The 143558-nt window shown below is 44.4% G+C and overlaps 2 protein-coding genes, 1 long non-coding RNA gene and 1 other non-coding gene across 11 annotated transcripts; 1 reads left to right on the forward strand and 3 right to left on the reverse strand.

The window, feature by feature from the left end:
- Positions 1 to 3172: 3172 nt before the first annotated feature.
- Positions 3173 to 86538, forward strand: CLCN3 (chloride voltage-gated channel 3). 7 transcript variants are annotated; one of them, XM_004278668.4, is made up of 14 exons: positions 3173 to 3601; positions 15153 to 15328; positions 54563 to 54720; positions 60270 to 60369; positions 61667 to 61854; positions 62840 to 62962; positions 64127 to 64333; positions 66438 to 66518; positions 67449 to 67994; positions 70196 to 70382; positions 72873 to 73271; positions 77957 to 78173; positions 82205 to 82280; positions 83775 to 86538. In XM_004278668.4, the coding sequence occupies exons 2-14, from the start codon at positions 15169 to 15171 to the stop codon at positions 83931 to 83933; spliced, it is 2601 nt and encodes an 866-aa protein (XP_004278716.2). In that variant the 5' UTR covers positions 3173 to 3601; positions 15153 to 15168; the 3' UTR covers positions 83934 to 86538. The 7 variants fall into 7 exon arrangements, with proteins under 7 accessions (XP_004278716.2, XP_033259466.2, XP_004278717.1 ...); XM_033403575.2 differs by having other exon boundaries at positions 3173 to 3387; XM_004278669.4 differs by lacking the exon at positions 82205 to 82280 and having other exon boundaries at positions 3174 to 3601.
- Positions 86539 to 90674: 4136 nt separating this feature from the next.
- Positions 90675 to 113631, reverse strand: LOC101278429 (histone PARylation factor 1). Of its 2 annotated transcripts, none has more exons than XM_004278672.3 (8): positions 113492 to 113631; positions 110296 to 110455; positions 108417 to 108606; positions 107214 to 107312; positions 100083 to 100233; positions 95715 to 95802; positions 92563 to 92735; positions 90675 to 90918 (listed from the first exon to the last, which is right to left on the reverse strand). In XM_004278672.3, the coding sequence occupies exons 1-8, from the start codon at positions 113537 to 113539 to the stop codon at positions 90787 to 90789; spliced, it is 1041 nt and encodes a 346-aa protein (XP_004278720.1). In that variant the 5' UTR covers positions 113540 to 113631; the 3' UTR covers positions 90675 to 90786. The 2 variants fall into 2 exon arrangements, with proteins under 2 accessions (XP_004278720.1, XP_033259470.1); XM_033403579.2 differs by lacking the exon at positions 113492 to 113631 and adding an exon at positions 112701 to 112888.
- On the reverse strand, positions 95815 to 100076 carry LOC125964785 (uncharacterized). The gene is made up of 2 exons (XR_007478061.1): positions 97358 to 100076; positions 95815 to 96659 (listed from the first exon to the last, which is right to left on the reverse strand). It is a non-coding gene; the product is annotated as an uncharacterized LOC125964785 (long non-coding RNA).
- A 14310-nt stretch (positions 113632 to 127941) lies between the features above and the next one.
- LOC117196170 (U6 spliceosomal RNA) lies at positions 127942 to 128047 on the reverse strand. The gene has a single exon (XR_004476253.1). It is a non-coding gene; the product is annotated as a U6 spliceosomal RNA (small nuclear RNA).
- Positions 128048 to 143558: the final 15511 nt, after the last annotated feature.

Genomic DNA, 143558 nt, shown 5'->3' on the forward strand with positions numbered 1-143558 from the left:
TCATTACTCTCTTGTGTTTTCCTGGAGGGCCCCCAAAGTGTACATAATCAAAAGCATTAGTGTGTGATACAGAGTTTGATACAATTTGGTAGGGAGGCAAAGCAGCTTCTCTTGCACACCCTGCTGTGCAACACTCGACAGCAAACTCTCCTTCAGCACTTACCCCACCTTCTCCCGGTCGACAGGGCTCCTTTCCCCTCTCCAAAGGAAAACAGCCTCCTCTCCCTACACGTGCTTCCCTGGACTCTAGGAACCAGCTGAGACCTATCTAGGGTCTCCTACCCTAAACACTTACCAGAAGGTTTGGCTAAGCCAAGCCAGGCTCTTAACAGGGCTACTGGTGAATAAAGTTTCCTCCATCATTTTATGTACCTAATATGTTTGTACATGCCTAAAAAGTCCCTGGAAAGATATCCAAGACATACTTAGTATTTTTTTGTGGCGAGCGGCACTAAGGTTGGTCAAGTTGTACAGGACGACATCAACTTGCATTTCATATTTTCATACAAAGTACCCAAACTGGGGGTCTTAAAACAACAGAAATTTATTCTCACACAGTTCTGGAGGCCAGAAGTCTGAAATCAAGGTGTCAGCAGGGTTCTGCTCTCCTGAAGGGCTCTCGGGGAGAATCCTTCCTTACTTCTTCCAGCTTCTGGTGCCCCCGGCACTCCTTAGCTCTGAACAGCATCATTCCAGTCTCTGCCTCCATTTTCATATGCCATCTTCCTGTATGTCTGTCTTTGTGTCTCTTCTCTTCTGAGGACACCAGTCCTGTTGAATTAGGGCCCATTCTAATAACTTTCCTTGATCACATCTGTAAGACCCTACTTCCAAATAAAGCATGGGGTAGGGGAGGGAGGGGGTTCTTTGGGGACACAGTCAATCTACACAAGCCATGATTACTCTTACGATTAAAAGACAACGCTTCAACGTGCAACATTCTACAAGGCAACTTGTCTCTTTAAAACATCACTGCTATGAAAAATTGGTGGGGCTGTTGAAGAATAAAAGAGATGTAAGAAACATAACCAAAATGCAACGTTTAAAACTTGTCTGGGGCTTCCCTGGTGGCGCAGTGGTTGAGAGTCTGCCTGCCAATGCAGAGGACACGGGTTCGTGCCCTGGTCCGGGAAGATCCCACATGCCGCGGAGCGGCTGGGCCCATGAGCCATGGCCGCTGAGCCTGCGCGTCTGGAGCCTATGCTCCGCAATGGGAGAGGCCGCAACAGTGAAAGGCCCGCGTACCGCCAAAAAAAAAAAAAAAAAAAGACACTTGTCTGGATCCTGGTTTGAAAAAAAAGTCTGCAAAAGATGTTTCGTTGTTGTTGACAATTGGCAAAATTTAAATATAGCCTGGTTATCAGACAATATGAGGGATTTATTGTTAACTTCCTAGCTGTGATATTTGATCGTGTTGGAGAGGTGTTATTCTTGAGATGCATGTTGAAGTATCTTTGGGGAGAGTTTCATAATGTCTGCCTCCGACTGTCACAAGTTTCAGGGTAAAAAATTACACCCGAATACAGATGAAGCTAATACAGCAGGATTTTTGCATCTAGATGACTGATCCCATCATGCCCATGATTAAAACATTTCCATGTTACATGCAGCTACTGTAAGTTGATGTTAGACTTAAAAAGAAAGATCTTATTCATTTATTTATCTTTGGCTGCATTGGGTCTTCATCGCTGTGCGTGGGCTTTCTCTATTTGCGGTGAGCGGGGGTTACTCTTCGTTGTGGTGGCTTCTCTTGTTCCGGAGCACGGGCTCTAGGCACGCGGACTCAGTAGTTGTGGCACACGGGCTCAGTAGTTGTGGCACACGGGCTTAGTTGCTCCGCGGCATGTGGGATCTTCCCGGACCAGGGCTCGAACCCGTATCCCCTGCATTGGCAGGCGGGTTCTTAACCACTGTGCCACCAGGGAAGCCCGACTTTAGACTTTTAAGACCGAAAATTTTAGAGTGTTTATCATATACCTTAAAGAAATGAAAAACCATATTTGAGTATGAAATAAACTCATTTCATACTCTCAGGTATTTTGGGTTTGAAAATTTTCATAATAAAAATTGTGCAGGAAAAACTACTCAAACAACAACAACCACAACCGTTTCAACAACTCCCAGTTATCTGGGATAAAACACAAACTCTTCCATACAACTGCATCAACAACCCACCTCCTCATCCCCCCCCTTCCACCTACATTCCAGTAACAGCAGGGCACCATTCGCCTTTACACTTCTTCCTTTCCTTGCCACCAGGTGCTGTTGGACATCCCCCCCCGCCCCCCCCGCCCCCCCAGCTCCAGGTCAGAGGTCACCTGCGGAATTCAGGACGTCCCCACGCCGCAGAGCCCCGTCCTCTCATTCCACCAGGTGCTGTTGGACATCCCCTCCCCGCCCCCCCCAGCTCCAGGTCAGAGGTCACCTGTGGGATTCAGGAAGTCCCCACGCCGCAGAGCCGCGTCCTGGACTGTCCTTGTGCGGCCCTCCCTGCTCTGGGATTCCGCACTGGCGCGCCTGAGGAGTTCCACAGCTGTCTGCCAAAAGGAAATCAACTCAGCTCTGCCATTCGAGTCCTCAGGTTACATGTTTTCTCCAAAATAGTCAATTAACAAGCATTATTTTTGACAATTCATAAAGGCTAACCGGGTGCCGGCGCGGAGCCGGGTCCGCGCGTAAACTCAGACCGGCTGCCCACGGAATCAACGCTCCCGCCACGGTAGCCCAGTCTCCACGCTGCTGGACGCCGAGGTCCCGCCGGCGCCGAACGCGAACCTGAGATCCGCCGGACTGCGCGCAGTGCCCTTCGGGGACAGCGGCCCGGTGCCACCTCAGTCCTCTCGCGAGGTCACCAAGACGAGGACCCCCACACCGCGAGGGGCGTGACCCACCAGCTGGGAAAGGTCGCGCCCCTAGCCGGCCCCGCCCCAAGGCGCCACGGCCCCGCCCACTGCCTCGCACGGCCCTCCCACTATCCACAAACGGCCCGCCTACCGCTCCTACGCGGCCCGCCCCCTGGCGCCACAAGTCCCTCCCCATCCTCCACAAGCCCCGCCCCTGCTCCAAAAGGTCCCGCCTACTGCCTCCACGCGTCCCGCCCCCTGTTCCCACACGGCCCAATGGGCGTCTACGCGGCTCCGACCGGCCGTTCACGGCTACGCGGTGACGTCAGGCGCCGACGCACCTGTCGGCCCTGATAGCGCCGCTCCTGTCGGCTTCCTGGGGTCGGTGGGTCGGGCGGGACGGTCCCGAGCCGCAGTCCTTCCTGCGGTCCCGTCGCCCGCGGCCGGAGTCGGGCCGAGCGCCGAGAAGGGGTGCTGGTGGCCGGCCGCTCCAGTTCCTCCCCGAGTTGGAGCATGGCTGCAGCTGCGGTCCCTCCAGAGGGAGGTGAGCTCGGAGGCGGTCGTGTTTGATTCGGGGCAGCAGCGGGTCGAGTCCAGGGCCCCGGAGCCGGCGGCTGCAACTTGATGCGGCTCCCTCCCGGCTGAGCCCGTGGGTTGCGGTCGCGGTGGGGCTGGCCGCGCCGGCCGCCCTCAGATGCGGAGCCCGCCGGCGGCGCAGGACGCGGCCCCGGGGCTGCTGTCTGTCTCTGAGCGGCGAGGTGAGTGGCGGCGGCGGCAGGGGGTCCGGGGCCGTGGCTTCCGCGGGGCAGGGGCGGGCCGCTAGCCTCTCCGTCCTGGGACGCTGACCCTGCCCGCAGCAGGTGTGGCCCGCGGGCGTTCTCTGAGCTTTCACCTGCTTCCTTCGGGAACCGCCGAAAGACCTGTGAGCAGAATGGACGTAGGTGCCAGGAAGAGATTAATTGTGGGTTTTACTTTTGCGAAATTTGCCCAACTATAAAGTTCAGTGTCTCTTTCTTTAGATTTATGTGTATATCAAGACATAGTTTGTGTGTATATGTAACATTTGTGTTTTGTTCTTAGACTTGGACCGGAAACCACCTTAGACTCAGAAATCGATATTGTATATAATGTGCTTTATTTGTATAGCATTTCAAAACCGGAGCACCTAGAAGATAATTACACATACTTTATGCATATTAGAGACCGAGATTTGTGTTTCCTTTGGAAGAAAATTCTTTTTTTTTTAATAAGAAATGAATCAACAGTGACCGGTACCATTTTTTCTCTTTGGTAATTCAAAAGTTCAGTTCTGCAAACTATAAACTTTTTTGAGTTTACAGCATGCAGTTCAGTTACAGCAGCGTCACTGTGGTTTGTCTTTGATTGTTGAATCTTTCCAGAAATGCTTTACTTTTCATCTCTCAAGAGTTAATTTAGAAGAATCTTTTCTTGATGAGGTCGGCATGGAAATAATTTAACTGATGTCAGTCAATTTTACTTGCTTCTGTGAGTCACTGGAAAATACTGTCTGTGTAGCACGGGAGTACACAGAGAAGTTAAAATGCTCGTGTGTAGGTTGTTGATTTCATCCTAAAAGGTGCTGTTGCTGATTTTCTTGTTACAGACTGTGGCTTAAAAACCAGGTGTGTGCCCTGCAGTTATTTACTCAGGTTAAGCCAGTTTTATGACCTCTGGTTAATAGGAACAGCCACTGTTGGAAGAACCCAAGGCAGATTGCAGCTCTCCCACACCTAACTCCCCACACTCTTCAAAGACTGAATCTTTGTTTGAAAAACAGGTCACATTATTTTAAGAGATCAATATGAATGTATAGTACCTACAACTTTAGTTGGAACTTGTGTTTTAGCATGTGTTTTCAATCATACATAGCTCATTAGGAATGCCAATATTTAACCTGGTTTTGGATATATACAGTTTAGGGGAAGGATTTGCTGAGGTTAGGATTTTATGTCAGTGAATTGGCTGTTTTCCAGGTCATGTTGATGATAGGCTTTCCATTTACTGTTGTGACATGTTGGTAATAATTTTCAGATGGCTCAGGAAGCCAGATTTGATCTCTGTGGTGGGTCAGATATCAAAGCAGTATCCTGTGAGGTTTGGCCACTATCACTGCTTTGTAGAGCTTTCATCTTAGTTTCCAGTCAAACCTTTCAGCAGGGATCTAAAATATGATGTGTTAATATTTACTGAGTGAATTCTATGGTTCAGGATCTTTCCTAAGTGGTTTTGTGGATTATCTCAATTCTCACTCCAACCCCTTGAAGTAGGTACTTTGATTTTTCCCGTTATAGAGCTGTGGAAACTGAGGCATAGAGGATTTAATTAATTTGCCCAAGGTCTCAGTCAGTGTCAGAACTGAGACTGAAGCCTGGCAATGTGATTTCAGAGCTCTTGCTCTCACTGGCTGCACTTCATTGCGAGCGAGACTCAACAAAATGCTGGAAGAAAAGATGGGGTGAGAGAGATGGCAGCACAGGTCCATTTATTCTTCAGTTATAAAAATAATGTAAAATTACAGAAACTCTGGAAAATCTTTTTTTAATCCTCATGCCACTACTCTAATAAACTCTTCTTGTGTTTTTTAATTATGCACTTTCACATGTGTATATAAACATTGTAGCTATGATACATTTTGATTCTTAAAGATCAGTGTTCTTCGGTTAAGTATAAGGTTAAATATAAAATGAAAGATGAACCCACGTGGGGAAAATGCCCATTTGCATTGCTGAAATATAGAGAGATTTGATCTGCAACTTTGATTGGAACCATGTCAGGTAAATACATTTCTTGCCCTCATGGGGAGTAGTTGAACAGTTTCTGTCTTGTAAAGTCATGGAAATTCTTTAGTTTTCAAAGTCTAAGTCTTCCACAGCATCTTTTTGTTGGATTGTTTACCCTTTTACTTGTTATAGTCTGACTTTTATATTTGTGTGTGTGTTTTTCCTTTTAAAATCATCTAGCAGTTATCTTTTGACTGGATCTAAAAATATTTATGAATCTGGGAAATTTTCTTCAGCATAGAAAGCCACTTTCTTTAGCAGGTTATCCATTTAATACTTTTTTGAAGAGAAATATCTAAGGTGCAGCGATTTGGACATGCAGCTAACTTAATGGACAGTAGGATAAAATACCAGGAGATATTACTTTGGGGAGAAATGCGTTTCATTACTGTCATGTCTTGTAAGTACTGACAATTTGTATTAGGGTAAATTCTTTTTTAATATGGTGATGTTCTGATCTAAGTTTCATGATGTTATAATGGGTAGAGGGGTCATTCCCTGGTAAAATAAATTTGAGAAACTTTTAATAAATTTTGTTTATGAAGTTAATGTTTACTACAGGTTTTCTCAAGAACCTTTCTTATTCTGTTAACCATTACAGTTCTACACAGGGTATGTTTTATTACTCAGACTTATCTGACCACGAAACCTTGCATTGGACTTGTGTTCTCTGCACACACTCACTTATCGCCAAATGTCTTTGTCACCTTCTTGGCTCCATGGCTTGATTCACGCCAATGCTTCACTGTTGCTTCAATGAACTAACCTCTTCTCCCACCCCTGCCCCATAAAATCCCGCTTACCTTTTTTTTGGCCACACCACGTGCTTGCAGGATCTTAATTCTCCTCCCAGAGTTTGAGCCTGGACCCCTGGCAGTGAAAGCACGAGTCCTAACCACTGGACTGCTAGAGAATCCCTCCCACTTACCTTTTAAGGTCCAATTCAAGTGTGTCTCTTCCAAAGAAGTCTTCTCATCATCAATTACAAATGGATGCAATCTTTTCCCCGAGCTCTCGTAACAATTTCAGTGTCTTCTGTGACATCTGTCATGCGTTGCCTGTCATTATATGGATATATAGTAATTTATAGGAAAAAATTACTATATCCCTTTTGAGGACAGTATATTATGTAATTTATGCTGAAGTTTATTGAAAGCTGTAAGGCCTGTACAGATATGATGCCATTAATAAATAAAAATTTTATCTGTATTTTTTTTACAGTTTCTGGTACACGAGTCGCCATTTTACAAACTTTAGTAAATGTGTAAGTGATGGTGTTGAAATTCATTGTCACGTTTTAATCTTTGACAAGTCTTTCGCACACCTAGTTCTTGAAATATTTACGTGAGGAAGCTCCTTACTTCCAAGTGGCTACATCAGTCAGAGTTCCACCTCCCCGCGGTTATTGCTGTTGAGACTTTGTTTGTTTTTAAATTTTTGGCTGTGTTGGGTCTTCGTTGCAACGCACGGGCTTCTTATTGTGGTGGCTTCTCTTGTTGCGGAGCATGGGCTCTAGGCGCGCGGGCTTCAGTAGTTGTGGCACGTGGGCTCAGTAGTTGTGGCTCACGGATTCTAGAGCACAGGCTCAGTAGTTGTGGCCCATGGGCTTAGTTGCTCCGCGGCATGTGGGATCTTCCCGGACCAGGGCTCGAACCCGTGTCCCCTGCATTGGCAGGCAGATTCCTAACCACTGTGCCACCAGGGAAGCCCTGCTCTTGAGACTTTTGTTCATCTCTGGCTGCTGACATTTGGGATTTTCTTTTCTTCTTTCTCTGGGGTTGACTGTGCCTGCTGTTCTGTCAAGATAGCTGACTGACACGCCTTTGCAACTTAGCCATGGTCCTCAGGCCTACCCAGTCCCCTTGATGAGAGGGCAAAACCTTGTTGGAAGCTATGAAGAAGCAGCGTGCCTCTCTCAGGCTCTGAGTTCCAGGTCTCCCTCGTTCTGCTCCCCACCCCCCAGTTCTGGTGCTGAACCGCTCAGTGTCTGCAGTTCGGGGGCTAGACTGGTGCGCTCAGGGTCGCCATCCCCTCACTGCAGTCTGGCCTGGAATAGGACTAAAGCCTGGGTGTGTAATCCTGCTGTTGGAAAGAACGCTCTGGTTCTGAGTCCTACAAGCTGCTGGAGATTGCACTTTGTTTCTTCCAGCTGTTTTGAATCAATCAAGTAAGAAACCGAGCAGATACCTCAGATTTCTCCTTCATGTTCCTCGCGTTTTGTTAGCTACCGTGGCCTCTTAAATGTCCCTCGCAGCCGTTCCTACTTCTTCATGTGGCCATGACTCAGTTCGGTGGTGACCTCACTGTGCTGTGTCCAGGGCTCTTCAAGGTCTCCTGGAGTCCTCCCTGGGTCACTCTTGCCCTTCTCCTCTGCCTTCCACGCTGCTGCTGCTGTTGCCTTGTTAAAGTTTGTATCTGATCAGGTGATTTCTCTTTTAAACCTCTTAATGGTTTCTCACGTGTTGTCACGAGTAAGTTCCTCAGCAGGACCTAGGAGCGCCTGCCTTTCTCTGGCGTCCGTCCACCTCCTCGGCTACTCTCCAGCCCCAGCCTCTTCCATAAGCTACCCGAGCAGGTCTTATTATGCTGCTGTGTTTTTGCATGTACTTTTTTCTTTTCCTTTATTGACTTGGCACCTCATAGTTGGCCAAGTTGATGCGTCCTAATCCTTCAGTACTCATTTCCTCTTTCAGTGTTTGCAGACTTTCCCAGGCAGCAGCTTGTTCCTGCTCAGTGTCATCATGTACCTTGAGCATACTTCTCCTCTGGCGCTTCTCACACCATATGTCATTGTTTGTCTGTCTTTCACGTTCACTGCCTTGGGAATAGGGACCAAATGCTGGGCGCTCAGCAGATGGTTGTTAAATGCATTAATCAGTGACTCTCCAAACTGACTTTGGCTACTAGGTAGATGGTGATCCTGTAAACTGAGATAGGGAGAGGGGGAGGACGAGCAAGTTTGGGGCAAATAAGTATTTGGCTTAGGTCTTGTTGAATTCGAGTTCCCATGCAACGTCCAAGTACAGATGTATCCGTCATCCGTTAGGCATTTGCTATTCATTCATACTATAGACATTAATTGATCCAGCAAGGTTCTGTAGATATAGACCAGGCTATTCCAAAATTTATATGGAAAGGCAAAGGAACTAGAATAACCAAAACAATTTTGAAAAATAAGAACCAAGTGTGAGAAATCAATCTATCCAATTTCAAGAGCTCCAGTAGGCAATACTGTCCTTACTGCTCTAGGTATAGACACACAGATCAACGAAACAGAACAGAGAAGTCTGAAATAGACTCACACAAATATGCCCCACTAATTTTTGACAGAGACCCCCAAACAATTCAGTGGAAGGAAGATAACTTTTTTTTTTTTTTGGTGGTACACGGGACTCTCACTATTGTGGCCTCTCCTGCTGCGGAGCACAGGCTCCGGACGCGCAGGCTCAGCAGCCATGGCTCACGGGCCCAGCCGCTCTGTGGCATGTGGGATCTTCCCGGACCAGGGCACGAACCCGTGTCCCCTGCATTGGCAGGGGGACTCTCAACCACTGCGCTACCAGGGAAGCCCAGGAAGATAACTTTTTTGGCAAATGGCATTGGAGCAGTTGGATATCCATACGTCCAAAAACAAAAACAAACTTCAACCTGTGTCTTACAACTTATACAAAGATTCACTCAACATGGACCACAGACATAAATGTAACATGTAAGGCTATAAAAATTTTAGGAAAAAATTTAGGAGGAAATCTTTGGTAGGTAAATTTCCTAGAGTTGACGCCAAAAGCACGCTCCTTAAGGGAAATACTGACAAGTTGAACTTCATCAGAATTGCTTTTGCTCTGTGATAGACCCTATCAAAAGGAAGAAAACCAAGCTAAAGAGTGGGAGAAAATATTTGCAAGCAACATATCTGACAAAGGACTAGTATCTAGAATATATATTCTAAAATATGAAACTGGGCAGTAAAACAATCCAGTTAGAAGATCGGCAAAAGATATGAACACTCATTTCACTGAGGAGGACATGCAGGTAGCAAGTAAGCACATAAGAATATGTTCAACGTCATCAGCCATTAGGGAAATACAAATGAAAAGAACAGTGAGATACCACTACACACCTATCGGAATGGCTAAAAAAAAGAAAGAAAGAAAGAAACCGACACCACCAAGTGCTGGTAAGGATGTGGAGAAACAGGCTCACCCATACATTGTTGGTAGGGCTGTAAAGTTGGGATGTTAAACTGGCAGTTTCTTTAAAAGCCAGCCATGCAGTTACCATATGGCCCAGCTGTTGCACTCCTTAGCTTTTATCCCAGAGAAATGAAGCCTTAAGTTCACAAAAAATCTGTACGTGAATATTTATAGCAGCTTTGTTTATAATAGCCCAAACCTAGAAAAGAGGCAGATAATTCTTCCACGGGTGAATGGTTAAACAAACATGTGGTGTGTCCATATCGTGGAGCACTATTTAGCAACGAAGAGGGAAGAACTGTTGACACACAACCCCTGGATGGCTCTCCAGAGAGTCTCGCTGAGTGCAGAGAGCTAATCCCCGAAATGGTCGACTGCACGATTCCATTTATACAACGTTGTTGAGGTGGAAGAGTTTTAGAAATAGAAAGCAGATTATGGGTTGCCAGGGGTTAAGGAAGGGGTGGGGGACTGGAAGAGAGTGGGTGAGGCTGTAAGGGGCAGCACGAGGGGTCCTTGTGATGGAAAGTTCTGTGCCAGTCAGTGTCAATATCATGATTGTGCAAGAAGTTACATGGAAGAAACCGAGTCAAGGGTATAGGGGGCTCTCTGTTATTTACAGCCACATGTGAGACCACAGTATCTCGGAACAAAAAGTTTCATTTAAAAAAGTGAACCCCTCGTAGGTGTGTGGTACTGTGCTAAGCATTGCAGAGTTGAGTACAGATGGGCACAGCCAGGCCTCATGCCACCCTCCGGAGGGGAGGACTTATCACGTGAATCGGGGTGACGTTACACCTGGGCTAAGTGCTGTCAAGGAGAGGTGTGAGAACTCACAGTGAGAATTTGACCTGGTCAGGGAAGCCTGGCCCGGGTAGGAGGTAGGTTAGGAAGGCTTCCTTACAGCTGCGTGACTTTGGGCCAGTTACTGCAACTCTTTGTGCCTCAGTTTCCTCATCTGTTAAATAAGGATGATAACAGCACCTAAGATTTAGGGTTTTGGTTGTATTTAGTACCAATCTTAAATGAGTTAACTTGTAATGTGCCTAGGATGGTGCCTGACATATAGTAAACTCTGCTTGAGAGGGTTTCTTTAAATTGATTAATTAATTTTTATTTTTGGCTGCGTTGGGTCTTCGTTGCTGCACGCGGCCTTTCTCTAGTTGTGGCGAGCAGGGGCTACTCTTGGTTGTGGTGCACGGGCTTCTCATTGCGGTGGCTTCTCTTGTTGCGGAGCACAGGCTCTAGGTGCGCAGGCGTCAGTAGTTGTGGCATGTGGGCTCTAGAGCGCAGGCTCGGTAGCTGTGGCTCACAGGCTTAGTTGCTCCATGGCATGTGGGATCTTCCCGGACCAGGGCACGGACCCATGTCCCCTGCATTGGCAGGTGGATTCTTAACCACTGCACCACCAGGGAAGTCCTTGCTTGAGAGTTTGTTAACTGAATAAAGGGATGCTTGAGGTGAGAGCTGAAGAATGCCTCGGAGCATTACCTAGATGAGGAGGTGAGGGTCTGTTCCCGGCCCAGGGAGCAGCTAAGCCTAGGGAAGGGGCTGGGGCCGGCCTGGTGCGACTGAGAGGGAGATGTTCGCCCCGGGAGAGACAGCAGAGGCCAGGCTGCATGGGCTCTGTGCGCTGTGTGGAAGAGTTTGTCTGCTAAGCATGGTGAGAAGTGATTAAGACCTAAATCCATGGCATGTGCAGAGATGACCCATCAGACCTGCTTTTAGAAAAGACCATGCTGGCTGTGGTGTGATCAGATGACAGAGGTCAGGGTGACTGTACATAGATCATTTGGGTGCACTGCAGTGCACCAGGCCTTCTCCCTAGAGATTTTCACGGGTTAGCTCTACTCTTCCTAGCTCTGCAAGAATGTATTTGCAAGCCGCTGTGTCTATTATAATGTTTTGTAATGGTTTTAAGTATATTTTTGACAATTTAAAAGGAAAAAAATGACTTTGTAGTATTGTTTTCATTTTTTATATGCCAAATTTCAGCTGCTGTATTATGGTTTAAATAGCCTTTTGTAGTCAAGCCTGGGAATCGAGTTTGAAACCTAGAGTGATTTAACACTGGTGTCCAGATTCCTTCTGTGTATTTCTTTTATGCTACCATAGAATCTTGACTATTTTATAGCAGTGCTGTGCAATATAAACAGTTGTGCTGCAAATTCAAGAGACATGTGAAATTTTCAATTTCTTAGTATACACATTAAAAAGGTAAAAAGGAAATGGTGAGATTAATTTTAATAATATATTTTATTAAACCCAGTATATCTAAAGTGTTATTTCAGCATGGAATCAATATGAAATTTTTAATGAAATACTTGACATTCTTTTTTGTCATGAAGTCCTACAAGTGCAGTAGGTATTTCTCCTTAGAGCCGTGTTTCAGGACTAGTGGCTGCTGATCACACAGGTCAGCTCTACAGGTTTCTGGGTTAATAAGAATAGTTCTTTTTAAGTTATTGAATTTATAGAAATAGGAACCCATGCAGGCCTGAGTTCAATAAACCTTTGGAACAGAGTTGGTTGCTCTTGTTATAAGGAAAGGTATGGAGTCTAGATGTCTCAGAGGTGTTCGTGATATGAAGTTTTTAGACATTTTGAAAGGATTAAGTTAGCAGTCATCACTAGTGGTTTTTGAGGACTTTCAGGGATAAAATGTAGGAGCTATGTTGGAACTTGCTGATTGAGGGCCTAGGACACAGACAGTTTTATTTTAGAGCGATTTCTCAGTGTTCTATAGCCTCTAGCGAATTAACGCTCATTGACGTATGTTATCACATGTATTAAGCGCTTCTAGTGTGACCGTCGTGTAAAGAAGTGAAGAATAGAATGTCTGTGTCCTTTGCAAAATCTTAGCATATGTGCTTTGCTAATCAAAATTAAAATGACTCTTGAACTATTAATCCTTATTTTCTTTTAAAAGCCTTTTAGTTATTTAGTCAAGAGGCACAATATTGAATTTGATCACCTCTATGGATACTGCAGAGTTCTTAGCATAAATAGTTATTTTCATACTATTCTATTTTAACATTTACCTTAAAATAAAACTTTTTTTTTTTTTTTTTTTTTTTTTTTTTTTTGCGGTACGCGGGCCTCTCACTGTTGAGGGCTCTCCCGTTGCAGAACACAGGCTCCGGACGTGCAGGCCCAGTGGCCATGGCCCACGGGCCCAGCCGCTCTGCAGCATGTGGGATCCTCCCGGACCAGGGCACGAACCTGTGTCCCCTGCATTGGCAGGTGGACTCTCAACCACTGCGCCACCAGGGAAGCCCAAAACTCTTGTTTTAATTAGTATATTCTAACAAGTCTCAGTATAATAGGCTGTCTTTGGTGGAGGTAATCATAAAACATTAATAAAATTGCAAAGTGGTAAATACTTAATGTTTTCTTTGTAACTTAGGTGCTAGGTTTTGGTTATTCTCCCAAGACCAGATTAACACTGTTGTAGAGAGGATTTGTTTATTGAAGACTGAATTCATTTCTGTTTTTTCACCTGGTTGATTGAGAAAACAGTCTGGCATTTTGACCACTATTATCTGTATATTATGTTCCAGTCACTGTGCCAGATGCTGAGACTAGAGCTCTCAAGCTTCACCTTCTCTCAGGTGGTCTTTAAGTTAGGGAATTTATATAGTATACCTTTTAAAAGTAGTTATCAGTATTTTATTTTTCTAAAAAGTGTTAAAGCTTTACAAATAATTTTTTTTTCACTACAAATAATTTTTAATCGTTGCAGCTCTTTGAGGTGGTTTTTCCATGTGCCGAAGGAACATTTACTGAGAACAAGAGATTATCTTAAACCCCTTCAAATCTTCAGTGCTAGAATTCAGCACTCGAATTGGAGTGCGCGTCACTCCATTCATCCTTTACTTTCTATGTGTACTCATCATGACAAAGCTAAGAAGTCTTGCTTTACCAGGCTTACTGGGTGGACCGCTCCTACGGCTTCACCTTTCAAGTCCCACACACGAACCTCTCAAGCCTGTTGCTGGTGTCTAGCTCACTAATGTTGAACTGTCATTTGGGTGTTGAGCAAGTAGGTGGATGCATTTAAAACATCAAACTATTTAGGAGTTACATTGTTTTTAAAGTATGGAGTAAGAACAGTGAAACGTGTGCTTACTTGTTATCTGCTGGGAAAAAATAGAAATCGTGACCTATTATTCATACTTTTCATGGCTGATATTTGACCATGGGCTCTGAAGGTTTAAATTTTAAAATGGGGACTTCCCTGGTGGCGCAGTGGTAATGAATCTGCCTGCCAATGCAGGGAACACGGGTTCGAGCCCTGGTCTGGGAGGATCCCACATGCCACGGTGCAACTAAGCCCGTGCGCCACAACTACGGAGCCCATGCGCCACAACTACTGAAGCCTGCGCGCCTAGAGCCCGTGCTCCGCAACAAGAGAAGCCACGGCAATGAGAAGCCCGTGCACCGCAATGAAGAGTAGCCCCCGTTCACCGCAACTAGAGAAAGCCTGTGCGCAGCAACTAAGACCCAACGCAGCCAAAAATAAATAAATAAATTTTAAAATGATGAAAGGAGAATGAAATTTTAAAAATGTGTAAATGACAGTATTTTAAAATTAGTATTTGCATCTGGTAAGGTATTCAAAAGGGGCATACAGTTTCCCTCTCAGACCTGGTACTTCAGTCACTTTTCCTTTTCCCTGTGGGGAGCTTTCTTGGAACTCCCTCCGGAGATGGACTGTACATACACAACCAGTTGTGTACTGTATTTCATCCTCTACCACAGCCCCCCTTTTTCGGGGGACCCCCCACATATATTGTAGTGTACTATAAACCCTTCTCTGTACTTTGTCTTTTAACTTAACAATTGATCTTGGAGATTGTTTTATACCACTACCTGAAGAAATTCTTCATTCCTTTTTACAGCTTCTTGGTGACAATAGAATTATTAAATGATCCCCAAAGACTTAACACAATAGAGTTAGCTATTGTTACAGTGAATCAAGTTAGTATATATATATTTTTAATACAGAGATCAGAAGTTTCCGTCGACTTATTAAAGTAGACGATTTTTTTTTTTTCCGGTATGCGAACCTCTCGCTGTTGTGGCCGCTCCCGTTGCGGAGCACAGGCTCCGGATGCGCAGGCTTAGCGGCCATGGCTCACGGGCCCAGCCGCTCCGCAGCATGTGGGATCTTCCCGGACCCGGGCACAAACCCGTGTCCCCTGCATCGGCAGGTGGACTCTCAACCACTGCGCCACCAGGGGAGCCCTAAGTAGATGATTTTTATTATATGTTGGGAAAATGTTAAAGCCATTTTTCCCCCTTTGGTTTTTCAGATAAGCAGACAGCTAAATGGAGTCTGAGCAGCTGTTTCATAGAGCCTACTATAGAAACAGCTACAACAGTATAACAAGTGCGAGTAGTGACGAGGAGCTTTTAGACGGAGCAGGTGTGATTATGGACTTTCAGACTTCTGAAGATGACAACTTGTTAGATGGTGACACGGCAGTTGGTAAGTTTGGCATTACAACTCTTAGTATTTATAGTCATGAATGTCTGCTAATAAATATATACATTGTTTTATTGAGGTCAAGTTTTGGGGTTATTTTTCTTTTTCACTGTGGTATTTCATGTAACATAAACTTAACCATTTTAAGAGTGTACAGTTCAGTGGCATTTAGTACCTTTACAGTGTTATGCAACTACCATTTGTGTCTAGTTTTCATTACCCCAAAAGAAAGCCTTGTATATGGGTACACTTTAAAATTTTAGTATACATAGTACAGAGAGGTATACAGCTGTAATTGGAGCTGTCAGAAGAACAGAACTGATGGGATACACAGAGAGAGAGAGGCATGTAGAAAGAGATTTATTATGAAAGATTGGCTCATGTGATTGTGAAGGCTAAGTCCCACCGTCTGCCATCTGCAAACTGGGGACCCGGGAGAGCTGGTGGTGTAGTTCCAGTCCAGACCCAAAGGCCTGAGAACCAGGGCAGCCAGTGGCGTAATCCCAGTCTGAGTGCGAAGGCCCAGACACAGGAGTGCTGATGCCCCAGGGAAGAAGAAAGATATCCCAAATCAAGCAGAGAGCAAAGTTTTTAGTCTACCAATTCAAATGCTTATCTCTTCTGGAAAGACCCTCACGGACACACCCAGAAATGATGTTCTGCCAGCTATCTGGGCATCCTGAAGTCCAGTCAAGTTGACACATAAAATTAACCATCACAACAATCATCATATCACAAGCGTGGAAAGTAATGAATTTCTACAAAGTGAACACACTTATATACCTCAATCAAGAAATAAAACATGACTGGTTCCCCCAGAATCCTCCCTTGTTCCCCCTTCCAGTTTCAAAGGTAACTATTATTTTGATTTCTATCACCACAGACTACTTTTGCAGGTATTTAAACTTTATATAAATGGATTAATACTATATATATTCTTTTGAGTCTGGTGTCATTTACTTATGTCTTGATTCATCTGTTTTGTTTATATAGCAGTAGTTAAATTTATTTTCATTGCCGTGTAGTATGCCATTGTGTAAATATGCTGCAATTTATCTGTTCTACCCATCATATATTTTTAAAGGGTATTTAGGTTTTTTAATTAAAATTTTTTTTTTTAGATTTTGGCTATTAATAATAATGGTGCTGAGAATTTTCATATACATATATTTTAGTGCATATCATGTACACAATTCTGTAGGATTTATACCTCAGAATCGCATCTCAGGTTGTAACCTGTACATTCTGTCAGCTGTGTGTGAGTTTTGGTTGCTTCACACCTTCACCAATACTTGATGTTATCAGTTTTTAAAATTTTAGCTATTCTAATTGTGGGTGCAGTAATCTCATATTTTGGTTTTAATTTACGTTTGCCTAATGACCTGTGAGTTTAAATGCCTTTGGTATGTTGATTGGCTTTTTAGATAGCCTCTTTTGAAGTGCCTGTTCAATCTTTTTGCCTATTTTATAAGAGTTCTTTATGCATTCTGATTGAGTCCTTCGTTAGGTTTATGTATTGCAAATGTCTTCTCTTGCTCTGTGGTATGCCTTTTCACTCTTTTTTTAGCCGCTCGGCGGCATGTGGGATCTTCCCGGACCGGGGCACGAACCCGTGTCCCCTGCATCGGCAGGTGGACTCTCAACCACTGCGCCACCAGGGAAGCCCCTTTTTCACTCTTAATGGAATCTTTTGATGAAGGTGTCGTCAATTTTAATGAAAAGCAGTTAATCTTTTCCTTTATTTTTTATACTTTTCGTGTTCTGTTTAAGATAGTTTCCCATACCTCAAGGTCAAGAAGATATTCTCTCGTTTTCTCCTAGAAGTTTTATTTTTTGTGTCTTTCACATTTAGATTTATAATCTACCTGCAATTAATTTTTATATGTGATGTGAGTTAAGTGTTCAGGTTCATTTTTTTCCCATATGGATAACTAGTTGGCTCATATATTGAAAAAACCTTCCATTCTCCAGAGAGAATGCACTGACATCTTTGTCATCTGTCAAGTGGATGTATTTCTGTAGGTCTGTTTCTTGACTTTTTACTCGGTTACATTGAAATACTTGGCTATCTTTGTACCAAAACCCAGCATATATATGAGTTTTTGTTTTTCACATTGGTTTTATGTAAATGTAGTCCATTTACATTTAATGTAACCACTGATATATTTAAGTTCAAATCTACTATATTTATGTTCTATTTGTCACAGCTGTCTTTTTTTCCTTTCTTTCTTTCTCTTCCCCCCAGTACCTTGTTAGTAATGCATTCTCTTATATTCTGTTTGGTGGGTTACTCTAGAGATTATAACATGCACTCTTATTAGTTCTACTATAAATTACTACTTTTACCACTTTATGGGAAATGTAAGGGCCTTACGATACTTTACCTCTTTTTATCCCCCCTCCTGCTTTTTGTGCCATTGTTGTCCTCTCTGTTAATTCTTTATATATTTTAAACTGCATGAGACATTATTATTGTCATCTTGTATCAATGCCTATTTAGATTTTGTGGCTTTACTTTTTCCATTGCTCTTCATTCTATCCTGCATTTTCATGTTTCTGTCTGGGATAGTTATCTTTCCGCCTGAAGAACTCTCATTAGTATTTCTTTTAATTATAATCTACTAGCAATAAATTCACACAGTTACAAGCCTTTGTTTCACCTTTGTTTTTGAAGGGTATTTTTGCAGCTGTATTCCAGATCTACAGTTATCTTCTTTGAACACTTTAAAGATGTAATTTTGGTGTCATTTGCCTTCTGCTGAAAAGTCAGCTATCAGTTGTATTTTCCCCTACTCTGGCTTCTTTTAAGGCTTTTTTCTTTGTCTTTGGTTTTTCAGAAGCTTAACCATAGTGTGCCTAACTGGTTTTCTTTGTATTTATTCTGGCTGGGGTTACTAGAACTCCTGAATTGTGACTTGATTTATTTATTTATTTTTTATTTCATCTTTGGATAATTTTGACCAGTGTGTCCTCAAATACTGTTTCTGCCATCTCCCCTGCTCCCCACTTCTGCCCGACCCCTCTTTTAGGACTCCATTCACATGTGTTACATCTTTTCACTGAGATCCTTGTGTCTCTTATGCTCTTTTCTGTATTTTCCTTTTTTCATTTGGATATTCCAACTCATTAGGGTAAATACCAAGGAACATGATAGCTCGATCAAATACTATGTTTAGTTTTGTGAGAAACTGCCAAACTGTCTTCCAGAGTGGCCGTGCCATTTTGCATTCCCCCCGGCAACGAATGAGCGTTCCAATGCTCCACATCCTTGTCCGCATTTAGTGTTCTCAGTGCTCTGGATTTGTTGCAACAGGTGTGTAGTGCTATCTCATTGTTTTCTATCAAGTTTTGAATTTCAATTATTTATCAGTCATAAAATTTCCATTTGATTATTTTTTTTCTTTATTTTTTTGGCTGCATCGGGTCTTAGTTGTGGCACGCAGGGTCTTCGCTGAGGCACGCAGGATCTTTCGTTGTGGTGCGGGCTCTTCGTTGTGGTGCATGGGCTTCTCTCTAGCTGTGGTGCGCAGGCTTCTCTCTAGTTGTGGCGCGCAGGCTCCAGGGTGCGTGGGTTCTGTAGTTTGCGGCACACAGGCTCTCTTGTTGAGGCATGCAAGCTCAGTAGTTGTGGCACGTGGGCTTAGTTGCCCCATGGCATGTGGGATCTTAGCTCCCTGGCGAGGGATTGAACCCGTGTCCCCTGCATTGGAAGGCAGATTCTTTGACACTGGACCACCAAGGAAGTCCCTCCATTTGATTATTTTTAAGTAGACTTCTGTATTCTGGGGGAAATTCAGTGTTTGTGTGTGTGTGTGTTTTTCCCTATTAATCACTTGTTTAAAGTCTGTGTCTTCTAATGTATGGATCACCTGTGGGTCTGTATCTTTTGCCCCTTTTTCCTCTTGGCTTTCAGTCTTTTGGCCCTGACTGTGGATGGATGGGCTTTGTAATTTTTTTACAGACTGCTGGACATTGTATACAAATAATTATAGGTGCTCTGGATGATATCTTCACCGTAGTGTATTTAGTTTTTTTTTGGCAGGCAGGTAGTCTAGGATCCAATTACAATGATCCCATCAAAGATGGAGAGAATTTTCAGCCTGGTTTCAGACTTTCTGAGGGTTAGTCTATTTTGGGCTGACTTTATTTTTAGGGCACAGCCCCTTGAGGATTTTAGTAGAAAACCTACTAAAGTGTGTTTACGAAGACTTTCTCTTTTTTGGGCCCTTAAATTCAGTTTCTGTCTCTCTGGCATTTTGAAACTGATGACAGCTCTGCTTATCATTTTAGTCTCTTAACCACTGCCGTGTGCTTGGTTTCTCAGCCTCTTGCTCACGAAGTTTAGGAATTGTAGATATTTTTAGGGAAAAGCATCATGGCATGAACTGTTCTCTTTTCTCCAGGATATTGGCCCGTTCAAGTCCACTTGCCTTGGTGGTTTTGTCTCCGTGGCCCCGTGAGACTGGCGAAAGCTCCCAGCTGGGCCTCTCAGTCACGGTGCTGCTCTGAACCAGGAAGCGACTCAGGGCAAACAGTGACCAAAGCTGTTAGGTTTACCTGTTTCACTTCTTCTCTCAATGTTAGCACTTCAGGTTCTCACGCCTTGTATCTTCTCCGGCTATTTTGTTAAATGTTCTTTGATTTAAAAACAGCAGCAGCAGTATTTTGCTGTTATTAATCTTTGGCTCACCTTATCATTGATGGAGTTTTTCCTAATTTTAATTACAAGTTATAAACCAGCTAAACACATGTATTCATAATTTGAAAAATCAGGTGAAATTTAACAGCATACCCACTTTTCTGTGTTTAAGTAGCTCCTTGGCCCTTGTGTGAAACAGAGAAGTAATGCAGGGCAGTAGAAAGACACAGGAGGACCTCACTCTTTCTATCTTTCCACACTGCCGTCCAGTGTTGGTGATGTCTTCACTCATGGTTTTCCATAGGACACAGTGTCACGTAGGAAGGAAGGGGCAAGGGGGGAAGAAAGCGTCTTTTTTTGTTCTTTTTTTCTTTGTATTTTTTTGTATTTTCTTCGTATTTTTTCTTTTCTCTATCAGGGAGGACAATTTTCTAGAACACAGAACACACTCTTACGTCACTGGCCAGAAGTGGGTTACATGACCACACCTAGACTGATCACTGACTAGGAGGCTTTTTGACTGGTTAGAACAATCATGATTTGTTCCTTGCAGTTAGGCACATTACCAACCAAACAAAATTAAGGTTCTTTTAACAAGGGAGAAGTTGGAATGACCATAGGGTAAGCAACCATTAATGTTTCTCATACAGAGTCTGTCCTCTGAGTTAGCCTAGTTGAAGGTACAAGTTGTGGAACAGTGGTTGACGACAACTATCTAAGTGTCAAATTGGGTGGTACAGATTATAAATTTTACATCTCGAAAAGAGGATATTATTTCCATACCTGTTTAGTATTGTGGAGTGTTCTGGAAAGGGAGATAATGCATGAAGGCCCAGCGGTAGGAAAAAATATTAGGTTGTGAGACAGCGAATGTCCTGGGTAGGATGGTGATACCCTTTCTTTCAGCAGAGCCGAAGTGGTTCTGTTCACAGTAGCTGGGAGAGGACAGTCCTGCGGTAGAAGTGCGGGCCTCAGCGAGACCTCCCTGCCTGGGTCAAGGCAGGTGCCCAAGAAGAGAGCTCATCTCTGTGTCTGCTCTGTGTGTGGAGCATGGAAATAGACAATGGACAAGTCTTTGTGTGTGTGTGTGTGTGTGTGTGTGTGTGTGTGTGTATTATGCGGGCCTCTCACTGTTGTGGCCTCTCCCATTGCAGAGCACAGGCTCCGGATGCGCAGGCTCAGCGGCCATGGCTCACGGGCCCAGCTGCTCCGCGGCATGTGGGATCTTCCCGGACCGGGGCACGAACCCGTGTCGCCTGCATCGGCAGGCGGACTCTCAACCACTGTGCCACCAGGGAAGCCCAGTTGAGTCTTAAATATTCTTTTATGACTCAATATCTCTCTAGAATACCAAAGAATAATTAATCACTGGAAAGAACTGGTAGTGTTTGGCATATGTGTTGAGTAGAAATCTTATGTTCATTGGCTTTCAAGTTGTAGACCTGAACTTACATCTTGGCTCTGCCAGTTACTCGCTCTGTAACCCTTGCAAGTCACTTTGCCTCAGTTTTTTCCTCTGTAACTAGCAGTGGTACTCTTTTCTCCTGTGTTCCTTCCCCTTTAGGTGTATTAGACTTTATTCCCCCAACTTGAACAATTTTCTTTTAATTTAGCGTTCAAGTGAGATGTCAGGAACATTGCTGGTAGTATTAAAAAGAGATATAGTTCTAAAACTAAAATACGACTCTGGATTAGGATTTAGGTTGTAGAGATAAACCACTTTGGACTCCCCTGACTCCAGTGGATAATTGAGTTACTTATTTGTTACATAGCTAGCCCTTGTTTTGAAAGCAAAGAGATGGACCCAAATCTCAAAAATGAAATCAGCCTTGTCTGCTCAGAGTGAATCCTAAATAATCCAGAACACACTGTGACTAAAAAATAGAAGTTATCCTTAGTAATGATGACTAATTAGTAGTGTCGAAAATCTAAGCTAGTGAAAAGCTGAAAAATTACACTTGATAATGTATTTATATTAAGTATATTGAGTGAGTCACTTTAGTCTAAAATTCAGATTCTTTGGAAAATGCAAAATTTTGCATTACAAGTAGCAGGAAGAGTGTGCCAAGGTGTTGTTGTCAGAGTTGTTTTCATTAAAGAGAACCATAAGGTTCTTGCTTCACTGAAGATGAAACACACGCGCGTTCCTCTGTACAACTGAAGTGTTATTCTTAAATGTACAGCTCTCACTGGGAGTAAGAGAACTGGCTGACGGGGTAAAAACTAGAGTCGGCCACTGTTCAGCAAATGAACTCTCAACGGTTAATTCGTGTTAATGATGGTAATGAGTTTAACATTTAGATTCTTCTATCCCTCTTCGTCATGCGTGAATTGTGAATAGTATGGCTTACTTGCTGTATCAGGAGTCACTCCCAGCTCTCTAGATTGTGTGTGGATGGTAGTGTCACAAACCGAGAGAGGAAGTGGGCAAGGAACGGTAGCATCCAGAGGGCTTGCTCCTGATTGCTTCCGTTTCCTGTCTGTAGAGAACCTTAAACCAACTCGGAAATACTAAATTCAAATGTCAGGTGTTATTTTTTTTCCCAAGACCTTGGGACATATAATCACTGGGAATGGAATGGAGAGACATCACACAGATGGTTGTATTCTGTTTCACATATGTATCACATCCTGAGCCTCAGAACTCAGAAACCACGTAGAGCTGCATGGGCTGAGAGGTGGGTCGTTCTGTTCTAGGTCTTGTGACCCTTCCACCTCTGCTCAAACTTAACTTACCTAGGGGCTTCCCTGGTGGCGCAGTGGTTGAGAGTCCGCCTGCCGATGCAGGGGACACGGGTTCGTGCCCCGGTCCGGGAAGATCCCACGTGCCGCGGAGCGGCTGGGCCCGTGAGCCATGGCCGCTGAGCCTGCACATCCGGAGCCTGTGCTCCGCAACGGGAGACGCCACAATGGTGAGAGGCCCGCGTACTGCAAAAAACAAAACAAAACAAACAAAAAAAACACTTAACCTTCTGAGCTGTTACAAGAGACTCCAGCATTTTCATTTGCATATCTACTGTTAGATTTAGCTTTATTCAAAATGTTGTGATTTTATTTGTCACATACCCTCTGGGTGGTGTGTTTGTCAGAACTGTCTCTACTAGAAATTTCAGCAGGAAAGGCCTGGCGAAGTGGATGCAGAGGGACCATGCCAGAAGCTGGCTGACCATCTACAGGATACCTCTTAGGATTTGGCCAAACCTGCCAGTCCAGGGTCCAGTCCTTTGTCCTGCTAGACACAGAAGCATGGTGTCAGCCCCAGGAAACTGAGCTGTTTCTTAGAAGTGGATTCATATTAACCAGGATCTTACATCTTGTTAGGTAAAAGTGCGAATGTATTTACAGTGAGTAATATACTAATGCTTTACTTCATTTGAAAGAAAGGACGTAAAGCAGCGTATAAAGGTACACAAAATTCAGTAATTAACATAAGCATTTGAGAAGGCTGAAGCAAAAGGAAAACAGGTTGAAATGACATAAAATGTAGAGATGAATGAGGCCAATGAAAACATTAGCGATATACTACTTACTTTCTGAGGGGGGACTAGGAATTTGGCTCTAAGCTTTGTAGCAGCAAGTGAAATGAGGGAACCTGTTTAGTTAAGTGATTCACAGTGTTTATGAGAGGAAAAACCCAATCAGTTTCTCAGCAGAAGCCCTATTACTGATATTAAGATAATCCATTTTTGAGAAACATTATGAAGTGGTTCCTATCTATGTACTAGACTGATTTTTCAAGACTTTGCTTGGAGTAAACAGCAGTGATTTTCACAGGGCTTTTGTGATAACATCCATCAGTATTGCTGACTTGAATCACAAGACCTAATTCCACAAGGGTACTGTATTATATGGTACAGGCATTGATTATTTATGATGATCTGGCAGGATCCATAGGTGTATCTTAGAGTATCTTGGAATAGATGGACAGTATGAAGAGTTTCAGAAGTCATCAAGGTATATTATTATCGTGATTTTTTTTTTGCTGAAGGTTTGATATATATTAGATAGCAGTGATTTTAGAATTATATTTCGGAATTATAACGGAGCTATTTACTTACATTCAGCTCGTTTTCCTTAAGAAGTTGAAAAGCCTAACAAAACCTAAGACTGAATAGAAGCCGCTAGAAGGCCTCTTAATGAAAAGTGGGCAGGGTTGGGGGTCTTTGTTTTGAAAATAATTTTGTGCCTACTGGAAGTCATAGGTAAATGATTAACAGAAGGTCCAAAACTTATGTTCCATGTGACAAGATCATGATGATTGCAGCTATGATAGATTTTAAAGGGAGTAGCTACCACAGACATTAAAAAAAAAAAAAGTATTCACAAAATGCCTGGCTTTAACTAATATTTAAGTATACCTTTTAAGGCAATAGTTCTCAGACCTTTTTGTTCTCAAGATCCCTTTCTATTCTTAAAAGATTATTGAGGACCCTAACAAGCTTGTTTTTTTTTTTTAAATGTAGGTTATAGCTATCCATATTTACCGTATTAAAAATTAAATTTCAATCCTTTATTAATTCACTTAAAAATAACAACTAGTTATAACATTAATAACTCTTTTTATGAAAAAATAACTTTTCCAAAGTAAAAATAAATTGAGTGAGAAGAGCAACGTTTCATGTTTTTGTAACTATCTCTAATGTCTAGCTTAATAGGAAACATCTAGATTCTTAGATCTGCTTCCTCATTCAACTTTGTGTAATGTGTTGTTCAGTTGAAACCTATGAGAAATATGTAAGAAAATTTGGCCTTATACAAATATATAGTTAAAGAAGAAATAATTTCATAGCCTTTGCAGATCATTGTGGATATATCCTTCTTTGATACTACACCCAAACTCGGCAGAGGGTAATTTCTTAAAGGTTAATTGCAGTGTGGTAAGTGAACCCATACTAATGAACTTTCTGTGTTGCGTTACATTAAAATCCATTGGCCTATCTTGTGCTTTTGAATGGATCTATTACCCATGCATGCTTTTACAATATGCATTAGTCATTTGGAAATTGAGGCAGTGATTTATCAGTTTGCTAGGGTTGCGGTAGCAAAGTACCACAGACTGGGTGGCTTAAACGACCGAAATTAATTTCCTCACAGTTCTGGAGGCTGAAGGTCCAAGATGGAGATTTTGGTTGTTCGTTTCTTCTGAGGCCTCTCTCCTTCGCTTGTAAATGGCAGCCTTCTCCCTGCGTCCTCACATGGTCTGTGTATATCTGTGTCCTGATTGCTTCTTCCTTGAGGGTACTAGTCCTACTGGATTAGGCCTTGCCCCAGTGACCTTACTGAGCCTCAGTTACCTTTTTAAAGGCCTTACCTCCAAGTCTGGTCACATCCTGAGGTGCTGGCGGCGAGGGCTTTTATCATATGCGTTTGGCGGGACACGGTTCAGCCCATAATTCAGATTTATGCAGATCTTGCTAATGTTCACACATTTTATTAACAGAAAACCAACAAGTCACATTTTGTTGCCACCAATCCCACAATCCCATCAGAAGTCTTTAAGTGCTGGGCAGCTGTCAGGCTCACACTGGTGAATACAAGTTGTCCAAACTTTAATTTTTGCTTTTCCTCAAGAAGGAACCATTGTTCCACGGTATACACAAAAAAGGCTTTGTGTATTCTTCCCATTAAAAGGGTGTATACTCAAGAGTTGCTATTTCGTAAAGCGAATGACCTTTACTGTTTTATGAAGGACATTTGGAAGGGAAACAGGCCTTTGGTGGTGACGTGATGGCACAGAGTACAGTGCCTGCTCGTCCATCTGGGTGCCCCTGCTTGGCTTTGTGCTAGGTGCCAGCCGTGTACCTGCTATTACTCATGTACCATAAATACTGTAGAGTGAAAAAGACAGATGCTGTTGTGGAGGCTCAGTAACCCTCCCACCCCCACTCCGAGATCCCTGGGGCCTGTCATCAGGTTACTTTACATGGTAGAAGGACTTCGCAGTTTTGAGTAAGTGAGGAGTCTTGAGATGGAGCGATTTCTCTTGGATTATCTGGCTAGCTCCTTGCAAGGCGGAGGCAGGAGGCTGAGTCCGAGACCCGAGGCTGGGGTGCTAAGAGGAAGGGGCCGCGGCCCAACCGGAGAAGGAAGCTGAAAAGGGCAAGGGGAGAAGTCTCCCCCGGAGCCTCCAGAAGGAGCGCATCCCTGGAGACACCTTGATTGTACACGCCTGACCTCGGCAGCTGGAAGAGAACACGTTTGTATTGTTTCAGACCACTCAGTTTGTGGCAGTCTGTTACAGTAGCGATAGGAAACTGGTGCAAATGTATCATTTTAGTCATACACAAATGTGTTATTATGAAAATGTTTTAACCCCACAGACCCCCTGCAAAAGATCTTGGGCATCTCCAGGAGGGGTCTGTGGGGCACACGTGACCGTACTGTGAGAATTCTGACTTAAGATAAGCCCGCTGCAAAATGCACATTGGGTGACTGAATAAGGTGACTTGCTGTGTTGTATTATAAGCTATAAGAATGGAAGGGCTTATATAAAAAGGGTAAAATCTGTTTGTATAATGTGATCCCAGTTCTCTTAAAATACTATATACACACCCGTACCCCGCACAAATTTGGAGGGAGATACACCAAAATAATGATTTTTTCCCCTGGGTGGTGGATTTTTTTTTTTTTTAAATGCTTTGCAGTGTTTTCCAGATTGTCACCAATTTGTCTTCAGATTTATAAAACTGAGCCAGAACTTCCAACTCACTATAAGGTGTATTTGTCAATGTAGGAAGATAGAACATATTTCATGAATAGTTTAACTTGCTTTATAACTTAAAATTTAGCCATGTGGCAAATGGGCCTTCTTTGGTTCTCTTGTGCTGGGCGTTGTAAATGTCAGGTTGGGGCTTGTGCCTGGCCGGCATATCTCCAGGTCTTTGAACATGTTTCCTCTGCCTGTAGCACCAGTTGGTACTGTGCTTTGCTTCTCAGGTTACACCTCACGCCCCTAGAAGGCCTTCCCTGACTTCTCAGGTTTGGCTTAGGGGCCTCTCCTGTGTTGTGAACTGTGTTGCTTCTGTTGTATGTTTGCTTTCCTGACTTTTCTTATTTGTTTTGGTTGTAGCTTGCCCTCCTCCTAGACTAAGCCCACTATCTTTCTGTCTAATTATCCTACTAATTTGTGTTGGCCTGTAAGCCATTAATTTTTCTGTCTGCATTGTTCTGTTTAGAGCCGGTCCATTATGTACTGATGACATATCTGAACTCTTGATGAGCAATCTTATTTTCCTTATTTCTGAATTTTGTGGGGCTGGGATATTAGTGAACCGTGGACAGCCACGGATGTTGTTTATTTCATCCTCCCTTCTTACCATGTTTGATATATTGGCATACATCCAGTAGAAGCTTGTTAAAAGTTTGCTACTTTATAAAATATTCATCTGTTTAACATATTAGCTAGTCTTATTTTATAGTGTTTAGGAGTCTGTTTTCCTTTTTATTTATTGAACGAATATTGGTGTATTGAGAAAAGTTTTGGTTTAACTGGACATCTATGAAGCCAGTAGGATATTCAGTGGAGTGGTAGGAACTGTCATTCACCCATGTTGTTACAGCTGTATTGCACAGGGGCCGAAAGTGGCAGTGTCATCATCATCCAGGAGGGAAAAGGCACAGGATGGAATATACTGTCTGTGTTACATCCAGCTCCCTGACGGTCGTCACTGTCATCACTTCTGTTTCTCATTTTTCTTATATGAAAAATGAAGACAAAATATCAAATCTATTCTACCCACCCAACTCAGATTAGTTTTGAAAACAAAATAGAAGAATATAGTAAAAGAAATGGTGCAAATGTTGCTGTTATACCTGAGAGTCCTTTGTGGCAATTTTGGCTTGGGTGCTCAAAGGTTAAACTTACTTATACTTAGTGTAGCCATTAAACAGATTACATCATGACATTCACATAGATTATCCTGGGTTCACAATAATCTTATATGGTTAACTTCAGGGCTAAGTGATGACTTGGCTTGACTTGGAGAAATGCTAATTCTAGACCTGGGGCAGGGAAAATACAAGATGAGCCCAGGGTATGTGTAGTACCAGAGGAAGGAAGTGCTCAAAAACAGAAAGATGAAGGCGTGTCAAAGGAACACTGGAACCAACCTGAGAGAGTACCTAGTGACCAAACCTGGAACCATTTGAGCAAAAACCAGTAAGGTAGAATTGGATTATAACCAAAGTGTAAGATAAATACAAATGAATACATATACAAATAAATAAATGGGGGGAAAAAGACAAGTCTCCCATGTAGAATTACAAATAATTTATGTAGCTATTCTACCCTCATGGAGGAGGAGCTTAACTCCTACCTCCTCCTTTGAGGATGGGCTAGACTTAGTGACTTACTTCCAAAGAATGGAGGAGGGGAAAATGATAACCGAGTACTGGATGTTCCCACCAGCACTGAGGCCATATGGATGTCACATACCCCCAGTACGTGACGAGAAGGGCACTTGCCTTTGTGATATTCTTTCCAAAGACCCATAATCCCAGCCTAAGCACAAGAGAAACAATAGACAAAGCTAGACTGAGGGCATGTTTTGCAGGACAGGGTCATGAAAAACAAGGAAAGACTGAGAAACTGTCAAGACCAGAGGAGTGGAGGGAGATGCATTGACTAAATGCAATGTGGTGCCCTGGATGGGACCCTGGAATAGAGCCAGGACAGTAACAGAGAAGCTGGTGAGCCAGAGGATGTCTGGGCTTGACTTAGTGGTACTTAGATGTACCAATGTCAGTTGCTTAGCTGAGCAAAATGTGCCCTGGACACATAAGATGTTAACAGCCTGGGAAACTGAGCGAGAGGGATTCGGGACCTCTTTGTACAATCTTTGCAACTTTTTTTTATAAATCTAAAATTAGTCCAAAGTAACGTTTATTGTAAAATATGGGTAGGAAAGAATTAACTTGTAAATAATAAAAGCAAATGTGCTTATTGCAGAAGATGTGAATGAGAAAAGGTAGTAAATTGAGATCACTTGTAACCCTACTACCCATGGATAGCTGACTGTTTTCGTATCTTTTTTCTAGACTTAATTCTATGTATAATCCATTCAGCAAATAATTCTTAGCCTCCTTTATGGGCCAGGCACCATGCCAGGAGCTCGGGATAGAGCAGCAAACAAGAATGACGTCTCTCTCATGGAGTCTGTGCTCTACTGAGAGAGAGCGAGCACCGTTAAAATAAATGATAATCCCACAAGAACCAGTTACAGTGGTGTTGTGGGAAATGCTGTAAAGAAGCAGTACGGGCATGAGGACATGTGGTGGGGGGGAATCTAAGATGCACCATTGGAGTCGAGAACTGGAAAATGAGGGGTCGGGCAGGTGAGGGAGGGTGGAGTGGGGGCCCTGGGAGTTCAGGTACAGGTGCAGGTACAGGCGGGGGACCCTCAGGGAGGAAGGAGTTAGGAGCTAGAGGCGGGAGGGGCTGAGGCTGAAGAGGTAGTTAAGCGAGGTTGAAATCCTGCATTTTAAGGTTTGGGCACTTTTTCCTAAAGAGTGATGGGGGAGTAATATGTTAGTAATTTTAGAAGATTATTCGGCTGCCGTGTGAGCAGGTGGGTTGGAAGGTAGTGAGAGCAGGGAGGTAAGTGTGGTAGGTCAAAGGGAGGTGATGGTTCTCTGACGGGCAGAGTGACAGATGCAGAGCAGACGGATTCAGTATAGCTTCTGAGGTGAAATCAGGCAGACATGCTGATTGTTTGGATGTGGTTTTGGGGGTGAAAGGAGAGTTAAGTGTTCTGTATTCCTAGCGCATGAAGCTGGTAATGCCATGTATGAGGCGGGACCTTTTTCAGTTAATATTAAAAGCATTGCCTTATGTACAAAAGCTTACCTTAATAATTTTTAATGGTTGCATAATATTTGAATACATGAATGTATTCTAAATTCCTAGCAAAAATTACTGAGAGGAAGGCATTTATTAATATCTGTTTATGTGTAGTGAATACAGTGGTTTGCAAATGGATGGTAGGATTGTTGCTAAAGACTCTAAATGCTGCTAAGACAGTTGGAGCTGGTCGCTTCCAGTGAATAAGAATAATGAAGTTCTTTGATGTCAGCTGCAGGTAGAAAACATTAATAAAGTAAGCCAAGAGCAATCTTTTAGTGAACTCAGTTCCTTGCACGGAGATTTGTAAGCAAAAACAAATTATTGGTAGTGTAAAGTTGTGGTATAGCTCAGAAATCCAAGAAATGTATTCTGAGTTAGGATAATCTGACTTTGCTACAGGTCTTCAGAGGTTACGTTTGTTCATGATGTCATCAGTAGGTGACAAGTTGATTTTAGTTTCATCGGGCATCTACCTATGACATTGGTGGCATGGTTCTAATGAGTGAGGCATTTGGCCCTAAAGTTGAATTTGGCAACATAAATTCAACCCTTTAAAAAACATGAAATGGTTACATCGTGAATCCTCAGTAAAGGGTTTTTTAGAAATTCTTAAAATCAAATTAATAAAACACTGCCACTACCATTTAATGGTGATCTGTCAGCAGAAGGTCAAAACTCTTTCAAACAGTCTACTCAGAATTATTTTTAGAAATGAGCAAATAATTCTAGGGTTCATCTGATACTTATTCTGAGCAATGTTCTTAATACATATGACACCCTTCACATTCTGTTGACAACTACCTTGTAAACATTTTCTGCACCTGTATTTCTTACTTAATACGTGTGGAGTAGGGGACTTCGCAAATTTGTGTGCTTGGATAAGGGTTAGGTCACACATTTAGGGAGACCTAACCCATACTAAGTTTATGAAGTGCTGTAATTCAAGATGTTACTAATGAACTAGGAAAAAGAACTTGGTATTGTAAAGTGGTGTCTTGGTGAAATTAGCCTAAAATACCAATGTAAAGCCGATCAAATAGTGGTTGGATATCCTCAGGAAGGTCATTGGAAAGAAGTGAGCTTTGTTTTGATTTTCATATATAGAGCCTGAGGATTTGTACCTCAAATGTCACCTGTAATGGTTGTCTTGCTCCACAAAAAGAAGTCCATAGAAAGTTAACTAAAATTACTCGGTCAGTGAATAATTGTTTGGTACATGTACTCTACCCCTCTTACCCTAATGTCATGATGTAATGAATTGACTTTGTTCCTGTGCACGTAGAGCATTACTTATGAACTGTTCTTGGGAGAATTGAGAAAATAGTCGGTTAAATCCCGTTTTGTGTTGTGGTTCCAGTTAAAAATTTCAGTTGAAAAAGGCTTCAGGAGTTATGAACTAAGCCTATAAAATCATCAGCTGAAGTAAACACATAAAATCATAGGGAGTCTGTGGACCTGTTTAAACAGTTCTAAACCACTATCATTTAGAGGAAGTTCTTTGGAAGAATCTGTGCTTAGAACAAGTGAAAGTCAGTGTAGATACTTATGAACCTGTTATCTGTAACTGATTGACACTGTAAATAAGAGTTGACTAGAGGGGTTTAGGATAGGGAAGGAAAAAGAATAATAAATCCACACTAAATGTTAGTAGAATTAGAGATATTTAGGATAAACTTCTAACTTTCCAGACTTTTGAATTGTGAGGTATAACACACATCAGAAAAATGCGTAAAGCATACTTCTGCAGCTTAATGAATTATTACAAGGCAAGCACCTTTGCAACCCACTCAGGTTAAGAAAATAAAGGATTACTGTACTCCAGAAGCTTGCTGATGACAACCCCTTCCCTTTCCCTAGAGATAAATACTGTTTTCTCTTTGTCTAGTCACTTTTTTAACTTTACTCTATGGTTTGAGCATCTAAGTATGCATCAATGGGATTATAATTTAGCTTTGCCCTGTTGTTGAGGGTTAAATAAATGGAATCATACAGTAAATTTTTTTTTCCTTGCTTTTTTTAAAAAATTAATTTATTTATTTTTGGCTGTGTTGGGTCTTCGTTGCTGCGCTCGGGCTTTCTCTAGTTGCGGCGAGTGGGGACTACTCTTCGTTGCGGTGTGCGGGCTTCTCATTGCGGTGGCTTCTCTTGTTGCGGAGCACGGGCTCTAGGCGTGTGGACTTCAGTAGTTGCAGCACATGGGCTCAGTAGTCATGGCTCGTAGGCTCTAGAGCACAGGCTCAGTAGTTGTGGCGCACGGGCTTAGTTGCTCTGCGGCATGTGGGATCTTCCTGGACCAGGGCTCGAACCTGTGTCCCCTGCGTTGGCAGGCACATTCTTAACCACTGCACCACCAGGGAAGCCCTGTTTCTTGCTTTTATGCAGCATGATTTTGAAGAATCTTCTTTGCTGCACGTAGTAGCGTTTATGATGTTGCTCTAGACTATATCATTCTTTTTTATAAATACACCACCGTATACCTACTCATTTTACTACTGATGGATCTTTGAGTTCTTAACAGCTTTTGGTGGGTACAGACAGTGCTATTTTGAATACTATACATGTATCCTAGTGGGTATGTGCACAAATTTCATTGGTCTGGGTGTGAACTTGTTGGGTTGTAGGCTATGTTCTCCATGGTGGTGTTCTGCTTTACACTCAGGTAAGCATGTATGAGAGCTTCCCTGGCTCCACATTCACCGACCTCTTGATGATGTCCGACTTTTAAGTTTGTCCATCTGCTGGCTAGGTTATGGATTCTGATTGTGGTTTTAATTTGCATTTCCTTGGTAGCCAAAGAGATTCAGCATCTTGTCATGCTGATGAGCCATTTGAAAAAATTTTTGAAGTACCTATTCAAGTCATTTGTTGATTTTTCTATTGCCATATCTGTCTTAGAGGTATGTAAAAGTTATTTATTTCCTATAAACAAGCTTTTTGTTAAATGTGTTGTAAATACCTTTTATTCTGTGTGTGGTATTTCACTGTCTGTCTTGGTCTGTTTGGGCTGCTATAACAAAAATACCACAGACTGGGTAGCTTCAACAACAGACATTGATTTCTTACAGTTCTAGAGGCCGGGAGTCTAAGATTGAGGCACTGGCTGACTCCATGTCTGGTGAGAAGGAGCTGCTTCTGGTTCATAGTCTGCCATCTTTTTCTTTGTCCTCTAGGGAGCTCTTTGGGGTTTCTGTTATAAGGGCACTAACCCTATTCACGAGGGCTCCACCCTCATGATCCAGTCACCTCCAAATACCACTACATTGGGGATTCAATATATAAAATTTTTAGTTTTCAATATATAAATTTTGGTGGGGGCTTCCCTGGTGGCGCATTTGTTGAGAGTCCACCTGCCGATGCAGGGGACACGGGTTCGTGCCCCGGTCAGGGAAGATCCCACATGCCGTGGAGCAGCTGGGCCCGTGAGCCATGGCCGCTGAGCCCGCACGTCCGGAGCCTGTGCTCCGCGACAGGAGAGGCCACAGCAGTGAGAGGCCCGTGTACCGCAAAAAATAAATAAATTTTTGTGGGATACAAACATTCAGTCTATAACATTCTCCTAATGGACAGACATGAACAGATGTTCTTAATTGTAATGTGGTCCTGTATCATAATCTTTTGTGTTACGGCTAATGCTTTTTGTCATTAGAAAAATTTCCCCACCCTGAGGTCATGAAGATACTTTTCCCTATTATTTTGTAAGAGCTTTATTTGCCTCTCACATTCAAGTCTATAACCATCTGAGTGATTTTTGTGGGTGTGTATGGATAAGGGTGTATTTAATTTTTTTTTTTTCATGGAGGTAGCCTGTGGTACCAATGCTACTTACTAAAAAAACCATTTTCTTACCCACTCTTTTATAGAGCCACCTCTGATATATATCAAGGGTCATATGTAAAGGAGGGTCTATTTCTAGACTCCCTATTCTGTACTGTTGGTTATTTTTCTAGCTTTATGTCAAAAGCACTCTGTTTTAATCACTCTACCTTTATAAACAGTCTCAGTGTCTGGTAAAGCAAGTCCTCTCACCTTATCTTTAAGAGTGTCTTAATTATTCCTGGGCCTTTTCATTTCCATGTAAATTTTAGCTGAGTTTGTCACAGAAACTCCTGTTGGGGTTTTGTTTTGTTTTTAAATTGAAGTATAGTTGATTTACAGTATTGTGTTAGTTCCTGTTTTTTTTTTTTTTTTTTTTTTCCTGCGGTACGCGGGCCTCTCACTGTTGTGACGTCTCCCATTGCGGAGCGCAGGCTCAGTGGCCATGGCTCACGGGCCCAGCCGCTCCACAGCATGTGGGATCTTCCCAGACCCGGGCATGAACCTGTGTCCCCTGCATCGGCAGGCGGACTCTCAACCACTACGCCACCAGGGAAGCCCTGCAAGTCTTTTTTTTAAAGGAATTAAAAAAAAAAAAGAAAAAAAGCATGCAAATCCTAACCCAAAGAACATTGAGCCAAGTTCTGCATTGGGGTCTGTTTTAACTACTCTTCAGCTCTGGGTTGCTGTTTTTCTATATATATTGCATTATGTATGTCTAAAAGATAATAATTCTTTTAAAGGCTATTACATCTAAAAAATAAATAATTCCTTGTAATCAATGATCTTGTCTATTTCACATTTCCCCAATTGTTTCATAAAAAATTGTACATTGAAACTGGTTGATATATCTTTTAAATCCTTAAAAAAAATTCTATAGGGCTCCCCTTCCCTTTTTTTTTTTTTTTTCTTACTGTGTATTTGTTGAAGAAACGAACAAATCAGGTCATTTGTTTCCCATTTTGAGTTTTCCTGATTGTGTTCCTGAGCTGTCATATAACATGTTTCTCTGTTTCCTGTATTTCCTGTAAATTGGTAGTTAGATCTAAAGATAAAAAACATTTTTGTTTTTTATTTTTTAAGCACTTCTAATGTTGTAGATTTCTTGGATCATGTGGGTTCAGAGGGACTTGAAGGTTGAACATTACATATAGTTATGTATGTGTAGTTATAGTGCATGGTTGTAATCATATAATCATGCCCTGTGCCTCCCTGATTGTCACACCTCCAGAATCCCACATCAGTTTGAGGTTAGAATGGAGGGTGTATTTGGAAGTAGAAGTACCTCCCCCTTTTGAAATTCTAAGTCCTTTTTTATGCAGAGGTTCTGTCCCATGTGTGGACTAAAAAAAAAAAAACCGCAGTGTGAGAGTTGTGAGTTAAGTTTTATTTGGGGCAAAATGAGGACTATAGCCCGGGAGACAGCATTTCAGAGAGCTCTGAGAAAGTGCTCCGAAGAGGCTGGGGTTAAGGTCAGTATATATGTGATTGTGGCGAACGGGGAGTACATGCAGTCAAGCACGTATATTTTGCAGAAGGTTTCTGCTAGTCACGAGGAGCAGACGTCACCAAGAAAGATTTTAGTGCTTTTCTAGATACGAGGAGATGCAAGAATTGGGCTCATAAAATCTTTTCCTAAAAATATCTATCTGAAGACCTGTTCTGCCTGTTTTCCCCAGAGCCCAGAGTGCCTGCCTCCTTCGTGCTCTCCACCCTGAACTCCTCTCAGGGGGTGCGGAAGGTCAGCAGCCGCAGCGGCTCAGGATTTGATCCTTGTAGAGGTAGATGGCAAGTGCCAATTTGTAGGTGACATGAGCATTCCCCTGCCCTGCACCACAGCCGTGCCTAGGAGTTCTTGAATGTGTCTTCTGCTCTCTTTAACTGTAATTCAGCTTCTTAGTCTGATAATACCTAATCTGTGTCGAAGTCCTCTTCGGCCACACCTTTCAGTTTACCTCTTCCCTTTCTAAAGTGTAATTGGAAAGCACCTTAGCCTGAATAATAATTCTTTTACTTTAGGAGAAAGTGGCAGCCATGGACCCCATAAGCATGAGAAATGTGTTCATTTCTGCAATTTTTTTAATTTTCAGATTTATCATTACAAAAGTAATCATTTATTTCAAAATTAAGTAATTGTTTAAAATTTTTAAACAATGTAGAACTTTATATAAAGTGAAAACTGAATGTACCATCATCCTCCCCACTTCCACCTCATTCCTTCCTCAGTGATAATTGTTAAGTTTGGTATATCTCATTTGAAACTTAACTCTATACAGATACACGACATATTATATATACATGCATACATATACAAATGTTTTGTTCTTTAAAAATATTCAAAACTTTTTACTTATGCTACAAAACTTTTATCTATGCAACACTGTCAATGTATTTTATAGGGGAGGTATTCTTCCCCTTCTAGTTAGTGTTAGCTAGCTATCATTTTCATTTTTCCTGTATGACCAAGTTGTAAATCAGGAAAAACAGGTTAAGAGAGTGCCTACAAATTACCAAGAAAACTTGTAGATAGCTTTTCATTTTATAAAAAGGCACGGTAGAGGGCTTGCCTGGTGGCGCAGTGGTTGAGAGTCCGCCTGCCGATGCAGGGGACACGGGTTCGTGCCCCGGTCCGGGAAGTTTGCACATGCTGCGGATCGGCTGGGCCCGTGAGCCATGGCCACTGAGCCTGCGCGTCCGGAGCCTGTGCTCCGCAACGGGAGAGGCCACAACAGTGAGAGGCCCACGTACCGCAAAAAAAAAAAAAAAAAAAAAAAAGGCATGGTAGGATGTAAGTAGTATAAAAACTAAATTATTTATAAATGCCATAGAGCATATATTTTTTAAAAGTCTTATACTAGTAGAACTTAACACACCAAAGTACCAAAAAGGACCAAATTTATACTTAGTTAATTTAGCAAAGTTAGCTCTTTGTTTAAAAGTTCGCTTTCCTTGTTTAAAAAAATCATTTCGGGGTTTCCCTGGTGGCGCAGTGGTTGGGAGTCCGCCTGCCGATGCAGGGAACACGGGTTCGACCCCCGGTCCGGGAAGATCCCACATGCTGCGGAGCGGCTGGGCCCCGTGAGCCATGGCCGCTGAGCCTGCAAGTCCAGAGCCTGTGCTCCGCAGCGGGAGAGGCCTCAGCAGTGAGAGGCCCGCGTACCAACAACAACAACAACAACAAAAAATCATTTCGGGTGGTTGGGGGCTCGGATGGGACAGGGTCGTGCCAGGGCGGGGGGGATGGCGGGGAGGGTGGAGTTGCTGGGCTCTGACGCCTTTCTCCATGCAGAAAAAGGAAAAAAATCATTTCCAAGAAAATTGGAAAAATACAGAAAATAGAAGGGGAAAGCCACCCATGGTCATTTCATAAATGTTAATAGCCAGAATCAGAATTAGATGGAATTGTCCTATGGCAGTAACTAGTCTATATTCCTTTCCCAGAACCTTTTCTCCCAAATCCCAGGTGGGATTTTATAAGAAAGTATGTCTTTCTGAGGTTCAAACTTTTTGAAATATAAAAACTTTATTTAATCTAAGTTTTAAAAAGTTCCCAAATAACTAAGATGTACTACACGAATAGAATTTCTCTCTTTACTGCATCTGAGTCCTCTCTTCCTTCTCTCGCCCCCAATTCTCATATAAAATCATTGAATTGGAGTAGACCTTAGGGTTGGCTCATTCAGTACTTAGGAAAACAAATTTTACAAAGCCTCTGAGTCCTGTGGAACTGCTTCTAATGAATAGCATATTTTTGATTAGTGGCATCGTCCTGCCATAGCTATTTCAGAAGAAGACTCTCCTAGTGTAATCACCTGAGAGCCAGCTGTAAAAGTTTGAACTCAGCTTAAATGAGCATCAGCTTTTTTTTTTCTTTTGGTTGGAATGACAGTTTGAAACAAAGAGTTCCTTTATTTCTGAATTTCATAAAATGTCTAGCAAAGAGACAGAGTGCACTTTGAGACATATTTCACTAAAAGCCTTTTTATTTTATTTATTTTTTAGCACAACAAAAATCTTTGTGAGGTAGGAAAAGAAGTCAGGAGAGAGGAAATCTCCCACCCAGTACATACATCTCTTTTTGCAGTTTCACAACTAGCCAAGTTATTTACTTAGGATGTTACGTTTCTTTCTCCTCAAACCTGGAATGCCTTACTAGCCAGTTCCTTGAAGGAAGGAAATAAGAGGCTGCTGAAGGGGATTAGTACCGATCCAGTTACTGAAATTTTGAATCCACAGTAGCACATTTTAGATAATTAGGAATAGGCTTTTAAACCTAAGTTTCCTGAAGCCTTAGGTATGTTCTAGGTCTTTATGATTCACGTGACGTTACCACCTACAAATTAGTGTATTTTTACTGTAAAATCACACGGCCTTATTAGTGTCGCTCGCATGTATCTCCATTAGGAGTGAAAAGGTTCATGCGTTTTGGACACGCAGAATTTCCGTTTACAGCTCTGTGTTGGAAACCGAGAAGTACGGTTTCTGTCGCCGTCCTGTGGTTGCCCCCTTGCTGTGGAAGCTGTTTGGTCTGTCACCCCCGGGCTTAGTCACCGTCACACGTAGCGGGGCCTGCTTGATGGGGAGGCGAGCCCGTCGCTCTAGCAACCGTGGCACCTTGGTGACGTCAGCCCGCGGGGCTGCGCGCGCCGACCGGTCGGGCATGGCGGCTGCCCAGCCTGCTGCGGCGGGGCTGCGGGGCGCGCGCGGGCGGTGAGCTCGCGAGCTTTCCCTCCGCTGTTTCCTGCGGACCTCGGCCATGGACGCCGCCTCCGACCCCTACCTGCCCTACGACGGGGGAGGAGACTGCATCCCCCTGCGGGAGCTGCACAGGCGAGGTAATGCGGGCGGGCGGCGGGGCTGCTCCCGGGCCGAGGGTTCGAGGGCCTTGGAGGGTCCCGGTCCGGCTGTTCCCTGCGTGCGCATCGCGGCCGCCGTCACAGCGCGCCCCAGTCCTGCTGGGTGGCGCGGGCAGTGGCGCTTCTCCACCTTACTTCACACCGCGAAATCCGGCGCGTGTCCCCGTGCCATTGGATTTCAGCTGCTGCCGGTTACCGTGGAGCCCCTGCACCCTAACGTCAATTCCTAGGAGAAGCTCTTACCTGCCTTTTAGAACACTTTCAAATGGCAGTAGAGAGGAACACTGTTTTATATGAATATTTTTATTTAGCATGCATTCAGCTGATTAACTACATTGTCTTCCACAGGTATCTGGTAAAAATTTATATGATAAAAACATATGGGATCATTTTTACACATCAGAAAAAATAAGAGTCAGTAGTTTGTAAAAGCCAGAAAAGCGCCCAGCATTCATGTAAGTCTTTCGGCAGGCACTGCCAGAAATGGTTACATGTTAATTGAACTGCCCTTTTTTCATTTTTCTTAAACTGATTATTCTGAAAATAGACTGGCAGGTCTAGAAAAAAAAACTGAACCTCAAGAAAAATCTCTTAGCTAGATGACTTCATTTACGAGCCACATTAGTTTGAATTTCCTGCATGATATTATGAACTCCTTTTGTAAGCAGCGAAGTCATGATTTTCCTGAGCATATTTAGCCTCTTATTTAAAACATAGTTTGTATTCTGATAACACCTTTCTTTAGTATTAAGTTCCATTAGGATGAAAAATGGTAATATATTCAACAAATACTTATTGGTTGACTTGTGTCTTCTAGACAATATTTTAGGCTCTGAACAGTTGTAACATTATATATCCCATAGTATTCTGTTGTTGGCAAAAGCGTGCTTTTCAGATTTTGAGAAAAACTATATGAAGATCATGTTATATATTGTGCTTTCTCTTAATTACCTTTTTAGTAAAATATACATACATATGTATATATAAATTATTTTAGAACATTTGGGGAAATACCTAAAAGCATAAAGAAGAAAATTAAATTTTCTCATAATCTTAACACCTAGAATTGTTGGGTTTGTTTGTTTTTCCAGCTCTAATGTGTTCCTGTGCTTTCCTTTTTTTCTGTGTTCCCATCATGCCTTTTCTGGTAGAGATTTCGTTAAACAGGAAGCAACCTGAATGAATGGTGACTGTTCAGATGTCACAGTATTTGCTAATCAGTAATTAAACTGTGTTTTCTTTGAGCTGTTTCGACCTCCGTTTGTTGATTTATAACAAACCAGAAGACCTGGGGTTGGGAAATTGAAATTCCCAGGTTAGCCGTGGCAGTCTTTGACATGACTTGGCATATACCCCACCTCTGTATAAGGTGTGCAAATAATAAGAAGTAAGCCAAAGCTTATGTGCAAGTAGGCATGGTTCCTGGTATGATTATCACTAAACTAGAAGCTTTTGGCTTCTATTATATTTTCACAAATAGTCCTTTAGGAACCTTGCTTAAGGTCTAAGTCAGTCCCACTCTTGGCAGCTCAGACGGGTTCCTTATCCCTTGTCAAGCCCTTCCTCAGCCAACCTAAGCCGTTTTGTCTGAGAGTAACACTGTGTCTTTGTAGTACAGGTCAGTTGGTTATTAGGCTCACTTGACCGTTCTGTAGCATCCTAGCATCTGTGGGTAAGAGGTTATTTGTGTTCCATAATTTATGACCTTTTCTGGCCATGGGTCAAAACAAAGGAACTGGAGATGTGGAGACAAGCAGTTAACATGAATCAAGAAAAAGAATCAGCTTCCCTGTAAGGACACAATTGCAATGACTAGAAATATCTCTTGGGGCTGGAAAAGAGCGAAGAGGCAGATAACCCAAGTATAAAATTGTAAAGCATATCAGTGAAGGAAATAGACTGTTTACTGAATCCCTGAGTGCTAGGGTTAGGAATTACCTTTGTGGATAAATTAGATTTAATGCTCCTTGTCCAGGCAAGACGGTAAATATGACAGTTCCCACTTAAGTGAGTAACACAGAGACTAGAAATGGATGTAGATTAAAAAGAGAATTAAGGCTTCCCTGGTGGCACAATGGTTAAGAATCCACCTGCCAATGCAGGGGACACGGGTTCGAGCCCTGGTCCGGGAAGATCCCACATGCCATGGAGCAACTAAGCCCGTGTGCCACAATTACTGAGTCTGCGCTCTAGAGCCCGCAAGCCACAACTGCTGAAGCCCGCATGCCTAGAGTCCGTGCTGCACAACAAGAGAAGCCACCACAATGAGAAGCCCGTGCACCGCAACGAAGAGCAGCCTCTGCTCACCGCAACTAGAGAAAGCCTGCACGCAGCAATGGAGACCCAGTACAGCCAAAAATAAATAAATAAAATAAGTAAATTTATTAAAAAAAATAGAATTAGTTAATATATTGTTGATGGATTAGAAATTAATATGTCATTTTAGAATAGTTATCTTTGGGAGTAAATTTCCTGTCAGACACTATTAAGTTCTTTCATAAAATATCTCTTCCATTTCCATCGGGGGGTGGGGGGAAGAAAACCTTTGGTTTATTTGCATTATTAGTTTTATACTTTAACTTTTTTCCTTATTTGTTCATGAAGTTTAGGTAGTTTGGAGGTTGAATTCTTTTTTATCCTAACAGGCCCTTATAGTGCATTTGATCTTTGGGACTTTTAGCATTATTTGAATATTGTTTCCTTTGAAGTTTGTGTTGAGCTCTCTTGTGTGTGTAAGGCACTCTCAGGTGCTGTGGAGAACTGGTGGGAGTAGTAATGGTGATATTAATAAAAGCTAATACCTATACACTGTTCTAATAAGTGGTTTACGTGTGTCAGCTCATTGATGTGTAACAAATTATTTTAACCCCTGTCACAGACTGTGAAGTAGGAACGGTTATAATCCCCATTTTCCTGTTGACAAAACTGAGGTAAAGAAATGTTCAAGGGGCTTCCCTGGTGGCGCAGTGGTTGGGGGTCCGCCTGCCAATGCAGGGGATACGGGTTTGTGCCCCGGTCCGGGAGGATCCCACATGCCGCGGAGCGGCTGGGCCCGTGAGCCATGGCCGCTGAGCCTGCGCGTCCGGAGCCTGTGCTCCGCAACGGGAGAGGCCACAGCAGTGAGAGGCCCGCGTACCGCAAAAAAAAAAAAAAAAAAGAAATGTTCAAGAAAAGTCAGGATTCGGTGCAGATGATGAGACTCATAGTCTGATCGTGGAGCCACACTGCTTTGCACTGTGTATGTCCCTGTGATAACTTGGCATGTGCAGTCTGGTAGGAGCGTAAGAAGGCTTCCCAGGTTTACAGACAAACAAACAAAACCCCAAGGAAGCTAATTTCTCGTGAATGGTACAGACTGCATGTTCTGTGAGTCTGTTTTGGGGGGGTGGGGGGGTGGAGACCAGTCTTCTTTTGAGAAGTGTTATCACAGTCGGCCGAGTTTCCACGTCCACAGGGGATTTGATACGCGTTCCTGGTGGGGAGGATAGGCTAGTAAGTGCTCTGATGGGACCAAGTGCCTAGTATGTTGTTCCCTGATTAGTTTTGTTGTGTCACTGGGTCGGCTAAAGGGGTCCTTTAGGAAGGTAGAAGAGTGCCAGATCCCAGAGGAACTTGAATGCTAGACTAACACTGGTCTTAGACCACAAGAGGTGTGGCTTTCCTTCTGAAATAAAGTTTGAGGTGTTTTTTTTTTAAATTTATTTAAAAATTTTTTTTGCTGCGCCGAGCAGCTTGCGGGTTCTTAGTTCTCTGACCAGGGAATGAACCCGGGCCCAGAGCAGTGAAAGCGCTGAGTCCTAACCACTGGACCACCAGGGAATTCCCAAGGGTTTTTTTGTTTTGTTTTTTAAAGCTTCTACCTGAAATCATTTCTTGACATCCATTAGCTCAGACATATATTTAAGTAAAGCTTTTTTCTTCCTATTATAATAGATGAATTTGTTCATTTTTATTCCCTCCTGAAAGTATCAGTAGTTAGCATTTTTTGCACGTTATTTGAAAATCCAGGTGTTAGATTCTTATTGCCACAGGGGCATTCTGTAGATTCTTTGTAAAATTATTTTAGGATTCGAGTCCTTATTGTACTTCTCTTACCTTTAATCTTCTAGCCAACTAGAAAATTAAATCTCTTCTTATAAATTAATTCATCTGATGTCAAAAAGTCTTTGTATTCTAAAATAATAGTATAAAACAAAGCCTGTCTTTAGATTTATTTTGCCCACAGTATATGAATTTAAAATCTTCAGTTAAATGTGTTTCATATTACTACCTCTAGCTCTGTTTTCTAAAATTAGCTGACACTTTTAGTATGGTTAATTTTATACCATCTCATGGCTTGTTGTAAGTTAAAAATGCTTTGTGTTTCAAGATATCAAAACATGAGCAGGTCTCTTGCCACGTAGATTAGGTTTGTGATTTTGGCTGTTTTCCCAGCATTGAGGTCTCTGTTTCGTGCTGACACGAGGCCACAGGAGACTGGTGGCTTAAATTGTATTTTAAAGTTTTGTTTTTGTTTTTTAATAAACAGATGTTTAATTCATAGTTTTTTGGTAGTTCTTTACAACCTTAACTAGATCAAAGATGGATTTGCTTTGGTTTGTCAATTTATTCCCTCCACCATTTAAGAGAGCAAATTCCATGAATCTTTTTTTTCATGTAATCTACAGATCATCTTATGTGCAGAGATAATAAATGAACATGGAACTTGTTTCCAGTTATACAGATGTCTTAATACCCACTTTATCATCCCTACCTAAGAATGTGGCTTTTTATTTTGGGCTGTCAATAGAACAGAGAAGGAAACAGTGAATTGGGTAATTTAGCATTGCTACTTACTGGTCCTGTATCTTCTGTCAACTTCTTTGCCATTTGGTTTTAATTTCCAAGGCTTTGCCGTTTAAATAGGTGGCAGTTAAGTATGACTGTGAATGGCAGGACAAATTTAAAGAGTAAATACTTTATTTATCATATTAATTTATCCAGCAGATGTCCCATTGCCACCTCCTAAGTACCAGCACTGTGCTGTTACACTTTTAATCTTCCATTTGGAAATCTGCTGACATTCTGGGACTTCCACTATCAACTTACAACACTCACTTTCCCCTGCCTCACGAGGGTGACCATTTCTTATCAATAGGGTCACAGAGGGAGGAGAAAATCCACTGGGGACTAGACTTCCTGCTCTTAATACACAGCTGAAACTGGGCTGTCAGGGAATATGCAGAATTTTAGATTTCTGCCTGCCTTATTCCATAATTTAAAATAAAGGCATATAAGTTTTATGTGTGTGTGATAGCACAGTAATCTGCCTATGAGCTTAAATGGCAGGGATCACTGCTCTCAAATCTTTTGAGATTGACCCCAGCGGTAATAAGCAATAGTCTTAGTAAACAAATATATACCTACTTTTGCATGTAGAGCTATTATTTGGATATTCCCCTTTGAGAAAAGACTTAGACTGTGGAAGAAGAGTGATGGTGAAATTTACTAATAAATTAGTTCACTCTAAGGTGTAACAATTAAGTACTATTTTTTTGTAGCTCAGTTCAGCAAATACATATTGAGGACTAGTGGGTGGGAATATAAAGGTTTTTATTTGTGGGAAAGCAGACAATTTCATTAATGTCTGTATTTCTCTAGTTCATTGTTTGTCAAATTACAGGTTTCAGCATGTTGGGTTGTGACAAATATTTAAAAAAAGAAAAAAAAGAGGAAGGAAGGAAACAGAAAGTAAAAATACCAGAGTATATGCCAAATAGTAAATATGCTAAACTTTGGTTTTACTTAGGTGCATATCTGTATACTGTGTCAGTGAGAAATATTTCTTGCTGTGGGCCACCGTTAAAAAAGTTTGAAAACCAGTTTCTAAGTAAACCCCTGGAGGGGCAGTTGGCTCTGCTTCCTGTGCCTGAGATGAGTTTGGAACAACCTGAGGATGAGAATGGGATGTGTAATTGTCACTGACCTCTGCCGAAGCACAGGGATGTGAGTGCTGGTACCAAAGAAGTACCAGTGACAACTTGTGCAGCAGACTTGTGGTCTGGGGCCAAAGGCAGAAAGGGCTGGTGATGGTGAAGCGTCGAGTTGTGTTAATTGTATGAGCGCTCAGTGCATGTGTGTAGGTGTTTTGGGAGAAGGCAGCATCAAGAGTCTTAACCTACTCGCAGAGCAACAAGCAAACAAACCGTGAAGCTATTTTTAGGCAGTACTCAGAGTGGTAAGAAATGCCTTTGGAATCAAACTACTTGAGTTTGAATCCATGTTCCACTGCTTACTATGTGGCCCTGGGCATATCTCTTAACTCTCTGTGCCTGCCTTTTCTAATTTGTAAAATGGAGATCGTAATACCTATCTCCTGGGGTGGTTGTGAGGATTAAATGAGCTAATATATGTCAAGTGCTGAGAACAATGTCTAGCACACAGTAAGCACTCAATACATGTTAGTTCTTTTATTGTTAGTATTACACACAATGTCTGGCCTCTAGGTGGGAACGATTATCTTAATTCTGATGTAGTCTGGTTTATCTGTTTTTTCTTTTGCCACCTGTGCTTTGGTGTTTTATCTGCAAAACCATTGCCTCACCCAAGGTCAAAAGGATTTACTCCTGTGTTTCCTTTTAAGAGTTTAATAATTTTAGCCCTTACATTTGGGTCTGTGATCCATTTTGAGTTAATTTTCATGTATGGTGTGAGGTAGGTAGGGTCCAACTTCATTCTTTTACATATAGCTAGCCCATTGTCCCAGCATCCTTTGTTGAAGAGACTATTCTTTTCCCATTGATGAAAATATTTCTTTAAATAATAATATAACCAGAAAACTACTAGAGCTCATTAAAGAATTCGGTAAAGTTGCAGGATGTAAAATTAATACGCAGATATCTGTTGCATTTCTGTACACTAACAACAAAAGATCAGAAAGAGAAATTAAGGAAACAGTCCCATTTACCATCGCATCAAAAAGAATAAAATACCTCGGAGTAAACTTATCTAGGGAGGCAAAAGACCTGTGCTCTGAAAACTGTAAGAGGCTGGTGAAAGAAACTGAAGACAACATAAACAGATGGAAAAATACACCATGTTCTTGGACTGGATGAATCAGTATTGTCAAAATGACTATACCACCCAAGGTAATCTATAGATTCAGTGCAATCCCTATCAAATTACCAATGTTAAAATTTGTATGGAAGTACAGAAGACCCCCGAATAGCCAAAGCAATCTTTAGAAAGAAAGATGGAGCTGGAGGAATCAGGCTCCCTGAGTTCAAACCATACTACAAAGCTACAGTAATCAAAACAGTATGGTCCTGGTAGAAAAACAGACATATAGATCAGTGGAACAGGATGGAAAGCCCAGAAATAAACCCATGCACTTATGGTCAATTAATCAACAACAAAGGATGCAAGAATATACAGTGGAGAAAAGACAGTCTCTTCAGTAAGTTGTGCTGGGAAAACTGGACAGCTACATGTAAAAAAATGAAATTAGAACATTCTGTAACACCATACACAAAAGTAAACTCAAAATGGATTAAAGACCTAAATGTAAGACCAAATACTCTAAAACTTCTAGAGGAAAACTTAGGCAGAACACTCTGACATACATCATAACAGTATCTTTTTGGATCCGTCTCCTAGAGCAATGGAAATAAAAATAAACAAATGGGACCTAATTAAACTTAAAAGCTTTAGCACAGCCAAGGAAACCATAAACAAAATGAAAAGGAAACCTACAGAATGGGAGAAAATATTTGCAAACAATGTGACTGACAAGGGATTAATCTCCAAAATATACAAACAGCTAATACAGTTCAATATCAAAAAAACCCACAACCTATTCAGAAAATAGGCAGACATTTCTCCAAGGAAGACATACAGATAGACAAAAAGCACATGAAAAGATGCTCTGTATCGCTAATTATTAAAGAAATGCAAATCAAATCTACGGTGACGTATCACCTCACAATGCTCAGAATGGCCATCATTAAAACATCTACAAATAATAAATTCCGGAGAGGGTGTGGAGAAAAAGGAACCCTCCTACACTGTTGGTGGGAATGTAAATTGGTGCAGCCACTATGGAGAACAGTATGGAGGGTCCTTAAAAAACTAAAAATAGAGCTACCATATGATCCTGCAATCCCATTCCTGGACATATATTTGGAGAAAACCATAATTTGAAAAGATACATGCACCCCAGTGTTCATAGCAGCACTATTTACAATAGCCAAGACATGGAAGCAACCTAAATGTCCATTGACAGATGAATGGATAATGAAGATGTGGTATATATATACAATGGAATATTACTCAGCCATAAAAAATGAAATAATGCCATTTTCAGCAACATGGATGGACCTAGAGATTATCATATTAAGTGAAGCATACTGGACAAAGAAAGACAAATACATGATATTGCTTATATGTGGAATCTAAAAAAAAAATGTGATACAAATGAACTTATATACAAAATAGAAATATACCCACAGACACAGAAAACAAACTTATGGTTACCAAAGGGGGGAAAGCAGGGGGAATAAATGAGGAGTTTGGGATTAACATATACACACTACTATATATAAAATAGATAACCAACAAGGACCTACTGTATAGCACAGAGAAGTCTACTCAATATTTTGTAATAACCTATAAGGGAAAAGAATCTGAAAAAGAATAGATATATATGTATAACTGAATCACTTTGCTGTACACCTGAAACTAACGTAACATTGTAAATCAACTATACTTCAATACAAAACCCAAAACCAAAACAAAATAAATAACATAAATTAAAATTTTCCGACAGATAATTTAAAAACTCTTTGTTTAGATTATAGATGTTAATAAATAATAAAGTTGTGTTTACATAGGTATGCTTTTGTGTCTGGGGAAAAAATAAACAAGGCAAAAAGTCCTCTTATCAATAAAGTTATTTTTGCAAGAAAGCTGCAAACCAGTTACAGCTCATTGATTGGATAAATTTTCCTACTTGCTGAGGTATTGATATTTTAGTGTTAGTGATATTTGAACTATGAAATATTGTTGGTGATATTTAAATTATATGAAGTCCATTTTATGGAAAGGTTGGTCATTGGGCATACATTTTATTTTATTTTTTAATGGTATTTCCTTTTTTAATATATTTACTTATTTATTTATTTATTGGCTGCACTGGGTCTTCGTTGCTGTGTGTGGGCTCTCTCGAGTTGCAGCGAGCAGGGGCTGAGTTTCCAACTCAGGCTTTTGAAACCCACGTAAAAGGCAAAGTCTTAGAAGCCAATACCTTTGAGTTGTAAGCAGTGGGTTTCTGGGTTTCAAAATGTTTTAAGTAGAAAAGAGAGTTTCTGCAATAAGCCTTGGGTTGAAAAAAGAACAGATGAAGAAGCAATTCTACACAGTTACATAAGGTTTGTGGGAGAAGCAAGGAGAGGGAATTGAGTAAACAAGAGAGTTTAAAATAGTTAAACTGGCAACTGGTTTCAGCTTTTAACATTTTATACAAGAAAAAAAGATAAGATCTAGTTAGCCACATTTATTTATAAGCTTTTAGCATATTTTCATTACTCAACATACTTTCTAAAAACCATCTCATGTCATTAAACGCATATGCATATCATTTTCAAAGGACTTCAGACTACTATAACTGTTGTGATGTACTGTATCATTTAGGTTAGTTTGCATTAAAAACAGTATATACAATGAACATACGTGTACCTAGTCATCCTCTTTTCCAATTAATTTTTAAATTTTTAATCTTTTTCTTGTTCTTAACTTTTTTTCCCACAGTGAAAGAAGCCACAGTGCTGAATGTTGTTTTCTGTGTTCTGCTGTGTGTTTCTTTCCCTGTGGTGGTGGGTGTTTCCTGAATTGGTGGGGAACACGTGTGGAGAGGACGAGGAGATCGTGTCGGATAAGGAACCTGATGAGTAGTATTTCCAAAAGGTGTCCTGGTACGTCTCTGCTACTGTCTCCACAGATAGATCAGTGAGAGCTGCACATGCTTTGAGAAATGGGAGGTCCAAGTAAATCATGTCATTTTGTGTTCATGCACCTATAACAAGAGTTTTCACTGAGGCAAAGAGAGGCCTTGTCGGGGAAGTGCGGCCTCACCCCTTTATTTCATCCTGTCGACCTCTTTGTCTTCTGGACAGAGAACAGCTTTAGGAAAGTCATGTTATAATTTCCTAATTAGCCAACCCTTAAAATAATATTTTAGGAAAGAAAGAGAGATGCGCTTAACATATGAGAGAACTTTAAAATTTATTATTTATTTATTTATTGTGGCCGCACTGGATCTTCATTGCAGCACGTGGGCTCTTCGTTGCGGCGTGCAGGCTCAGTAGTTGTGGCATGTGGGATCTTAGTTCCCTGAGCAGGGATCGAACCCAGGCCCCCTGCATTGGGAGCGCAGAGTTTTTTAATTTTTTTTTAATAAATTATTTTATTTTATTTATTTTTGGCTGCATTGGGTTTTCGCTGCTGCGCATGAGCTTTCTCTAGTTGCGGCGAGTGGGGGCTACTCTTTGTTGTGGTGCACAGGCTTCTCATTGCAGTGGCTTCTCTTGTTGCGGAGCACGGGCTCTAGGCACCCGGGCTTCAGTACTTGTGGCACATGGGCTCAGTAGTTGTGGCTCGCGGGCTCTAGAGCACAGGCTCAGTAGTTGTGGAGCACGGGCTTAGCTGCTCTGCGGCATGTGGGATCCTCCAGGAGCAGGGCTCGAACCCGTGTCCCCTGCATTGGCAGGCGGATTCTCAACCACTGCACCACCAGGGAAGTCCGGGAGCACGGAGTCTTAACTGCTGGACCACCAGGGAAGTCCCACATATGAGAGAACTTTAATTTGTGCTTGTGGCATTACCTGCAAGGTATGTGCTACATTCATGCATAAGGTGAAGTGGAGAGGGGAAGCTGGATAACTTACACAGTTGCTTCTAAGAATTTTATTAACACACAAATATAATTTATTTGTGTTCATCTCATTTTATCATATGAAAGTTAAACTTTAAACGAATCTAGGTTGCAGTGAACTATACACAAAGAAATGATAATTAGGAACATTTAAAAACCATTGTTATTGTTAGGAAACATAATACCTTTAAAATTACTCGTACTGTGGGATATATAGGCATTTCTGTGATCCTGTTAGAAATGAATGTTCCCTACCCAGTTTAGAATAGGACAGAAAGTCTTTCCTTTTCTCCTTCTTTGTACTATTCAGATTTCCACGTTTGGCAGAACAAACTATAAAAGAAAATGCATGTAATGATGTCACACACATACTAACGTAAAAGTGTGAATCCTTTTTTTTAATAGTCAGCTGATTCTTGAATTTTATTTAGCAATAGTAAAGCAGACTTTTAAAAAAAATAAATTTATTTATGTATTTATTTTTGGCTGCGTTGGGTCTTCTTTGCTGCGCGCGGGCTTTCTCTAGTTGCGGCGAGCAGGGGCTACTCTTCGTTGTGATGCGTGGGCTTCTCATTGCAGTGGCTTCTCTTGTTGCGGAGCACGGGCTCTAGGCGTGCGGGCTGCAGTAGTTGTGGCATGTGGGCTCAGTAGTTGTGGCTCGTGGGTTCTAGAGCACAGGCTCTGTAGTTGTGGTGCACGGGCTTAGTTGCTCCGCGGCATGTGGGATCCTCCCGGACCAGGGCTCGAACCTGTGTCCCCTGCATTGGCAGGCGGATTCTTAACCCTGCGCCACCAGAGAAGTCCAAAGCAGACTTTAAACATAAAAAATATGTTAATTGATTTTGCATTCAATATGATATATCTTTCATTTGTTAATAATAACCCAGTAAGAAACAGGATGAAAGGAGAGAGGTTAAAGCCAGATTGAAATGTCTGCGTTTTGGGACTTCCCTGGTGGTCCAGTGTTTAAGATTCCGTGCTTCCACTGCAGGGGGCATGGGTTCTATCCCTGGTGGGGGAACTAAGAACCCGCATGCCACGTGGCACAGCCAAAAAAAGAAAAAAAAAGAAATGTCTGCCTTTTTCTTCTGGGAGATTCCTTTTAATTATATTTATCAGAGCCAGAGAAATATTGTAATCAACTAGCAAAAAGGTGTTATTTTACTTTCTTAGCAAAATCCATCTTGGTTACTTTCTAAGCCGATTTGATAGCAAGAGTCACAAGAAGGACTCAAACCTCTTTTCGGAATAATTTAGAGGCGAAACAGTGAATCTCTGTTTCTTTGGGCTCCCCCAAAACCAAGACCAATCAGCATTTCTCCCATACTCCGCTTTTTTCAAACAGCATTGCTGTGTCAGGTAGAAGCAAATAGGCATGAGAGGACAGACTGACTTCAAATAGTCTGCTGGGGACACAAACTGTTCTGGCTAATTCCTACCCTAAAATGTGCAGTGGCAGCCCCAGAAATTCCAAGGGACACACATAAAAGTCCCAAAACATAGATCATTGGTGCACAGGGTCCTCTGGTTTAAAAAGTTGAATGCTTTATATCTGACTTTCAGGACTTTTGAATTACTGTGTAGTTATGTAAGTTAGATGTCAGGGTAGTTCCTCCAGACTAATGATTTGAAAGTCACTGAGGCAAGACACAGGGCTTCTGTGGATGTGTGTGTGGTGCTGCCTCCGACATTAGGCATAGTGGTCTCTCCCTGCCCCTCCCTAGCTCAGAAGCCTGTTGGAGGGATACACTCTGTGTTTGCTTAGTACCCGCATGGTGCAGACGGTTGGGAATTCTCATCCTGGGGCTGGTGACATATTGTGTGCATGCTTGTTAGGTGCTATAGAAATTTTGCTTTTGCTTTTTCATAGAAGATAATAATAAAGATCAGTAGTTCATGTCTCTTCAACTCTACCCAGATAAGGGCAAATAGGGGAAAAGTTTCAAGTTTGCAAAATATATCACAGTAGACTTAAAAATTTTTTTTCTTTTAATTTCACACTTAGAGATGTTGAAAAATAGTGCGGAGAATCCCATATACCCTTCACCCAGGTTCCTGAAATGTTAACATTTTACCACATTTGTTCATCCTGTGTCTTGTTCTTTCTCTTGCTGTTATATCTACTGTTTTTTGTGTAATCCATAATCTATACGGCTATTTATATGTATGTGGTGCATATAATTACCACGTAATTTTTTCCTGAACTCTATAAGGGTAAGATGCAGACGTGATACGCTTTAACCTCTAAATACTTCAGTGTGTATTTCCTTATGGAAGGGTATATAGCTTATGTATAGCTAAGTACAGTTTTCAAACTCAGAAAATTGACATTGATACAGTACTGTTATTAGAGCTACAGGCTGTTTTCAGATATGCTGCTTGTTGCCCTGTGTCCTTTAATACAGAAGCGCAAACATGTCTGTCCCAAGACCTGCTGTGCTCGTCCAGCGCACAGGTCATGTTCTGTGGCTGTCTCTTTGGTCTCCTTTAATCTAGAGCCGCTCCTCAGTCATGCTTTGTCTTTCGTGACTTTGACATTGTTGAAGAATGCAAACCATTTATCTTGCAGAATTTCCCTCAGCTTGGATTTGTAGTGCTGATTATGCGTTTTGGGCAGAGCCCCCCAGAAGTCTTCCTAAATGGTGTAGAGGCTTTGGTGCTTCCCTCCAAAATCCATCCTCACAGTGACCAATTTTAGTATTATCGTACAGAAAGCGGAGTCAGATTTCTGAAATTCATCAAGATATTATACATGCTCTTATTATTTTTACTCTCCTGTCGCTTTTTCTTAAGAAAATTTGTGGCCTTTCAGTTAGCTTTCACAAAGTGGAAATTAGTAAATAAAGTCAGGATAGAGGGAGGAAGAAAGAGCTAGTGTGTATGTAAAGGCTGAAGAGGAAGGTTTAGAGCAGATGTTTTATGTAAGCAAGCATGGGCCATTGCAGGACTTGGGCCTTTAAACCCTCAGCCAAAACGGTGAATTATTTATTCCCGGAGGGCTTCTGCCAAAACACTGAAATCAGTACACTCCTCTCCTTTTAGAAGTTTTACACCTTTCCAAGGCAAGCACAAATGTATTAAATGGGGAGGTAAGAGAGAACTCTGTTCTATCTGGTAGAAGTAAAGAGACATTAAGTTTATTAGCACAATATTAAGTACTTATTACATTGTTTGAAATACTAACCCTTTTTGTCTTAATGCTTGTTCCTAATACTGCCTCTTTGAATGATCAAGAAACAGAGCTTGCAACCCACAGTGACGTCCGTTTGGTTTCTGTCTGAACAGTAACAAAATGAGTCCCTGTCTCAGCATGGTGGCTGTGTGTGTCTCTCCCTCCCACCGCCCCACTGCTTCAAGACCCCCTCGTGCTCTAAACTAGGCGTTGTTTATAGCGAGGGGGAAGTTCAGATTCTGGCTTTGCCACGTGATCCTTTGGTGAATAACTTAACATTTATGATAGTTTCTTTGTAAATGAAAGAGAACAAGTCGGTTTAAACCATCAGACTGCAAGAGTGGTCTGGAAATTTTGCTCCATTCCTTAAAAGCCACAGAATAAAATAAACTGCTTTCTTGGGTTTCTTTTTATAGTGTTTGTTTAAACATTAGTATAGTGCCACTCCTTATTCTATATCAGTTAGTACATTTTTATTAAAATGATACACTTTTAGATGATTATTTTTGGCATAAAATCTATATTACTGCTACATAATTTGAAGATGTAATCTGTAATCACTTATGCTAAGATCACCTGTTTGAAATTATGTACCAGCTTTTCTAAATTTTTAGGGCTTTAGAAAAATTCCAAATGCTTCTTTGCTTATACGTCTTTGTTATAAGGTATAACAAAATGATATATAACATATATCATTTAGATGCTTAATATTTGAAGATGAGTTGTCCAAAGTGACTTAGCTGTCTGAGGCTAGCATCTGGGCCTTTTGGTAGCAGTTTGTTGCTCTTTTCACTTACCTAATTGTTAGATCCATTAGGATTCCTTTATTCTCAGTCCCGTTCACATCCCTATTAATCGTGTGTGTGTTTATTTAGAAAAGTAATTTTCATTGCTATTGATAGGTATATTTATATACCTACAAGGGTTATGCAGACAAAGTTCATTCTCTGCTTTTTCTAACAAATCTACTTGTCAGAGGTAACCATTATTAACATGTTGTTTCATATCTTTTCATACTGTTTTCTCTGTATTTAAATATACATGTAAGCGTAACTTTTAAACCAAAATAAATTTTACTAAATGATTTTCAAATTAAACATGCTGATCTGCACTTGAAAATAGGGTCAGGGGTCAGATCTCGCTCTTCACCTGTAAATAAACTATTATTGAAACACAGCCATATTCATTCATTTATATATTGTCTATGCCTTCTTTTGTGCTACCGTGGCAAAGTTGAGTAGTTCTGACTATACGGCCTCCAAAGCCTAAAAGATATACTCTCTGGCTCTTTTGCTGACCCCTCTTTTAGATCATAAGCATCTGGCATTTGTTTTTGCCTACTTTCTGGAGCACTAGTAAGATGTTCTCCCCACACTTTGCATGATTTATGGACTTGTACAAGGATAAGTGCAGGAAGAATTCCTAGATATATGGCCGCTGGGTTGGAGATTGTCTGTGTAGCTTTGCCTGCCCAAAGAGGTTATACAAGTTTATACTGAAACTAATGCTTTTGTGGCAGGACCTCTTTTCCCCATAACTTTGCCAACTCAGTGCGTTAGCCAGCTTTTTTAATCTTTACCAATCTGATAGAGGAAAATGCTATTGTAGGTTTTATCTGCATTTCTTTTTCTGTGTTAGATTGAACTTCTTTTCAAATTTAATAGCCAGTTTTTATTTTTTATGAATTGTCTTTGTCTCCTTCCTTGTACCTTCAAGTCTGTTACATAGTGGACACTTGTCAAGTATTTATTTAACTCTAATGAGGGAACCAGCTTGATGACAAAGCTGGTTTAGGGGATCGTGTGTGAGTTGGAAAGGACATGCCATAGTCTTTTTGCCTATTTCCAAGTCTCAGATGAATTTTTCTAATGCTTTCCTGCCTCTGTTTTAGTGTAATTATTTCGAGTGATAACTATTTCTTTATGAATCCCTAATGAACTGCTGAGGAGGCAGCATAGTTCACCATTGTGTCTCACAGAACGCACTCATTGTCCCCTTTTTGCTTTGTAGGAACTCATTACACAATGACAAACGGAGGCAGCATCAGCAGTTCCACCCACCTGCTGGACCTTCTGGATGAACCCATCCCCGGTGTGGGTACCTATGACGATTTCCACACCATCGATTGGGTGCGGGAGAGATGTAAAGACAGGGAAAGGCATAGACGGGTGAGTGTTTTCAGTAATCTTTAAAATGACAGTGCACAATTAGATCATTTACTAATATGTGATCTTGGCCTGCCAAAATATGTTATACATTAAAAGTACATTCAAGTAAATGCCTACATTTTATAAGTAATATGTTTTTTCTCTATGTAATTTTTTAAACGTTTATTTATATCCCATGTCTTTCTGGAAAGGATTTGAAGTAGCTTAAAATCAAAGAAGTATAGTAAGACAAAGCAGGAAGGAAAGGGAAAACGCGGCATGTGAATTGAGGGAGGATGAAGCCAAGTTCAAGATGTAGCAGTCAGCATGATATCTGACTTTGAGCAGCACAGCAGCTACGGCAAAAGAGGAGACGTATTACATAATTTCAGTTGTTGGAAAAAGAAGCAGCTTACTGGGGAGATAGTTTCCCGGGGTTTTGCTGTTTTCTTTTATCTCCTTTCCTGGTTTTAAATTCTGAGATGTTTCTCAAATTGAGTCCAGTATAGGGCATATTGAACGTTGTAATGAATCACTAATCAAAAAAAGAATGGCTTTTGCTAAAAACTACAACTTATGTTAACTTTTTTGTTGTCAATTGTGCCTTACTGATACAGTGTAATCCAAAAATAATTTTAAAAGAGAAAAAAAAACTCTTGAAAATAAAATTCCAAATTCTAAAAGGCCGTTTGCAAATTTGAGCTCTGAAAGTTACTTGTAAATGAAATAATGGCTTGTACAAATTAGGTATTACCTTTCATAATAATGTATATATGTGTATTAAACCTAAAGTTGGACTTAGATTATATTGTTTATGAAAAGTACTGCTTCTGAGATTCATCAGTCAATATTTACCTTTTCTGGGAACATTATAAATGGAGTGTAACTGAAAATAAGAGGTAATACCGTATTAGATACTAAAACTGAGAAATTTCAAAAATATTAATTCATTTAAAAGTAACAGTAACAAACCCATTACATGTTAACATAAAAAACATATTTTTATGAAAAATAACTATTTTCCAAAATAAAAAATATTTAATGAGAGAGTGACATTGTATTACATCTTTATAAATCATTCATTCATTGTTGTCTGGTTTACTGAAAACTGCTGGTTTCTCATATCTGCTGCTGCAATCTGTTGTGATATGTTTTGATTGAAGTACGTGAAGAAAATCCAGCCTCACACAGATGTGTAGTTGGAAAAGCCAGGAGTATTTTAATAACCTTTTCAGATCATTGTGGATATTCTTTGATACTGCATGACAGTGACAGTGACAAGTGGTAGTTTCTTAAAGGTTAGATGCACTGTGTAATCTGAAACTGTATCAATGAACTTTTTGTCTCCTATTACATTAAAATCTCTTGGTTCCTGTTGAACTTTGAATGGATGATTTTGTAATATTATGCCATGATCCTTTGAAAAATAGTAAAAAAAAAAAATAAGAAAGAAAGAGAAAAATAGTGAATCATTGATTCATGCAGTTCTTTCAATAGTTGACACTTTCATTACACCATATCATTATACAATATCAAAAAAGGCACATTTGTTAATATCAACACTGATCTCCTCAGAAACGTCTTTAAGGACTGGGATCTGTCATTCTTATAGTGATGGCTACAAGTTTTCTAACATTCATTTTTACTTGAAAGCTCAAATTCTATCACTGGAAACAAATACACATTTTACTTGAAATGACAGGCTTACTTGGTTCATTTTTGAGAAAAATACCTGTCAAATTTCCAAGTCTGAAAAACCATGGCTTGGTGGTTTTCTTTCAAGTAACATGGGTGTTCCATGGAAGTGTTTGTTTTGCAGCTCAAGTAGATCGCACAGGTGCTTTTCCTCAAGGCCTCGCCTCTGGCTTCAGTGTGCATCGGAAGTGCTCTGTGTATACTTCAGTCATCACACGCAGTGTTAGGAAGCCTCAGTAGACTGGGCGCAATACTTTTTACTGCTTCCTCAAAGACATTTCAAAGTGAAACTGGCACTTAACTTACCTTTTAGCTCTAAGTGGCAGTGAAGAATGTGATGACTGCCAGGGTGTTTGGATGCTACCGCCTTGACTCTGCTGAGGACCCAGCAGTTATGTTATCGCTTTTGCGTTGTCAGTGAAAGCATCAACATGGTGAAAAAGGCACATCGTGTTTTAATATTACTATGAAAATAGCTTTGACCATGAAGACCCCTGAGAAAAGGTCTCAGGGACACACAGGGTGTCTGGGCCACACCATGAGAACCACTGTTTTTTTTTTTTTTTTATTTATTTTTAATTTTAATTTTAATTTTTGGCTGTGCTGGGTCTTTGTTGCTGCGCGCAGGCTTTCTCTAGTTGCGGTGAGCGGGGGCTACTCTTCGTTGAGGTGCGCGGGCTTCTCATTGCGGTGGCTTCTCTTGTTGCGGAGCATGGGCTCTAGGTGCTCAGGCTTCAGTAGTTGTGGCACGTGGGCTCAGTAGTTGTGGCTCACAGGCTCTAGAGCACAGGCTCAGTAGTTGTGGTGCACGGGCTTAGTTGCTCCGCGGCACGTGGGATCTTCCCTGGCCAGGGCTCGAACCCATGTCCCTTGCATTGGCAGGTGGATTCTTAACCTCTGCACCACCAGGGAAGCCCCCGAGAACCACTGTTTTAATCCAGTGTGCCTAAATCACACACACTATAAATTCCATACCTTGTGTGATTGTTAGGTAAACACAGTTATACTTGGAATTATATTACTTTACAGAGTCACTGACATATTCAGGGAGGGTTTAAGTGTGTTCTCAAGTGAGGGGTAGGAAAGGGTCCATAGATACCGTGTTTATAAAATTATAGAGAAAACTGAAACTAAAACCACAACACATCCCTTTTTTTCTCTGGTTATGAAAGTAGTCCATGGTCCTTGAAAACATTTCAAATAATATAACAATAAGTGAAGTAGTCAGTGAGTGTCCTAGCTATTCACATCAATCATCTCTTTCTAAGTAAGTCAAATATCATTTTCAGTGCTTTAATATATGCTTATATAAGCATAAAACTCTGTTAAAGCTGGGAAGTTCTACATGTAGATGTTCTTACTGTTGTTCTTAAAGCATCAAATTAAAAAAAAAAAGTTTCTATATTAGTGCATATAGCTATCTAATTCCTTTTTCCCCTAAACTTTTAATTATCCTTGTAGCCCTCCTACCCCAGCTTATTTTTATTTTTTTGCGGTACACGGGCCTCTGACTGTTGTGGCCACTCCGTTGCGGAGCACGGGCTCTGGACGCGCAGGCTCAGCGGCCACGGCTCATGGGCCCAGCCGCTCTGCGGCATGTGGGATCTTCCCGTACGGGAGCACGAACCCGTGTCCCCTGCATCGGCAGGCGGACTCTCAACCACTGCACCACTAGGGAAGCTGCCCCCGCCCCCAGCTTATTTTGAAGCAGATTCAGCATTATATCATTTCAAATATTTATGTCAGTATTTCGCAGGATGGTAGCAATCTAATTCTCATTCCGTTTTTATTTATTAGCTTGACTTTTTCTATAAAGAGAACCTTCCCACACCAATTACCTGGATTCCCTCAAGTTCGGGTTGTTCAGAGAAGGGAGGAGGTTTGACACCTCATGGCTCCCTAGCATCCTCAGAGTTGACCAGTGAGGTTTTGGTTTGCTTGTTTGGTTGCTGTTTCTGTATCTTCATGGGCCTAAACATATTTGATGTGTTTTAATCATCACAATTATTATCCTTATTGATGCCCATGTTATTCCATTTCTGACCAGTGGCAGCCTATTTAGGTTGGTGTGTGAGTCCTTTGGCCCGTGCTTAGTAGACTTTGATGTATTCTGGGAAGACAAGTTAATCCTGGCTCATGTTACACGTTTCCTGCACCGAACCTGGACCTCTCCAAGGAGCTCTGGTTCCTTTGAAGGAAAATGGTACACAGGCATCCTGAGCGCTGGAGGCTCTTACTGCTTGCAGGCTGGCCATTGTTTCTAGCCTCTTAAGTTTAGAGGAACCTTCTAATTTAAATTAAATGCTGTAGGGCTTTCATTTGACTTGTAGTCCTTAAGCCTGTATCTCCTTTCAGCCAAGCCTAGAATCTCAGCGTCACATGCATTGTTTCTCCTCACAACACACACACAGCAGATGTGTTATTTCAGAATAACGCTACCAACACTCTCGCCAGCAACATGCTTACTGAAGAGTTTTAGTGTTTTCTTTTTTTACGATACTTTTTGTCCTTAGTGTTTAACCCACTAGGGTTCCACATACAAATTACTTTCTTTTATAGTCCCTGCGCCTCCCAACTTATTGCCTTCCTCCTCTTACAGGTAATGATTCACACTTTCAATGTTATGTTTTGTCCCTTTATTTTTTAAAATGCAAGCATATATATTTATTTATTTTTCTTAGATAAATGGTAGCATCCTATACACACTTATACCTTGCTTTTCTCCCCCAAATGATACTGCATTTATCTCATTCTTTTTTAATGGCTACAGAGTTTTTCATGACATAGATGTACTGCAGTTTATTTAACCAGTACTATATTGATGAACATTTAGATGATTTTCAAATTTTTACTTAATGTTATATCTCATTAAACATTACAGTTATTCTTACTTAGAGGAAGAAGCAACATGAGGTTTATTGTTTTTGAAAGGAATGACCTACCTTCAATTCTAAAGAATGGTTAATATCTGTGATTGGTTGCTTATAATATAGAAGGAATAAAATTGCCGCATTCAATTTAGAACTTACTGAGTCTTTTGAATGGAGCCTTGTGGCTTGAAATAGAGCAAATGTTTGAAATAGGCCAGATCATTGAATTCCGGCTGTAGCCCTCCCGTGGGATGAAGGAGCACTGAAGTCCTGGCCCGAGAATGTGGCTTTGTAAAGCAGCCGTGGTAGTAGGACAGAAGAGGTTTGGGCAAGTTAGGGATCGTTTCTTAAGAAGAGAGGAGAGACTTGCCCTCTTGTGTCTTAGAGTGAGATCTAGAAATCAAATCTGTTGCCGTCCTGCGAATCTTACCTCCTGCTCTGTATTTGTAGAGGACGTTTCTGCCTTACACAGTGATGGGACCCTTCCCCTGGGATTGGAGTGCTCCTTTCTCGCATATTACAGGCCTACACATTTTGGCAGCCCCTTTATTCACATGACTGCTTTGTACTGCATTTATGGGCATAGTACTGTTACTCACTGACCTTACCTTTTAAAGACTATTATGTTCCACTTAACTGCTAGAAGCAGAGAATGAGCAGGGAATGGCAGACATTTCAAGCTATAATGTCTTATTTCTGTTAATATGAAAGATGTATACCAGCTAAGATTGATTCAGTTTAACAGTCTGTGTCAGACTTTATGTGGTTTGTGGACCCCTTTGCTCTCATCCTGTGGTTCTTGTTAAAAATACAGATTTCTGGGTAAATGCTTGTCATCTGGGTCGCAGGTGTCTGACCTCCTGATTCTGCCCCAAACTCACTTATCCCATTATTTAGTTTAGAAAGTACTGTTCCATGTATAGTAACTGAGAAAATTGTTAGATTCTAGAACTCTGGCTTCTGTTCGTAGTTTGAAAAATGAAGCATAAACATTTCTAATTTCAGATCAACAGCAAAAAGAAAGAATCAGCATGGGAAATGACAAAAAGTTTGTATGATGCGTGGTCAGGATGGCTAGTAGTAACACTAACAGGATTGGCATCAGGTAAAGAAAATTTTTAATGTAACCCTTTTTTGGTTAACAGGATAATAAACAGTTCTCCCCTCCTTCTTGCAGTTTTTTTTCAGGTACTTTTCGATTTTTAGAAGCATTTGTTTCTTTCCTTCCAAAAAATCTTCTTAAATATAAGACTAGGAGGCAGGAGGCGCAGAGTTCTAGCCTTGGCTCTGTCAGCGTACGTGTCTATCCAATTGGGGTGACCTTTCTCGCTCTGTTTCTTTATCTGTAAAACACATGGTTTGGACCAAATGATCAGTGAAGTATATTTTAATGTTAACATCACAGTAAATAGCTAATATTTATTGAGTGCTTCCTGTGTGTCATACACTGTTCCAAAAGCTTTACGTGTGTGTAAACCTCATGGCAGGCCTATGGTCTGAGTCTTAACAGCCGAGGGGACTAAGCACAGAGAGCTTAAGCGAGTTGACCGAGGTCATGTAGCTAGAGAGTCGGCAGGGCACAGTCAGAGCCCACGCTTAAGCTCCGTGTGGGCTGCACCGCGCCCAGAGGCCCTCTGGGTGAGACTTTAATAGCAGTTGAAGATGTGAAAACAAACACGAAGGGCTGTTTTACTGACTTTCAGCTTCCACTGTGGAAGATTCTGTCCCCAAGAACACAAGGGAAAGTTAAAATTTGTGTAGAGAGTAGAGGCAGTCTGATACTCCTTATTGGCTGGCTACTGTTTATGTGACCCATTGATCTTTTTATATGAGAAGGACCTAGATTTTGACCATAAATTTGTGTATTCTCTGTACTCTGTCAGTAAGATGATCTTGGTATATTTGATTTTCTGTTAAAAGAAAAAAAGAAACAAACCTGATAGTCTGTCACAGTAATTCATTAATGCCATGAGTTTCACTAATTCTAACGGATATTCCATTTTAATGAGCTTGAGATCCTTTGTAAATCTACGGATTGGGTTTCAGATTAAAAGACACTAGTAAAAACTATGACTTCACAACCTGAGATGAGCCCCTCCTGCCAGGTGGTTGTCTTTGGAAGATTCCGACACATTTTAAAAATCACAGTGAATTTTAATGATGTAAGTAGTTTTAATTTCAAGCAAAGAATAACAGTTTTATTTTAAAGAATAGCTATTTACACTTTTTAAAAAGTAATAGAAACTTCTAATACGATTTGAAATCTTAAATTTGTGTAGTATTCTCTTTATGACCCTTTATTTGTAGGGAGTCCCCAGCTTTCCTTGACCCTTTTAACCTGATAGTTCTGGGCTCCCCAGAAATGGACTGCTTGTTTTCACCACCTCCAACATTTTTTCCAGGGGCATTGGCTGGTTTAATAGACATCGCCGCCGACTGGATGACTGACCTCAAGGAGGGCATCTGCCTTAGTGCACTGTGGTACAACCACGAACAGTGTTGCTGGGGGTCTAATGAAACCACATTTGAGGAGAGGGATAAATGTCCACAGTGGAAAACCTGGGCGGAATTAATCATAGGGCAAGCGGAGGTGAGTCTTGCTTTGTCTCAAAGTGAATTAATAATTGATACCGTGAAATAAGTCTCCAATTCATTTAATTATAGAATTAATCACATGTTAGATGACTGCAGCTGCATTAAAGGAAAATAAAGAAAGAAATGTAATAGGATAGAATGGAAAATATGAGAATACGTTGCCGTGAGTAAAATGTAGGTACTGTTTGAAGAGGCTCTTCTATTAACTGCGTAGCCACATACAAATCTGCTGGGTTATGACGTAAAATGTATTTCTTATTGTAGAAAAGAAGTGCAGTAGGAGCTGTGTAACCACAAAGTGCCTATTAACATAGTACATCACAATGGTTTGAGAAGTATGAATTATGAAAAATGTTAGTGAAAATAAGCCTTCTGACTGGAGATATCTTGCAAAAATGCCGAGATTTTTCTTTGTGGCATGACAGTTTTTAAATGAGTATTTTACTATTGTTGATGTTCTATAAAGAACATTTCAGAAGTTAGAATATTATATTTTATATATATATACATGGTTACATGGTAAGATATGGATATGTTTTTAAAATTTTGTCATAGCTGAATTTTAGCACTGAAAAGAATATATCTGCTGGTGAGATGGGCAGTATGCTGTTTCTCACTTAATCTTCAGGAGAATCGCAGCAAAATGAAATCTGAGTGTGAAGGTAGTTTTGTCTTCACCAACTGTTTCCAAAAAGTGGTTTGTGGGTTGGCGGAGATTGAAGTGCAGCCGAGATTCTTGGCAACAAGACTTTGAGGATCAGGAAGAAGCTAGGAAAAATATTAAATAGATGGTCTCCTTGGTACGTATACAAATATGTTTTTAGACTCTACTTAAATATTTCGTTCATGTAAAGCTTTTATTATTGTGGCAGTAAACCAGGAGCCTTCTACAAGTTTCACCCAAGCTGCTTAGGTGGCAAGCACTTGAATTAGTGACGCCCGTAAATTAAGTTCATGCTATTGAACTGTTTGTTTCTTAGGGTCCTGGTTCGTACATCATGAACTACATAATGTACATCTTCTGGGCCTTGAGTTTCGCCTTTCTTGCCGTTTCCCTGGTGAAGGTGTTTGCTCCGTATGCCTGTGGCTCTGGGATTCCAGAGGTAAGCCATGCAGTGTTTAGTGTCATCAACATTTTGCAGTTGTGATACTTATCTTTTTGCCTGTAGGGGGGAAAAGTAGTGGTTTTTCTGGGGAAGTGGTTTGTCTGTAATATGAAAAAGAAAATTTTTTAAATGTCAGCTGATAGTAGACATCGTTGAAAGAAATTCTTCCCCATACTCATTTCATTGTTTGCTGTGGAGGTTGATTTTTTTTCCTCACCACTAATTTCGCACATGACTAAACGAATATCAGCCCTGAGCTAAACATCAAGAACCTGGAAAGTATCTTGCAGCCTCAAGTTCTTTGGTGACTTAGTTGATGTTTTGCTCATTATGAACTGGATTTGATTACGTTCATTTTCTTTTTATAACTATCTTTTAATTAGATAAGTTAATAATCCTTGAACTTGGCAGTTAACATTTAGAACCCTTTTGTACTTTAAAATAAATATTTGATCATAGTGGGTCCATAGTACAGACTTCTGGGTTTTATTTTTTATCAACAGTGACTTAAAGAAGAATATACTTAGGATTGAACATGATGTGAACTTATTTCTTTTCTTTTCCCTTTTTATTTTTCTGTCTCAAATAAGTTACTAGCGCTTTCTAGTGCATTGCTTTTAAAAACAATTTTAGTGATTTTAAAGCTGTATTAATTAAGAATATCTTTAATAAGGAGCAATGCTGTGTAGTATTCAGCAGTTGTCACTCATCCTTCTTAATATATAGGAAAATATTACACATTATTACAGTACTCTGAGAAGGCACAATATCTTTAAAGGCAAGATATCTTTATTTCTGACACAGAATGTCTGAAATGTATCTAACTTTATTATATGTCTGTAACAGAAATATCCCACTTTACCATTTGCTGGTTATGTAATTATACCCCTTGCATTGAAGTCTGTAGCCCCTTAACATGGCCTGGTATTTTAGTTTTGTTCATGAGATAGGGTTGCCTTCTATCCTTGCTGGGGAAGAGAATTAGAATACGTTACAGATTTATTACATAGAGCGTAACAGTTCAAGCTTTCAGAAAATGAATTGTGAATCTTTCCATTGTCCACCAAAATTTGCAGGGTGAGTAAAACAAGAGAGTAATCTATTAGTTAAGGTCTCATGTTTCTTACAGGAAATTAAGCTGCCTTGATCTTTCCTTTGTAGATTAAAACTATTTTGAGTGGATTCATCATCAGAGGCTACTTGGGAAAATGGACTTTAATGATTAAAACCATCACATTAGTACTGGCTGTGGCATCAGGTTTGAGTTTAGGGAAAGAAGGGCCCTTGGTACACGTTGCCTGTTGCTGTGGAAATATCTTTTCCTACCTCTTTCCCAAGTACAGCACAAATGAAGCCAAGAAAAGAGAGGTAAGCGTCTTCTGTTGTTTATTTGACAGACGAACATCTGTTCCATAGACTTAATCAGTGAAGAATCTCCTAGTGTAAGGATCACATTGGATACATTCTGTATTCAGATTACAATTTTAATGTGTTCTGAATGATCTCCAGAATCTGTCTGGAGTCCATCCCCAGTGCGGCTCACTCCTGTATTTCAGGGAGGTTTAGATGGCCTGGTGTCGTTGGTTTCAGCTGCATTTCACAAAGATTTGCATTTGTTTTTGCTTTGCCTGACACCTCTCCTCCTCTGGGGTGTTTCCCAAATGTAACATGGTTTTACTCCTGTTTCTCCGGATCAGTGTTTCTCCTGGGGTGGGCCATCTCACCAGCTGTTTTCCTCTGGAGGAGGTTTCTGATGCCCAGTGGGAGAGGTGTGTCATCTCACAGAGCTCTCTGGCACCTTAGGGAAGCTCGAAGGGTCTTTAACCTCCTGAGGTTACATCAGAGATTCACGTTAAGGGGATACAGGACTTCGTCTTGCCTGAGATCTTCTAGGAGACCTTTAAACTTGATATAGAGTTCCCCTGAGGTTTCTAGGTTGGTGTGGATATTTTCTAGAAGAAAAGTGGGCTCCTGGGACCTTCTTATTAGTTCTAGACTTTGGGAGCCCAGTCCCTTCCTGTTTGCCCAGTCTCAACTGCATTTGTCTACCCAGTGCAGTTCCTTTACTTGCTATTGTACCTTGACATTTGTGGAGTACGATTTTAATTTTTATTTATTCATTATAAGTACAAAAATTTATTTATTAGAAAATATTATAGAAATTAAATTCACCCAGATTTTAATATGCACACTGTGAAGATTAGTAATGTTTATGACATTAACTTGATTCTGACACCTTGGCGTGTAAATGACTAGAGTTCACACGTTAGTTGAAAGCATTTAGGCTTCGTATTTTGGCCTTCTTCCCTTGACCACTTCCTTGACGTGTTTAAATTAAGTGATTCTTAGATATTTATGAAACAGACGAAAACATCTGTGACTTTTAAGTATGTGGGTGCTAGCTTGATTGTAAAATTCTATTATATTAAACAGAGAATCAGAGAATTCAGTTAAGTCTGTTGTCTGCAATCCTGTTGGTGGAAAAAAACACAAAATAGTAAGTTAGATTTGCTCTCCCTCCTCCCCCAAATAAGCAGTCTGCCTTCTAAAGCCGGGTACAATTTAATTAAAACAAGAATTTGTTCATTTTTAATTTACCAACTACTGACTGTGGAGCCTGACTATGGAGTTCGTGCTCTTAACACTTACAATTTAATTTTTATTATTTCAAATTTCTCTTTCAGAGATGTCAGAATTCACCATTTGAGGAAATGCTTTGGTAGCCTCAGATATTTACTGGAGTAAAGTAGTAAAAGGAATAAAGACTTAGAAAAGTACTTGATTACCAGTAGATGCCCAGTGACTTGATATGTGTGTTTGGCTTCGCCCTGGTGGGAGGTGGGCAGCGTTCAGTGGCCGCCTGGGGACTGGAGGGAGGACCGTGAGTGCTGTTTCTTCCTTGCTGTGACCTGTGCTGGGCGTGCGCCCTCGGGTGGCCATGGTTTGTACCCTCACCTGAGGCTCCCAAGGGGGCAGTAGCGGACTCTTCAGAGGACTTAGGGAACTGAACCTGTAGGGAGCTCGATAGGTTTTAAGTTCCCTGGACATTTCACTAGGATGTGGGCTAGAGTAATTATTAATGATGCAGCAGTGAGCTCCAAAATCTGAAGAAATAATATCCTGTTTAAAAACAAACAAACAACTCTCTCCACTGGTCTCTCCACTCGTGTCCTCAAGCACACATCTCGAAGATTGTCTGTGGTCATTGCCTTTTCTTTACATCTTGCTTATTACATTGGTGTATCTCGCACAAATGTGTTTTTACTGGATATTGACTATGAGAGTGACCTTTCAATTAAAGCAGAAGAGAAGAAAATCTTTTTAGAAGAAATGTTTGTCTTTGCTTGGAGAGAGGGAGACATGTGAGTTAAGTTCAGAAGGGCATTTCGAAAATTTGAGTAACATGAAGAATTTGTGTTTGGTATATTTGGGTTTATAAGAACATGTGAAATAACCCACATCCTCTTTGCAGGTGCTATCAGCTGCCTCAGCTGCAGGTGTTTCTGTAGCTTTTGGTGCACCAATCGGAGGAGTTCTTTTCAGCCTGGAAGAGGTAGGTTAAAAGCAGCAACCACCAGCAATTAAAATTATGTTTAATTACCATTGCACATGTATTTTGGCACACTTTTCAGTTTTATAGCTAGTGTAATAGATACAGAATTTGCTTTTCAGTTTTCAAATTTATTTTCATAGTTATTTTTCACTCTTTCTTACATTAAAAAGTCATGAAAAGTAATATGTATGTTCTTTATTGAGAAAAGTCTTTCAAAATATTATTCATGTATAAAATGTTAGTGATTATTTAAAATTTAACTTTGTTGAACATAATTAAGAGTAAGCACAGATAGAAAATATTGGAAACCATCCTTCTTGGCTAAATTATAGCCTTGTTTTTATTTAAAGTTTTTAGTCAGTTTCTAAGTCATCTTTTTAAGTTTTTCTTGTGTGATTATTTCTGTGGCAGTTATTGATGTTTAAGGAAATAATCCTAGTCGCTTCAGTGGAATATTTTGTTTTTGTGTTCTCACTGGTGCTTAAGAGTTTTTACACATTTACACAAAAATGTGACTTAGAAATGTTTAAAATTTACTTTTCTCTCCCAGTTGTTTATGTTCTTCTTTTTGCTTTAATACCTGAGAGGGAAATTAAATACTTCTTTATGAACTAACAGGAGTTGGTGGTGGTACATTTATTCTTAACTACCATGATTGAATTGGCATTGAAGCTCATTTTAAAAATAACACAAGGCTAGGTATCTTAAATAATTAGTAGACATTTATAATCAGTTGATACTGTGAATTAGTAATGATGTGATAGCCAGCGTTACTAAATAGTGGTATTTTTCTTACCACGGTAAAATCCATTATATGTACATTCTAGCTGCAGCAAAATTTAGAGTGTTGATATTTACTGTTCAAGTTATAACGTATCAGAACTATCTTATAAAATTACAGCATTAATTTTTCTTTTCCTTTTTTTTTAGGTTAGCTATTATTTTCCTCTAAAAACTTTATGGAGATCATTTTTTGCTGCTTTAGTGGCTGCATTTGTTTTGAGATCCATCAATCCGTTTGGTAATAGCCGTCTGGTCCTTTTTTATGTGGAGTATCATACACCGTGGTACCTTTTTGAACTGTTTCCTTTTATTCTCCTCGGGGTATTTGGAGGGCTATGGGGAGCCTTCTTCATTAGGGCAAATATTGCCTGGTGCCGCCGACGCAAATCCACCAAGTTTGGAAAGTATCCTGTTCTCGAGGTCATCATTGTTGCAGCCATCACTGCCGTGGCAGCCTTCCCTAATCCCTACACGAGGCTCAACACCAGCGAACTGATCAAAGAGCTCTTCACAGACTGCGGCCCCCTGGAATCCTCTTCTCTCTGTGACTACAGAAATGACATGAACGCCAGTAAAATCGTTGATGACATTCCGGATCGTCCAGCAGGCCTTGGAGTATATTCAGCTATATGGCAGTTATGCTTGGCACTCATATTTAAAATCATAATGACAGTGTTCACTTTCGGTATCAAGGTAGGTGCTCCCGTGAGGTGATATGTAAGTAGTCTTGGCGTGTTCAGCACTTGTATGTGGGATGAGAAGTGAAAGTTTTATCCGAAGATGGTTGCTTCGTAAATGTAGGCTGAAAGAGTTATCGTTTGGGTTCAATTTTTAGTAACGAAAAGAAGAGTTTTTTGGGAGATATTGTTGAGCATGGTATCTCTTGCTGGGTTAACAACTTACCCCAAACCCAGCAGCTTAAGAGAACCGCTTACTGTGCCCTTGATGTTGGGTCAGTAGGATGGGAAGGTCTCAGCTGGGCATATTGTGTTCGTGGTCAGTTCCACGGTTGTCATCAAGACACAGCTCGGCTGGTCATTTCAAAGCCATTCGGGTGTCAGGCATCTCAGAGCCATTCGTGTGTCAGGTACCTGGGCTGAGCAGGTTCAGACAGCTGGCCTCCTGCACTGCCTGTCTGTCTCTGGTTTTTCCCTCGTGGCGGCCTCAGGGTGGGTAGATTCCTCACATGGTGGCAGTTCAGGGTCCCCAGAGCATGGTTCCAAGAGGACCGTTTCTATCCTAGCCAAGGATGTCCTGCAGCACACCTCCTGTTGAGTTCTGTTCCTCTGTGTGGTCACAGAGTCCCCGAGTTCAGGGAGGGGACGCACACTGTACCTCAGAGTGGGAAGGGGTGTCAGAGAATTGATCATCATGTTTTAAAACCATTTTTAGTAGCTTCCTGTTGCTGCTGTGACAAATTACCACTAAATCACATACATTTATTACAGTTCTGGACTTCAGAAATCCAAATTGGATCTCCCTGGGCTAAAGTGAAGGTGCAAACAGGGATTTACGGAGGTTCTGGGGGAGAGTCTGTCTTCTTGCCTTTTCCAGCCTCCACGTGCCTTGGTTCCTGGCCCCCTTCCTTCATCCTCAGAGCCACGGCTGGTCAAGTCTTTGCTTTATCTCAGCATTCTGAACTCTTCTAAAGCCTTCTTTCACATTTAAAAAGCCTTTGTGATTACTTCAGGCCCACCCATATCATCGGGGTAATCTCCTGTTTTCAGGTCCGCTGATTAAACAACCCTGTGGCAGACGATTCCCAGGAATTAGGGTGTGGGTGTCTGTGGGGAGCCCTGGCTCTGCCTCCTGTATGGCTGTGGGATGTTGGCTGGAGAGGGCCCTGTGGGCTCAGAGCTCAGTCACTAGGCCTGGGGGCACCAGGCCTTTCCACCTGGGGTTTCAGGCAGCTAGGCCTTGTGCCCTGGGACATTGCTTCTTTTGAATTTATGAAAGTGAGAATAACATTCATCAGTTAGTGATCTGCCAGAGATGTAATTCTTATGATCGTCAGTGATGTGTGTGGGAATCAGATGTCTGTCCTTCGGGCCCTTGTTCTTTAAAGGCCGGCCCCTGCGGCTGACGCAGCTGCTGCCATTCACTAGTGACACAGCACTGTGAGCCGCGGGAGGACAGCTGCAGCTCAGCAGACTGCAGTGGCAGCAGCCTTTGAACCACCGTCTCTCTCTTCTGTTGTGCTCTGCCTTAGTCCGCTGGGCGTAAGGGTTAAGTGATAGAAAAGCCCTGAAGTTTCCCCTTTTTTCATAGTGAATCAAGTTAGAAGAGCCACTAAAGCCCCCACTTCTGCAGGGAGTTTGCTCTGTAAATCCAGCTTTCTCCCGCGGAAGCCAGAGGCAGCGGGCAGGCCGCCAGGGCCCACGTTGCCCTCCACTCTGGCTGAGGGCATACCTGGTGGGAGAGTGAAACGTCTGTTTTGATCCCGTCTATGTGCGTATTCTTTTCATGACCTGACACAGTCATCAACACGTATTGCTCTGTGCTGGGCTCGTTTCGTGCCCGGCAGGTTGGAGCTGTTGGTCTTTTAATATTGGTTAAATAGTTGGTCTGTACTGTTCCTGGTTTCCTCACTAAATTGAATCCAGAAAACTGTGCGCCTTTTAATCATTTCACGTATGTGTGTATGTAAGGGACTGGCATGAAGAGACCCCTGAGCTAAAGGAGAAATAACTCTTGGGTCACCTTCTCTTTGGGCTGGGGAGTGTGGGTTGTTACTTTGTAACTGAGCTGGTGGGATTGTTGCCCTTACAGTTAGAACAAGGGTTTGCTGTAGTTCCCTTTGCACCAGGATTTTGCGTTGTGCCTCAACGCTTAGACCGTAGGTCTGGAGCAGGCGCGCGGAGGACGTGCCTCACCGAGCGCTTGCCCCGTTGCAGGTCCCGTCCGGCTTGTTCATCCCCAGCATGGCCATCGGCGCGATCGCCGGCCGCATCGTGGGCATCGCAGTGGAGCAGCTGGCCTACTATCACCACGACTGGTTCATCTTCAAGGAGTGGTGTGAGGTCGGGGCCGACTGCATCACCCCCGGCCTTTACGCCATGGTCGGCGCGGCCGCGTGCTTAGGTAACGGGGACCCACGCGTGCACGCGTGTGTCTGTGGCTGAGAGAGGAGTGGGGTGGGGGAGGAGGGCACGGCGAGGCACGTGGCCTGTGCGGCACTGGTTTTCATCTCGCCAGCCCCTGCACACTTGTTAATGCAAAGCCGTAAGAGCAGTTAACATCTTTTTAATATCGCGTGATGCTGTAGGGCAGAAAACATCTCACTACAGCAGAGGCTTGATTTGAATCCTGGCCAAGGAGGTGTTTGTTTTTTCGTTGTCGGGGTGCTTGCCTTACCTGCAGCCCCTCTAGCGTGGTTCCTGGGTTAGCACTCAGCAGAGCTTCGGGGTACCTTTACTCCGCCTCTGCAGAGGTTCCCCGTCAGCCTTAGTAGAAGGTCCTTTAAGATGCATTTACAGCCGAAGGAGAAAGCTAACTAGTGTTCTAAGGCAAAGAAAAGCAAAATGTCTGCATTACATTCTTAAGAGTTTATTTCTTGTCCTCTTGGACATGAAAAATCATTATTTTATTTTATATTTAAAATGTCAACTAAACTTTGGTTATAATATTTAATTATAATTGGTATTTTGACTCAGTTTTGTTCAGTGAGCCAGAACTGTGTAGTTATTGATCTTCCAAAGTGTAATATTAAATGAAAGAATCGTTTTCTGCAGAGCAGCAAGCAGGCATCCACTTTGTGATGAGCGCCGCGCGGCGAGCGGTACAGAAAGAAATGTGAGCGTGGGCCCTGCCCTCACGAGACGCGGGTCGGGGGACAAGGCCTGTGCTGGTTAAACGGAGGAGCACCGCACGGGGCGATGGGCCCCAGCGCAGGAGCGTCGTCATGGGCCCTGCGGGGATCCAGAGGGAGGGTGGCAGCAGGGGCTCTGGAAGAGGAGCAGGGTTGGAAGGAGCTGCCTTTGTTGAAGAGGAGAGTGGTGTGCAGGCAGCGGGGTCGGGACGGGTGAACTCGGCACGCGGGGGCCTTTGGAGAGCCTGGCAGTGTTGGAGTAGAGAGTGCATTTTGGCCACCTTGGGAAAGAAAGGTGGATTGGTGAGAAGGAGGCAGTGACTTATGTCAGGATGAATTTCTATTTGGAATCGGTCAGGTCCGTGGCAGGGTTGTGGCTTTGCCATTTTTAGTGGGATGATTTTGGGAAAATTCCTTTACTGCTTGATTTTTATCTTTCTTATCTTTAAAATGGAAATAATAACTACTTATTTCCTACAGTTGTTTTTGAGGATTATGTAAAATAAAATGCATATAAAGCTGTTTGCACAGTGCCTGGTAAAATACGTGCTTGGTTAAAAAAATAAAAGCCTCTGTAAACCACCTAGGGCATGCCTGGCCTAGTGTAGATGCCTAATATATAGTAGGTTCTTTCTCCCTTCTATTGTTAGGTTAAAACACAAAAAGGAAGAGCTTTAGCTTCGCACAGTATCAACTGACATGCCCTGGTAGGTTCTTGAGGAAAGGAGCAACATGGTGAAAGTAGCACTTAGGGAAGATTAACCTGGGGACGTGGCTTATAATGTGGATGGAAGGTAATGGGGCCCGCAGTCAGGGAGGTTAGATGAAACAGTGCTCACATTCAGGAGCCGAGACTTGAGGGTCTAAGTGGGTAATAGAATACTGAGAAAGGGGCCCCTAGACAGATGTTTGCAGAGCACATCAGCTAGGAGTAGGTGAGAGTCTAGATGTTGGAATAGAGTAAAGGGATGAACCAGGAGTGGCCACTGGGTTGTCAGGAGGAGTGTGTTGTCTGGTCCTGGAGTTGGGGGCCGGGATGGGAGCTCTCTGGGGGAGAAGAGGGGTTTGGCTTTGAGTGTGTGGTGGTTTCTGCGACAGTGGGTCCCCCAGAGTCTTCACAGTTGGAAATGAGACCAGTGTAGCCGGAAGATAAGGTGTGGGTAGCCAGAGACATGCGACAGACACAGCGTGGGTGGAGGGGCCTGGGTCAGGGAGGCCTCAGCAGAGAGCAGGGTTCACAGTGGTGATCTGGTAGGTACCCGGAATAGTTCAGGTGAGTTTTCTAAGCGGGGGCATTACACTGTTAACAGAAACCGCAAGGCGTCAGAGTGTTTTATTCATTTTGAAGAGATTTAGAGGGGAGAAATGTATTAATTTAATATTCTACCCACGAGTTTAATTTGTAAATTGGTAGTAAGCAAATTAGCTATGATGTGCTTCACCAAGTTCTTTAAGAATTAATTGTAAGCTTTTATAGCGGTGAAATTATGTCTTTGTGATAGCAGTAAACCAAAATGGCAAACTGTATTAGTTGGTCAGCTGTGATTTTTTTGTCTGAAGTAAACCAGTTTTAAAATGTTATTTTAATAGTCTTCTGTGTTATGAACAAAGAAGATTGGTTTCTCTAGATCTTATTGAAATAGCGATGATCCTTTTCACTAAGTTCTGTTTATAATTTGTGACCGCCTGCCTAGTGCAAAAATTCTACCACCGTGGATTGATGAGGACCCTGCCCTTCCTGACCTGTGGTCTTATTTTTTCAGGTGGTGTGACAAGGATGACTGTGTCCCTGGTGGTCATTGTTTTTGAGCTCACTGGAGGCTTGGAGTATATTGTTCCCCTGATGGCCGCAGTAATGACCAGTAAATGGGTTGGAGATGCCTTTGGGAGGGAAGGCATTTATGAAGCGCACATCCGGCTAAATGGATACCCTTTCTTGGATGCAAAAGAAGAATTCACTCATACCACCCTGGCTGCCGATGTCATGAGACCTCGGAGGAGTGACCCTCCCCTGGCCGTCCTGACCCAGGACAACATGACCGTGGATGACATAGAAAACATGATTAATGAGACCAGCTACAACGGCTTTCCTGTCATAATGTCCAGAGAGTCTCAGAGATTAGTGGGATTTGCCCTCAGAAGAGACCTGACAATTGCAATAGGTACCCTTTTAAAGAACTACACACACATACACGTCTATCTACGGCTCTGTCTGTTGGTATCTAGATACCTAGGTGGACGAGTATAAATATGTAATAGATTTCTGAAAGAAAGGAAAGCTATAAAATTTAATTGGTTGGGTTTGTGGGGACAAGTGGTGTATTTTATGTCTCGTAATATCTTAGGTTCTTTAGGAAAGGAATTTACCCTTCCGTGGGATGTTTTCCAGCTAAATACTGTTTTATCTTTTGATTTGGCATTGTTATCAGGGACTGGAGTCCGGCTCTTTCTTTTCTCACTCAGATAAGTCTTGTTAACTTGACAGTATTCATAATAGCATGTTACATAAGGCCTTAGTAACTGCCGAGGCATACAGCTAAACACCTTCTTGTAGTTAATAAAGTTGGCTTGTTTGAATGCAAGTTACTGAAAACTCCATCATCTTTGGTCTGTCTCATGTCAGATCCATAGGGTTTTGCTTTTTCAGTTTTTGGATGTAGATTTACAGTATTAACTTGTAATATATAGTTTAAAGCAGCGGTCCCCAACCTTTTTGGCACCAGGGACGGTTTCATGCAAGACGGTTCCTCCGTGGACGGGGCGGGTGGGTAGGGGTGGAGGATGGCTCAGGCAGTGATGCGAGCAATGGGGAGTGGCCGATGAAGCTTCGCTGGCTTGCCCATCGCTCACCTCCTGCCGCGCGGCTTGGTTGCTAACAGGCCACGCGCCGGTACCGGTCCGTGGCCCAGGGGTTGGGGACCCCTGTGATAGAGGGTATTTTTGTCCTTGATACTCCTGGTGTTCAGTAGAGGACTCGGAGCTGAAAATGTAGAGCGTTCAGCCTGTCCCCAAAGGTCATTCCTGTGAGCCCGTCACCTCCCTCCAACTTACCTCTGTGGCCAAAGGGTTGTAAAATATTTCAGTTCTTGAGCCATTTGAAGAGGGAAGCCTAGATGGTGTAGATGGGCAGCATATCTCAAGGCAAACTGGAAGCTCTCAGTTTACAAGAGCTATTCAAGCAAAAAGAAGAAAGAAAGAAAAGAAAAGAGCCTATGCAGAATATCCAGTTCAGCTAAGGAAAAGGCTGCAGCTTTGGGAGACTTGCTCAAAGCCTAGCATTCCCTTGAGCTAATAGACTGGTAGTTGTCCGAGTGGGCGGAGTGTGTGTTAGATGTGGCGGTGTTCAAGTGTTTTAGCCTCTGAGCCATCTCCACGGCCGACCTACAGTCGGAGAGGAGTTTCACTGTCCACATTTTGTTCATTACGTTGTAATAGTAAGCAAAAAAGAAAAGGGTCAGAATTTTGGAATTTATGTAGAAATTTAAAGGAAAAAAAGCCCAGGTTTTTAAAAGATAAAGTGGTAAAGTTAAGAATTATTTATATTCCCATTGATTCTGTGGACATATTTTTAAAAGTTGATTTTATTACTGTCTTGAGAAATAGAACATTGGGGATAGCAGATAATGTCAGTTTAAGGGAAACGGGGTACTTTAGATGTGTGAAATAGCAACTCATGTCGTCAGAAGGGTTAGTCACAGCATGATTTTCTTTAACACACCTTAAATATTTGCCAACATATATTTTGGTAAATTTTAGTTTTTGAATGGGAGAAATAGACCTGTACACTAGAGTTTTGTATATAATATGTAGTTTATAGATATTTATATGAAATACTTTATCAAAGGACCGAAAGGAATGCTTGAATAAATTGTGAACTATATACTATGTCTGGGGGTGGAAAACTCAAGATTTTAAAAGAGCAGTTTTCTCCAAATTTATTTATAAACTCGGCATTAAATTTTATGTTATATCGTTAAAAATCTTATTTTATTTTATTTTATTTTACTTTTGGCTGCGTTGGGTCTCTGTTGCTGTGCGTGGGCTTTCTCTAGTTGCGGCGAGCGGGGGCTACTCTTGGTTGCGATGCGCAGGCTTCTCATTGCAGTGGCTTCTCTTGTTGCAGAGCACGGGCTCTAGGGCGTGCGGGCTCCATAGTTGTGGCACACAGGCTCAGTAGTTGTGGCTCACAGGCTCTAGAGCACAGGCTCAGTAGTTGTGGCGCACGGGCTTAGTTGCTCTGCGGCATGTGGGATCTTCCCGGACCAGGGCTGGAACCCGTGTCCCCTGCATCGGCAGGCGGGTTCTTAACCACTGCGCCACCAAGGAAGTCCCTTATTTTAGTTTGTATGTAGATAGTACATTCACATAGTTCAAATTTGAGAAGATTAAAAGTTTATAGTGATGAATTGCCATACAGAGAAAGAAGAAAAAAGGTATATAATGAAAAATCTCTCACCCATGACCTCGTAATCCCCAGTTTAGCTCCGTAGGCAACTGTCTCCTTGGCTTCTTATGTTTTCGGTAGGTATCATTCTCTGCCTGTGTAAGTAAGTGTATACGTTTTCTCCTTTTTTAAAAAACAAGTCATAGCATGCTACCCAATACATGCTGTTCTGTGTCTTGTTTTTTTCACTAAACAATGTTTTCTTGGACATCTTTCCAAATCATTTTATTTTTAACAGCTACACAGTACTCCACTGAGTGGATGTACTGTGGAATACATCATGATTTTTTAAATCCGCTTCCCGCTGATGGACATTTAAGATGTTTTCAGCCTTGCTGTGATAAAAATTGCCACCTCACATATCTGATAACCTTGTGTACTTGACGTTTTGCCTATGCATATGTAGGGAAGTACTAGAAATGGAATCGCTGGACCAGAGAGTAGTGCATTTGTAATTTTGTAAGGTATTTTCAGATTGCACGAAGTCGTGGTTCTGCCATGGACTCTCACCAGGAGTAGATGACAGTTTACTGTGTTAAAGTTTAGTCCAAATGGAGGGACATTTCTCCTGCATTTTTTTTGTCCAGTTGTAAAAGTGAGGCTGAATGCTTTTTTATAGATTTGTTTACAATGAAGCATATATTTAATACTACATTTATAGTGTGAATTGATTCATCTTTCCTGTTTTCCACCTTAAGGTATAAAAGCGTACTTGCTCCTTTCTGATGATGTGCTAGGAGCTGTGAGTTTTACAGGGAGATTCTTAATGCATGAGAACTCGAATACCGTTGACATATTGAACACGATTAGAAAGGTACATGGCGCAGTGACAGTTAGGCTGCTCCCCTCGTTGTACTTTTCTCCTGCCCCCTCAGGAGCTTCTGTTCAGAGTAAAGCTTTAGCTTGTGCACCTGGGAGAGAGGATCTGCTGAAGGTTTGCCCCATGGCAGTATTATTATCAGCCTTAGACTGTGAAACAGCGTTTACTCAATAATCCGAACTGCAGTACATGGACCAGCCTTTTGTTTATCTCTTTGTAGGAGTTAAAATTAGCTTTGTACCTGCTCAGGTAGTTGAAACACCATTTTATGAGTATAGAGACTTTTTTGGTTTATGAAATTAATACAAATGAAATTAATACAAGTGAAAGATCCCTGAGGGATGTTTTTGGAACCTGTCACTCGCAGGTTTCACAGAGCAACTGTCCTCCATGCTAACAGCACCTCCGTTCCTCCTTTCACAAGCCATTAGCCTGATGCTTCTATGGGCCAAAAGCAGCTTAACGAGCGTTTTTCAGAAGTCATTTCTGTCAGTTGCTGGTGGGCTTTCTTCTTCTCCGTGCCCTTCTCCTGCTTCCGAGGTGCTTAGGGGATCCTAGCGCTAGAACGTCACTGACCGTGACAGCACAGTGAAGCAGGGGGCCTTGCTGGACGGAAGGAGAAGGCGTTGCGGTGTGTGTTTATGAGCTGGGCTCACTGCTCATGTAGGGCTCATGTTGTTATTTTGCCTTACATATTTTTGTGGCAAAACTCATGTTCAGAATGTGTTCAGTATGACAAATAGGATATTTGTACACACAGCTTTGGATTCATACTAACGAGGAGCGTAAGCTCTTTCATTTTGCTTGTGTGTTCTCTCCCTTTCGCGGGTTTCCTTCTCCTCCCCACGGTCTCTCCTCTGCCGTTTTTTGCGTCCTGGCCACCTGTTGTCTCACAGTTTGAGAGGTGGCAGAGAGGAAGTAGGCACAGGACAGAAGCACTTGAGGCGGAGCCCCGGAGAGCGGGAATGAACGGAGCCTGTGCAGATAAACCTTGAAAGTCGGTTGGTGTCCGTTACGTGTGTAACTGTACTTGCAACCCACCTCATGATGCACCTAGAAAATCAAGCTTGAACATCAGAAAAGAGGAAGAACTAGCTGGTTCACAGGGGGTAGGATAGACAACACGGTCCAGGCAAGGATGAGGTTCCCTGTGGTCCCGCCTCCAAGGCAGGAGGAGTGGCCCACGGCACAGGCAGGCCTCTTGGGGGTGCGTTCCTGTAGTCAGTGGTGCTCTCGTTACTTGTGTGCCTTTAAAAGCCCGTATTCCCAGTATGCTTCCTTGTCCCCCAAAGTTAGACCACAGCAAAGAAAATTATACCATGATATAATTATACCACAAGTATTTTATTTGCATGAAGATGATTTGTTATTGGTGGATCCTAATTCTGTCTAATTTAAGAAATTGCTAAATGGCTTTTCAGTCCATTTTTTTCTTGGTTAGGAAGAAGGGAAAAGAAAGAAGGGACCGAAAGGATACGTTTATTTATTGTTTTAAATCTCTGAATAAGCAGGTTGTCCTGAAAACAAAACAAACAAAAGAAAACCTATCAATTTTTAATTTTTGGTCTTCTCTGTCTCTTCAGAGAGTGCCAGAAAAAAACAGGAAGGGATAGTGGGCAGTTCCCGCGTGTGCTTCGCACAGCACACCCCGTCCCTCCCAGCAGAGAGTCCCCGGCCACTGAAGCTCCGCAGCATCCTTGACATGAGCCCATTCACGGTCACGGACCACACGCCCATGGAGATCGTGGTGGACATCTTCCGGAAGCTGGGCCTGCGGCAGTGCCTGGTCACGCACAACGGGTGAGTGTGCTCGGCCCGGCCGCCGCCAGCCTGCGGGACGCTCTGGGGGAGCCCGGTCAGCCCCATCGCCCTCCCCGGGAGGGGGTCCTCGGAGTCCCACTTAGCAACGGCGAGCAGAGCGTCAACTGCCAGGTCTTTGCCAAAACAGGAAGTGACATTTCTCAGGAGCACTTCGGAGCTGCAGGGAGCCGGGGGCGCCATGGTGCGGGGTGGGCGGGGCCCGACTGAGGATGTTTCCCCTCTTCGAGGGCGGCGGAGCCCGCGGCCTGCAGCACCGCGGCACCCTGTTCTCTTTTTGTAAGTATGCCATGGTTAGAGTATTCATCTCCAGTACAATAATAGCTTTCTAAATGTTTTGCTGTTTACTCTTTGCTTTATCGTGTAATGAGGGAAATCATATATAATTAAACGAGGTTTGTGAGTTAGGTGAAAACCTTTTGCAGACGCTTTGTCTCTGCTTTTCTGTGGTTTCCATCCACAAATCTTTTGAATAAGGTGCTGGCCGATGAACACCAGTGCACTTAAAATGTATAAATTGATTTCTCTGTCCTTTGCACGTAGACTGGCCGTGTTTCCCCACGGTGGGAGTGTGGGGAGGTATGGCCTGGCGGGTGTCAGGCAGCGTGGAGACGCACTGCGGGCCCGCCTCAGCGCACCGGCCTCAGCCCGGCGTTGCTCCCCTGCTCCTGGGCTGGCATCTGCCTCCTGCCCTTTCTCTCCGGGCCCCTTGATCTCTACTGTGTGGCTCTTCCCACTTGGAATCCTCAGGCACAGTGTTTTACCTGCAGGCTGATGACAGCAAGGCTGGACTGTGTGTAGACGGGATGATTCCCCTGCGCCGCGTGAGGCTCCTGGAAACACCGCACACTTAGAGGACCCAGCGGTTTAACAAACGATCCCGTAGGGACAAAACACACGATCCCTCTGTAGAGAAGGGAGGGAAAGCGAACACCTCCCGATGGGACACCTCCTTCGAGTTTCTCGTTGACCTCTGTGGCCCCCTGCACAGAGGTGGTCGTCCAGCCTCTTGCTGCTTTACGTGGTGGTTGACCAATAGAGTCTGTCTTCTTTCTTTGTGATTTCTTAAACTGCTGTTTTCTTGGACAGTATATTAGCCTGTATTGGGTTAGAAACAGAAAGCTAGAGAACTCGATCCATGATTGGTGTTTCCAGTGTGCCGACCAGCTAAGATTAAGTCTAGGTAAGAGGAAATAAATCATTTGAGGGATGCAGCTCTTGATCAAGGGCAGGGAGGCTGACGATCAAATGCCACAGATACTGATGGGAGAAGAGATGTATGTTGTAAAATAACTACTTTCTTCTGTTTAATGTTTGATTTAAAGAGTAATGGTACCAGACTTCATTGTTTAAAAAGCTTAATAAGTACCCGCTAAATGGAGTACCTTATCATGAAGGTTTGGGGTCCTTTTAGTAACGAATGGCTCACTTGGAAGCCTAGCTGAGTGAGTTGGCTTATTAAACGTTGACCTGCTCTGTGTTGCTCTCTGTGCCTGGCGTGGCTTGTCCTCCTGTGTCATAACAAGTGTGGATGTCCTTCTCCAGTCCCGGTGGAGCATGTCACAGGCTGTGTGGGTTCATGCCCGTCGTGCACTCTGCTGACGGAGTTCAGGTTCTCAGCAGCACGGATGCTGGAAAGGAGTGAAGGGGTGGGGGGACAGCTGATGAAGATCTTACCTGATCCCGCCTGTTTGTAAGAAAGCGTGGGGTGGGAGGTGGCTTTTTATGTTTATTGGCCTTGATTATATTTTCCTTACTTCTGTCCTTCAAGGAAAATAGATTGGTAGATAAAAGAAGAAGAGAGCTCATTTCTTCTGCATTTTAGTGGAGAGTCTAACGGTCAGTATGTTACAGTTCATACTGGGTCCTTCGAGGTGGAAAATAACTATGTATTTGGGGGGAAGAAGACCTGAGGAACCTAGACCCTGAGATGCAAGGAGAAAGTGAGACTAGGCGGGTGTCTGTCAGCGTTGAAGATTCCCCACGTTTTGTATTCTGATTAGCAGAATTTCTCAAAATCTTTTAGTCTTGGTGGAACCAGCAGGATGTTAACTAGAATGGCTCAAAAAAGAGGTCCGGGACCATATGCGTTTGTAAAGTGTTGGATTAAATACAGTTGAGGTTCTTTACTGTGGAGCTTCTCAGAGTGGGGTGAACAGCAAACTTGGTTTTCCAAACGTGCACCCTTTAGGGGAGGAAAACGGGAGCAGAGGAACTCCTGGAACTCGTGTTTCTTGGAAACCAGTATTGATACTTTGGGAAGATGCTGGGTCATGCCCTGTTTACTCTGACGTCATTGTTCGCCCCCCACCACCACCTCCAGGGAACAGAAAATTGTTTCCTACCTGAATCACATTTTGCATTGATTTTCCTTGCACTTCTGAAAGTAATAAAGCAGCACTGAATTTGCCCTTATTACTCTCAAATCTCTTTTCTCCAGTAACTAAAGAAAGGAAATATGTGTATTTCCTCCTTTTTAGGGCTGTTACTTGGTAAATACGAAGATTACTTTAGAAGTCTATAAATTTGCCATTGTGTCTTTAATAAACTCGTGACTGTCCTCCCTGTGTACCTTGCGGTTTGGCAGAGGTTACTAACACAGTAACTGAAATTAATCATTGTATGTAACTGGGTAGAAAAGAATGAGTAAGAACTAAACTGCGATTCTTTTACTGAATTGTCAGGATGCTCACATTTCTTGATTCCAGCTATAAATGCAAGTGAAGTGATGGTTTTTGTCTGTTTTACCTCAGACATTTAGTCAGAGAAGAACATCTACTGAGTCAGTGTTTATTTTATGTAGTGCATTTTTTGAGCCTTTTGGAGGGAAACTGGCTCCCATGCTCTGAGTTAGTTTGTTAGTTAGTTTTTCAGTTAGTTTGTCTTTGTTCTTAAGGAAAAGTACGTTATTTTAAAACATAATGAGAAAACATTAGCTAAGAACCTGTTTCTGGCTTTCCCATTCCCTACCCTCCGTTTGCCGCCCCGCCCCAGCACCCCCTAGTGACTGCTTTATAACTGACGTCGGTGGGGGACCAGAGCCTTTGACGGAACGAGGTCCCCTGTGACTTCTCCAGGAAGTCAGGACGGTCTGAGGCAGCGCCATACAGAGCTGACTTAACCGGAGCACAGGGACATCCAGTCACCCTGAAGGGCATGCTGGACGGGCTTTCAGAATTCAAAGGTTAAAGCGTTTTAGGGTTCTTGACATTCGCTGTCTGTATTGCTATACATGGTGGTTGAAGTCATTCACTTCCATTATAAAGCCAGTTACCAGAATTTTGTTTTAATGATTAAAAAGCAGTTGAATTATTTTCAAGTACCCTCATGAGAATTTGTTCATCATCTTGCTTGATGTTATAATAATGATATTAACTGAGAATCATTATTTAGAGAAAAATGTATAAAATCAAAAAATCATTTTTATTAAGCTTATTTTAAGCAGAATTCGGCAGGTCCTGAAAATCAGGGAGCGCATGTATTAGTCAGCTTTATTTAGTGTGCGTTTTCTTTCATTTTAATTCCAAGTAATAGTCACGGGGTTTCTTAAGGAGGCCAGAGCCTGAGGAGCCCGGGCCACCTCTGCCTTTTCCCCAGCGGGGTGGACCCAGCGAGGAGGGCCGCGGGCGACATTGCAGAAATGAGAGAAGCACTCTCCTCTGTGGGAAGAACGCTGCAAATGCAACTCCATTTCAGAGTTTCGTAGCTGTGATAGACGTTGTTTCTTTGTACTTTTTTGTAGTCATCGTGATTGTGTGCTTTTGATTTTTAATTTAAAAAGGATAACCACCCACCAGTGTTTCACATAGGATCTTGTCACTTTGGAAAGTCAGTAGAATTCATGCAGTGGGACCTGGGATTTCAGATCATTTTTGTGTTTGTTTCCCTAAAGCTCATGAAAGCATTCTTACGGTTCATGTTTTAATTTTTTCTCGCATTCTCTATCATTATGATTGGAAGCTCCTCCCGCCTAAGTTCTCCCGCAGTCATTAGCATCACGTGGTCTGTTGCAGGAGCGTCTTGGGGATCATCACCAAGAAGAACATGGTAGCGCACCTGGAGGAGCTGACGCGGCGCGCCGAGCCCCTGGTGATCACGCGGCTGCTCCCCAGACCTGGGGGTGGGGGGCGTGCTGTGACGTGACCGGGCACACGCCGCCAGACCGCCGGGGCCGAGGCGGGAACCTGGGGGCTGTGACCCTCCCGCCCCCGCACGCCCGCAGTCTGTCCGCGAGGCTGGGGGCGTGTCCAGGCCCCACCGTAGGGAGGGCCAGCGGGTCCCGCCTCCCGTCAGGGTCTTTCCTTGGATTTGGGGCCGTAGGCAGTGTGGTCGGCGGACGAGTGAACCCTCTTGGACGTTCTTGCGGCAAATACGTGCCCTTGAGGACAGCCCGCTCTGCTTACAGTGTCCCCCAGCCCCACCCCGTCTCTGTCTTGTTCCCTGGTCTTTGGCCGTCTTGTGGGGACTCTGGCTCAGACGTGGTTGTCACCGGCCTCCGTTCTCTGCCGTACCCGCAGAGTCCTGGGGCGTGGGCCCCGGTGCCCTTCGCAGGCTGTTTCTAGAACGCTGTCAGCAGCTTTGAGAGCCATGTGCGGTGGTTCTAACTGGCTCTCTGTCCCAGTGGGGTCATGACTGGAGATGATTTTGAATCATCTGTTAAGTGGCCTGGCTTTGGCAGTTACTGCCTGGAACTGCCTCGCCCTGCAGTTGCCATCCCTCCGTGAGGCCTGTCCCAGTCCAGCACCGATCAGGCACCCCTGTTGTGCGCTAACCCTTCACAAGTGTTTCATGCATCCTTTTTAAAAAAAAGCTACTAACCAGAATAGTAAGTAGCTACCCATCCATTCTGCTTTCTGCTTCATCTATAATCATCTTTTAGGACTCCTTCTTGACGTTTTCACCTATCTTTCAGTGTAAGCATTAACAACTCAGACTTTCATAAAAGCACTGTATCTTAACTTTTTTGACCAAAATCAAAAAAGGAAGACATTGACGACCGTACTAGAAATTCGGGTTGCCTCAGAGATTGATTCTTGGGATTCTGAAGTTTGGGATTGAAATTCTGTGTTGGCCATTTTATATGCATTTTATCTCAATTGTATGTGCTTTCGTGTAGATTCTGCATACAACTGGGCAATCCTTAAGTTATTTTTTTAAAGTTCATTTTGGCTTTAAAAAAAGCGGAACACTGAGGGGATTTGGTCACCAGACACTTCTTTCTTGATGCGGTGGGAACAAATTTTCCTTCTCAGGTGGGGTCAGCGTCCTTTCCTGTCCTACATCCTCCCGTCTTTGTCCCTTTCTCGCTGGCACACGTTACTCAGAGTGGCTGTGCTTCAGGGGGGCCCAGTCCTCAGTCTCGGGGAAAGGACACCGAGCTGTTAGTGACGTCGTACTCGCTATATCCAAGGATGGGTGCTGGGTATTTAATTATCTTTACCAGTAAAATGCTTTTAGAAAATACAGAATCAGGCTGCTTGCTTTTGCTCTACTCCTGTCAACAAAAAGGGTTTAGCTATGGATTTAGCTCCTTTTTTCTTTTCCTTTTAATTTTAACGGCAACCTTCTGTTTATCCTTTTCAGACGCCTCCTTGGTATCATCACAAAAAAAGATATCCTCCGTCATATGGCCCAGACGGCAAACCAAGACCCCGCATCCATAATGTTCAACTGAGCCCCGTGACGTCAGAGGGAGAGGAGGCCGGGGAGGAGGCCTGCCTGCTGAGCAGCACCACGCTTTAACCCCCTTCAAAAAAGGAAGTAGAAAAGCCGGGCTGCTGCAACATGGTTTGCAGTACTGCTGGTGGAATGGAGGAGTTGTTTGGGGAGGGAAAGGAGAGAGAGAAGGAGGCGAGTGAGTATCTCCCATCCCACGAGGGGGCCACGTGGTGTGCTGTCTGCGCTGGATGCGCTCAGCCCGGGGTGCGGCCTGGGCCTCCCTCCACGGGGAGGGCGGCCGAGCCTGACCCAGGCCCCCGGCCTGCTCTCCAGCGCCGCAGAGACGTGCCTGTTTCAGGAGGGATCCCTCTGAATCGAGCCATCTCTTAAGACTGCAAGGTCTTGCCCTTTTTTAATCAAAACTTTTCTGTTTAACTCATGAAGTGTACAGTTAAAGCATTACCTTTCTACATTCCGGACGAGCTTCTCCCTCTCCCCACCGCCCCTTCTCTCTCGCGCTCTAACAAAGCCTCTGTAAGTCGGTGTGCCCTTTGGAAGCAGTCCTTTCTCATATTGAGATGTACTGAGGTTGTACTGAGGTTTCATACAGAAGAAGGGAGTGTTTCTTGTGCCCTTAACCCTGTAGTTTGCCCCATCACGAGATGCTGGGTGCAGTCACGTGTGCGCCGACAGGGGCCCATGGCACCGGGAGGACCTCCACGGAGGAGAAATGAGCTCTCGCTCGGGTGCCGTGTGGTTCAGAACCTACAACGGTGAACTTTACTTGTGAGGGTAAACAGTTTTCCTTTTTGCTTTTTTTTCCGCCCCTCTCTGACTTTATGGATAATGTGACCTGGTCGTATGCAGATTTTATTTCTAAAACTCCTATAATACACAAGTACTGTTGAGCGTAAGGAGACAAGATGCTGCTTCTTTGACAGTGACGAGAAGGAAGAATTCTGTTTAGCTGCACCTGGTATGAGTTGCATGTTTAAACACTGGAATTTTCTTTTTCTTGAAATTAGATCAGTCTTTTTCTTTTCTTTTCTTTCTTCAAGGTGTTTTACTGCTGACGCTGAAGAAGAAATGTAATTCATAACTTGCACTAAATGTATATTTCTTTCTTAAAAATTTACCATTCTTATTTATATTTTTATGGATTAAAATTTATAAAATACAGATCAGTTAATATCGCACTTAAGTAATTTTACCTTTTTAATGTGATTTTTGTAGACTAATTCAGACTTAGAAATATGGAGATACGAACAAAGTTTACAGTGGGAACAAGGGTTTAAGATGTGGTTATGGTTATTTCTCTGCGATCAGATGCGTACGGAAACCTTTTCTGATCTTTCACTGCCATCCCCTGGGTTGTCTTCTGACCTGTCCATTTTGACTCATTAACTGGAAGCTGAAACACTACATATTATTTTGCAGATTAAAACCAAAAGTTAAACACTGTTAACCTTTAAAAGAAAAATGAAATGAAAACAGTAGAATTGCAGAGGTGGCAGTTAAAACGTTAATCTGAACAGAACCTGTGAATCTTTGCATAGGTCGCGTCCAGGTGTCCAGTGACGTTTTGAATCCACACTGCACTTTTTTGCAGGATGAGTTGAAAATATACTGGGATGTGTTTGGAATTGTGGGTTTTGGAACTATCTGACTTAATCGTGGTCTTAATTCACTATTGGCAAAGGCAGTTTACTTGAAGCACTGGCCTAAAAATTCTGGATTATGTATATTTGGAGGCAAAAATGAATTTTTACGGGCACATTTTCTGAAACATAACTGGCAATGAGCTGTTTTTACATTTTAGCAGTGGTTCTTCACTTCCTGGTTCTTAATATATCTGTAAGATCTGTGAGATCACGGAAGATCTTTACGGTCTGCAAGGTTTGTAAGATCATGAGGCCAGATTAGAGTGACAGTTGAGAGTTGAGCAAAATGTTAGGAATTTCGTGAGACCTTCTGAGTTTTGCTGTCTGCCTGCAGTTAGTGTTTTGTCCCCGTTCCTCCCCCCTTGGCCGCCTCCAGGCTTTCTTCCTGGTGTCTGGAGGGCAGTCCTTCCTGAATGATGGTCCTGTGCGTCTCCCCTCGACCTGTCATCCGTGCATTTGCCCCCGAGAGGCGCGGCCTCGCGAAGTCACACGTGGCGTGGATTTTGTCTCCCACGTTTCCTTTCCGATTTCAGGTCCTGCTTCAGAGACTGACATCTCGGGTGGATGTTGATTTTCTCAGTGTGTCCGCCCTGCTGAGACCGGGGGTGGGTGGGTGGGGTGTCTCCAGTGTGCTCTTGGTTGTCTGCGTCACTCTGTTCCACTTTTCCTTTTGGTACGTTGGGGTGTGTCTGCTTTTCAGCCAAAGGAGGGAACACTGGAGACCATGAGATCGATGTGCCTGGCTCATTGGCGAACAGATTGACCGATGTGGGTGGAGCGCCTCATTTGAGTACCCTTTTAGAGAAGGTATGATGAGAATGGGCAAGGGTGTCAGCATCTCTTCTTATTCAGCATTGTTTTCAGTTTTGGCTCATGAAGAATGCTTAGTTTGTTAATCTGTGATGTTGCCTAGAGCTGTATTTATCTGTTTTTATTTATACTCATGTAGTAAAGCTGCATATCATTACAGTAAAAATGGTTACTGTGATGAGTCAATCAGAAACTCTATTAAAATCTGTATGACAGTGTGTGGTTTGGCCTTTGATTCTCTCTGTCACCGTCCCCCGCGGTCACAGCCGTGGTGCAGCCTCGAAGGTGGGGGAGGGTCGTCCCGCGTCTCTCGCGTTACAGGGCCGGTGCTGTCCTTTGCAAGCAGGAGCGACAGGGGGACAGACGCTGGGGTAACAGCGGGTGGACGTACCAGCGATGGGGTCGGCGGCGTCTGCGGGCCTGCAGAGAGATGGCTCAGTTTGCTGTCACACCCCTGAAAGGAGACACGTGAGTCAGCGGCACCGTGTGCTTTTAAGAAAGAGTGTGGAGGTTTGCTGACAGAGCTGCCTGCGAGGAGGTGGTGACAGGTGCGCTGTGGAAAGGCCTCCGAGGTGTCCGGCGGGAGGAGCCCGGTCCCCACGCGCCCGGTGGGCCTTGTGTCATCGCTCTCGCGTGCTGTTCACTCGACACGTGTTGAGCACCGACTGTGTGCTCAGCGCTGCTCCCTGCTCCCGAGGCCTCCGGGCACGCGGGGTGTCAGATGCTGACACATGTCAGGGTGTGCTGTGGTGGTTGCTGAGCACGTGTGTTTACGCGATCCCGGGGACCGCGCGCTGTCCCGGCCAGTGACTCGGGCAGAAATCCCCCGGCTCGGAGGGTCGGGGGGACATGAGCCACGGGGGGCGGGGATGCTGGTCGTGTCCGAGGGGCAGGGTTACTCGTGAGCGCGCCGTGGGGGCGGCAGGCTGATGCAGTTCCCCCCTGGGGGAGGAGCCACGCTGAGCACGCGTCCAGAGGCGGGAGCCCCGGCAGGTGCGGATGGCAGGTGTGGGACGGGGCTGGGGGCGGGGCGGGGCAGGAGCAGCAGGGTGGGCGGGGCAGGCGTTGGGTCCAGACCATGGGGCGGGGCGGGGGGGTGGGGTCGCTCCTGAGGCTCGGCCTGCGGGGCGGGGCGTGCGGACCCTCGGGACGTGCAGGGCTGGAGCGGGGGTGCCGGCCGTCAGGTCTCCCGGGCTTTGGGCCAGGGAGCTCGGAGCACCGGCTGGGTTTGGCGAGGGCGTCCGGTGGGCGGTTGTGTGTCTGAGGTCCGTGTTCTGTTCGCAACGCAGGCCTGACCTGAGCCTCCTCGTGGGGCAGGACAAGGCCACCGTGGGTCGAGCGGTCAGGGCAGCATGAGGCCGGGTGCAGAGGCCCCTCGTGGGAGAGGTGGGCCGCCCGGGCGCGTGAGTCACGGTCGCCGACAGGTGAAGTCAGTGAGGACGAGTCGGCCCCGCGGACGTCACGGTGACTTTGGCCTGGGCAGGTTCAGCAGGATCGGGCGGCCGCAGTGTGACTGGAGGGAGGTCTGCAGAGATGGGAAGGGGCTGAAGGCATCCGGGACCGCTTTCGGAAGAGCGGTGTGTGATGGACGGTGCTGTGTTGTAAGCTGCGGGATACTATGGCTTGTGCTGTTGTTCGTGGTGTTATAAGGACACCGCGGGCCCCGACGGAGGCCCTGTACCAAGCCCACGTCACCAAACCACGGCTCAGTCCCTCAGCTAAGGGCAGGTCCAGTCCCCGGCAGCCTGGAGGTGCCCGGTCAGCACCAGTGAGGTCATCCGCCACGGGCTCCTCTGTCCCCCGCAGGTAGGTCACCTGAGCTCCAACAGGGCACCGTCTCCCCTTGGGCCCAGGAGGGCCGCCCGTTTTGCACAGCCCCTTGGACCCCCTCCTGCTCGCTGGATGGGATGAATCGCTGAACACAGCCAGCAAGGTCTTCGGGGTTTACTCAGTTGGATTTTGCTTCTTTTAAGCAATGGGGATGTTTGAGGGAGACTCACTGTTCTGAGAGGGGGGGGGGGGGGGCTTGAGTAGCAGGAGGGACTCCAGGGGGCAGGGAGCAGGTTGGATAGGCGGCCTTGAGCGGGTGCTTTGAGCTGGTGCGAGGGGATGTGCCCTTGTGGAGACAGTTGAGATCACGGTCTCTGGTGAGGTTTACTGCTTCCGCTTATTTTCTTGGGTGAATCATTCTGCGTGTTAGAGGTTACACAGAAAAAAATTTTCACGCTCCAGGTGTGAGCTTAGCTAAATTTGAGCTAGGTAATGATTTTGTTAAATTCTGATTGGGTCAAGGTGCTTTACTCATGAAAGAGCCCAGGTACTTAAAATGAGCAGGAAGGCAGGTGGCGTTTGGAGGCCACAATAGCCAATGAAGAGTAGATCAAAACATCTAGCAAACGAGGTTTCAAAGGACTGTGCCTTTAGTGCAGGAAAAAGGTAAGAAAGGAGTGCTTGGTGTCGGGCTGGCGGGAGGAGCTTGTTCTTGAATGGCCAAGGCTCGGTCCTCGGAAGGCCAGTCCCTCCTGAAACGCGCTGCCAGCCCTCGGACACAACCGCTGGGCTTTGAGACTGGAAATGTCTCTATTTCACAAGACTCTTGTCCTCAGGAAGCTCTGCTCACAGCTATAGCATCCAAATTGTAACTGCCACGTTCTTGGCACTCCTGTCCAAATCCTGTCTTGGCTCCAGTATACCCAGCTTTCTGAAGATTTGCACTCAGGTTTGTGTAAGGTGTGGATGAGAAGCTGAATTTTTCTGTCCCCTTTCATTTATTCCTTGGTAGGAAATCCTGTTGAAATCCTCGTTACTGATCACCAGAAGGCAAATTTTAAAAACTCACATTTGGGATTGTTGGATCAACAAATAGCAAAGTTAAGAGAACCTAGGATTTCTAGCTGAGCAAACGGTTTTAATGGAAGACACTTGAGTTTCGTAATCAGTATTTTAGATAAATGTGTTAACTATTTCTGAATACTGCCACAGTACTGACAGGCACCCTAGAAAGTAAAGAAATCTGTGGGAAAAAGCTCAAGAGCTTCTTAAAAGGTTATTTAAGACCAAACGTGATCTGTTTTTTTCCGAATCAAAGCACGTGTGAGCTAATTGTTACTGTCACGTTTTAACATACAGCTCAGTGTTCAGATGGGCCCAGGTAGCTGCAGGTAGGGCCTCACGTAACAGAACTCTGTCCGTTCTTAGAACGGGAGCCCTGCTGTCAAGATGAGGACGTTCCTGGAAGGGAGTGAAAGGGAGGGAGAGGCGCCATCAGCTGAGTCTTAACTGTGCACAGCGGCAGCATGGCCATGGGGAGGAGGACGGCTGCCACACGTGGGCTGCAGCAGAGGGCTCCCCAACTTCTGGGCATCTCACCAAGCAGTTCCCCAGACCGTGCTAGCGTGGGTTCCCCTGGCGCTGAGTGTGGGCCACGGTGGTTAACAGATACGCTTATGTTCAAGGGTTGGTGCTACTGAGGGACCTGAAAGCCCACAGCCTCACCAGGGAGGGAGTCCTGCCCCCGTCAAACTCCTGCCTGTCTCCTCACACTTCTGCCACGAAGAGTCCGGGTCTCAGGTGGGTTCTAAGGAGGCGGCTGACCCAGTTAACTTTGGAGAGTTCTGTGGGCAGGTCCAGTCAGTCCTGCAAGATGGGGGGTGAGCCCGGTGATCTGCGGGCTTTCCCACCTTGAACCTCACGAGGGAAACCTCACTAAGGGGCCCTTTGGCCCAATCCACAGTTTGCTATTATTTTGTGTTTCACTGTGAGCGCTGAGGTTTTAAGGTGAAGGACGTTCTGTCAGGTTGAAGAAGGATCTGAAGCTGGTCAAACACAGCTACCCAGACTGTACTGGAAACCCAATGGAAAACTTGAATGGTACACTGACTGCATACTGTGTCGACACTCTAATGCTGTGTCGATTGGCAGGTACAGACAGAGCCCGAGGAGCGCTGCTGCAAGGAATGGACCTAACGGAGCGAGTGGACGCTCGTGGGGGCGAGGCCCGGAGTGCCTGCAGCTGCTGTTCAGATGCAGCTGTGGAGGATCCGGGGTGGGTCCTGAGTCTGCTCCCCTGTGCCCTCCCTGCTGCCCAGAAGCCCAGTGCTTACAGCTGCCGCTCTCGTCAACTCAAGTCCCAGAAACACATTCCTCGCTGCCTACGTGTTAAACGCTGAAGCAGGACTCACTCCTGGGAGGGGAGGACCGCGTGCTTGTCCACAGGTGTCAGGCGTGACATCCTATGACGACATCGGCGAGGACCGCGGCAGGTGCATCCCCTCTTCACACGTGATGAGGGCATCACCATGCAGACGATCTGACTGCACGTGAAAGAAAGAAAACCAGCCACGAGAGCTTCAGAAAAGTTTTTAGCAAATGTTTCCGTCCATTTATTTTCTGTACTCCTTAAAAACAAAACATCATGTTTCATACTGAAGCTCTGAAATACTGTATGCCCGAGAGGCACCTCCCACTCATGCTGCAAGCTGGTCCACGTCCTCTCTGCTTCTGTTCGCCAGGTGAGCTTCAATAATTTCTGCAAAGAGATTCCTCTTCAACAGATTATACGCAAGAGGTAAAAGCTGGCCAACAACTTTATGAAAATACTGAAAAACAAAAGAAGATGACATTAGCCAGAGGACGCAGCAGGTAATACAGTGGAAAAAGCAGTTGTTAACGAAGCCCACTCCCCACACGCTGGGTTTCAGCCAGCGTCTGCGTGACAACAGTGAGTTCTGAGACAGCGCCGGGCGCCGTCCCTGGGGCAGTCGTGCAGCTCTTCAGGACGAAGGGCACTTCTTGAAGGAAACTCAGAAGAAAACCAAGTAAAAACTGTAAGCGTCCTTATTCCCTCAGATACGGTTTATTCACCCCCTTTTGCCCCCAGTACACTCAAATGCCTTTTCCTTCTCGTCGGTGTGTCCCCACCACATAAGACTTCAATCATCATTTCCGTTAGCTGGCACCGTCGGAACAAGGAGCTGAACGTGAGTTTTCACATCGCACTGAAGGCTCCCCCCCGTGTCTTCAGTTCCTTCTTGCCCCATGTCAGCCTCCACCCCTGAAGTCGCTGCCTCTGTCAAGGGCCCAGACGCGCTCCGAGGACAAGGGAGGGCAGCCGCCGTTGGCGCCTGCTGTGTGCTTCACTGTCCCTTCTCCGATGCTGCTGGATTCTCAAGACAACCGAGTTTCTGTGAAGCTGGTCAAGCACTAACTATTCTGATCGGTCACTGACCCTCTCTGGCTGTTAACCACTCTGATTATTTTTACTGCTAACAAACAGCCCTACACGAGAAAGACAGAGTCCCCAAAAGACTCCCCCACAGTGGCGTCAGCCTGACCCCAGTAACTGTCGATCAGAAACGCAAATGCTCAGGCCCCAGCAGGAAGGGAACTCGGTGAGGCCCAGGGGGACTGGGGGGTCGGGGGCGCGCCAGCCTGTGCAGAACAAGCCCCCAGGGCACCCTGACGCTCCAGCCCCGCGGCGTCCCCAGGTGACCCTGCACTTCACAGCCTGCGCAGTCACCTTCTGGGGTAGAGGCTGACGTGGGAGCCGCCTGCCTGTGTGGCCCTGAGCACCTGGGGCTCTTTCTGTGCCGCAGGTGACATGGTAGGTGAAGGGAGAATTAGGTGGTCTCCACAGCAGGCAGATGGCCTGGGAGGGCCCCAGGTGGCGCGGAGGTGCAGGGAGTACGGCCCACGCTCACACAGCTACTCCCGGGGAGACGGGACTCAGGCCGGGGCCACCACTCCTCCCGCCTGCCCGACCCCCAGCCGCGGCTCAGCGGCCTCCTGCAGCTGCCTCGTACGTTTCTCCTACGTGATGAGCAGGGAGTTCATGGTAAAACAGCACCTCCTCTATGGTAAAGAATTTCCAGCATATTTACAGACAGCATTTACTCTTCATCCCGGAATTCAAGCACAAGAACAAACCCCCCACGGAAAATGAGGCGGAGCCAGGAAGGTGTGTCCACACCCTAGGAAGGGCACAGCCGTACTAGTAAGTAGCTAGGAAGTCACTTGGGCACAACATCCGGGTCATTCATCTCGGCCAGAGTACAGGATGAACTTCAAATAAAAAATATGCTCACATCATCCGCTTAAAAATCATTTCAAAATGTTCATTTTGAAATTCAAGCTGAATCCATACCCTGCGTGCTGGACTTGCGGACAGCAATGAGCCGGAGTGTGTGTGTGTGTGGGGAGGGGATGCAGGGTGGGGAGGGAGGGGGCAGGGTGTGCTCACTCACGTGGGAACCGTGGCAGAAGAGGTCCATCCCCAGCTCCAGCCCCATCCCATAATCGCACTCATCATTAGCAAACTGCACGTAAGTCATCATTTCCTGAACAGGAGCAAAAGCTTTGAGTCTCTCAGCATCACTGGGGGCCTCCACAATCGTCTTGCAGATTCTCCTGAGACTGGCTGAAAGATCAAGGACACAAGGTTACCTGTAACCACCACGGTGCAGACGGTAACCTGGGTGTTTCCTCATGACTGTCCTAGTGCAATGGATGCCTCTTTGGTTGGCACTGTATTTTACAACGGCCATTTTATGGTTTTTCTACTTAAGATTCAAGCATAAAAATGGCTTACTTAACGAAAAAGACTTCTTGTATTGGCACAGTGGGACCTAGCTGTAATCAGGAATCACACCAGCTTCCAGAGATTTTCCCTGGGCTAGTCCAGGTTCCACAGACTATGGCCAAACCTGACCCACCTGTTTTTAACTGCCCTCAAGCTAAGAGTGTTCTTCCATTTTTAAATGGTTGGAAAAAACAAAAACTATATGGAGACCGAGGGATTAAAAAAAATCCAGACAGACAGTAAAGTCTGCTTTTTTTGCCCCCTCCTACCTTATTACTTAAAAAAAAAAAAAAAACAAAAAACCCAGAAAAAGACATACGAGAGACAAGAAATCATTGTAGAATTAAACCTTTACCAGTAGTTTTACCAAAGTGGGGGAAGTGCAGCTACGGCCAAAGTGTAATCTGAGGTGAGAACAGAGAAAACTAACATTTATCTAAATAAAAACGAGGGGTTTAACATTTCTATCTGGATTTTCAACGTTTTTCTCCCTGCTTTCGGAGGCCAGGGTGCGTCAGCTCCCACGAGGCACGTGAGAAGAAAGGCACCGAACGATGCCTAATTAGACTTCCTTTCTGACAAACTGGGAAAATCCGATAAAGCAGACGAGCTGCCACTCACTCGGAGCAACAGACACGTTCCTGGACACGGGGCTGCCGTGCTGGCAGGGACGAGGTTCGGCCACGACATGAGCAGTCACACCTGGAACTCACGGTGCCGAGTCTCCCGCACGAGAGGCTGATGTTACTTACACACTCTACTGACACTAACCACAAACCCAGGCTGACGACAGCGGCGAGTGTCTGCCAGGGCTGGACCTCGGAACACGCGCCCCCGGCACACACCCGGCACGTGCGGTCACGGGCTGCGTTCTGCCCCCGCCCCGTGGCAGGCAGTACTGCACTGGACAGACAGCAGTGACACGTTTACTGGAAGACAGACATGTTCTTCCACCGGCAACATTCTGCAGCGCGTCGCCTCACGGAACCCAAACTGCGAGACTGTGCGAGCAGCCTCCACCGTCACCACGCTTCAGTGCCTGCTGCTGCTCTGCTCCCCGCTGCCACCGCCCCCCGCTCACGGTGCGGAGCCACAGGCTGCAGCACAGGGAAGTCAGGCCGCCAGCTCGGCGATCACGCGACACTCAGAGCCACATCTCAGGTCCCCACCTCCCGGACGTGAGAGTAAGAGCTGCGTAAAGGCCTGGGTGAGGACTGAGTTAACACTGTGTACACATCCCCCGACAGCGTCAACCACGACACGATCCAGTGCTCAATAAATGGTATCCCCCCGGGCCACGTTACAGCGTTATGTGTAGAGAGCCTCGGGGGAAACTGGTCAGGAGCAGACTTCACTGTGACCCGCTGAGCGCTGTCACCCGTCCACAGACTGCCAGCCACATACACCTCCTGGCAAACAAAACAGCGAGACACTAGATCCTTAACTATGTCTGCTACCACTTCTCATTCAAAAATAAACCAGGGAAGGATCTAATGCTAGAACGTTAGAAAAAAGTACAAGTGGATAAAAGTGACCCTGGACATAAAACCCAGAACCTCAGCCAGGGGAGGTAACGGTTTACTCCAGGGCCCCGCGATTGCTGTAACAAATGCCCTCAGTCTCCCCAACAGGACAGTAAAGCTGCTGCTAAAGCTCGGGGTGGACTGGCTCACAGGGAGGCGGCGAAGACCAGGGTTTGACCCCCGCCCCCGGGACACAGCCCCTCTCCCCTCCGGCCTCAGGGAGGAGGTCCAGGAAGGTCCCGCGTGTGCAGCGCGTGTGCAGCAGGCTGCGCGTGTAACCCACCTTGGCATCATACCAAAACAGAAATGTGAAAGTAATTTTAAGCTATCTAATTTAGCCCAACATATCCGAAACAGTATCATTTCTACACATGGTCAATGTAGGAAAAACTTAACGCTGCTGCAGTTTTTACATGGAAGTGAGTTAACACCAAGCCAGACCACAAGTTCAGCCCCTCCACCGCGGGGCCCACATGCAGTGCTTTTCCCTGGGAGTCCTCCAGGCGGAGGGCAGCTGAGGCCACAGCTCTGTTCTGAACAAGGGAGGGCCTGCATTTTACGTGCTGCGCAGGGGCGCCTCTAATTCCCTCTCGCTGAGTGCCCCTCGCCCCACTGCCCCCAAGGGAGCAGGGTGATGAGAAGGTGGTGCCCTTGGGGGTGCTCAAGTAAAGGGGGTTGGGCAGGGGGAGCTGGGAAGCGATTTTCATCCTCTGTTTTCAACATGGCAATAATTAGATTTTGTGTCGTTTTTATACTTACAAATGAAGTAACTCAGAACTGGCTTCTAAAAGCTAATCAGACTTACATACAGATGGAAGACTGGTCACAAAGCACTAAACAAACACGTGCTGTCCCACTAATTACTATATTGTACATTGATGGCTACAATGTCAAAGGCTCTGAAATAGTTCAGAAAAAGTCACCTAGACCAGAGGTTCACATTCTTTAAACTTGTAAAAATACTGTTCTGAGCGCTACCAGGCAAGCAGTGTGCTAAGCACTTACATGCTCGGTTACACCCCAAACACCCCTACGGATGGTATTCACCACTACTACCCGTATGGCGGATGAAGAAGACCACGGTTCAGGGTAGTTCAATAACTTGCTAAGGCTACACAGCGGCAAACCCAGCTTCAGTTCAGGCTTCACTGACCATAGAGCCTGAGCCCTTCTTCACTAAGGGGAGGTGACTGTTCCCCAAATGGCACATGTCCTGACCTACTTCTCAACATAAGGAAACCTTTCTCCGTATACATTAACGCACATACACATGTTCATGTGAGAAATACGTTACCATCCGTTTCAGGGAGCTCTCTGTATCCCACATCATTTTTATCTACTGGGACAACCAAGCCTGCCCCATGAAAGGTCTTTGTCACGACCTAAATAAAAGGAAAAAATAAAAAAAATTTAGTCACTGTAAATAGACGAAAACAATAGGGGGGAAAAAAACCCCAAAACAAAGCACACCCACAAACCCGCAAGACTTCTGCCAAAACGCAACATTCAGTGGCCCTCTTATTTCAGTAAATTTGGACCCCAGGGCACAAGTTTAATATTTCTTTCCTTTAAAATTAGCTAGAAGTCAAGCACTTGAAGTAAGTACGACAGTGAAACAGCCGGCTTTCATTAACTGGGTCAGCTGTCTGAAGTCTGCGCTGTGCGTCCCACTACAGGAAGCAGGGCGCGGTGTCAGTTCCATCCACGGCCATGGGATCCTCTAGGCAGAGAGCCTGAGGGACTGGGCCCTGAAGGAGAAGGAATGGTTTTTGTCAGCAGGAAGACGTGGAAGGCAGAACTCCTTTCCATCTTGTGAAATTCAGGTCCCCCATTTCTACCTGGAAAATTCAGGCTCGTCAGCAAACTTCCCCAAAGTAGGGCAGTTTCTAGTGTTGTGGTGCCCTTCGTGGAGGCAAATAACATAAACCGGTGAGCTTTTCTTAAGTGTTAATTTTCAAAGACAAACAGAGGTCCAAACACAACCCCCATCATAACCCTTCCAGTCTGCATATTTCTCTTATACTAGTGGCATTCTTAGGTCTTTGCTGAACAAAACATCTGCTTCCAGTATCTCTGTGCAGTCCAGTGACATTCCTGAGGGAAGGACGCTCTCAGTTTTAAGGTCCTCGCCCCCAAGTCTCTGTACCAGCTCTCCACCCTCTCGCTGCTTTCACTGTCCTTCATTAAGCAACACAGGGGACAGGTTATTCCAAACAAGTCCCAAGACCACTGCTCACCCCTTGGGAAAAAACAAATGAAGTCACAGTTATGTTGTATCTTACTCCTGATACCAAAATAACTTGCAGTTGGATTTTAGAATTAAATGTAAAAATAAACCCATAAAACTACTAGAAGAAAAGGTAAATATTTTATATGATTTGGGGTTAGAGAAGGAAAAGACTTATAGACTTGACTACATTAAAAAAAAAAAATTAGACTTCCCTGGTGGTGCAGTGGTTAAGAATCCACCTCCCAATGCAGGGGACACGGGTTCAAGCTCTGGTCTGGGAAGATCCCACATGCTGCAGAGCAACTAAGCCTGTGCACCACAACTACTGAGCCTGCGCTCTAGAGCCCGTGAGCCACAACTCCTGAGCTCACGTGCTGCAACTACCGAAGCCCGCGTGCCTAGAGCCTGTGCTCCGCAACAAGAGAAGCCACCACAATGAGAAGCCCGCACACCACAACGAAGAGTAGCCCCTGTTCGCCACAACTAGAGAAAGCCCGCGCACAGCAACAAAGACCCAATGCAGCCAAAGATTAAAAAAATTAACAAATCAAGTAAAAACCAAGAACAAAATTAACACAAATGATGAAAAACATCTGCAATATATACATATAACAATAAAGTTAATAAAGATGAATGTCTTTATAAAGCAAGTCTTACAAATAATGGAAAAGACTTAACACCCAAATGAAAACACAAGTAATTCTAACCTGATGGAAAAACGGGCAAAGTTCAAGCAGTTCACAGAAGAAATATAAATGGCCAGTGGAGAAATGAAAACGATTTAATGTCCTTTACAATCAAAGAAATGCTGATGGAAACAATGGTAGATCATTTTATACTTTTCAGGATGGAAAGACCAAAGGGACTGGTAAGACCAGCACCGGCGAGGACCCAGGGAAAGGGGCGCACAGCCCCTGCAGGTGGGGTGCAAAGGAGTCCAACTCCTGGAGGGGGGGGAGTTCTGCAAACAGAGAAAACACACACACACTTAATTTTTTTTATACCTGTATAAATTTTTTTTAAAAACCACTTTGGACCTGGCAATACTACATCTAGGAATTTCTTCTAAGGAAATAATCGGGTAAGTGTGCAAGTAAAGGTGCGAACCGTTATTTATGGCAGGCTGTCTGCATGTGTGGAGTTTTCAGCACCCTAAACTGAACATAAGCGCAGCGCCCTTGTGAGGCAGACGTGCCGTGCAGCACAGGAGTGACGACCACAGTGTGTTCACAAAGCAGTGCTGACGCTGAACGCAAAAGGCCACAGTGACGGCACGACTGTCTTCTGCTCGACTCAGGCTGACACCCAACAAAAAACCACGCTATGTACGTATTTTCACTGATGAGAAACTGTACTAATTGTCCATAAAGAGGTATCAGTTACTAGTAAAGCATCAAAATCCTAATTTTATTACGAAGAATCAGATTACCAGTTTAGGAAAACCCTGCACAAGGGTGGGTGATGTTGTGAGGCATCAGAACTAGAGGTGGACAGAATGACGGACCCTCATTTTACAGCGACATTAACTCTAATGTCGATTTTAAAAGTGACATCTAGGTACTGGAAGAGGTAAGGTGGCACATAGCCAGTTAGTCAGATAGGGTGAAAGGAATGCTAGCTATGAAAGATGTGAGTTTAGGTCTCAGATCTGTCATGTAAAATTCTGCACAAGGAGCACAGCCTCTGCAAACCTACTGTGCTTGCCTGTCGGTCGTAGGGGTGGAATGAGCAGCTCACAAGGACCTCTGGCCCAAGCACTACAAGGCACGGCTGGTATAAACACAGATTGCTAGCGTGCCATGGAGTGCTCCATTACCCTGGGATGCACGTGCTACCTCCACACAGAAGGCCCAAGTCACCAACTCACATGCTAGTGGACTAGAAAAATATTTATTCCATGAAGATCTCACAGTAACAATAAAAGAATAAACTTATAATAGAAAAGGATCTGGAAGCATTATCACCACATGTTGTCTTTGGGAAGATAAAATCATGGTTGTCTTAGAAGTTCTTTTTTTCTTTGAATTTGTGTTTACCAGCTATCTTTGTAAGAACAAATACTAAAAAGAAACCTCATGGGGGAAGGGGGCCAGGATAAACATTCCTATGAAACTTAATCCAATAAATTTAGATTAAGACTCAGATTACATGAGACTCCTATCTAATTTATAGTTATGGGGAAGAATGAATGAAATCTCATCTGAAATTACTGCTGATGACAGAATGTGCTGCTGGCAGCTGTCTGCTCGCAGCAGCTTAGTCGTTAGTCAAGACAAATTAGGATACGTCACAACGGGGTGAGAAATGCTCCCCTTCCTACCCTATAAGGTGGGAGAGGCTCCCTATGAAAACTAGAAAGGTCAAATGGCAATATGAAATCTTAGAGCAACTGAAAAATGCCCCATCGCAAGGAGTTTCATTCAAATGAACATTTTTAGAAACTGCTTCCGACCTCAAGGACTAAAGAAAGAGTTGATAAGACTGCGATTCAGTGACTATAACTTATCAGAACATCACCCCTGCAGCCGAGTCAAGATCAGAAAAAGCACTGAAGTAGGATTTTCAATAACTACGTAAGCTGACGTACTTAGTTGCCAGCACCAGTTTATTCTGGGTTAACGAGTACTTTATTTGGCCTAGAACACGCAGATGAAGCAGCCACACACAGGAGACACTGCTGAGAGGCTGGCTGCCCGGACTCCGGTGATGAACGCCCTCCTTCCCCAGGGTGATTAGGACAGACTCCTACACAGTTCTCATTTACCCCCAGGCAAGAATTCTTCTAGCTTCTCTGTTAACTCACCCTGACAATTGTAAGTGAAAAACTCAAAGGATCCAAAACCCAAGAAGTATTTGCTGTTTACAAAACCACTCACACTGCAGGTGCCAAGGGAAGCGTTGGTTGGTGGGCTCCATAAGGCAAAGGAGAGGGGCCTCCTCATGCACCATTTCCTAGAGAAGTTTACACACCTCAGTACACACCACTCTCAAACGCCAACTGCCTGAGGGGCTATAACTATAAGGCACTGTAAGGCAGACCTTTACACATCTACCCCCAAAACTCTTGGCACGAAATCAACAGACCTTAGCCATTAAAAAAAGAAATTTAAGCAAATATTACGTACAAAGCCGCTTTCACTCTTCTACAGGAGAAACTGGTAAATCAAGATCAACGAGTGAGAAGGCCTGGCTGAGTTCTGCACCCGCCGCAAGGGCACTGCGTCACGTGACCCAGCCTGGCCGACAACCTGCAGGACCTCCCAGGCCAGACCCTGGACAGCCTCCGAGGGAGCCCCGCGAGGGCAGCGTCCAGCTCTCCCCAGGACAGGGCAGCGAGGGATGGAGAGAAGGTGCAGGTGGCAAGCAATCAAGAGAGGAAAACCCCCTGTTAAAACAGCAGGAGAGTCAGAGGCTAACAGACATAAATCATACTTTCTTATCTCTCTGTTTCATCTTCACGGTTCTCTGTTCCAGTGAGAACCCCAGTTCTCTGGCTGCTTCTGTGAGTTTCTCATCTATGGTTTTCAAGAGGCTAGTTTTCTTTTTATCTGTTACTTCTTTAAGTTTTTTCATCAAAAATAATCTGAAAAAGAAGTAAAAGCCCTCATTAGTATGCAGGCCATTGTGCTAAGCACACAGACCTTGGGAAGTTACGGGGAGCCGAGTTACAGACATCAAACTCCATGCAAGGGAAAGACTGCAGAACCACCACCAGAGCCCCCCAGAATCCCGAACAGGTTCTTCAAGCAAGAGAAAAGCACTATTAATAAACAGCTGCCAGTCACAGAAACAGCAAACAAGATTTGTCTGTATTATCTCTGTAATGTCTACAACAAAGACACAGGGTATTAGCAGAATGAGGTTAAGCCAAGTTCCCGTCACGTCGCTTGATGCTGAGATCGGCGTACCGCCTTAGAGAAGTCCGACATAACAGGAGAAAAGAGTGTGGAGACACCAAAAAGGATTTTCTACTTTTAAAGAGCCAGAGGACGTTTAGAATACTTAAGCATCAGAGATTCTTTTCAATGTTACCTTCAAATCTGCATTAAGATAAATTTAAAAAATATAAAAGGAAAGCAAAACTATTCTATAAGCTGATACGAAAGCACAATTCAAAATATTTTTAAAGGTATGTGAATAGTACAATATATTATTGCCAGTTACGGAAATAATTTTATGTTAAGAATGCTGCAGAGGGTGTGGAGAAAAGGGAACCCTCTTACACTGCTGGTGGGAATGCAAACTGGTACAGCCACTATGTTAAACAGCATGGAGGTTCCTTTAAAAACTAAAATTAGGTTTACCAGATCCCACTCCTGGGCATATGTCTGGAGAAAACCCTAATTCAAAAAGATACATGCACCCTTATGTTCACTGCAGCACTATTTACAATAGCCAGGACATGGAAGCAACCTAAACGTCCACTGACACAGGAATGGATAAAGAATATTACTCAGCTATAAAAGAACAAAATAATGCCATTTGCAGCACATGGATGGACCTAAAGATTGTCATACTGAGTGAACTAAGTCAGATAGAGAAAGACAAATATCATATGATATCACTTATATGTGGAATCTAAAAAAAAGGGTACAAATGAACCTATCTACAAAACAGAAATAGTTACAGATGTAGAAAACAAACTTATGGTTACCAGGGGGTAAGAGGGAGGGATAATTTGGGAAATTTGGACTGGCATATACACACACTACCATATACAAAATAGATAACTAATAAGGCCCTACTGTACAGCACAGGGAACTCTACTCCGTACTCTGTAATGGCCTATATGGGAAAAGAATCTGAAAAGGAGGGGATATATGTATAACGGATTCGCTTTGCTGTACACCTGAAACTAACACAACATTGTAAATCAACTATACTCCAATAAAAATTAAAAAAAAAAAAAAGACTTTTGCCATCAGAGCAAGAGTGAAAGGAAGAGCTGGAAACAGTGCCCAGCTGGACACAGTTGGTCCCCTTCCTGCAGCCACTACCAGGCTCCCAGGAGGAAACCCGCTCCTGCCCACCACTAACATTCAGCAGTTTGCTGTGGGCTGGGCGCTGCGGGTGCTATTCTGATCCCCATTTTACAGATCAGGAAACTAAGGCATCAACTTACCCAAGCTGACAGAATTAGTGTGCGTGGATTAAAGTGCCACAGAAGCCAAGACCACCAAAATCACGGTCTCATGATTACAGCACAGCATCACAGTAAACCTCACCTTCAACCTCACCAGCCGCGTATCAAGAGGCTCTATCTACTACAACCATACAAAGCACACCGGCGACGCCAGGGCCCCAGGGCTGCTGTTCTCTGTCCACAGCACCCTTCCTCCCGGGTGCAGGCCCATGGGAAACACCCTCTCAGAAGACGTCCACCTCTCCTGACGGCCCTCAGTACTGGTCTTCTCATCCTTCTCACATTATAGGACCACTTCCATTCCAGTTTATTAAGCTTTTGTCTCTCAGCTTCAAACCTACAATCCAATACTCTGCTGCAATGTGCACATGGAAACAGCCAGAACGTTCTGTGCTGTCCCATTAAACCTAATGGGAGACTGTGAACCCTGAGTGAGTCCTGCAGTGGTCATGCAGAAAACACTGGTTCACTAAGTTATGCAGATCTCCCAAAGAGTGACCCTTTTCACTGTATTTGATTTACTCCATTCTATCACAATATGAAAAAACCACATTCATTAATAGTACTACCAACCTCGTTAGCGAAGTCTTCAGGAAGTGAGAAGCTGTCAAGCTCACAAGGGTGGTTACAACTCTCCCCAATTCTAATGTTTGCTTTTGAAATCTTAAGTTTTAACACTGGCGACAAACACAGTCCGTTGTTTTCATGTCAGAGTAACCAGTGTCTGCCAGTCCCTCTCTTCAGCAAAGTGGAAAAAAGCTGAGCTCACAACTCGGCCTCACAAGACCTTTTTCCTCGAGACAAACCCTAACACCTAAGTGTGCCGAAGTGCCTCCCGTCATGCAGGACGTTAAGAAGACACGTGCCCAGCGGCAGGGATCTGATCCGCCTTTACTGTGTCATCACGGACCTCCGTAGGGACACCCGCGTCACATCCCAGCCGTGATAACCCACGGTCCACTGCCCACCAGGTCCACTGCCCCGACCCCGCTGAGGCTCCAGCAGGGCTTACCCGCCTCCACCTTTGTGCTGTTGGTGTGAGAACGACACCCTGTCATCACCCAGAGTCTGCAGCTCACAGGCCTCCTGGGAAGTGGGCAGGCACCCCTGGGGGCCACACCCCACTGTTTGATAGCTGCTGTTTAGTTAATGGTTTTAAACGTGACTACACGTCAGAACCTCCTGGGTTCCTGGTTGAAAGTACCCAGTACAGCAACGTAGGGTGGCAGAGAATACTGGGGGTGCAGACAAGAGGAAAAGAGCCTATTTGGCAGCGCGTCTCGACCCAAGAGCTGATACCTTGCCTACACGTACTCTTGTACTACGCACCAAGTGTTTTAAATGGTCTATAGGCCCGTACAAAGGAAGCGTTCATTAAATGTTCGTTAAAATGAATGTTCATTCACTTAAAACATTCACTTGAAATGAATTTTTTAAACTTAAGAATTAAAATTATAGACATACAGGTTTGAGATCTCTAAGTATATCTACACTTAGATACACCTGGAACATTTTTTTTTTTTTCCGGTACGCGGGCCTCTCACTGTTGTGGCCTCTCCCATGGCGGAGCACAGGCTCTGGACGCGCAGGCTCAGCGGCCATGGCTCACGGGCCCAGCCGCTCTGCGGCATGTAGGATCTTCCCAGACCGAGGCACGAACCCGTGTCCCCTGCATCGGCAGGCGGACTCTCAACCACTGTACCACCAGGGAAGCCCCTGGAACATGTATTTTTAAAGAACGTTCCCGAGTCCTGCTCTAGACATGCTGAAGTGAATGAAGCTGAGGTGAAGCTCTTAACCACAAGCCCAGGAGGCATCCGTGTGTAGTCAGGTTTGAAACCATTAACTAAACAGCAGTGGTCAAATAGTGGTCTGTGGACCCCAGGGACCCCTGAGACCTTTTAGGAGGTATACGAGGTCCAAACTATTGCTACAATTATTTTAGGGAAAAGAACAGAATAAAAAGAAAATATTCCTAATTTTGTTGTCCAAAGGTAAGTATTTTAAAACTTTCAATCTATCTAGATTTCTCTCCGTGTGCATTAGAAGCTGTGAAAAGGGAACCGTTCCACACTGTTCTGTTATTTGACCTCTTCACATAATGTATCAGCTCCTTCCCAAAACAACAGATCAATATCCTGGTGTTACACTTTGTGGACATTTTCTATTTAGTTACCTAATTTTCTCTAACTGCTGAATATGTATGTTTTTTCTAATTTTTCCTTTTTATAAATAATCTGAAATATACACAGGTATTTATGTGCACCCATCCAAAATTTCTTCAGATAAATAGCTAAAAATGGAATTGCCGATTTAAGGTATAGCATATTAGCTGGCAATGTTCATTATCTGTTAAGAAATCTTTGAAAAAATATTTAAACAACCTTATTCCAACTGCTTTCCACAAACGTCTTACCAATTAACACATGTCAGAAAGGTTTCTTATACCCTAACCATCCTTGGGTATTACCATTCTTTAATCTTTACTCATCTTTGTTAGCTGAATTTGCATTTCTTTGGCTACTATTAAATATTACACAAAGAGAACTAGTTTCCCTGGGCATAAAAATAATTTATGTATAACAAACGGTCTGCCTTAAAAGACATTACTGAGGCTGATATAGAAATTGTTTTGATTAGCTGATTTAAGTAAAGTCTCAAAAAAGAATACTATATATACTGTAACACTTGAAAAGTATAATAACCTTTTTACCTTTATATTTGAGATAAATTATTGGAGGTGCAAAACATTTTTTGTGTGAAATAGCATTAGGTACTCAAATATACTCACTTGCTGGTCTTCACCTAAGTTATAAATCTATCAGCAATGTATTTTTGTTTTCTATTTCCTTTTCTGTGTTCTCCAGTAAGCTAAAAAAATACCAGAATGATCCTGCATTATTTTCGATAACAACTGTATCTTTCTTCTTTTTTTTTGTAAGACCACTAGGATTAATGAAAACTTAGTTGTTTTTGCTGTCAGAGTGTTTGTGGAATGATTCACCGAGCATCTACAAGGCAAGTGCTGTGCACAAGAAAAAGCCTCTGCCCTCATGAACTTACACGTTAGTGCAAGAGACAGACAATAAGGAAATAACTATAGTTGTTTCCAATAAAGACAGGACCAATTTAAATTCAACAATAAATCTGAAGGGTGTAGAGAACTATAAACAGCAAGCAACGTTTTCTATAAATTTCAGAGTTATCAGAAAAGAAAAAAGAGCCTTTCTGGGACATCTCCCATGCCCTTTAGATACACCGGTATGCACACAGCAGCCCAGCAGGTGCACTGATCGACCTAGTTTTCTGTTTACTGCAAATTTGTGCTATTAAATCACAGGGAATGAAAGTCTTTTAAAAAGTAGGGTAGGGACTTCCCTGGTGGCACAGTGGTTAAGAATCCACCTGCCAGTGCAGGGGACACGGGTTTGAGCCCTGGTCTGGGAAGATCCCACACGCCGTGGAGCAACTAAGCCCATGAGCCACAACTACTGAGCCTGCGCTGTAGAGCCTGAGAGCCATAACTACTGAAGCCCGCATGCCACAACTACTGAAGTTCACACGCCAAAACTACTGAGCCGGCGCTCTAGTGCCCAAGAGCCACAACTACTGAAGCCCGCACGCCGCAACTACTGAGCCTGTGCTCTAGAGCCCGCGGGCTGCAATTACTGAAGCCCGCATGCCACAACTACTGAGCCTGCACTCTAGAGCCCATGAGCCACAACTACTGAAGCCCGCACGCCACAACTACTTAAGCCCGCATGCCGCAACTACTTAAGCCTGCGTGCCACAACTACTGAAGCCCATGTGCCACAACTACTGAAGCCCACACGCCACAACTAATGAGCCTGAGCTCTAGAGCCCATGCGCCACAACTACTGAGCCTGTGAGCCACAACTACTGAAGCCCGTGTGCCACAACTACTAAAGTCCACACGCCACAACTACTGAGCCGGCACTCTAGAGCCCATGAGCCACAACTACTGAAGGCTGCACGCCACAACTACTGAGCCTGCGCTGTAGAGCCCACAAGCCACAACTACGTAAGCCCGCATGCCACAACTACTGAAGCCCACGTGCCACAACTACTGAAGCCCACACGCCACAACTACTGAATCCCACACGCCACAACTAATGAGCCTGCGCTCTAGAGCCCGTATGCCACAACTACTGAACCTGTGCTCTAGAGTTTGTGAGCCACAACTACTGAAGCCCACACACCACAACTACTGAATCCCACACGCCACAACTAATGAGCCTGCGCTCTAGAGCCCGTGTGCCACAACTACTGAACCTGTGCTCTAGAGTCTGTGAGCCACAACTACTGAAGCCCGCATGGCACAACTACTAAAGTCCACATGCCACAACTACTGAGCCTGCGCTCTAGAGCCCGAGAGCCACAACTACTGAAGCCCACACGCCACAACTACTGAGCCTGCGCTCTAGAGCCCATGAGCCACAACTACTGAGCCTGCATGCCACAACTACTGAGCCTGCACACCTAGAGCCCGTGCTCCACAACAAGAGAAGCCACTGCAGTGAAGAGTAGCCCCCGCTTGACACAACTAGAGAAAGCCTGCGTGCAGCAAGAAGACCCAACACAGCCAAAAACAAATAAATAATTAAAAAAAAGAAAAAGTAGGGTAAAGAGATCACACAAAACATGGTCTACTTATTTTGCTCAAGGTGATGAAGGTGCTTTCTTCATTTTATTAGAGTGTCCACGGCCCACCTGCTGTGGCAGCTCCGGATGGTGTCTCTGTCTGCGCACCGTGGGCGGCTCCCTGGCTGGGCTCTGAGCCGCCCCGGCGCTGCCGCACCACCTGCCCTGTGCTTCAGCTTGCGTTCCGGACAGGGCTGATGCCCCACCCGGCTGCAGACGCGGGGCCCTGACCTCGGGGGGTGGAGGTCCAGCTCCGGCCCTACCTGCACGCAGAGGTCTTAGCCTCCCGGGTGGAGGGGAGGCGGGCAGGGGCCCACTCTCACCGGCACAGGTTCTGCCAGACCACGCAGTCCCAGAGCACTTGTGTGGCCGCAGCTGGCGCTCCGGCTCCCTGCGATGTGCCCTGACAGTGGCTTCACTGCACTCAACCTTCCGTCTCAACCACATACCACAGGTTCTCAGAACGAACTCTTCAAGACTGTTTGACCTAAGATGCCTAAAAAATCTTTTGAGTTTGCCACGGGACAAACAAGGTCAAGATTAAGTAATATTTTCATTAAATGATTAGTTATAAAAGAGGTCTGTTGTTTGGCGAAAAGTTGAAGTGTGGATAACATGCCTGCAAAAGTCATGTAAATGATCTCCAGGTATCTAAAAATTTTTGGTTACCTCATTTCCCCTCAGAGATGGACTGATACAGTACAAAAATTGTAAACCAATATAAATAGGAGACATACTGAAATAAAACATTTTCTTACTTGACTGCAGCAAACACATTATCTCCATTTTGAACAATTATACAATTTTTCTTTGCTTCATTTGTAGCGACAAATACAGGAAGTTCATCAGGAGAATCCCTGTTTAAGCAAAAGATATTACAAATTTAGCTGCCCATAATTTGTATTATCAGCAAAGTAGAATTTTAGGTCTATAAACAACAGATTATATCTGCATGTTTCAAAAAACTGCCAATGAATTTGCCAGGTTTAAGCTCTAGTTTTCTTATGAATATCTATAACAAATCTTATTTATATAACAGAACCTAAAATTAAGATTCTTAGGACCTAGTTACTTTTATACCTGAATACAAAGAAGGAAAGAATAAAGCTTGTTAAAAGGAGGTGAAATTATACACAATCATCTCTACCCTAGTTTAACAGTCCGTGAAAAAAAGAAAGGTGGAAAAACCAAAAGAAACAGGACAGAAAGGATCATAAAACATTGGCAGCGTAAGGAGCTGGTTCACATCTATAACCAAATCCCTTCACTCTACGCCTGAGGGAACCGATGGAGACGAAGCGACTCGGCCGAGGTCCTGGTGAGGCAGCAGGAAGCCAGCAGACCCCAGCGCCCCAGCTCCCAGCCCTGCGCGCCCACGGCTCCCTGGCATCCCTGCACACCTTCTCCACGTCCTCTTCTCCCCGCCTCGCTGTCAGCGCCAGCGCCGCTCCAAGTGGAGGAGCCACCCCCCACCCACAGCGCGACTTCTAACAGTCTAAGCTTCCTGCATGTATCATTTAACCCTCCGAACATTCCCGTCGGGCGTGTCTGATGATCACAGGACAGGAAACTGAGTCACAGCAAGTCACTGGCACAGGGTGAGCCAGGTAGTAAGTAGGAGGACCAGCCTGCCTCCAAGCGCGTTCTTAATTCTATGGCCCCTGGAAGCACAGGGCCTACTTAAGTCACAGCAGCTGCTCTAAATTACCTTTCCTAGGCTGAAAGAGCTTTTCTGAACTCAAAAGGAAAAAAAAGTTTATAACTATAGAGGAAAAGCTGGAGAGGTTCAGCCTAACGAGCTCACCCATCCCAGGGTAGGTTAGTAGGTTAGAACGGCAGACAGCCTGTGTACCCACCAGGAGAGGGTACATGTCCTTCACCTTGGGTGAGGCCAGTGAACATCTGTTTACGCTCATTACAGGGACAGTAGCTGTATTTTAGGAGAAGAGAAGCCCCTTTACCTGAAATAGCCCATGTGGAACTCAGTTTTACAATCTCCAATAATAATGGTCTGGAACTCAGGGGGATCATAGTAAAATCTCCAGTGAAGGTTAAAGTTCAGGCTTGCTGACTTTTTCTTCATTTTATGTCTTCCGGCAAGGATATCATAAGGACCCACTAATCGAAGTCCAAGGCTTGCAGAAAGTGAATCTATAAATTAAATATGTTTATTTAGACAGTGCCTTTCTGGAGGCAGACAGGAAATACTGCCTTTCATTCAGAAAATATTTCTAAGCAGTTGTCTTAAAAAAGAGCTTCTAAAGGAAAAGAAAAAAGTCTTTAGTTACATGTGAAGATGTTAGTTGTAAATACTCAAAGGAAAAGAAATCAGAGCAATGAAGATGTGGCTAGGATTTCCTCTTAACTTTACCACTGATGACATTTCAAACATTCCTGCTGTTTCTTATTTTGGCCAAAACAAGACTGCTTTGTGTTCCTATGCACTGCAAACCTTTACCTTGTCTCATTACTGTGTTGCTGTCGGTCTCAAATATTTGTAGCACATCCAGACCAAGGGAGAGGCAACAGACAGCACATGAGGACGAATAATTTAACTAAAAATGTGTTTAATGTATTTCCTTCCCCTTCCCTCCACCTCAGCTAATTATCACTCTCGACTCATTGCCTCCTTGACCATCCATCTGGCTCACCCTAATCCTGGATGAGCCCACCTTCTTTTTCCATCCACAGATCAGCCATCAAGTCTGTTCAAATGTACACGTTTACAGCATCAGATGGGCCTTCGTGCTTCTCTAAGAGCGAGGCAAGCACTTCAGGCAGGACCTGGATATGCAAGGAGGTGAGGATGGAGAGAGGAAGAAAATTCTTGGAAGAGGTAACAACGTGAAAAAAAAGCATGGGGACAGTTTAATTTCCCCCCCTCTATGAACAGATATAAATATATAGATGTTTTAAATGGAGATCATGCTGTTTTGTAGTGTTTTTTTGTTCTTCATCCTGTCCTCATTTAAATCTTCTGAATAGTTTCTTATACTATTAAATGTTTCTTTAATATGTCTACCATTGCTAGGCATTTACTGTTTCTTTTTTATTCTAAACAATGCTTCAGTGAATATCTTTGCTAACACATGTTTGTACACATCCATGAGTACTTTTTGAGAAGGTGCCGCACGGTTGCAGTGTTTTGATATACTGCCAAAATTCAGTTATCTCCCAGTATACATTTTCGTCAGCAGTCTCTGGGACTGCTTCCCCCCACCTCATGTGAAGACATTTAAACAGTACCAAAGGGTAACAATGCAAAGTAACTGTTACATTATCAGTTTTTAGTGTACCTTTTCAGAGATAGTATACGCACATAGGAAGTATGTAGGGATGTGTGTGTGTGTGTGTGTGTGTGTGTGTATTCTTGACCTAAAAATACTAACGGCAGCATATGCTACACACTCTTTTTTCTTTTGAAATATTCCAGGCATGATAGTTTATCATCGCTCAAAAATCTGCCTGATTCTTTTAAAACTATGTATGTCCACTGAAAGATGGGTAAGTGATGAGCATTTAAGGCATTTTCTGCTTTTTGTTTCAGTATCATTTAACATAGTTTGGGTTCACCTAACCCTTAAGACAAGTTCCTAGGGGCAGCACTGCTAAGTCATACTAAAAGTCCTGGAACACACAGAAGTATGTGCTTGTTTTCTTGCAAACTCTCATCAAAGCATGTCGTGGAATGATGTACCTTTGCTAGTATGACATTTTATTTCTCTCATTTGAAACATCTTTGGAAAAGTTCCTTTTCCATGAACTGTTTAGATCCTGGGTCCAGTTTCCTACTGTCTTTTCCACTGGCAGAAGCCAGAGGAAGATTCTGGAGCAACTCACCAGCTGGCTGTTCAGGATCAAGTCCTTCACAGAACCTCCAGAAGTGATAGAAATCTTCAGGCAGAGAAAGCCTGTAATGACTTTCTACTTCTTTTCGAAGGTCACTGGGCACGTCAGCTTCACAGCATTTACCCTTCTTCACGGCGACTGCTTTTTCACACTGAAAATCCGCACATACAACTTTGTTTCTCCCAAAGTAATTTCAGCAACTTGGACTGCTTAATAATATTGCTCATTTTTGTTCACCCCAACTCTATGAGTTTCCTTTAAAACTCTATAAATGGTATTTGAGTAATATCTGGGGATTCTTTTGGGTGAGGAGAAAAAGGAAAGAACAGTTTATAATATATAGGTGTCAAGAGGGACACACACAGCAACTTTTTAAACATATTTCCCTAAGATAATGGAAATGCAGAAAACAAAAAACCAAAAAGTATAAAAGGTAAACAGCAGGAAAAAGAGGAATAAGAAAATGGCAGGTTTTGCCCTGTTCTGGTAAACAGGGTGTCATCGTGCCTTTCATTTAAACAGACTCAGTGACCACACCAGAAACAAATTGCCAGAAATAACTGGATGCAAGGGATTTACCAGTTAAAACAATGATTTCAGAAAAGGTCGTTTAAGGCCAGACTAGGTTATAAAACTCAGCTCCAGCAGCTCTGCAGTATAGGTTCATTCTGTAAGTGTGCTAGGCTTTAGAATGCTTATTACATCTGTGACCTATTCCCACAAAAATAAAATGCTTGGTTGGCGGGTACGCATCTTCAGGCTTGGGAGCAGCCGTGCGTGTTGTTCTTTCTGGGAACCTGGATCCTTTCCTTCCTGTCCTTCCTTTCCAGCGATCAGTACATCAGTGCTGCCCAACCCCGAGGTATTCTGCCCCCAAGGGGACACGTTTAGCAGTATCTGGAGACCTTTTCGGTTGTACAAACTTGGGGGTGTGTGTGTGCTGCTGGCGTTCAGTGGGTAGAGGCCAGGGATGCTACTAAACATCCTCCAGTGCACAGGAGAGGCCCCTTAACAAACACCTATCTGGCCCAGACGTCCACAGGGGTCACGACCGAGAAATTCTAACCTCATGTTTCTCATATTCACATTCTTCCAGCATGCTCAAGTTTACTGATGTTATTTTGGGTATCGTTCAGAGTCTGCAAAGTGTATTTATGAACCAGATGACATATACAAGAATGTTCTTGATGGCATTGTTTTACGAGTGGAAGACAGGACAAATGAAAATGCCTCTTGACAGGAGAATGGTTACAGGACTTTCAAACAATGGAATATTACGCTTAGTGAAAAGGAAAGAGAGCCACACACAGTATGGATCAATCTTGATAATATAATGCTGAATGAAGAAAAACGTCCCTGAACATTATATGCAGCATGATAGCCTTTTTATGAAGTTCAAAAAATACTGTTCAGGCATAAACTCATGGGTGATAAAGCCATAAAAAGAAGACAGAGGAAAACAAACAGTTCAGGATCGTAGCTACACCGAATGGGGTCGACAGGAAGGAGTTAGGCAGACAGGACAGGTGAGCAACATGAAGATGGAGAGCCACGGTCAGCCTTTCAGTGCTTGGCCTGGGCAACGGCCTCACAGGTGTTTGTCGTATTATTAAACGAGTAAGGTAAAACAGGACCATGACCAAGAATAACAGTGTATCATGCCAAGGATTACAACATGTCTATATGAGGTCATAAAAATTAAACTAACAAGAAGGCTGTTCAAACAGGGATCCAAAAATTGATGGTGATAATAGCAAACAGTAAGAAATATAACAGTAAAAACAGTCAGTAATAACTACCTGTTATGCACTTACTATGGTGCCAAGCCACTGTGCTAAACTCCTTCTATGGATTAACTCATTTAGTCCTCAGAAATTCCTTATGAGCTAGATTCTGTTATCCACATTCTACAGACAAGGAAACTGAGGTTAGGTGACTTCCCCGAGTCCCTAACTAGAAAGTGGGAGAACAGGCATTTAACCCCAGGTGGGCCGGCCCCCAGCAGATCCAACCACTTCAAGCTGTCTCTTCAACTGCAAACACACAACAGCAGAAACATGTCAAGTCCTGACCCAGCCTCCCCTCTGTGTGTACGCCCGCCTTTGCTGAGACTTCCAAAGACTGGCTCAAACTTAAGATGTTAGAAAGAAGAGCCTTAAATCTACCTTGCTGAAAGGCAGTGTTGCATAATGGTTAGGCTGCCCTGGTTGATTCCTGACTTTTCCCATTTCCAGCTCTGTCACCCTGGGCAAGTTACCTAACCTCTCTGTGCCGTTCTCTCATCTACAAAAAAAGGGCTATGTAGTACCTCTATCACAGGGTTGTTAAAAGGAATAAATTATTTGTAAAAATACACAAACAGTGCTAGCACAGAATACATAAATGCTGGCTATTACCGTTGGCCATAGTCTCTGTAGACGCATCGTAATTTTTGATGCTTTATTTCTAAGACTAACACTCTGTCAAAGAAGTTCACTGCCCTTTCAAAGGGAGAAAAGGGTGTTTTCAGCTCTGCCTGAGCTCACACGCTGGCTGCATCCCCAAATCCCTAATAACTCGAGTTTAGGACGGCTGTGCCCTTCAGGGGCTGCCCTTATCCTTTACCCTTCTGTTCCTGGAGAGCGGGACCGGAGTAATGAACGCCCAGAACGCGGCCCTCCTGCACCGTCTCACCCCATCCAGCTAACAGCGCAGCCAGAGGGACTTTTGGAAACCTCTACTTCTTTCCTGCTTGACTCCCTGCTGCTCTTGCAGTGGTGACAGAACGTGTGAGGCCGCAGGAAAGCCTGAGCCGACGCCCCTCCGTGGTCAGCGCCCCCCCGTCCCCACCCCGGCCTCCCCGCGGCCGAGCTCGGCGCTGCGCCCGGCCACCCCTCCGCCGCGTTTCCCGCCTTCGGGGACGCCCTCCTTCCGGGGCGTCAGCAGCTCTTTCTACACTCGGCGGGGCCGGCCGGACCAGAGGGTTGGGGGAGCGTGCTGTGGGGGGACCGGGCTGAGTCAACCCGCTCCCCGGGGGAGGGCCCCTGACTGCGCCAACCCGGCCCCGGGGGAACCCCGGGCTGTAACCCGCCCCGGGACCGCCCCCGGGGGACGCAGGGACGCGAGGCGCCGCTCTCCGCTGCGGCTGGGGTCAAACGCGCCGCGCCACCCTCGGACCCGCGGCCGCCCTTGGACCTCAGCGCGGTACCTGCGGCCCTTCCCCGCCGGGCCTGCGCTTCCCGCCGCCGCCCACCATCCTGTATCCGCTGCAGGATGAAGCCCGTCCCGCCGAGAACTCGTGCGCCGCCGACTGCTTCCGGTTCAAGGGCGACCAATCACCTCTCCGCGCCGCGGCGCACACAAATATAGGGAAGGCCCCGCCCCCACAAGCGAGCGCGCGGCCGAGGCCCCGCCCACCCGGCCAGCTGGGCAGGTTGCCCTTTGTACGCGCGTGCGCGTCCCGCGAGCTGACCCACCTGAGCTTCTCCGGGGGCACATGGACCCCGGCCCAGACTCGGACACTGCGGAGGTCTTCTTCCTCCCCAGGCCTTCACTGGGGCAAGGCCGGTGCTCCTTCGTCTGCATTCATTTAAAAGATTCCTCTATCTGTCCCTCCCCTACCGCGTTTTTCTTGCCCAGCCCTGATTCATCTTCAGTGGTTTGAAATCACACAATTTCTGTCCACCCACGCTTTTGTTTTACTTAACTGAGTCGGTCTTAAATAAGATCCTCTTGAGATCTGTATCTTTGAAAGGTATTCTTTTTTGTTAATAAAAGTTTATCAGTAAGACAAACTGAAGTCTGCCTAGAATTAAGCTACAGTGTGTCCATAGATTTGTATAAGATTGTTGACCTTGCTGGGGGAAAAGATAGTAATTGTTTGGATTTTTTTTTTTTTTTTTTTTTGCCAAATTTGGGTTAACACAATTATCACCAACATACTTTAAAACAGATATTTTTGTTGGTGATGGTGCTGGTGGACTTTTGAAGGAAAATTCTCTGTATGAAAACGGGAATTGACAAGTAAAATCAGTGAAATGTTTAAGATCGCATAGTTGAAGGCTCTCAGACCCAATAAAATGCTAAAATTGAAAAGGATGCTAATCACAGTACAGACTGAGAAAACACACGCTGCAAAAATAGTAGCTACCAAACGAGTATGTTTTTTAGAGCTAAAAGTCACTGGGATTACTATTTAGGGTTAGACTGTTAGTGAAACATGGATTAATAAAAGACAATGAAAATGGAATCAGAATTCCTCTGTATTCCTTAAGAGTGATTGATTCTAGGATTCAGCTAACTTTAAGCTCCTGATCCAAGATAAGATTTTAAAAGGAATATTTATTTCCAATCTTTTTAATGCTTTCAAGACAATAGATGTCACATCTGGCCTCTGGAATAAACACCTCTTTCTGCATTTGTTATGAGAGCTGCTGCAAATAAAAGACAAGACTGGATGCACTTGGAATTCCAGGTCCTCGGGTGAAACCAGACTCGTACTGAAGCAGTATGAGGCTCTGGATGTGGGAACCATTAACACTACCAATCAGGAATGCGCCCCTGACAAGGCACTGCCCACCCCTGGAGGGTAGCACTGGCATTGATAAGGCCCAGAGCCCCTAGGGCATTCAGGTTCCTAGCCTGTCCTGGCAGAAAGGACTTCTTGTAGGGACTGTTGATCGTGAGGGACCTAATTAGGGAAACCCAGGTGATTGTGTTAAACCCAGAGGACAGGGAGAGGTGGGAGGGGTCCATTTTTGTCTAAGTTGCCAGATCAAAAGTCAGAGGCAGCTTCAGACAGAGCTGGTCCCAGGTGGTTGCTACACTGATGGACTGCAGATGAGCTGTCGAATTCATCTCTTTTTTTTTTTTTTTGCGGTACGCGGGCTTCTCACTGTTGTGGCCTCTCCCGTTGCAGAGCACAGGCTCCGGATGCGCAGGCTCAGCGGCCATGGCTCACGGGCCCAGCCGCTCCGCGGCATGTGGGATCTTCCCGGACCGGGGCACGAACCTGTGTCCCCTGCATCGGCAGGCGGACTCCCAACCACTGCGCCACCACGGAAGCCCCCTCATCTTTTTTTTAATGTAAAATCCTTGATGCAATCCACTTCAGTTTGTTGTTGTTGTTGTTGTTGTTGTGTGTGTGTGTTTTGTTTTGTTTTTGGCTGCGCTGGGTCTTCGTTGCTGCGTGTGGGCTTTCTCTAGTTACGGTGAGCAGGGGCTACTCTTGGTTGTGGTGCGTGGGCTTCTCATTGCAGTGGCTTCTCTTGTTGCGGAGCACGGGCTCCAGGCACACGGACTCAGTAGTTGGGGCGCACGGGCTTAGTTGCCCCGCGGCATGTGGGATCTTCCCAGACCAGGGCTCGAACCTGTGTCCCCTGCATTGGCAGGTGGATTCTTAACCGCTGGACCACCAGGGAAGTCCTTGAGTTAATCTTTGATACTGCATGCTGACCCTGTCTGTGACCACTGGACCCTGGCAAACTACCAACTGAACAGTGACTAAACTCTGCCTGGTCTGACCCTGTGACCACTGCATCCTGGCAGACGACCAACTAAACAGTGACTAAACTCTGCCTGGTCTGTCCAGCTATGCTTAATCCAGATCAGTAGCCCTGGGACCATTTATCCTTTAGTTAGCACTAGGACGATGATCCAAACGCCTCTTTAAAAGGCTTCACAGATGCCTGAGCCTTCACATTTACACTGGATTACAGGTCCAGCTGATGCACCAATCCACTTTTTTTCTACTACAATTTCGTGGAATCTAGCTCCAAGCACCAAGTGGCACATCATGGGCGCTCAATAAATATTAATTGACTGGCAGACCTCCATTAGCAAACAGCCATGACCACCATTAAACAGTTACCCTTCCTTCCATCCGTTTAGTCATTTACTCATTGGAAACATTTATTCAGTGCCGGTTATGGATCAGAACTGTGTTAGGCACTGGAAAAGCCAAGACGATGCAGGTGGTGTGTTCCAGGAGCTCACAGGCCACTGAAGAGTCCTGGAGACATGGAGCATCCTGTATCCACGTAAAGAGGTAGAAGCATCAGGTCGTCTTTATCACACTCCAGTCTTCCAGATGTCTTGCTCCAGATCAGCCTCCTTCAAAGAACTGCTCTAATCATTTTATTCTTAGAGGATCACAGAGTTGATCAGACCTAGAATTCTGAGCAAGTAGTGTTATTACCAGGAAATGACAAATGACACAGCAGCAAAGGGCAGTATTGATTAGTACTTGATTAGGGGACCAAGCTCAGCTGAAACAAGGACTTCACCTGGTGATGCTCCGGGGGTGGTGGGGGTGGGGGTAGGCAGTAGCCAAGACCAAGAATGAGGAAAACAGCCAAGGAGACAGGAGATGGGAGCTCGGGGAGCAGTTACTGGAAGGATGCAACCAAATTCTACTGAGTAATATCTGTCTTGGATGAGGTCATTCTCCTTACCCTCCGATTTTATTTTTTAATTTCTGAATATAAAGTTGTAATATACATTAATTTTAGAAAGTCTGAAGAGTATGGAAAAATACAGAAATGATCATATCCCACCACCTAGAAGCAGCCTCAGCTAAACATTTAGTATAGTCAGTACTTCCTTACTTGTTTCTTTTTTTAAATAATTGAGATAATACTGCTCTTAAAATTTTATAACTTGCTCTAAAAAAATAAAGCTTCATAAAAAACATGAATACTTCATAAATATTTCAATGGCTACACAGATATGCCATTGGACAAATGTTTAATAAGATAATGAACTTTTCTCTTAGTAATAAGTTTTCACTATTTTTCCTAACGATTTGTTGCTATGCATAACTCTACGTTCAACATCTTACATTTTGGAAGGTTACCTTACTGTGGATCCTCAGAAGGATCGCTAGATCCCAAGACATGAAAAACTTAGAGTCATAACACATACTGCAAATTGCTTTCTAAATAAAGCAGTTTGAAATTAGAGCAAAGAACGTTTTGTCATTTAGAAGTAGTATGTGAGAGTGCTCTTTTCAAAACAGCATTGGGAATTCTTGTTAAAAATAATCTTTGCTGGGCTTCCCTAGTGGCGCCGTGGTTGAGAGTCCACCTGCCGATGCAGGGGACACGCGTTCGTGCCCCGGTCCGGGAAGATCCCACATGCCGCGGAGCGGTTGGGCCCGTGAGTCATGGCCGCTGAGCCTCCACGTCCGGAGCCTGTGCTCCGCAAGGGGAGAGGCCACAACAGTGAGAGGCCCGCGTTACTGCAAGAAAACCCCCCCAAAAACCAAAAAACTTTGCTAATTGTTTTGTATTTCTTTTGAAGTTAAACAGCAAAGATGGTAGCTGTTGACCAAAAGTTTGTGCTCACTTTTTAAAAAACATATTTATTTATTTATTTTTGGCTCTGTTGGGTCTTCGTTGCTGCGTGCGGGCTTCTAGTTGCGGCGAGCGGGGGCTACTCTTGGTTGCGGTGCGCGGGCTTCTCACTGCAGTGGCTTCTCTTGTTGCGGAGCATAGGCTCTAGGCGCACAGGCTTCAGTAGCTGTGGCACACGGGCTCAGCAGTTGTGGCGCACGGGCTTAGTTGCTCCGCGGCATGTGGGATCTTCCTGGACTAGGGCTCGAACCTGTGTCCCCTGCACTGGCAGGCGGATTCTTAACCACTGCTCCACCAGGGAAGCCCTCTCACCTTTCCTTAGCGTGAGTTTGTACTAGGAGGGAGGCGGTGGTCCAGCCAGGGACTATTTCCCAGTCCACCCTGCATCCCAGTGTGTCCAGTGACGCAGTGTTGCTGATGCACTGTGGGCAGGAGAGATGCGTGTCACGTCCAGGCCAGGTTTTCTCAGGAAGGATGTGTGCCTTCTCCACTTACTGTTCCCCTTCTGGGTGGCTGAAGAGGGCCCTGTGGCCCCAGGGGATGGCAGAGCCGCAAGGTAGAAGAACTTGGATGCCTCAGTCATCATGGGAGGAAAGCCACTGCCAGCTAAGCACAGCTGAATTGACTGGACTGTTTCATGAGCAAGAAATAAATGTTTATTACATTAACTCACGGAAACGTTGGTAGTCACTTGTTACAGTAGCTAGCTTTATCCTCCCCAACATAGGTATCCACATAAAAGACGATCACACAGAGAGGACACCAAGTGCTCCTTTTCTTTCATTTTAACTGTAGAAGCCATATATATGTGTCACAATGAACATGAAAAATGCATTACCTAAAAATTAGGAATGGAATTGATGTCCCACACAACCACACTTTCAACCATTCATCTATCCATCCAGGCCATCATTTAACAAATATTAGGGGTCACTCATGTGTGAGACACTGAGAATTGGTTTCTGTGATTTCCTAAGCACATCCAGATGACCCCCAAATGACCTAGGCGCTGGGTACCATCCCACTTAGAGCCGGTGGCAGTCCACCCCACACAGACGTATCAGGAGCACTTCCGTTAGGGAAGGAGGTGAGATTTCGAGGTTGTGCAGCTCACACACGTTTAGGGAGTGTGGACAGCCACTGCCCCCAAGGACAGTTTTGGGGAAGAGGGTCCACAGACTGGATTGAACCAGGTTATCAGGGTGATCCATGGACGCTCTGAGACCAGAGAGAAGAGAAAGCATCCTTGGGAAGAGCCAAGATGGGGGGATATGAAAAGTCAGGCGGGAAGTGGTCTTCGCGTTCTGCCGCGGATGCGTGAGCAGACCCTCCGGCGCTTCTCGGCAGGCAGGACAGCGAGGGCCCTTTCTGTACCTTGACGAGGAGTGGCGTTCAACAGGTCAAGTTCAGAACAGTATTTTTTTTCCTGTTACTACTTTCTGGTTTTGAGCTGTATCTTGGATAAACCGAGGCCCACTGTCTTGGTTTGTTTTGCCTTTACCCCCTCAGCAAGTTCATGTCCTTCTGGTATGTCATCAACTCAAAAGTCTCAGTCCAAAGTCTCCTCTAAACACCATCGAAAGCAGATGTGGGGGAGACTCCAATTCCTCTCCAGCCGTGAATCTCTGGTTCCAAACCACAGTGGTGAGGCAGGCATAGTACAGACATAGGAAGGACAGAGCGCCCAGCACCTCCAAAATCCAACAGGGCAAGGGTGGGTCACACCTCAAGGTTCAGGGATAACCCTGGGCTCGGTGTTCTGGCCTCTGGCCCACCTCGCAGAGGTTCTGCCTTCCAGACACACTGGGACAGGGATTCTGGAGCCCGCCTTTGCAGGGCTCTAGAGGGCCTGCCCCGGGGACTTTGCTGGGTGGGAGCCCAGGCATGCGGCTCTCTCCACGGGAACTCACCACACCACAGCTGAGTCCACTGGCTCCCCTCTGCTGTCCTGCTGGTGTGGCCCTAGCGGGGGCTCTCAGCAGCAGCCCCACTCCCCCCTCGGTTCTCTGCCTGGACCTGAGGCTCTTGGAGGCATCCTTTGAAGTCTGGGAGGAGGCAGCTATGTCCCCATAGCTTTGCTCCACCAGGGGGGCGATGGAGTGCAGGGGGTGGGGCAGAGCCCCTCCTTTGAAATCGGTGGACCCCAGGCCCTTGCTCTCAGGGCCTGTGATGGGAGGGGCAGGCCTGATTCTCACAATAATTGATCAACAATTCCATCTTTGTCATGTCTCTCCCCTTGCTTTTTTTTTTTTTTTTTTTTTTGTGGTATGCGGGCCTCTCACTGTTGTGTCCTCTCCCGTTGCGGAGCACAGGCTCCGGACGCGCAGGCTCAGCGGCCATGGCTCACGGGCCCAGCCGCTCCGCGGCATGTGGGATCTTCCCGGACCGGGGCACGAACCCGTGTCCCCTGCATCGGCAGGCGGACTCTCAACCACTGCGCCACCAGGGAAGCCCTCTCCTTGCATTTTATTATAAGCAGTCAAGAGGCATGGGGCAATTTCTCTGACACTTTGAAATTTTCTCAGCCAAATATCCAGTTTCACCCCTCGAAAGCCGTACCTTCCACAAAAGCCTCCGAGGTGAGCATAATTCCTCTAAGCTCGTTGCTACTTTGTAACAAGGTTGGCCTCTCCTCCATCACTCAGTCATCTGTTTGTCATTTCTATCTGTGATCTCATCAGAATGGGCTTCCTTGTCCATATTCCCACCAAAACTCTGTTCAGGATTCCTTATTCTCTAAAAAACTGAGGCCTTCTCTAGAAGTCTATTCTTTTCTTTCTGGTCTCTGACCAGAATCGCCCTTCGTGGTCTGTTCATGGCAACTGGGCTTCTTCCAGCAGGAACCTCAAAGCTTTTCCAGCCTCTCACCATTACCCCATTCCCAAGCGTCTTCCACATTCTTATGGATTTGTTACAGCGGCATCCTACTCTCGGTACCAACGTCTGCCTTAGTCGGTTAGGGCTGCTATAACAAAAGCCCACGAACTGGTGGTTTATACACAACAGACATTTATTCCTGTAGTTCTGGAGGCTGTGAGCCCGAGATCACGGCACTGGTAGATTCCGTGTCTGCTGAGGACCTTCCTCCTAGCTGACGGCTGTCTTTTCACTGTACCTGTACCCGCATCGGCAGTAGGGGCGAGGGAGCTCTGTGGGGTCGCTTTCATAAGGGCACTAATTCCCTCCTAAGGGCTCTGCCCTCATGACCTCATGACCTCCCAAAGGCTCCACCTCCTCACAGCATCACAATGGGTGTTAGATTTTTAACATATGAATTTGTGGGCACATAATCGGTCAACCTATAGCACCTGCCAGATAAATTATTTCTGGATAAATGGAAAATTCTTTTTCGCTTAACATTTGGGACATCTGAGTCATGGAAATAGGTGGTTTTCCTCTTTTTCGGCACAAATATTCTCTCACTGTTGACGCGGCACCGAACTCCAGGCCTTTCCCTTTCCTAAATCACCACCATGAAACTGACGAGAATGGCTTCAGAGGCCACCCACAAGGAAGGAGGGAAACTCTGTTCCTTCTGTCCTCAGGCTTTATGTCCTCTTCCCAGGGAAATGCGTACTTGTCACAGGGCTGTTTATTGCTAGGTCTCTTAGACTCAGAGCACCTTGTCATGGCTACAGCTGCAGTGCAGCTGCTTCTTTGCACGCTTTTCTGCTTAGGTAGGAATCATTGCTTGATTAAATTAGCCACTGGAGGGCTCCATCCCAGTTTCCAGGAAAAAAAACGTCTGCAATTGTACTTTCCTGGCACATAACTGCACCTCTGCAGTTTTCAGTGGGTCATACCTATTTATACAGGTGAAATAAGGAGCCAGGGCATAGAGCTCAGCTACATTCAGAATGTTCATTTGAAAAGTCCAGAGATTCTTCTGGAAGCCTAGAGTGTATTTCTGTGGGAAACAGAATGAAAATGAGACTTGAATTGATAAGCTCTGGTTTATTTTATTTTTATCTCAGGCATCTTAAAATTCATAGCAACAGGATATGCAGTTCATTTACAGGTGTCGCATGAGAAAAACACTTATTGTTATGCACTATCCATTACTTTTCTTCCTGTCCAATGAAAAGACTTTTATTATAATCCAGTCTGATGGTCCAGATGCTGCATACCTTCACTTTCACAGTGCTTCCTAGCATGTTCTACAAGATGACAATAGCTATCACCAGAAGAAAATTATCGGGACCTCCAGGGGGAACAAAATTGAGTGCAATTCTTTACTACAGAGTTTATCAGCACACCACTCTGCAACTCCTAGAGAGGCATCTCATGCACATTTGCTGCTCTTCTTGGAGATGAAAAGCAAGGTTTCAAACGTTACTATATCAAAAAAACATGCCTGAAAAGAGAATCCAAAACCTGAGACCATACCTCTTCTGAGAAATGGGGAAAACCACATGGAAAGTATAAATTATTGTATTGCCTGATGCTTTTGGAATTTCCTCCTGGACCTCATTGACAGGAACCCTTATAGGCATTACAACACAGGGGCAGACCCAGCAGTAACCGGGACACCCCCAGTTTTGAAGTTCTAGCTCACTCTCCTGTAGCTGTCAAGGGCTGCACTTACCATTTTATTTGTCTGTTTTTAATTTGGAGAAAAAAGTAGTAGCTAGGGAGTCTGGTAAATGCAAACTCTTGGTGACAAATGTGACTGTGTTTGTGTATTAAAGCACATGAGCCCAGACCAGGGGAGAGATGGTCCCGTAGGGGATGAAGGAGCAGCTTGTGAGCTGCTGATTTTGAAAGAAAAATCACTAGTCTCATCATTTCACAATGAAATAACTCTATAAATCACCAAACATAACAACAGGTTAATACATAATTTTTTAAAAAAATAAAAAAGGCATTTTGTGGCTACTGAGAACTCACTGAAAATCGTGACTAGCTTTGGGCAGATCAATTGATTTTTCTTCGTTTTGAGGGATCCACCCTCTAGATCATCCCGCTGTTAAATTCCCTAGTCTGAATCTATTCTTTCCTGTACCGCTCATGTCTCCCCCGCGCCGAACCTACCCTCTAAACACACCAGAAGATTAAACCAAAGCAGCCTGCCCTACTGGACACTTTTTTTTTTTTTTTTACGGTACGCGGGCCTCTCACTGTTGTGGCCACTCCCGTTGCGGAGCACAGGCTCCGGACGCGCGGGCTCAGCGGCCATGGCTCATGGGCGCAGCCGCTCCGCGGCATGTGGGATCTTCGCGGACCGGAGCACGAACCCGTGTCCCCTGCATCGGCAGGCAGACTCTCAACCGCTGCGCCACCAGGGAAGCCCCCTACTGGACACTTCTGATTGGCATTTTTATTTTTCTGGGTTGAGGAAAAGGAGAGAAACCAGCATGAGCTGCCCAGGTGCATGAACACAGGACTGTGCAGATACAGACCCTCCTGTCAGATCAAATCCTGCTGCCATAGGAAATAAAGAAGTAAACCCAGGCAGGAGCTCAGGAAAAACCTGTCATGTAGCCAGCACCAGGGGCGCTGGGAGCTCGCAAATGGGACACATATCTTCCAGACACGCTCTTCGGTTACAGGTTTTTTTTTTTAATACAATTTGAAAAAAATTTACTTATACTTATTTATGGCTGCGTTGGGTCTTCATTGCTGAGCGCGGGCTTTCTCTAGTTGCTGCAAGCGGGGGCTACTCTTCGTTGTGATGTGCGGGCTTCTCAATGCGGTGGCTTCTCTTGTTGCAGAGCATGGGCTCTAGGCACACGGGCTTCAGTAGTTGTGGCTTGCAGGTTCAGTAGTTGTGGTGCATGGGCTTAGTTGCTCCATGGCATGTGGGATCTTCCCGGACCAGGGATCGAACCCGTGTCACCTGCATTGGCAGGCAGATTCCTAACCACTGCGCCACCAGGGAAGCCCTAGAGTTCTTAAAGGCTGCTCTTAGAGTGGAGATGGTGGAGTCCACTGCCCTGTTTAACCCCGAGACTATCTTCGTCACTCCTGCTGAGGTGACTCCTTTGGTCAAATATCAGATTAGCCACACCTGAGCCATCGTTCTCCTTTCCTCACTTTGTTCCTTTGTCTGTTATTCCACCTCCACCTCCCATTTTGGAAAGTTCTCTCCAGGGTGCAGAAATAGACAATGTTGGTTCGAATCTCTGATCCTTCACTTCCCAGCTATGAGAACTTAGACAAATTACTTGATATCACCAGGCTTTAATTTTCTCAGCGGTAACTACAGATAATAATAGTACCCCCTTCACAAGGTTGTTGAAGGGATTAAGGGGTAATATCCATGTAAAACACCATATTGAGCTATTATTATTACACAGCATTCACATCTCAAATTCACATCCCACCCCCTCATAAAGTCTCCTCCGATGAGCCATGTTGGAAAGGATAGTTTCCTTTGCTAATTTCTTGTAGCACATACTGTGCTCATGACCAATAGGGCCATAGTCTGCGCGGCCTTGTGGTCTAGGTATTTGTGTACATGTTTTCTCATCAGAACTAGAGGCAAAGTTTCTGGAGGGCAGGGAGTGTCTTATGCAGTATCTAGCACAGTGTTATCCTGTCAATTTTTATTAAGTCAAAAAGTCAAATGGATATTTTAATGAATTTGTCGAGTCAATCCAAGGTGTAGGTGGTCAGAAACCAGTAGCGATCTTAATCCATTACTCACATATCTGGAGAACTGGGGCTGGGATTCAGCTCCTGGGGACCCAGAGGCACCTGAGTGAGTGGGTGCCCAGGTGTGGGAATGAGAGGCCAAGCAGACAGAAGCCCCAGGTCCACTTGGCCGTGTCAGACCTTAGCTGAGAGAGGAGACGTTAACTCTGAACGAAGATTGAAATTTTAACTCATTGCACCAGACTGGATATAGTCGTCACTGAATTGAAACAAATTTTTAATGACTTAACATTGCTGGAGGCTTTTGGATATCTGAGGGTGACTGTAAGAATTTCTGTCCAAATGCAATTGGAAGAGCCTGCCCAGAGAGTGGATCTGAATGGTCAGGTGGGGTTTCACACCAGGAGGCCTGCTGCAAGGTACCAGGTTCACGAGCTGACTCAGTGTGGCCTTGGCCAGTGGAACAGCAGCGAGAGATAGAAGCATCTGCAGGGCGGGGAATGAGAGGGAAGACCATCCCCTTACCCACGGTCTCACGGCTATTACCACCTCCATCTCTCCAGCTGCCTTGACTGCTGCAGAGGACGCGGTGGTTTCCGAGACCCTGGGCTTTTACTTCTCTCTCCCCCAGGTGACAACCTCCTGCCACCTCCCGTGAGCTCCCTCCCCAAGTCACTGCCCAGCTTTTGCTTCTTGGGCCTCACAGGTCAAGCCAGGAGCAAACCCTCCAACTGACCAGGCTCTCAGGGAAGTTCTGATTCTTCCAAATCTCTGTTAGATTGCTTTTATCCTAATGTTTCTATCGGGACGCAATTGCCAGTTGCCATGGTATTCTGTGCAAACAGAAGCTCTTTTATTCTGTGGGATGCTTTCATCATGCAGTGTCTGTCACAGAATGAACTGCTATTAGAACCAGTTTATAGGTTACACCTCTAGTTGGCAAGCCCTTGAGATTTTATTATGCGTGTTAGCTGCACCTGATATCCATTTGAGACCCAGCGCTCACAAATTATTCCACGTGAAATTGTGAACTCTCAATTAGGTGCCGTTGATATTGGCTTGGGGAGGAAAATGTACATTTTGAGGGCTGGCAGAGATAGGAACTAGGTAGACCATTTTCCTTTAATGCCTAGGGATTTGGGTAATAATTACAGAACCCAGGTTTCACTGTAGCATCATAGCAAACACTAGTTCAGCAGCCAAAGGTAGAAACTAAGTTGAGGATGGTTGTTCTGTCATCTCTCCAGCTTCCATTTCTTTTTTTTTATTGAAGTATAGTTGATGTACAATATTATATTGAATATGTTACAGGTGTACAATATAGTGATTCACAATTTTTAAAGGTTATACTCCATTTATAGTTATTATAAAATATTGGCTATAGTCCCTGGGCTGTACAATTATGTCCTTGTAGCTTATTTTATACCAAATAGTTAGCACGTCTTAGTCTTGTACCCCTATGTTGCCCCTCCCCGCTTCTCTCTCCCCAGATATTGTTCTCAGTATCTGTGAGTACGTCTTTTTGTTATATTCATTAGTTTGTTGTATTTTTTACATTCCGCATATAAATGATACACAGTGTTTGTCCTTCTCTGTCTGACTTATTTCACTTAGCATAGTGCCTTCCAAGTCCATCCATGTTGCTGCAAAAGGGCAAAATTTCATTCTTTTTCATGGCTGAGTAATATTCCATTGTATATATGGACCATATCTTCTTTATCCATTCATCTGTCAGTGGACACTTAGGTTGCTTCCATGTCTTGGCTATTGTAAATTCTGCTGCTATGAACATTGGGGTGCGTGTGTCTTTTTGGATTAGTGTTTTTGTTTTTTTCGGATATATCCCCAGGAATGAATTGCTGAGTTACCGTTCTATTTTTAGTTGTTTGAGAAACCTCCATACTGTTCTCCACAGTGGCTGCACCAACTTACATTCCCCCCCAACAGTGCAGGAGGGTTCCCTTTTCCTCATATCCTCATTACCATTTGTTATTTGTCCACCTTCCTTTTCTTTTTTGTTTTGGCTGTACCACTTGGCTTGTAGGATCTGAGTTCCCCGAACAGGGATTGAACCCAGGCCCTCTGCGGTGAAAGTGCAGAGGCCTAACCACTGGACCGCCAGGGAAGTCCTGAGCTTCTTTCTCATCTCTGCCTTGTCGTTGCCTCTCCAGTCCACACTGTCACCCATGACTTCCCACTTCAGAGCCCTGAATTTGTAACTTCTGAATAGTGTCCCCCTTTCCAGACTCTCCTGCCCTTCAGTGATAATTTAGCACTGCTAAGAGCACAGCTGGAAGTACGACATATAAAGCAAGCTCAAGCTATTAGTGGGAGCTAATGGCTGAATGCACGGCACTGGACCAGGGCTTGAACCCGTGTCCCCTGCATTGGCAGGCGGATTCTTAACCACTGCGCCACCAGGGAAGACCCTCTCTCTCTTTTTTTAATTGCAGTATAGTTGATTTACAATGCTGTGCCTATCTCTGCTGTACAGCAAAGTGACTCAGTTATACACATATATACATTCTTTTTTTCATATTCTCCATTATGGTTTATCATAGGATATTGACTGTAGTTCCGTTTCCATCATGGTTTATCATAGGATACTGACTATAGTTCCATGTTCTACATTAGGACCTTGTGGTTTATCCACTCTGAATGTAACAGTTTGCATCTACTAACCCCAAACTCTCAGTCCATCCCTCCCCCTCCCCCCTCCCTCTTGGCAACCACAAGTCTGTTCTCTATGCCTGTGAGTCTGTTTCTGTTTTGTAGATAGGTTCATTTGTGCCATATTTTAGACTCCACATATAAATGATATATGGCATTTGTCTTTCTCTTTCTGACTTACTTCACTTACCTCTAGTTTCATCCATGGTGCTGCAAATGGCATGATTTCATTCTTTTTTATGGCTGAGTAATACTCCATTGTATGAGTGTATCTCTCTCCCTCTCTCTCTCTCTCTCTCTGTCTCTCTCTCTCTCTCTCTATAGATATATATATCGCCATCTTCTTTATCCACTCATCTGCTGATGGACACTGATGTTGCTTCCGTGTCTTCACTATTGTAAATAGTGCAGCTATGAACATAGGGTTGATGTATCTTCTTGAATTATAGTTTTCCCCTGGTATATGCCCAGGAGTGGGATTGCTGGCTCATATGGGAGTTCTATTTTGAGTTTTTTAAGGAACCTCCATACTGTTCTCCATAGTGGCTGCACCAACTTACATTCCCACCAACACTGTAGGAGGGTTCCCTTTTCTCTAGACCCCCTCCAGCATTTTGTTATTTGTAGACTCTCTACTGATGACCATTCTGACTGGTGTGAGGTGATACCTCATTGTAGTTTTGAATTTCTCTAATAATTAGTGTTGCTGAGCATCTTTTCATGCACCTACTGGCCATCTGTATGTTTTCTTTGGAGAAATGTCTATTAAGGTCTTCTGCCCATTTTTGGATAGGGCTCTTTGTTTTTTTTGCTGTTGAGTTGTATGAACTGTTTGTATATTTTGGAGATTAAGCCCTTGTTGGTCGCATCTTTTGCAAATACTTTCTCCCATTCCGTAGGTTGTCTTTTCATTTTTTTTTTATGGTTTCCTTTGCTGTGCAAAATCTTGTAAGTTTGATTGGGTCAAACTTAGGTTTGATTTGTTTATTTTTTGTTTTTATTTCTATTGCCTTGGGAGACTGACCTAAGAAAACGTCGGAACAAAAATATGCCACCCTTCATAAATTTGTGCGTCATCTTTGCGCAGGGCCATGCTAATCTTCTCTGTATCATCTCCATTTTAGTATAAGTGTTGCTGAAGCGAGCACAGGAGACCTGCTTTTAAACTGTGATGGGAAAAATCAACTTTGCAAGATGCTAGTGCGGCAGGGGCCCCAGCTTGAGCCAACTCCCAAGAAGTGTATTCTCATCGGGGATACGTCTGGAGGAGAGTGGTGTCTGCGGAGCCTCAGGGAAGGATGGAAGGATGAGGGCAGCTTGATGGATCAGAGCGCAGATTCTGCGGCCAGAGGATCTGCCTGGGGTCAGGTCCCCCAGCTCTACTGCCTAGGGGCTGGTGACAGTCTCGGACAAGCCGCTCCACCTCCTTTTACCACTGGGGGTGTTGGCAGTTGCATGCCTCTCAGGGGGGGTTTAAGTTGGGGTGTTGGCAGTTGCATGCCTCTCAGGGGGGGTTTAAGTTGACCTGTGTAGCCCACTTCAAGCAGAGTGTGGCAGGGATCACGTGCTGTGCCAGCTGTTAATGTGGCTGTGTCTCTCCAGCCCTGCGTGCTGGACGCCTGTCGAGCTGGCAGACAGAGGACGGCGCGACACCGGGGCACGGCAGCCCTGTGTTTCTCCTCAGCCGAAAAAGTGTGACCCAGAGAGGGAAAAGATCTGTCTGCCTGTTACCTGGAGCAACGCGACTTACTGTGGTGCAGTGAAGAGCCCAGGCTGTAAAGGCCCCAGGGTTCCCTCCTTGGGAGACAGCGCAGACTCCGCGAGGGCCCAGCCCCGACGCTGCCGGCGAGGGCCGCGGAGTGTGAATGGAGGGCTGCTCTGCACGCGGGGCCACACGGCTTACAAGAGCAGGCTGGGAGCAGTTCGCCCTGATCTGTAACTTGTATGGCTCATACAGATGAAAGGCTGGCAGCCCTTGGGAGACTCCAGTTACCCCAGTAGAAGAGATCTCATGAAATCGATCGACTCTTGGAGACTCTTCTTTTCATGCTTTCTTAGCTTCCCCTCCTTCCTAAACCATGCCGTTTTCCCCTAGACATTTGCGTTTTTTTTTTTTGTTTTGTTTTTGCGGTACGCGGGCCTCTCACTGTTGTGGCCTCTCCCGTTGCAGAGCACAGGCTCTGGACGCGCAGGCTCAGCGGCCATGGCTCACGGGCCCAGCCGCTCCGCAGCATGTGGGATCTTCCCCGACCGGGGCACGAACCCATGTCCCCTGCATCAGCAGGCGGACTCTCAACCACTGCGCCACCAGGGAAGCCCAACATTTGCGTTTTAAACATAGTTTTGGTCGTGTCTATGGGAACCGGAAACCAGGCTGGGAAGCTATTTACCCATTGCCTCTACTCACGGCTTGGGGGGTCTTTCCCGTGGAAGCTGCCTCAATCTCCCCACTGCCCCCCCCCCACAATATTACTCATTGATAAAAGACAATTAATAAAATACACAGACACAAATACCGTTAACGAGGCCGAGATAATACCGGAGCAATAGTGATGTTCTGTGCTGGCTGATGATGTAATTTACTCTGACAGGCGTCACCTCAATGCTCTGTAGGTATGAAGGGACCTGGGTGTGCTCCTGTCCTATGTTCTTACTGAAAGAAGGAGCTGGCTCGGGTTTGAGGACTGACCTCGGGTGCCCCAGGCAGGGCAGGTCCCGCTCAGCGTCGCAGACTTCAGCCCCTAACCGCCCTCTAGGTGACTGGTTTCTATGCTCGTGCTGTCTTTCCAGGTAGATGATCATTTCTTGGGGACAAGAGTCCTTGTACAATTCTTTGGTATTTCTGCAGTATTTTAGCAAAGTCCACAACATAGTAAAGCCTTACTAAATATAAACAAATTAGTGCCAGGGAGAAGACATTTCCTCTGTACAGTTCACGTGGCATCCACGTTCTTCCTGTTTGTGTGCTGTTTCCCCCATGAGGAGGGATGCGTCCCATCCGCTTCATTCCTCTTACTTCTCCACACCTTCCCTTGGAAGGTGGCTGGTGTGGACTTTCCACATAACAGGCAAGACATTGCTGCCTTGTCAGTAATACTGAAACAAGGAGTGAGGATTCACAGGAAAGCTGACTGTAAGAAAAAAATTCTTTTCATTTGTAAACTCAGCTCTGTTGTGACTCGGCAGGGATGGTGAACAGACACAGGATGCAGCGGCAGTCTAGTGGGTCTGAGTACCATCAGACATGCGCATGGAGATGAACATGTGGTAGAACAGAACGCAGAAATGAAAAACAGGTCTTTACAGATGGATCCTTATTAATTTATTCAACAAGAGTAATTTTGTCCCCATTTTTTTGGAGCAAACTTTTGCTACCCATGCACATATGAGACACTTACTTGCACAACTGCCCTTATGCATTTCTGCATACACCACATTTTGAGAATGCAATTGAGAATTGGGTTTTTGCTCACAACTGCTCTCTTTCACTGCGTTGACAGAGAGATGATTGTTAACAGACTTCTCTGTGAGGATCGTGTCTCTCTTCTCCCAAATGCTGCACACAATGCTAAATTAAGCGAGCAGGCAATGCAGTTCTTTCAACACAAAAGCTATTCAGCCCTCCTGCTCTGTTGCTTCTGCTCAAGGGCTCCCTCTTCATCCTCCTCTTCTTCCTGCTTCCTTGTACCAGTTCTGGGCAGGGCACCCAGGGCTGCTGTCCCCTCCCAAGTCCCACCTAGGGGTGTGGATTTGTTTGCTAGGGCTGCCATAACAAAATCCCCCAGGCTGAGTGGCTTAAATGACGGAAATGTATCGTCTCCAATTCCGGAGGCTGAAGTCCAAGACCAAGCTGTCGGCAGTTGACTTTCTTTAGAAGCCTCTCTCCTTGGCTTGCAGACGGCTGCCTTCTCACCGTGTCCGCACATGGCTGTCCTTCTGCCATGTTTTCTGTGCCCTAATCTTCTTCTTGTAAGGACACTAGCTGTAATATGACCTCACTTTAACTTAATTACCTCTTTAAAGGCACCGTCTCCAAACACAGTCACATTCTGAGCTAGAGCAGTTAAGGCATCAACATATGGATTTTGTGGGGACACACTGAGCCCTTAACAGGGTGTTACCTGAAAATGCTGTTCTTGTCTAGTCTTGTTCTAATTAGAATAAAAATACATAAGCTCAAGCATGATTCTTGAAATATTAGAAGTAGACACCACCTTTTAAATATGTAGCAAACAGTTTCCTTTTCTGCTCTTAAATGATTAGTGATTTTTAGGGAAGGCAGAACAGCTCTTGGTAGCATTTTAGAAAATTTCTGGAAGTCCTAATTATCACAATGATTGGCAGGTGCTATTTTAAGGCACAGCAACTGGGTATTTCTGTAGTAGCTACACACCAAACTACATTAAGAAGATTACAACTTTCTTTTTGTTTGTAACTAAAATACATTGTTTATAATTTATACTATAAATGTATGTTATACTTTACAATTAGGGCATTATAATGGGTTTTTGAATTTGTAGGTAAACTACTTATGGATTTTGTATCAGAATCGTGATGGTGGCATTACAAAATATTTGTTTTAAGAAGGAGTGCTGGGTTTGATAGGGTTGAGATTCTCTGCACCAGATGTTAAACTCCTGAGGGTCAGACTGTCTCTTTTCTTTCCCGAACTCTAAACCACAGGAGTGCGCAAGAGGTGTTCAATGTATGGCTGTTAATTAAGGAAATGCTTTCCACAGATCTTTTATTCTTACCATTGTGAAAATGCTGAAGAAGGAGAAGTGTGAACAGCTCTGTATCCCGATGTTTTCAGTGATGTCTGCATACCTTTGGGTAGCGTACTCTTCATTTTTTAGTTTTATTTATTTATAAAATTTTTAATTTATTTTTGGTTGCATTGGGTCTTCGTTGCTGCATGCGGGCTTTCTCTAGTTGCAGCGAGCGGGGGCTACTCTTCGTTGCAGTACGCGGGCTTCTCGTTGCGGTGGCTTCTCTTGTTGCGGAGCTTGGCCTCTAGGTGCTCAGGCTCAGTAGTTGTGGCGCATGGGCTTAGTTGCTCTGAGGCATATGGGATCATCCCGGACCAGGGCTCAAACCTGTGTCCCCTGCATCGGCAGGTGGATTCTTAACCACTGCGCCACCCGGGAAGTCCCACATACTCTTCTTTAATAAAGGAGAATAAAGGGGTTGGCCAATCATGGGGGAAGGAGGAGAGCTAGAAATTTCTTGTCCTGAGAGGAAGAGAGAGCTCCAGGGGGCGGGCGGTATCTTACGCCTCAATTGCTTGTGGCTACAGAGATTAATCGGTACACTGAGGACTGCCTTGGTTCGTAGTCACATGAAGCGGATTCTGAATGTTTTCCGAAATGCAACCTCTTGTCCTGACAGCCCTTCAAATTCCCCAGGGAAAAAAAAAGATGAAAGATGATTAGGAGTCAGACCCCAGAACCCCCAACCTTCACCCCTAGATCTAGGAAAACAAAGAAACGAATTAACACGCCGGGTCGGTCGCTGCGACGTTGCAGGCGGTGTTCAGCTGGTAGAACCTTCATCCGGGTTTACGCCTGTCTGCAGAAGGAAGGGAAGCATGATGGAGCAAAGGTGAAGGGGGACTCTAGTGAAGTCTTGCCGAAGGCGTCGGCTGACCCCGTCAGGAGCACTGACACGGACGCCTTTTAAAGTTTCCCGAATTTCGCGGGGTGTGTCTGTGTGCGTGTGCGTGTGAACTTTTACACCCCACCTTGACCAGTCTCGGCGCAGGCTGACCTCAGGGAGCGAGTGAGCTGGCCTTTCTCAGCTGAGAATGATTCCCAGAGGGACTTGCAGGAGGCTGAGAGTGGCCAGCACTCCTGGGGGGGGGAGATGGGGGAGGGGAGTGCAGGTGGCTTCAGCCCCAGGCGGGGGGATTAGGGTGGCCGCCAGTGGCCGCTGCTTCCCGCTGTAAAGCCAGCAGGTGCAGTTTCAAGCCCGTGGTGGTTCATGCTCTGTAGTAAAATGGGGTCATGGCATGGTTTTCTCTCTCCGACTTGTGAAGTCTTCCGGTCTTCTCTTTGAGGATTTACAGTCTTGCTTTTCTCTTTTCCCTGAGAATAAATATTGAAGAATGAAACAAATGCATCAAAATCTGAAAATGGTCAATGTGATACCGCATCTAAGGCAGATGGAGGACCATTGCTCTCCTGCCCTAACGAAGATCGTTTTTCGCCTTTATGGGACTGAGGTGATAAAGTTCATGACTCAGCGTGGGAACTGTCAGAACAAATAAAACAATTCTGCTTAAACACTATCCTCTCATTTACCTTCGAAGGTGATGAGGAAAACCATTGATATTCTGTGGCAGGACAATCAAACTAATACAGAAAGAAGAAAAAAGAAGACAAATGACATGCCCCCTTTGGGCAGGCTTTTCCCAAAGTGCGATGTGCATCTCCATTATACATTAACCAGACCTCCTCAAAGCAGGAGGATGAAATCGACCTGTGAGGAAAAGTTGGCCCCTTTCTTCAGAGGCCAGCATTGTAATATTGTAATTCTATAATTACTATGTTTCTTTTTCATCTCATACAAGGGTACCAGGGGCGGCATTGACCAAAGGCTTGTCTGTACATGCATAGTTGAAAAAAAGAAAAAAAAAACTGTTGATTGAACTATGGATACAATGCTAACCTGTCAACATGATACATAATTTCTTTGACTCAAAAATGTATAAAACTGCATCTTTAATTCCTGATCAATGGAGCAGTTCTCAGAGCTTCTGAGAATCTGTTTCCCAGGTTATAATCCTCAGTTTGGCTCGAATAAAATCCTCTTTTCTTTCTTCTTAGCTTGATTGTTATTTGAGTTTTCGTCGACAAAGGGAATCACCAAATTCAGTCACCACAGTGCACACCAGCTCCCTGGGTCAGACTTTGTTTCCTGTTGGTTTTCTCCCAGCTTCTTGCCAGATACTTGTAGAGGAAATTCTCGGATGCTGTCCTCAGACGACCTCCCACTTTCAAAGACGCTTCCTCAGCTGAAAGACTTAGGCTCCTTATTCAAACTAATTCTAGCTTTCAGGCAATCCAAAAGGCTGGCACTTGTTTTCCTGACTAGGAGAAGCTTTCTGCTTTGGGGCCAGAAAATCTATTTTGATTCCAATACCAGCAGCTAAAAGATGTGTGATACAAAGGGCATAGAACAAGCAGCAAATTTAAAGTAATATTTCCCGCGGTTTGCATGGCACACGGAGGGTCTCTCATCTTATATTCACACCGAGCATGTCCATCTTTACAGAAGAATGTATGAATTCTGGTTTTCACTTCCCTCAATCTGTAGTCAGAACGTTCAGATTATGCTGCATTGAATATAATGCTCAGAAAGGATGTTCCATTTGTGTCCTGATCTGAAGAGCTCCTGGAACCTCCAAGGAGTTCCACAGAAATCTCTTCACGGGTCTGTCGTCTCTTACTGTTCAAACCTTGGGCTTTGATTTTTCCATGTGGGTTCTCCTGGGTGTGATTTTGGAAGGCAGATGACCTTAGGGTTGTAAGATGCCACCAGACAGGCGGTGCAGGGCACCCAGCAGCTTCAGAGACAGGAGGAGGTGGGAGCTGCCTGGAGGTGTCTTCTGTGTCTGCTTGTCTTCGGGCTCTTTCATTCAACCTTGGGTGTGAGGTTCATCCCTATTTCTGTGGTGCATAGTTGTGGGTGATTCCCTGTCTTTGCTGTGTGCGGGTCATTTTAAACCTCCCCTCCGCCCCTTCTTTGGTTTCATCATCAAATCCTATCGATGTGATCTTCAAGTAGATCTAAAACCTGCGCCCCCTGCCCTCTCCGCACACACCACCCAGGCCCCGGCCATCCTGCCTGGATGTTGCATGGTCCTTGGGGAGTGTCCTCACTTCCATCCCCGCTCCCCTCCTGTCCTGTCTGCTCAGGCAGCCAGCATGGCCTTTCAAAGAGACCACAGTACATCAGGATGCTGCCCCATCTCCCCCCTCGCCCCCAGGAGTGCTGGCCACTCTCAGCCTCCTGCAAGTCCCTCTGGGAATCATTCTCAGCTGAGAATGTGTCCACCCATGGTCACAAAGCACCTGGCTTCGGCCTGATACTGCCCCCCCATCACGCGCTCCCAGTCTCTCAGGAGCCAAGCTCCACCCGCTTCTCCACGTGGGCACCTGTTATTTTTCCTTCTTAATCTGGCAGATTCCTACTCAGCCATTTCTCAGAGACACCGCCTTCCCTGACGCCCCGTCTACACTGAATAGGTCGTTTACATGGACAGTGATGGCCACGCCCCACGTTAAACAACGATTCGTCGTCTCACTAGGCTGCGGCATCACTGGGCCGTGTCTGGTTTGCTTACTGCATCTCAGCATCTGGTACAGTGCCCGGCAGGCAGCCCGCGCCCCCAACCCCAAATATTTTTGGAATGAACAACTGATTAAAGTTTCAGGGACATCACAGCGTGTACCAGAAAATGTACTCAGGGGACTTCCCTTTAAACCTTTATGATCTGAAGCTTTGCAGCTGAAAATGGGTAGATTGGGCATCAGGAATTCTGAGCACCGTGCAGCTCAGTCGGTGCCTGAAGGCAACAATCCCCTTCGTGAGCTGCTCTGCCCAAAGCATTCTCGAGAAGCACAGCCCCTGAATTAGAAGCAGCGAGAACGCGATGCCGGAGTCCCAGCCTGGAACTGGAACGCTGATTCCATCCACACACGCTGCAGCCACAGGCAACAACACCCATCCCAGCCCCTGGCTGCCTGCCCACCACTGTAGCAAATATATAATTTATTAAGAAAACGTGCAGTGAATAAAATGACCTACGAAGCTGACCAAACTCTGAGTTGACAATGGCTTTTTAGGCCACAAGAGGGAGCTGTTTAAATTCCTGTTAAACATAAAGAAAAAAATTGAAGGAGAAGAAATTGGCAATCATAAGGTTGGCCAGATGGACACCTATTTATATGATGTTGACTCCGGAATTCCAAGTATTTTTTAAGCTACAAAAATTCCAATTCTTTTTGTCTGCAAAGTAATTTGCATTTTAAATAGTGTTATGAAAGGCAGAGAATTGTTTTTCCCTTAAAATCTAAGTCTAATTTAACTAGTGCGAGGAAGTGTAAGTATTCAGCGAACGGACAAAGAGATGAAAATTCCTTTTGAAATGAATCTTTTTTTTCTAAATCCTTTTTCTCTAAAACAGCCTCAGGGACGAAGTAAGCTTCCTTTAAAAAGTTACTGTTTCGAGACGGACTCACAGACATAGAGAACAGACTTGTGGTTGCCAAGGGGGAGGGGGTTGGGGGAGGGATGGAGTGGGAGTTTGGGGTTAGCAGATGCAAACTAGTACATATAGGATGGATAAACAACAAGGTCCTACTGTAGAGCACAGGGAAACCTATTCAATACCCTGGGGTAAACCATAATGGGAAAGAATATGAAAAAGAATGTGTATGTATGTATAACTGAATCACTTTGCTGTACACCTGAAACTAACACAACATTGTAAATCAACTTCATTAAAAAAAGTTACTGTTTCTTTCACTAATCAGCCTATAAGATTTCAAATATCTAAATATCGGTGCCAATCATCAGATTTTTAAAAGAAATGTAGAGCCTATGGCTTGAGAATTCATTAAGAACACTGAGTCTAATCGCAGATGTGTTTACCTACCACGAGTTAATTTATAGTAGCTCCGCCTGCCAGCCCTCCCGTCACCCCAAGGACATGGTTGAGCTGAAAGGGCCTGACCCAGCGGCAGAAGGAGGCTTTTCTGAGAAGCTAGTGAGAGGGCACACGGGGGCTTTGATGCAGTCAAATGACCCGTGCGGATAACACATGGGGAGTGTCATGCGGTCCAGGCTCTGTGCTGGGAACTTCACATGGGCCAGCCCGTCTGTCCTGCACGTGTGGAAGCGACGTGTGGAAGCCACGGTTATGTTTCAGTTTGGGGATGGGAAAACTGAGGCTCAGAGAGAAAGCCCGAGTGTCTTGTATTGTATTGTATTGAGTCAGGGAGCCACGATTTGAAACCCCCTCCAGGGGGAGGCCCTTGAATGGAATTCTATTCAACTGGCCAGTCTGAGTGTGGTTAAGATCACTGGGCCCTGGGTAATGTGCTTCTTCCTTATAACGGGCCAAGAATGTCCATTGTTACCCTATTGAGAACACCAGGATTTGGCCAAGATTCTCTTCTTCCCCTAAAATGTTTTGCCCTAAGAGGGAGAGAGGAAAGCTTTTATAGTGTCTCAAGGGCAGCTATTTCTGGGGTGATTGTCAGCAAATAGTAAATGTGGTAAAGATGCTGGTTTTCTGCTGACTCACCTGGGTGATGTCAAGCCTTGTGGGAACACAGACAAATTCATCTGAATCATGATGAACACACACCATTTCATGTTCGAGAGAGGTCATCGAAAATGCTCTAAGCACATGACTTTTAAAAATTCCTACACTTTTCCTGTAGTTGTCTAGAGCCTGAGCATGTGTTCTGAGTAAACACTCAGACATGTGCTGCGAGCAGACACAGAAAGATCATCTTCCTGGCTCGGGGTGGGAATGGTGGTGAGGGAGGGGGAAAGACCTCTTGCTACTGTCTACTGTCTGCCTGCATTTTCTCCTGACCCTGCTCTCAACCCTACTCCTAGATGGCCTCCTTTAAGTACTTGGAGAACATTGCTGGCTTTTCTTATCAGAGTACCTAGGAGAAAATGGCATTCCTGAATATAAAAATAAATGACCCATTTCTTATCCTTTCTTTTTTTAAAACGTCTCCTCACATCTTTACTCAAGTTTTTATGAACCAGGAACAGAGTTTGAATGAATTTTAAGAAGGACTGACAATCACAGTGCCTTGGGATGCCTGTCTTCTGTTGTTAATGCAGGGTCAAGCCCGCCTGCCTTTTCGTTCCAGCAGTTGACCAAAGTCCAGCATCAGGACTGGGACATGATTCTGCCCTTAGAAGCATGTATTCAAATATGGCAGCATATTTGAAAAGGTTCTCTGGAATTAGACAGGCTGAGGCTCAACCCTCAGGTATCCCTTCCCCACAGGGTCGCCCGTTTAAGCACAGGCTGTTCAGGACTTCCCTGGCGGTCCATTGGGTAAGACTCTGTGCTTCCAATGCAGGGGACGCAGGTTCGATCCCTGGTGGGGGAACTAAGATCCCACATGCCATGTGGCACAGCCAAAAAAATTAAAAAAAAAAAACAGAGGCTGTTCAATCCAATTTGAATTTTGGATAAACAACAAATAATTCTTTTCGTAAAAGTATATCCCAAGTATTACAAGGGAGATACTTGCACTTAAAATAATTCGTTGTTCGTCTGAAATTCACATTGAACTGGGTGTCTTGTGCGTACATTTGCCAAGTCTGGCAGCCCTTCTCCCTGCCTCTCACCGATCCTGGAGCTTCGTGGTTGAGGACAGGCCCTGGAACCAGAGCGCTGGGATGCCTTGCCAGCTGTGTGGACTTCAGCAAACTACTTGGCTTCTCTGTGCTTAGTTTTCCTATCTGTAAAATGGGGCCAATAATAGAATCCCCGACCTCAGAGTTCTGTTGTCAGGATGAAACGAACTAATGCATCAAAGCACTTAGTAATCGAGGTGCTACTCAACAAATGTTAGCTCTTATTATTCCTATGACTTTTAGAGATGGTCGAAAACGCCGACAGGACCAACTCCTCGAAGTACTGAGGTCACTGTTAAGAGAACTAGACAAGATAGTGTGTTGAAAGCACTTGGCACCAAAACATTTAAACTTCTTTTTTGAAGGTTTCTATCATCAGAACCCTATCTTTCATCTCTTTTAAAGGATCCTAGAGGTCTGAAGACACAGCCTTTGTCTTGTAACCACTGAGGGTAGATCTCTCGTGTGTGGATGACTATATCCGCATCTGGTTAAGCTTACACACTTATCAGGGATTCTGAGTCCAGGGACAGTAAGTGTTGGCTTAGTTCAGCCACTCAGTGGTACATGGGAAAGTGGTACCCAGTCCTTGGGTGGAGGCTTGAGAGCTTGTGGGGCGTGCAGGGTAGCCCCTGGCCGTCTATGGGCCACTGACTGGTCACATCCCAGTGTGCCCCCTGCCACCCCACTCTCTAGAAAGCTCTCCCATACTCCCAGGTGATGGGGGGAGGGGCCAGGAGCACGGCAGCTGGCTCAGCGATCCCCAGAGGCACCTTCGGGAGTTAATGGCTCCTCCCAGCAGGCTCATTCACCCCCAAGGACAGACTTGAGTACAAGGGGGAATGGTGAGCCATGTAGAGCCCCAGACATGTCAGAGGGACTGTTGAATATAAATTCAAGCTCTGACCACTTTTATTATCTATTAACAGCTGAGATACTGAGGGTCTGTGAACACTGGAATCTGCAGCTCCTGAGAGCTATGTGTCTTCAATATGGATGAGGCTCTCATCCTATCATCAATTTTTCTAACTTGGAAGTCATTGAAAACAGGACAAAAAGAAACAGACTCTTCTTTCCATCTATCGTTTACTCTAAAGATGGCTCGGCGGGGTGGTCAGACTGGAGCCCTCCTGCGCTCCTATTTCCAGGAAAGGCCAGAGAGGGGAAAAGACAGCCGAGCACCTCATGTTTGGGCTCCGCTTTGTCTAGAGAGGAAGCAAGACGGGGATGAAGGTCAAGCCCAAACATGAAAGCACCTGCCCCTCAGACCCTGAGAGAGCCCCAAGGTGAGAGCCAGGATGAGGCGTGGATCTAACACAGCTGACACCATCTGTCAGTTTACAGGCAAGGAAACCAGAGCCCTGGGCAGGCTGGTGACTTCCACAAGGCCGTGGGTCCGGGTAGTGACGGATCTGGAGCTAGGACCCTGTCCCCTCGTCTCCCTGGCTGCCGTCGATTTTGTAAGATGACTGTTGCCATTCTCACAGGTGACAGCTGATATCCGCTGAGCACTTGCACCTGTCGGAAGGGAGGGAGGACACAGCCCCGAGGAGCTGGGTGTCACTCCAGGAAGTGGAAATGGTCGGGACTGCACTTCAAATGCCCAAACATTTTAGGAGTCAGGGTGTGCGGCGTGTATGGGTGTGCACGTATGGGGGATGGGCGTCCAGGAGGACCTTGGGACCGGGAGCGTTTCAGTGGCCACCATACAAGGTTACAAAAAGCCTAAGGTGTGATTCCTGCCCATCTAGCATTTATAAACCACCTGAGGGAGAGCCATGACTCGCTCTGTTATAGGCAACCAGCTCACTTGGTGTTTTAGAAGCGAAAGTGTAGCCCACTTTTCTGATCCTTGGGAGAACCAGCTTCTGTGAGTCCCTCCAGTGAGGAACTCTTTTGTCTCACGAGGCGGGCATGTGTGGCTCCTAAGGAGACCAGGAGTCTTAAACATATGGCCTCCTGTTTAACAGAAGATAAAACACCAGTGGCCTGGGCTTCCCTGGCGGCGCAGCGGTTGGGAGTCCGCCTGCCGATGCAGGGGACGCGGGTTCGTGCCCCGGTACGGGAGGATCCCACATGCCGCGGAGCGGCTGGGCCCGTGCGCCATGGCCGCTGAGCCTGCGCGTCCGGAGCCTGTGCTCCGCAACGGGAGGGGCCACAACAGTGAGAGGCCCGCGTACCGCAAAAAACCCCCAAACAAACCAAAAAAAAAAAAAAAACACAAAACACCAGTGGCCTACACTTTTTTACCAGTTTAAAATTTTCATCCAGAAATTGCTGTCATAATGCTTTTACCAGGAACATGCTGCAAAGTATTTTTTCCAGTGGCATTAGAGTCACAATTCTCAGTTTTTCTTTTCCTGACAATTTTCAGATGTCTGCCCTTTTCTCTCTCCTGTCTTCCACGGCCAAGCAGTTATTTTGTAATAGGACCCTTTGGTGTCACCTTAATAATAGTCGAAGATGCCATGCTGGGTGCTGTTTCCCAGAGATGAGAAAGACACAGCTTTCCCTGATGGAGCAGATGACCCAGTGGGGGCAGCAGAGCAGCAGAGGGGGAGGGGAGGAGGGGGTGGGACCGGGTGTGAACAGTGCCCTGAGAGAGGTTCCAAACATGCCACGTGAACTGGGGATTAAGTCCACTTTGGGGCAGCCTTGAGGGAAGAAAGGGAGGAATTAGGAAAGATGGTGTGTTAAAAAAGGCACTGAAATTGGTCCTTGAAGCATGAAGAGGCAGGATGTTCCAAGGCTGAGAAGTGTAGAAGAATCAGGGAAGAATGAACAGCCCAGTTTGGCTGAAAAGTAGGTTATTTTAGGGAACTGGTGGACATAAGACCGAGAAAATGCTCTGAGAGAATTTTGTTTGAGGAGGAGTTTGGGTGTCAGTCGATGGGCAACGGGGAAGCCTTGACCATGGCTCGGCAGAGGAGCCATAGGTCAAATAACGACTGTGGTTTTGCTACCAGGCACTTTTGTTAGAAAGAAACAAACTGCAAACCTGCTGGTTGCCCCGGAGATCGTGTTCACACTGAGGACCACTCAGCTGTGCTGCTGAACTGGCTGCACCGTATCTCCTGCACTTTCTTTTATTTTTTAATTTTTATTTTAAAAATTTAAAAAATTGAAGTATAGTTGATTTATAATGTTGTATCCATTTCAGGTGTACAGCAAAGTGACTCCGTTATACATATATATTCTTTTTCAGATTCTTTTCCATGATAGATTATTATACGATATTGAAGGGACTTCTCTGGCGGTCCTGTTCGCGCTTCCATTGCAGGGGCACTGGTTTGATCCCTGGCCAGGGAACTAAGATCCCGCAAGCTGAGCCGCCAATCAATCAATCAATAAATTGAATATAGTTCTCTGTGCTATGCAGTAGGACCTTGTTCATCTATTTTATATGGAGTAGTGTGTATATGTTAATCCCAAACTCCTATTTTATTCCTACCCCTTTCCCCTTTGGTGACCGTAAATTTGTTTTCTACGTCTGTGAGTCTGTTTCTGTTTTATAAATCAGTTCATTTGTATCATTTTCTTAGATTCCACATATAAGTGATATGGTATTTGTCTTTGACTGGCTTCACTTAGTATGATAATCTCTAGGACCATCCGTATTGCTGTAAATGGCATTATTTCCTTCTTCTTTTATGGCTGCACTTTCTACATGAATATTGTTGTATCGGTGGTATGAGGGCTGTAAAGCACTACTTAGAGAATCATCAGAAGAAGACAGGCAGCAACGTGGATGCATCTCACAGGAAGTGTGCTAAGTGACGGAAGCCGGAGTCAAAAGATGACACACTGTGTGAACCCATCTACACGACATTCTGAAAAAGCCAGGACAGCAGAGGTAGAGACCAGACCAGTGGTCCCCAGGGCTTGGGGTGGGGAGAGGGTCTGACGTCAAAGGGTCAACATGAAGGAATTCCTTGGGGTGATGGAGTCATGCTGTTTCCTGCCTGTGGTGGTTAGAAGAATCTCTGCGTAAGTTATAGCTCAGAGAATTGGACGTGAGACATTTTACTGTAGGTACATTTAAAACATAAATAAATATGAAAAAGCAGGTTAATTATGTTCAGTTTTCTGGAAATAATATTTTTAGTTATCCAACTTTTCAAGAACTGGTAAATTCTTTGTAGTACATATGGCAAGTCTGCATGTAAAAATTAATGTACAAATAATTATATAGCACTATATAATTATATATTATTTAATATATATTTAATCAGAATTAATTATCTAACTATGGCTATCAGAAAAAACTTGCTATACATTCTCAAATGTTTGGGAACTTTATTAAAGATTGCGCTGGCCCTCATGTATTAAACAGATGACACCTATGAGAGTATATTGGTTTTTTTATATTTAAAGATTTTTTTTTTACAAATTCTTCTTCCAATCTTGTTTATGTTAGAAATTTGCATAATAATCTTTTTGATTATAATCATATTAAATGTAAATCTCAGATCAGATTGGATCTCATAGATTTTGACTTAGTGGTGACTTAAATGAAGTTCGTTTGTGAAGTCTGGTTGTTATAAACACTTTTCTCTCAGTAGAGGATCTCTATAATAGCTGGCCATGTTTTCAAAGTATAGCTACTACAGTATATACTCCAAATCAAAGGTTCAACCCACGTGATCAGTGCGTGGAGGACGGGAGTAAAGGGCTTTGCTGTTTATTACAGCTCAGGATCAGAAGGGGGCTGACCCTGTTACAGATTAGAAGTTCCCAAATGATTTCCTTCTTTTTCCCTTGAAGCCTCTTTCCAGTTACCCTAACTTCACTCTGTGTCTTTGACTAAAATAGCGGTTGGCATTAAAATAACACATTGCCTTTTTTTTTTACATCTTTACTGGAATATAATTGCTTTACAATGGTGTGTTAGTTTCTGCTGTATAACAAAGTGAATCAGTTATACATATACATATGTTCCCATATCTCCTCCCTCTTGCATCTCCTTCCCTCCCACCCTCCCTATCCCACCCATCCAGGTGGTCACAAAGCACTGAACTGATCTCCCTGTGCTATGCGGCTGCTTCCCACTAGCTATCTATTTTACGTTTGGTAGTGTATATATGCCCATGCCACGCTCTCACTTTGTCACAGCTTACCCTTCCTCCTCCCCATATCCTCAAGTCCATTCTCTAGTAGGTCTGTGTCTTTATTCCCGTCTTACCCCTAGGTTCTTCATGACATTTTTTTTTCTTAGATTCCATATATATGTGCTAGCATACGGTATTTGTCTTTCTCTTCCTGACTTAC

The sequence above is a fragment of the Orcinus orca genome, chromosome 6 (genome assembly GCF_937001465.1).
Source record: "Orcinus orca chromosome 6, mOrcOrc1.1, whole genome shotgun sequence".
NCBI classification, from domain to species: domain Eukaryota; kingdom Metazoa; phylum Chordata; class Mammalia; order Artiodactyla; family Delphinidae; genus Orcinus; species Orcinus orca.

What these genes read in the sequence shown, in the direction of transcription:
- CLCN3 (XM_004278668.4), top strand. Translation starts at nt 15,169, where the DNA reads ATGGAGTCTGAGCAGCTGTTTCATAGAGCCTACTATAGAAACAGCTAC. An exon ending in TTCTTTTCAGCCTGGAAGAG is followed by an intron (nt 66,519 to 67,448) that starts GTAGGTTAAAAG and finishes CTTTTTTTTTAG; the next exon opens with GTTAGCTATTATTTTCCTCT. An exon ending in TGTTCACTTTCGGTATCAAG is followed by an intron (nt 67,995 to 70,195) that starts GTAGGTGCTCCC and finishes GCCCCGTTGCAG; the next exon opens with GTCCCGTCCGGCTTGTTCAT.
- LOC101278429 (XM_004278672.3), bottom strand. Translation starts at nt 113,539, where the DNA reads ATGGTGGGCGGCGGCGGGAAGCGCAGGCCCGGCGGGGAAGGGCCGCAG. An exon ending in CCGGCGGGGAAGGGCCGCAG is followed by an intron (nt 110,456 to 113,491) that starts GTACCGCGCTGA and finishes GCGGATTTTCAG; the next exon opens with TGTGAAAAAGCAGTCGCCGT. An exon ending in TGATCCTGAACAGCCAGCTG is followed by an intron (nt 108,607 to 110,295) that starts GTGAGTTGCTCC and finishes TTTAATTTATAG; the next exon opens with ATTCACTTTCTGCAAGCCTT.